The 119865-nt window shown below is 34.4% G+C and overlaps 1 protein-coding gene across 1 annotated transcript; it reads right to left on the reverse strand.

The window, feature by feature from the left end:
* Positions 1-44545: 44545 nt before the first annotated feature.
* On the reverse strand, positions 44546-119169 carry LOC138317562 (fibrocystin-L-like). The gene is made up of 64 exons (XM_069259325.1): positions 119064-119169; positions 112368-112457; positions 111632-111764; positions 110725-110815; positions 109749-109806; positions 109198-109291; positions 108362-108409; positions 107987-108072; positions 107182-107221; positions 106817-106887; positions 105560-105670; positions 104981-105073; positions 104281-104549; positions 103861-103943; positions 102948-103104; positions 102415-102532; positions 101992-102138; positions 101003-101166; positions 100448-100663; positions 99619-99731; positions 98962-99110; positions 97552-97727; positions 97122-97257; positions 96171-96319; positions 95346-95462; positions 95089-95194; positions 94333-94590; positions 93076-93203; positions 92749-92884; positions 91276-91462; positions 90841-91082; positions 89744-89923; positions 89278-89460; positions 88546-88850; positions 86910-88056; positions 86142-86282; positions 84540-84705; positions 83870-84026; positions 82878-83046; positions 82118-82197; positions 80110-80239; positions 79072-79228; positions 77462-77673; positions 75014-75384; positions 70897-71705; positions 69143-69449; positions 66863-67040; positions 65830-66093; positions 63585-63848; positions 62796-63065; positions 61664-61837; positions 59880-60116; positions 58964-59327; positions 57670-58022; positions 56490-56640; positions 54436-54671; positions 52895-53152; positions 51874-52484; positions 51158-51382; positions 50273-50644; positions 49107-49488; positions 48342-48523; positions 46574-46712; positions 44546-46154 (listed from the first exon to the last, which is right to left on the reverse strand). Exons 1-64 carry the CDS (start codon positions 119104-119106, stop codon positions 45985-45987), a joined length of 13353 nt encoding a protein of 4450 aa, XP_069115426.1. The 5' UTR covers positions 119107-119169; the 3' UTR covers positions 44546-45984.
* Between the last annotated feature and the right edge of the window lie 696 nt (positions 119170-119865).

The raw sequence follows: 119865 nt of genomic DNA on the forward strand, positions 1-119865 counted from the left end.
GTACCTGAGAACAAGCTCTTTCATATGCGCCCTTCGAAACATTTCTAAGGTAAAGTTCATATTTGACCTTTGTTTGACCTCATTTGACCCTCTAGCGAACTCATGACCTATATAGCTAGACATAATCTCTGATAACATGTAATGAGAAGAAAACGTTCAATATCGCGATCTACCTGAATAACTAAACATGGACGATGTATAGCGTATAGTTATGAAGTTATGAGCGTTTAAAGTTCGTTCGAAATTAGTAGTTTTTTACGTCTGTGACCTTGACCTTGACCTTTATCGTACAAAATCGAACGTACGTTTCAAGCACTCATGTACCTACATAACGTGTCCAAATTTGAGCGTCGTACCTTGTTCCGTTCGTGAGAAAAAGTGTTTAGAAGGTTTCGTGGAAATAATAAGAATAACTAGATTTGATCGCGATCAAAACACGAGATTTCCACCTATGTAATGATATAAGTAATGCTAGAGTAATTTTACAAAGTCAAATAAGTGTTCAAAATTTATTTTTGCGGTATATTTACTGCCTACAAGTGATGATATTTTCCACCCTAGTGCAAAAGAATAAATACACACGGTCCGAACATGAAGCTAAGTTGTGGTCTGCTATTTTATTTTACATTTTTACAATGGTATCAGTAATTATGAGGTGACCTTTCCACGTATACTCTCATCTAAACATACATAAAGCATAAAGACAAGAACTAATGGTGCATAAATGCTGTGTTGTAACGAGTGCCTATAAAGCTTCATGATTTTCACGGGATCTCAGCGCATTTACAATTTGGTGTATGATGGTCATTTTTTGCACATACATGTAGGTATATAATATGGAACGATGTTTAGAACATTTTTGTTTCAATGTCATATCATACAAATTGGCAGAGATATTGGCTCATGAAATTGGCAATTTGATCATCAAAGTTAAATACGATTGCGACCGTTCGCCAAGATCATCTCGAGTTGCGCCTTTTTGACCATCATTTAACTTATTTACCAGTTACTGAAACCAAAGGTATAGAATTGCTTAAAGTTGTATGGTCTATCACTTTCGCTCTTTTTGTCACAGTGAAAACTGTTTAAGTGTTATACACATTTTCCCCCGTCTGTCCGAGGTTTAAACTTTCTACTTTTACCACTTTTTATAAAGTTGCAGCACTGGAAGTAATTTTAATTATAGAAGTAAAAAATCTTTTTAACGTGTACACGTCAAAAATAAACTCGAAAGATGCCGAATCATTCCGAACTCTTCCGAACATCGTCGCGACAATCTCGAAGTAACACGAGAGTTGTGAAACCAAATGTCAACAATTTTTTTCATAAACAAAACATGCGGTCGACCTCAGCAGACTGGATCTACAAAGAAAATAATGCTTGCACATTACAATATTTGATACACACAATATTGAATTACGGCAATGAGTGAATTAGATGTTTCAAATACTCGCTCTGTGGACATATACCAGCACGATTTGCTCACATTAGCCAGAAGGAAAACGTAAACAAACACATGTGCGCTTACGCTAGTTACCTGGATCACCACGTGCAGGACGTGTAGACATAAGTCACGTGGTACGATTCGGAATGCCGACAAAAGCCGAAGGTACTGAACATGGCGGTGATTGAAGGCGCTGTATTCAAAACCAGGAATATATATATGATCCCTAAATTTCGGCGCTCTTATAGGCTAACATATTCTTTTGGGGAGCTTAATCAATAAGTTACATGTGCATGTTCAAATATCAAATGTTTAAGCAATGTATCGTTACAGTGAAAATTACCAGAAATACAATTATAAGGACAAAATTTTTTCATAATATTAACATATACATGTACATCGTCGTTTGAATGCTGTTAGATCTGGCCGCTACTGAGACGCGCAGTGTTACGTGTTAATAACCACATATAAAACAGAACTTGTTTATACTAATGGGGCGGCTTCATTTCACATAAATCACACAAAATGTTGAGGTTTCATTTAAAGATATAGCATATATTATTACCCCATCTTAGGCAGTGATCCGTTCAATGCACATGTATGATTCACAAAAAGTTATATACATGTACATTGCAATTTGTCCTCTATCTATGCATTTGTTGAATGTTGTAAATATGTTTCTGTACACAGTTTTTTTTTTAAAGTTTACAGTTTGAAAGTCCAGAGACACGACAGGTAGTGATCCATTCAGTTGATTTTATTGCATCAGTTCCATTAAAGTGCAATTTAAAGAATCTTTCAAAACTTAGAAACATTTAACAGACAACATCAACTAAACCACAATTATGGGCACTGTCTAGACCCAGTAAGTAGCTGAATCGACAAGTTTGTCGGTCATTTTACACATTTTTCACAAAAGCTCTCATCTTAACATACATAAAGCGTAAAGACAAGAACAAATATACTACATAAATATGTCTTGTTACGGCTGCATATAAAGCTTCATACATGTACATGTTTGTCCGTGCCTTTGAATGATTTTCACGGGATCTCAGCGAATTTACAATTTGGTGTTTAACGGCCATTTGTCGCACATTCGTGTAGGCATATACTATGGAACGATGTCTATAACAATTTTGAGTTTCAATGTCATATCATACAAAATGGCAGAAATATTGGCTCATGAAATTTGCAATTTGATCATCAAAGTTAAATCGCGACCGGTCGATGAGATCATCTCGAATTGCGTCATTTTGACCATGATTTAAGTTACTTACTAGTTACTGAAACCAAAGGTATAGAATGTATTTACGAGACTGCGTAAGGACAAAAAATTTTGATTAAAGATGTGCTTTCACGTTTTCATAATATTAAACACATATACATTGTTGTTTGAATGCCAGGGGCGTAGGAAGCGGGGGGCTTTCAAAAATTGCCCCCCGTATCCCCGTATTCATTAATTTCCTGTTAGCGACGCCGCTGTCTATAGATGTGTACAAGGAAATTTGCTCCCCACCATTATAGGCCGGGATCTAGGGGGGGTCTACGTGCACCCCCCCCACAACTTAACGAACCAAGGTTTTTCTGAAGCCTTATGACCCACTGATAACGAAATCGAGAGGTAACATTGTATAAACTGGGATGAACTTCCGGTTATGACGTCATCAAGATGGCCGCCATCTCGTATTTCACTAAAGATTGAAAAATAGTCATAACATTGACATTTTTCAACCGAAGAAGACAAATGAGGCATCAAAATGACCACAATAGAACAACAAATACATATCAGGACCATATATTCCAATATATGTAGTTATTTCTACGCAGGAAATGAAAAAATCGGATTTTAAGCTCAAAAATGGTAATTTTTTAGCAAATTTTTCATATTTGGCTTGACGCAGCAAAAATGTTTGTCAACAGCAAACTATTATTTCTAATCAGTTATTTGACCTCTTATCAATCAGTAAAAACAACACCAACAAAAAAACAATGTTAACATTGTATAAGCTCCGGTTATGACGTCATCAAGATGGCCGCCATCTCGAATTTCACTAACAATTGATAAATAGTCATAGCATTAACATTTTTCAACCGAAGTAGACAAATGAGGTATCAAAATGATCATGATAGAACATCAAATTCATATCGGGACCATATAATCCAATATATGTAGTGATTTCTACGCAGGAAATGAAAAAATAGGATTTTAAGCTCAAAAATGATAATTTTTTAGCAAATTTTTCATATTTGGCTTTACGCAGCTATAATTGTTTCCCAACAAGAAACTATTATTCGTAAACAGTTATTTGACCTCTAATCACTCAGTAAAACAATAAAATATATAGAGATACAAAAAAGAATTGTTGTTATACCATCATTAAGTTTACAAAACATCACCGGGTGCGTATACTGGGTATATGCTATTTTTCTAACTCCAAACCGCTGACACTACAGTTTCCTGGTGTATTACAAGTTCCTTAAATAAGTTTGACTATTGACGATTTATAAGTAGGAAACATGAATGTAAAGTTGACAGAATATCTAGCCTCGGGTAGGACAAGTCACAGTTTCGTTTATTTCCTATGCATATTATTAGCAAAATGTCAGATTGTTACCACAATGTCACATAATTCTTTCACTGGTTCTCAATTATAACCATTATCATTGTGCATGCTTTCCCCACCTCACTGCACTATCCTCTGACGTGACTCGGCATGTCTGGTAGCTGGTACATGCAGTCCAAATCAGAGTAATCGAGATATCAGTATCTAATTCGTCGAAAGCCAGAGCGTCGTCTTCGATGTCGATGAGATGATGTGACACTACATTACCAGTGGTGTTCTAGCCTGTCATCTTTCATGGCCCATCCATGGCCAGAGTTTATATCAGGAACAACAGGTTCAGGGATGTGGGATCTCCTTCAGATTCTAACATATCGTATATGCTGTTTCAGACTTCTCAGGAAATTACACCAGATCCAGATTCTTCGAATGGTGGAATGATTCAAGCACCATTCATCAACCTTGTGGACACTCGTGCGACTATAGATGGCACAGTTGATATCCTCGAGGTCTTTAATGAGGTCATTAATGTTAAATGTTTTTCATTGGTCAGACTTCCCCATGTCCCTTGAAGGTATTGGTTGTGTCGCATCTGGTGTATGCGTGGATACACCATTGAAGACTCTGCAGAAAAAGTTTTCTACAGTGCTCTCCAGACTTGGCAAAGAGAGGAACTTCACTGTAGACCTCATTTATGACCTCAAATAATTCACCTGTGTCATCTATGGTCAATAAGGTTTCACAAGAATGTGCTTCATACGAATTAAGGAGATGCAACTCAACCCTTCGCAGAATGTGGCTCTGGTGTCTTTTCCATCCTACCGGAGAGGTCTGGAACATCATATACGATATGTGAATCACTAGGTTGAAAACAGGATGAGCTCCAACATCCGCGAACCCGATGTTCTTGATGTTACCTCTGGCCATGGACGGTTGAGAAGTTAGAACCACGATGGTAAACCGGTAATGTAATGTCACATCAGCTCATCAGCTCATCGACACTCTGGCGAGAAAGCACGCACAAAGATAATGCTTATCATTAAGAACTATTGAAAGAAATATGTGATACTGCAGTAACCATCTGACATTTCCTTACGTTACACACAGACAAATAAAGTTAACAGTGGATGCGCTATTTCTAAAAGAAACAAATTTCGGAAAGTGTCGTGGTATTAACGGAAACAAATGCTTTCTTCAGTTTTAATTTGATACCCTATTAGTTGGCGTTGTGCAGTAAAAATTCATTTTGAGACGCTACTAGTCTACAAACTTTCGAACACGAAAATGGATTTTGTTAGGAAATTGTCAAGTCCCACTTAGATATTAAGCCACCTTAAAATTCAAATGTGTTAAGATATGGATCGTCAATTGCCAATGTTATCTTCAGGAAGTTCTAAGACCATCCGGAAACTGTAGTGTCAGCGGTTTGGAAAAAACAGCAATCATGTACCCTGTATACGCACCCGGTGATGTTTTGTAAACCAAATGATGGTATAACAATCATTCTCTTTTGAATTTCTATATATTTTTGTTGTTGTTGTTTTTACTAATTGATAAGAGGTCAAATAACTGATTACGAATAATAGTTTCTTGTTGGGAAACAATTACAGCTGCGTAAAGCCAAATATGAAAAATTTGCTAAAAAATTATCATTTTTGAGCTTAAAATCCTATTTTTTCATTTCCTGCGTAGAAATCACTACATATATTGGATTATATGGTCCCGATATGAATTTGATGTTCTATTATGATCATTTTGATACCTCATTTGTCTACTTCGGTTGAAAAATGTTAATGCTATGACTATTTTTCAATTGTTAGTGAAATTCGAGATGGCGGCCATCTTGATGACGTCATAACCGGAGCTTATACAATGTTAACATTGTTTTTTTGTTGGTGTTGTTTTTACTGATTGATAAGAGGTCAAATAACTGATTAGAAATAATAGTTTGCTGTTGACAAACATTTTTGCTGCGTCAAGCCAAATATGAAAAATTTGCTAAAAAATTACCATTTTTGAGCTTAAAATCCGATTTTTTCATTTCCTGCGTAGAAATAGCTACATATATTGGAATATATGGTCCTGATATGTATTTGTTGTTCTATTGTGGTCATTTTGATGCCTCATTTGTCTTCTTCGGTTGAAAAATGTCAATGTTATGACTATTTTTCAATCTTTAGTGAAATACGAGATGGCGGCCATCTTGATGACGTCATAACCGGAAGTTCATCCCAGTTTATACAATGTTACCTCTCGATTTCGTTATCAGTGGGTCATAAGGCTTCAGAAAAACCTTGGTTCGTTAAGTTGTGGGGGGGGTGCACGTAGACCCCCCCTAGATCCCGGCCTATTACGTTTCATCTTCATACGCCACTGAATGCTGTTAGATCTGGCCGCCACTGAGACGCGCATTGTTACGTGTTAATAACCACATATAAAACAGAATTTGTTTATACAAAAGTGGCGGCTTCATTTCACATAAATCACACAAAATGTTGAGATTTCATTTATATATATAGTATATTTTAATATCCCATCTTAGGCAGTGATCCGTTCAATGCACATGTATGTTCCACAAAAAAGTTATATAATTTGTCCTTCATCTATCTTGCATTTGTTGAATGTTGTAAATATGTTTCTCTACACAATGTAGTTTGTAAACAGACTAATAATAAAAGTATGAAAGTCAAGAGACACGGCAGGTAGAGATCCATTTAGTTGATTTTATTGCATCAGGTTAATTAAAATGTAATTTGAACAATCTTTTTAAACAAAAATTTTTTTAAGTGACAACATCATCTAAACCACAAGTATGGTCACTGTCTAGACCCAGTAGGTAGCTAAATCGACATAAAGTTTGTCGGTCATTGTCTACAGTTTATGCGTCGAAGTCCAGATGAGTAGAACTTTTTAAGATAGTCCCTCCAACTTCGACTACTTAAGACTTTAATGTACTTTATACAGCAGGCAAAACAAAAAATATGCCATTTTATTTATGTGTTATTTATGTGCATATTGATTTCATCGTTATCCGTTCTTTAACTTCTAACTTTTTTCAGCGCTGTTTGTTCGTCAATGTGTGCAAATTGTGATCATCATATCGTGCGTTTCCACCCACCTGTCCGTCTGTCATTTGTTCGTGTATTTGTTTGTTTGTCTGTCTGTCTGAGTTAATACAATCATATCTGGAAGTAGTGTGTTCTGTCTGTAAGGACGTGTGTATAGACAGTGGAAGGAAGGGCACGTTGAAACCCGTATACAACTAGATACATAGCGGACTACTAGATACATTGCGTATATAATTATTTTTTTCGTTCGTTCTTTTTTTTTATTTTTTGTTCGTTTGCTCTTTCCGTTCGGTATTTATTATTTCTTTTTTTCTTTCGAGCGTCCGTTTGTTCGTTCTTTCGACCGTTCGTTCAGTCTGTGGTGTACATGTACACTTTTTATAATATTTACTGGGATACAGAGTGTATGGTCAAAGGGGAGATAATTTACGTTTACTACTTTCCGCATATTGGTTCTAACTTTAGTTTATACGAGTTTACCGGAGTTCCGGAATTTGAATTTGTTTTTGTATATTATTGGAGTCTTGAATAAAAAAGTTCGAATGGACGCATGTATATATATAGGGATTGGATGTTTTTTTTCTAATTTTCATATCGGCTATGAATAGCAGTTCTAAGCTATCTACAAATCCCGTGGAGCGCGTTAGCCTTCCGGTCGACCTTGGTTTGCAAATGACAAACGATAAACAAGATAAAGATTAAAAAAGTTAAAATAAGATTTGATTGACTTTTTACAGTAAACCTTAGTTCATTCTATATCAAGAAACAACAAATAAGATATTTTGTAATAAAATACTGTAGGGGACTATTTTTTTTATTTATGTAAAACTGGCGCATTGTTTGAAATCAGCTGATCGATGCACGAGAATCGTTGTATTCATAGTGTATTCATAGTGTTTTTCATAGGCAAATGTTTGTTTTCGTCAGTTGGTTGATTCATAAAGAGACGAACCACTCAGAATGTAAATATAGTTTTATGAATGCTCATCTAGGGGATCACAAGTCTGTACAGATTTTTCGAATAGATGCGAACAGAAAACGTATTAAAGTGATTGTCTGATCGATAACATGATAATTTTGCTGCATTGAAATCCCGTGTTTTGATCGCGATTAAATCTAGTTTTGTTGTTTGTTTGTTCAAATGTACGTCCTATTAACAGCTAGGGTCACGTAAGGGCGGCCTCCCATGTATCGGTGTAGCTACACATGTATGTGTATTTACGCAAACATGTGTACATTGTTCATATATACGTGTACATGTAGAACTTAAAACATCCCGAAAAATATTCAAAACTAAATGAAAAAAAAGACCTTCGAAACGGCCCGTGTGTAACTAAGATTGAGCCAAGGATATAATTTTAATCCGGCCGCTGATTGGCTGGCTAATTGAAAATTTCATAATTAAAGATGTTTTCTGTTTTCATTATGAATCACATGACCTTGAAAATAGTCATTTTCTGTGTCTGAGATCATGCTCTTTAACATCCAATTCAAAAACACCTCTCTTTGAAATACATACATGTAAATTACGGTAAAATTTACGTTAAAAAGTGAACGAAATGCCATATTAGGAGGGCTATATTTCCGCCATTTTCAGTGCTTTGTCTTTGAAATCGAAAACCCGATACAGATGATATGTTAAAGTCTACATTTACAAACATTTACAAAAAAACAACACCCTACATTAATTTATGAAGGCGCTACGAGCTCACAAATTACGGTGAAAAATAAGGAAAAGGAACAAATTGCCATATTTGGAAAGCTATATTTCCGCCATATTTCTATATAACCCCTTTAAAATTCATAACTTTTGAAGACAAAAGTTCATACAACATAGGTATGAAAAATCTACATTGTGCATACAGGTTTAAAGGCGCTGAAACGCGTGCCGCAAGGACAAATATAAACAAAAATTTCGATTTTGATGTCCTATATCTCCGCCATTTTTAATCATATGACCTTGAAATTAGTCATTTTATGTGTCTGAGAGCATGCTCTTTCACATCCAATTCAAAACATTTCTCTTTGAAATTTCATAAATTACGGTAAAATTTACGTTAAAAAGTGAACGAAACGCAATATTCGGAGAGCTATTTTTCCACCATTTTCAAATTGATGACTTTGCAATTACAAGCCTGTACAGACAATATGCCAAAGTCTACATTTACGAAAAATCAACACCCTACATTAATTGACAAAGGCCCTACAAGCTCACAAATTACGGAAAAAAATAAGAAAATGAAACAAATCGCCATATTCAGAGTGCTATATTTCCGCCATTTTTCTATATGACCCTTTGAAATTCATAAGTTTTCAAAACAAAAGTTCATACAACACAGGTACGAAAGATTAAGACTGTACATTCAGGTTTAAAGGCGCTGAAACGTCTCGCGCAGGGACAAATATAAACTAAAATTTCGATTTTTGATGTCCTATATCTCCGCCTTTTTTAATCTTATGACCTTGAAATTGGTCATTTTATGTGTCTGAGAGCATGCTCTTTCACATCCAATTCAAAACATTTCTCTTTGAGTTTTCATGAATTACGGTAAAATTTACGTTAAAAAGTGAACGAAATGCCATATTCGGAATGCTATATTTCCGCCATTTTCAAATTGATATCTTCGAAATTAAACACCTGTACAGGTAATAGGCCCAAGTCTACAATTACAAAACAATCAAAATCCTACATGAAATGATAAAGGCCCTACGAGCTCACAAAGTACGGGAAAAAAATAACAAAATGAAACAAATTGCCATATTTGGAGATCAATATTTCCGCCATTTTTCTATAAAACCCCTTGAAACTCATAAGTTTTGAAGACAAAAGTTCATACATCACAGGTACGAAAAAGCAAGACTGTACATACAGGTTTAAAGGCGCTTAAATGTCTCGCGCAGGGACAAATAAAAACTTTCGATTTTTGATGTCCTATATCTCCGCCATTTTGAATCAAATGACCTTGAAATTGGTCATTTTATGTGTCTGAGAGCATGCTCTTTCACAACCTATTCAAAACATTTCTCTTTGAATTTTCATGAATTACGGTAAAATTTACGTTAAAAAAATGAACGAAATGCAATATTCGGAGAGCTATTTTTCCACCATTTTAAATTGATGACTTTGAAATTACAAGCCTGTACAGATAATATGCCAAAGTCTACATTTACGAAAAATCAACACCCCAAATTAAATGACAAAGGCCCTAAAAGCTCACAAATTACGGAAAAAATAAGAAAATGAAACAAATCGCCATATTCAGAGAGCTATATTTCCGCCATTTTTCTATATAACCCCTTGAAATTCATAAGTTTTCAAAACAAAAGTGTATACAACACACGTACGAGAGACCAAGACTGTACATACCGGTTTAAAGGCGCTGAAACGTCTCGCGCAAGGAGAAATATAAACTAAAATTTCTATTTTTGATGCCCTATATCTCCGCCATTTTGAATCACATGACCTTGAAATTGGTCATTTTATGTGCCTGAGAGCATGCTCTTTCATATGCGCTCTTCAAAACATTTCTATGTTAAAGTTCATTTTTGACCTTTGTTTGACCTCATTTGACCCCCTAGCGAACTCGTGACCTTGACATAATTTCTGATAACATGTAATGAGAAAAAAACGTGAATTGTCGTGATCTACCTGGAGAACGAAAAATACATGTTGTGTAGCGTACGGTTATGAAATTAGGAGCGTTTAAAGTTCGTTCGAAATTTTTTTTTTACGTCTGTGACCTTGACCTTGAACGTAGTCGTACAAAATCGAACGTACTTTTCAAGCACTCATGTACGAACATAACGTGTCCAAATTTCAGCGCTCTACGCCTCTTATTTATAAAGAAGAAGTCGTTTAAAGATTTAAAGCTTTTTGACCCCTGTGACCTTGAATGAATGTCAAGGTCAATAAAAAAGCATAAGTTCTGTAGACATTCCTCCGTGCTATGTCTATACAAAAATTCAAGCATGTATGTTAAGTATTAAAGGCGCTGAAACCTTAAACATTTTTGGCGGGAAAACGCCAAAATAGCCTTTTTTTCAAAGGCCTATATCTCCGCCATTTTGGATCACATGACCTTAAAACTTGTCATTATATATTTCTGAGGGCATGCCCTTTCATATCCAACTTTCAAAACTTTTCTGTGACAAATTTCGTTTTTGACCTTTGTTTGACCCCGTAGCGAACTCTTGACCTTGACATAATCTCTGATAACATGGCATCGGAAAAGCACTCGCAATGTCAGGATCTGTCTGAATAACTAAACATGAACGATATACAGCTTACAGTTATGAAGTTATGAGCGTTTAAAGTTCGTTCAAAAAAAAGTTTTTTACGTCTATGACCTTGACCTTGAACCTTATCGTACAAAATCGAACGTACGTTTCAAGCACTCATGTACATACATAACGTGTCCAAATTTGAGCGTCGTATCTTGTTCCGTTAGTGAGAAAAAGTGTTAAGATGGTTTGTGGAAATAATTAACTTACATTATATATAATAATAATAATAAAAATACTGTAAAAGATATCGTCATAATTCCAATTGTTTTGAAATAAGAACGATTTTTTAAGTGTTCCAGCTAAATTAATGTAGTGTAACTTACTTACTTTTGGAGAAAATCGACTTTTTGTGTCCCTATTTCCCTGATGCAAATAGTCACTGTTGCCATACTTGGAAGGTCTTTATCACTACGGTGTTTATTCCCGTTGAAAACAAGCGTTCTGACACCCTTCGCGGGTTAAGTTCATTTTACGAATTTAAAGTCAACAAAAGAAGCGGAAAAATATCAAGAAACAATGCATTTTCAGCGTTAATATCGACATAAGTCGGGCACAAAACTCGATACCGGACAATAAGAATTTCCTGTAATAGTTGCAAGAGGAAAATATTCCGATGTCAGTAAATAAATATTTAATTTCTTTCGTTTGATTAAATTTCTAAATTTGATGACTTGATCCCGAACATTCCAGTGACGTCACTTTTAGTAGGAGTGAATGAAACGGCACAATCGGGAACCTTCGGCACTTTCCATAAACGAGAAAATTCTTTATAGAATGCCCGAAGAGTTCCGATTGTGAAACGGCAGTCAGTCCCGCCAAACAGTGACGTCACAGTCACCGGAATGACGTCGCTTGAATATTTCCCCCGGTAGTAAAAAGGAGTACACACTCATTCTGTTTAGTGAATGCATTCTTTTCTTGATCATCAAAGAAGCGTTTCGCCTTGAGCGAAATTGTGTAAATAACAGGCAATTTGCTTTCGTTTTGAATACCATCTTCTGTATGCATAATGAAAAAAATACAGGATAAACAGAATACACGGTCACTATCTTACAATATACAATTATGGCCCTCAGTGGAGGGATACATCTAGTCTCAAATAAATCCATCAGTATTTCAAATTCAATAAATATTATTGACTCATAGATATTAGACATTGGCCTATGGCTGTCAAGAAAAAGCTTTATCCTCTCCAATTTGTATAATTGTGGTTTTCTTTTTCATTGCTGCTCACAAGAAACATTTGAATGGATCATCAAATAGACAACCAGAAGATTGATTTCACTTCTTAAAAACATTTGAAGTGTCATCATAATTGTCCCAAGTAAACCAAATAAGATTCATGTATATTTACATGTACATACATTCTATATACATGGTACATGTATAAATATTTACCGGTAATGTTTCATAAAATGAAAGGAAGACAAGTAGATTTCTTTAAATATCTGCTTAAGTAATACTCCCTCTCATTCTACAGAGTATTCCCTTAATGTGAAACTCATGTGTAACTCACCAGAGCAAACTTAGTACACTTTACTTATACTGACTAAAGTAGACCTAGTGCATTAGCAATCTGTTTCTATTTGCAAAGAAATGTTCATCATACAATGTATTTAAATTGACTGTGTTGTCAAAACATGTACTTAATGTTTCTGGCGTTAAATAGGTATTAAATATACCGGACATGTATATTATGTATAATTTTAATGTGCATATGTATACATGTACATTGCCTCCCGTAATGTAGGGGGGCCTACAAGTGTACGTGTTGTACATGTACTTTTGATCAATGGATTTATTATTTTTATTTCAATGGCGGTAACTACAGACACAGAGATTGGTCCACAATTATTTCTCAATAATCTTTCATATATAAACTGTCAGTATAATCAGGTTTCATAATTCATATGGAAAATTGAGGATTTTTAACATTTTTCAATCTGCGTTCCATACAAACAGCTGACAAATGGATGATCAGAGTGTGTAAATATAACATTGCATTGAAGCGACGAGTTACCCTTATATTTCATCTGTGACTGTTTCAGAAATAAGAAAATAGTATAAAAATACCTTATTCAAGCACTTATTATCTTATCATGAGTTGTCACGCCGATATTTACACCAAAAACAACGCGTTTCGTCGTGTTCACATCGGTAACAAATGTGTCAGGAAGTGCCGTTTTTGTCAGGTGTTCCTTACGTCATTACAAAATATGCCGCTTACATCACTGAGAAATGCAAATGGTCTATTGTCTCCCTGGAAAGAGTTATTTTCTCGAGGGCGAAGCCCGAGAGAAAATAACTCTTTCCAGGGAGACAATTCTAGATGTATCCCGACACATAGGGACATAATTATTTTATTATACCGAACAAAATCAAAAGAAAAAAAATCTCTGTTAAAAGAATCCATGAAGATATTTCCCAACAACAACGTTGTTAAATTCGTTGGGCTACAAAAAAATAAACAACAGCGTTGCCATTGTTGGTTGACGTTGCAGATGACGTCAACTTCCGGTCACGTGCGGAGCTTCCAAGGGGTTATTTCCCTGGGGTTATTTCCCTCGGGGGTTATTTCCCTGGGGTTATTTCCCTCGGGGGTTATTTCCCTGGGGTTATTTCCCTCGCCTTCCAATTCCGGGGAAACATCTAACTTATTCAATGTCATGTGATCAAGTTTAATCCAATCAGAACATTCTAAATAAAAGTGAGGTATAATAATACATACAAGTTATATTTTAGTGTCGACAGGGAAAACCGAGATGACTCGGCAAAACCTCCTCATCTCATCATACAAACGAAACCAGCATCGATATTAATTATAGCAAAATGAAAATGTCCAACGTTGGAAATATTGCAAGTACATTCATTATTTACATACACCAGTAATTAGAATAATCATTTATTTCATCTAGACTAAATAATTTGCAAATCCCATACATGATCATGGGATATTAAATCTAGATATATCTGTTTTCGACAGTTAAATTTCTATGAACATGTGTAAAACAAGCAGTCTCAACTGCTATTCCGAGACCGTTAATGCAATCTTGGTCACCTCAGCCACAGGGGCACGCAAATTATGACAGAAACGTTTACTAGTAAATTGATACGTATGTCATTTAAAAGTATTGGAGACCTTTTGATATCCACGTGTAGACTATATCATGACGTTTCAAGTGACAGCTCGTATTATTTTTTTGTGAAAAATGAATTATACATATATGTTATAAAATTCGGTTAGTTTTTTTATTGTCATTATTGTTATATACACTGTACGTGATATTTAAACGAAAACACATATTTTACCTAGGAAGCCAATGATATATATAATGTAAGTATCGGTTAGCTTGTAAGAATAATAATAACTAGATTTGATCGCGATCAAAACACGGGATTTCCACCTATGTAATGATATAAGTAATGCTAGCGAACAGACGATTGCTTGAACGAACGAACGATCTGACTCAATATTAATCAGAAAGCGTTTCTTACGAAAGTAGTCTGGTCCAACCGAAAAACAGATTTAGGGGAATCCCCTTTTGGGCACTAGATTTCATGGAGAGGTGAATATATCGGAACCTGCTGATTGGATATATTCAGGGTACGTCAGTTAATGTTTAATGTGTGGGTCGGCAATACATGTAGATGTAAAATTTGTAAAGAATTTTGATGTGAATTTGTTTGGTTCTGTGGTTTCAAAACTACCGGGTATTATCCCCAACATAGCACCGGTTTTGCTTAAACATTCGGTGTCACAGGTGGCAGCTCTGCCACACACATAAAAGGTTTTGAACCTGTCAGTTATTGGGTTTGTGCATTACCTTTCTGTGATCAAATGTACGTCCTATTAATAGCTAGGTTCACGTAAGGACGGTTTCCCATACATGCGGTGTAGCTACACATGTACATTTACGTGTATTAATGCAAACATGGCGATTGTGTGCATTGTTCATGTAGAATTTAAAACATCTCGAAATTAAAGTATTCAAGTTGGGTATAGGTAACAACCAGCCAAATGAAAAAAAAGACCTTCGTGTATAGAAGATTGAGCCCAAGACAGAATTTTAACCCGGCCGCTGATTGGCTGGCTAATTATGAATTTCAAAAGTAAAAAAAATTTCTGACAGGTAATTATTCCTTGATAACCATGATATGAATTTGGAAATTCAGATTGAGATTAAGGTTCAAAATATCAATTTTGACAATGAATAGGTAAACACATTAGAATTTCAGGTTTTTTAAAGTGCAAAAATTCTCCTTTTCTTATGAAGATCTTGGACCAATGCGGAATAACTCGTACCATTAGAGTTTTAGTATTAGAGGATTATCTCCCTTTGGTCACATCATGTAATACACATCACTCAACGCACAAAATAAAATCGCTGAAAGGACAATTGATGTCCTATACCTCCGTCATTTTGAATCATATGACATTGAAATTGGTCAAAATATGTCTGAGAGCGTGCCCTTTCACATTCGATTCAAAACCTTTCTCTTGAAAATTTTACTAGTACCGTAAAATTTACGTTAAAAAAGTGAACGAAACGCATTATTCGGAGGGCTGTATTTCCGACATTTTCTAATTCCTGATTTTGAAATTATAACCCTGTACAGAAAATATATCAATGTCTACATTTACATAAAATCAACACCCTAAATTAAAAGATAAAGGCCCTACGAGTTCACAAATTACGGAAAAAAAATAAGGAAATGGAACAAATTGACATATTTGAAGAGCTATATTTCCGCCATTTTTCTATATAACCCCTTTAAAATCCATAACTTTTGAAGACAAAAGTTTATACAACATAGGTATGAAAAATCAACATTGTACATACAGGTTTAAAGGCGCTGAAACGCGTGCCGCAAGGACAAACATATTTTTTTTTCTCGATTTTTAATGTCCTGTATCTCCGCCATTTTGGATCTTATGACCTTGAAATCAGTCATTTTATGTGTTTGAGAGCATGCTCTTTCACATCTTATTCAAAACATTTCTCTTTGAATTTTCATGAATTACGGTAAAATTTACGTTAAAATATGAACGAAACGCCATATTTGGAGGGCTATATTTCCGCCATTTTCAAATTTATGTCTTTGAAATTTAAAACCTGTACAGAAAACAGACCAAAGTCTACATTTACAAAAAATCAAAATCCTACATTAAATGATAAAGGCCCTACGAGCTCACAAATAACAAAAAAAAAATCAGGAAATGAAACAAATTACCATATTTGGAGAGCTATATTTCCGCCATTTTTCTATATCACCCCTTGAAATTCATAACTTTTGAAAACAATAGTTCTTACAACACAGGTACGAAAAATGAAGACTGTACATACAGGTTTAAAGGCGCTGAAACGTCTCGTGCAGGGACAAATATAAACTAAAATTTCGATTTTTGATGTCCTATATCTCCGCCATTTTGAATCATATGACCTTATAATTGGTCATTTTATGTGTCTTAGATCATGCTGTTTCACATCCAATTCAAAACAATTTTTTTTGAAATTTCATAAATAACGGTAAAATTTACGTTAAAAAATGAACGAAACGCCATATTCGGAGGGCTATATTTCAGCAATTTTCAGTGTTTTGTCTTTGAAATTCAAACCCGATACAGATAATTTGTCAATGTCTACATTTACAAAAAATCAACACCCTACATTAAATGATTAAGGCGCTACGAGCTCACAAATTACGTTGAAAAATAAGGAAATGGAACAAATTGCCATATTTGGAGAGCTATATTTCCGCCATTTTTCTATATAATCCCTTTAAAACCCATAACTTTTGAAGACAAAAGTTCATACAACAGCGGTATGAAAAATCAACACCGTACATACAGGTATTAAGGCGCTGAAACGTCTCGGGCAGGGACAAATATAAACTAAAATTTCGATTTTTGATGTCCTATATCTCCGCCATTTTGGATCATATGACCTTGAAATTGGTCTTTTTATTTGCCTGAGAGCATGCTCTTTCATATGCGCTCTTCAAAACTTTTCTGCGACAAATTTCGTTTTTGACCTTTGCTTGACCCCGTAGCGACTCTTGACCTTGACATACAATGTAATCTCTGATAGCATGGCATGAGAAAAGCACGCGTAATGTCAGGATCTGTCTGCATAACTAAACGTGGATGATGTAAAGCGTACAGTTATGAAGTTATGAGCGTTTAAAGTTCGTTTTAAAAAAACGTTTTTTACGTCTGTGACCTTGACCTTGAACGTTATCGTACAAAATCGAACGTACGTTTCAAGCACTCATGTACGTACATAACGTGTCCAAATTTGAGCGCCGTACCTTGTTCCGTTCGTGAGAAAAAGTGTGAAGATGGTTTCGTGGAAATAATTACTTATTACTTACATAATATATACTAATAATAATAAAAATACTGTTAGAGGTATATTCATGATTCCAACTGTTCCGAAATCAGAATGATTTTTTTAGTGTTCCAGCAAAATTAATGTATTTTATTTTTCTTACTTTTTGAGAAAATCAACTTTTTTATGTCGATGCAAAAATTCACTTGGAAGGTCTTTATCACTACGGTGTTGATTCCGGTTGAAAACAAGCGTTCTGACGCCCTTCGAATTTGCGAATTCAAACTCAACAAAAGTAGCGGAATAATATCAATAAACCAGATATTTTCAGCACTAAATATCGAGATTAATCAGGCATAGAACTCGATACCAGGTAATAAGAATTTCCTGTAACAGTTGCGATAAGAAAATATTGCGATGTGAGTAAATAAATGATTAATTTCTTTATTCTGATTACCATTTTTAAATTTGACGATTTGATCCCGAACATTCCAATGACGTCACTTTTTAGTCCTCTATGAGCCCGGTGATTCGACCTTGCAAGCTGACGTTTTGAAGGATTGAATAAGTACTCATTTGCGGTATTATGGTGGCAATTTGCACTCATATACAGCTTAACATAGTTTAAAATAATAGTGTTACTTTATCTTGGAACATTTCATTATTTAAACGTCACTTTGACAAAAAGAAACAGTAGGCCTACGTACAATGTAGGCTACAATGTAAATCTTACAGCGTTTGTGGATACAAGGCTTCGTTTAGTAGATGAATTTCATGAAATATTGCACAAAAAACATCATTAACATGCTTCTGACACATATAATTAATGAGTTGAATTGAATATGTTTGACATTGTGTGTAAAAAATCTATTTTGGTCTTTCGCCGTCGAAAACCGATGAAACCGCGGTACCACTGGGTTGCGAGCAGCTATTGTGATTTTTTCGTGTTTATTTTTTCTTATTCATTAAAAAAGCGATCTTTGACTATCTCTGAGTCCAAGAGGTTTCGGCTATAGCATTCATTTTTTTTATATTTGAGTTCTGTTCCCGACATCGACTGTGCATTGTATAACATTAGGCCTACCTGTACCTGCAGTTATCGTGATTTTTCATGCAACTTAGTAGAATTTTACGATGTATACGCAGTAGAAAGGTATAATCTAAAAGAGATTGTATGGTACAATTTCTCAATGCATAATTTAACTTTGATATTCCATGGTATAAAATAAAAACTGTCGTTTTCTCCGTATCAACGTAACACGAGCGTGTGCTTCGTCTCGGCGAAATCTATCTCATTCCTCTCAGGGGGTGTCTTCAACGACGTTCGAGCATATCAGAAAAAATCAATAAAATAACAAACAAAGATTATCACGATCGTATACCAGGTATATTAAAGAAAAACAAAAGACTTTGTGATTTGTGATCAATGTGTTATTATCCTTTTTTTCACTTTTCTTCATGCTGAAACAACAGCTACATGCACATTACATTTCCAATTTTTTATTTTTCCTATAAGGAAATTCTCTATCATACAACAATGTTATCTGCTTCTTATAAAAAAATCACTGTATATTAAAAAGCAGAAACTGGTTTAGTGTTAACGTGCAGATCTTCTGATCTTTCGATCCTCACCACCGGCGGCAATTTTTTTTCGTTTTTTTTTTTTTTTTTTTTTAAATATATCATGCAAACATGCCTATTCGAACTATTCACAATATCTGGCGAGGGCTACATGTACATGTAGCTCTATTACTACAGAATAAATAATTATATATCTGAGGATTTACATCGGATATATACATGGTCAGTATCTTACAGCAGCTAGGCCAAGGACGTGTCCTTGAACGGGCCTGTTTGTTTTATTTTGGTGTTGACACGGAAAGACGAGATGACTCCTGTCTCATGGACATTAAAACAAATCATTTATTTCATCTAGGCAAATAATAATTTGAAAATTCCATATACCGCCTGCAAGGAGACGTCCTAGGCCTATCGCTACCCACAATACACTTGATCGTGGTCTTATACATATGTATTATGTAACTTTTCATCGATAATTTGATCCAGATATATCTGTCTTCGACAGTTATATTTAGAATTATGAATATGTGGAAGGAACGTATGAACAAGATAAAAACAACCCATCTCAACTGCTATTCCGGGACCCTTAAATGTAATATTGGTCACCTCAGCCCAAGCACAGGGGCACGCAAATTATTCATTATGTAAAATAATTCCTATGTACGTCATGTCCACATGACTGAAAATTATATATTATGTAAATATCGGTTAGCTTGTAATAATAATAATAATAAGAAAAAACAGAACAATAACAATAGGGATTTCCATCCTTTATGGAAATCCCTAAAAACAGAACAATAACAATAGGGATTTCCATCCTAAATGGAAATGGAAATCCCTAATAATATAAAGAAAAAACAGAACAAAAACAATAGGGATTTCCATCCTGAATGGAAATCCCTAATAAACAAGTACAATATACGTAAAGTATACTACTGTAACGAAGCTGCGGTGCGCTTCGTTGCTATATTTTCCGGAAATTATATTAACCGAGACTTTGGCGGGAATTTGCTGGGCACAAGATCTCGGGACTGCGCCGAGACTTCCGGGCCTTGAGAGATGAGGGTTGTGTTTTTTAATCCTATGTAATTTTTATATATTTGTCGTCCATCCTTTCCCTAATTTGTTGTTATCGTATAGTATGGAAATGCATTAACATTACTGTGTGTGTATTTTTCGCTGTCAGTCGATATTTTTGCTATATTTTTTAGTTTGAAATACTTGTGAAATTGTGCAATGTCGGACTTGGCATGTCTCGCTTTTAGACGGGTTTCGATAGTAATTAAAAGTCTTCACTCTTGTGTTGAGAGCCGTCGGTAGGCTGGAAAAGAGTGAGAGCCTCCTGTGTTGAGTTGCGGGGTTAACCGTTAAGGAGATATTTTGAGAATCTTCGCTAGAGAACGGTGTTTGTGAAATTGGAGGTTAAGCTATCGATAATCGGCCCGGTGTGTAGCACCAAGTGCTCGGTCTTTCATTGATGGGTAGGAGTACTAGCTAATTCTGATAGCGAAAACGTGAGAATATTAGCAGCAAAACTGTCCATTACACAGTACTTCCCACTGAGCAGCGCGGGTATTTTCTTGTTGTCGCCTTTACACATGTTAAATATTAATAAACTGTAAAATGAATTTGATGTTGTCCATTGTCCATACTCACTAGTACCTTTGAATATTGTAGCGAGACATAGGAATCATTCTTACTCTATGCTAATGACTGCGGTCGTAGCAAAACAAGTCGTTACACTACATTGTAGTTATCAATCACAAGACCTTCCAAACATTAATTAGAGTCGTTTCCGTAGTGATTCTTTACGGTGGCTGATTTATGCCATTTCGTCTTTTCGTCTTTTCGCCCCGAAAAGACAAAAATTAAATATCTTAATTCTCGTCTTTTCGTCTTTTCGCCCCGAAAAGACGAAAATTAACAAATTTAAATTTCGTCTTTTCGCGGCGAAAAGACGAAAAGACGAAAAGTCAAACACGAAAAGACGAAAGTGAAGCACGCTAATTAGCGCCTTTAATTTTCGTCTTTTCGCCTTCAAAAATCTCGTCTTTTCGTCTTTTCGCCCCGAAAAGACGAAAATTAACAAACCTTAAATTTCGTCTTTTCGTCTTTTCGCCCCGAAAAGACGAAAATTAACAAACCTTAATTTTCGTCTTTTCGTCTTTTCGCCCCGAAAAGACGAAATTTAACAAACCTTAAATTTCGTCTTTTCGTCTTTTCGTCTTTTCGCCCCGAAAAGACGAAAATTAACAAACCTTAATTTTCGTCTTTTCGTCTTTTCGCCCCGAAAAAATACAAATTACAGATATACTTTGTCATCTATCATATACGACGGAGATTATAATGTAATTTCTAATGTACAATTATGATGAAGACCATGTCATGTATGTAGTCAAAATGTCTTTTCAAATAATACACAGTACATTGTACCTACTGATTGACTGTTATAATTAACTGTATTTGAGCAATTTCTTGGTACAAGTCCTTCCTTTAAACTCAAAGTCTTCACGAGTTGTCTTTCATAAATTATTTTGTTAACAAGTTTATCCGTGGTTCAAACGCTTTCAAATAATACCCGCCGACAACTTTTTTTTTCCAAGTTGTGTAGGGGAGGCAACTCCTGTAAGTGCTATGTTTAGCATCTTAAGTTCATTATGGTCCTTACATATACACGGCAATGTTTTGATAAGCGTAATTGCTAAAGAGGGCGATTAGAACACAAAAAATAAGATATTAATGAATTTTATAAAAATGTATCAAGGCTTTGCGGAATGATGAATCTGTTAGTGGCACGTGGCATATGCCACGTGTGAGAAATCTACGTAACTGCTGTAAACAAACATGTTGACTTCTGTTTTAAAACTTCTATTCTTAGTTATTGATGAAGATACTTGTAATACTATCAATTTAATAAATCGATTGTTATCATAAACTACTTTGATGCTTCTATATTGAACAATTAATTCAATATTAAGATAAAAAGATTTCAAAATGACTTCCACACCAGACCGGAAGGCGAAAAGACGAAAAGACGAAAATTAAGGTTTGTTAATTTTCGTCTTTTCGGGGCGAAAAGACGAAAAGACGAAATTTAAGGTTTGTTAATTTTCGTCTTTTCGGGGCGAAAAGACGAAAAGACGAAAATTAAGGTTTGTTAATTTTCGTCTTTTCGGGGCGAAAAGACGAAAAGACGAAAAGACGAAAATTAAGGTTTGTTAATTTTCGTCTTTTCGGGGCGAAAAGACGAAAAGACGAAATTTAAGGTTTGTTAATTTTCGTCTTTTCGGGCGAAAGACGAAAAGACGAAAATTAAGGTTAGTTAAATTTCGTCTTTTCGGGGCGAAAAGACGAAAAGACGAAAATTAAGGTTTGTTAATTTTCGTCTTTTCGGGGCGAAAAGACGAAAAGACGAAATTAAAATTTTTCTTTTCGGGCGAAAAGACGAAAAGACGAGAATTTTGAAGGCGAAAAGACGAGAATCAAAGTCGCTAATTAGCGTGTATCACTTTCGTCTTTTCGTGTTTGACTTTTCGTCTTTTCGTCTTTTCGCGGCGAAAAGACGAAATTTAAAGTTGTTAAATTTCGTCTTTTCGGGGCGAAAAGACGAAAAGACGAAAATTAAGGTTTCTTAATTCTCGTCTTTTCGGGGCGAAAAGACGAAAAGACGAAAAGACGAAATGGCACAAATCAGCCACCGTAATTCTTTGTATCATATCGTTATATGTTGATATGCTGTATTAAAAGGCCAGATAATATACAAAATTTGTATAATGGTTTTTTTAAAAGAGAATATGGGCTACACCACACACAGTGTATTTCAAATACGCGAAACTTGTAGGGAACGTCTTTATTTGGAACATGGGAACGCTTGTGAGCACCGTGTCTAGTTTTTTTTTTTATTAGATTTACGGTTATCACAAAGGAAACTATCTCGTCATTTTGCATAAAGAAATAAAGATAGTAAATTAAGGAAAGACCCAATGTCATGACTCGTTCCTTCAGAAATAAGACTTAAAAATCTCTCGCTAAAAATTCTGAAGTTATAGTCAAACACATATTTATGTGAAATAACCATAGCGGGCCAACATGAAAATGGATGTGGTCATACATTTTTTTGTATTTGGTGGATGGACTGATGAGTATATATGACAGTCATGTGATTTTTTTCAGAAAATATGAAATTTGAAAAATTATTAAAAAAACGGGATATTTACATTAAAACAGTATAGTAAATATTCCGAAAATATTTTTTTAAAACAGTTTTGGTACTCTAACAATTAATTTATCATAATGGTGTAAAATTTTCTTGGACATGTGTCATACACATAATGTGAAAGAGGCATATATACCTGTTGTAAGTTATCAGGTGAAATTCTATTATGTGAAATAAATAAATCAATAATGCAGAATTGTGTTAGCTATATAGACATGAACTGTACATGTGTAATATAAGAGGAGCAGACAAATACATGACAAGACATGGGTTCCAATCTTGGATCTCAAATTTACAGATAAACTACTGTACCTAATACCGATCCAGAACCATTACACATGTATAGGAATAGTCTAGATTAAATTTCTTATTCCTGCCAATGAAGGCAATTTCTGGTGCAAAATCACTGACATATTGTACCTCTCGCATAAAATGTAAATATATGAATATACGGTAAACCTCCGGTTAATTCGAACCGCCGGATAGTTCGAACACACAATTTTTTCCAGAAAAACGGTAATTTTTTATATAGTTATAGTTCGAACACTGACTTTTTATAATCAATCCTATTTCGGATAGTTCGAACACGTCAAATTATGAACGTAAAAGTAAGATTTTTGTCGGCAAATCGGCGCAATGGAGTCCCTAAATATGGCGATATATTTTGCATATTGCAACAGTTTTGATGTTTGGAATAAAGATTGTATAAATGATCATTATTATAATGAACATATTAAACATGTATACTATATACATATGTATAAGAAAAATAACAACAACAACAGAATTTCTTGATAGCACTTTTGTTTTGTCATGATTGATGGCTCTTTATATATACCTGGCATATAGTTATTAGCTGTAAGGTGAAGTAAAATAAACATGTGTTGATTAATTAATTATGTATACTAGTGAACTGGATACAGAAGTCTGAAGCAGATGTGAAATGGAATTGAAATGATTTATAAATTTCTTACTATTTACATATTTACTATTCACATCAAATTTAAAATTGGATATTTCTTCTCTGACCTTAGTTATGGTATAACACCATTCATTCTTCTTGTGAAAACAATAAGATAGTAAATACATATAGGTAAATTAAAAAAAAACTATTAAAGTGAACAAGTCGGGCAAGGATTGCTAAAGTCGGTAAAAATGGTGTGAATGTATCCAGCATAATTTCTTATGAAATAGTAAAATAAAATCTCTCGCCAAAATCTGTCTGCGTACGAAGAAATTAATTTAAAGTATAGGAATCCTAAAACGTCCTCCCGGCTGACTATGTCCGTGGTTACATTTACACGCAGCCTCGCTTTCAATACTTTCAACTTTCCTTTACTTTAATGGTCAGAACTGGGAAACTAAGCAGAACTTGACCGTCGTATTAATATGTGAGAACTTTTGGAAGGCCAATGAACGCATTTAGACTGGTTTTCTTTGCCCGACTATTCACTTTAAAAGAATTATTTGAGTTAAATTAAAATATTCAACATACTCAAATAATTATAAGTATGTAAAATAAATTTTGATATTATAACTAGGACCTGTACTCTGTGGTTCTGTCAGTTGATAAAAGTGGCAAAATTTATTATTATATATGATTTCTATTTGTAGCTAAAAAACAATATAAATTTTGAAAAAAATATATATATTAACTATATGCTATTACTATATTGGAAAAATAAAAAAATCTTTGTTGCTATGTTTGCATTAATTTGGATGCGCTCCAAATGAATAGCAATATTTGACCCTTGCTTAAAGATAGGTGATCATGACCACTCCGTTGGTTCGGGCCCCGGCCTCAGCACGTTACATTTTGTTTTCCAAGGCAGAGACAGTTGATTGTACATGTTAGGCCCGGTTTTGTAATAAACACATGTCGGGATGGTCAACAATAGCAACTCAATGAAAATCAAAACCTGATAGTAGAACTGTTAACGTAAACATGTTAAGGGGTTATAAAATGTTTATTCTGTGTATTTGTAGTACAAAACTATAGAGGTATTGATAGTAAAGCTATGTCTTGTCTAAAACGAAAACTAGAGGATGTGTCGAGGACAACTGTCACGGATGGTTTGATGGAAATGCTTAAAGCGATTCGTCTGTAAACCTGTCTTTCCATGTGAATTAAGTTGAATGAATACTTAGTTTTATTTATCTATTCCAATCGTTACTGAAATGATTATTTGTTTGATTTTTCAATTCATTTTTACTTGATTAAACAAGGGGCCCAGAGGGCCTGTATCGCTCACCTAGTTTGTTACGCCAATGTTTTGAATACAGGATTATTATTTCCTTTCTGAAGGAATTCACCACCACCAATTTCCCTATTGGTCTCCACTCTTTCTGCTCCAAGGGGTCAGAGCCAAATTTTTATACAAATTCTGTACCCCTTCCCCAGAGGATTTTTCTGGCCAAATTTGGTTACAACCAATGCAGAACTCTATGACTAGTAGCGATTTAAAGAATTTACCACTATTTCACCTATTGGGCCCCGCCCCTCCTGCCCCAAGAGGCCAGAGGCAAAATTTATACAAACACTACGCCCCTTTCCCAAAATATGTTTCTGGCCAAATTTGGCTACAATCCATGTAGAACTCTATGGCTAGTAGCGATTTAAAGAAATGCTGACGGACGGACGCCGCGCCATGACATAAGCTCACCGGTACCTCGGTGATCTAAAATCGTTGGACTTGTAGGTAAGATTGTAAAAGACGACTTAATCATTTTAAGATGTTATCTTTACTCTTCTTCCTTAAGTCTCTTTAACACGTTCTGTTAGTGCTATTTTGGATTGAAGAAGAAAACCCTATAGAGGCTGAATATATATTCCATAGAAAAGATTTTTGATTTTACTTTGAATTTAATTTGGTCTTTTATTTCTGATTATTAATATAGTACCTTCATTCCGTTTTTTTTTCTCATTATAAACTCTATCTCCCTTCCCACAATAATATTTCTGGCCAAATTTGATTACAATCCATGTATAACTCTATGACTAGCAGCGATTTAAAGGAAATATTGACGGCTGGACGAGAGACCCTGCGCCTTGACATAAGCTCATCGGCACTTCGGACCATGTATACGTAGTGTCTGCTCCTGCTTAGCGCTCAGCAAACAGGGAGTGGGACGACTGGTCCGCCCGTTGTCTGTATAGTGTGACCGGATGGGGTGTGTTGCTTGGTGTTTTCGGCGGTATACTTCAGTAATATAGCACTTTAAAAAGGGCAACAGTTCCACTATACAAGAAGACACAACACGAACATACTGCAGTCTTCCAAAACACGCACCTCACACTTCACACACGCTACAAATTGCATACATGGGATGCCGTCTTTACATGACCCTGGCTGTTAATAGGACGTTAAAATAATCAAACAAAATTAAAAACACTTAAATGGTATCATCATTTAAAGTATTATGATCTAAAGTTGATAGATAAGAGTCCATCATAAAATTTTCCATGATGATCTGATAAATCATTCAAAGATAAGGGAAATAATATTGCTGATAATTTTTCTTACTGTGTCGCACCATTTTGACAGCTTAAATTCTCTGACACATTACTGCCAATCCTTGCACATGATTTAGCTTGGTCATATAAACATTTAACAACCTTTAAAATCTTCCCATGCACCTTATTAGCCAGTAACTTCATCCAAAACATCTTTTTGTTCACACTATCAAATGTTTTGCGATAATCCACAAAAACCCATAAACATTTTCTTTTCATTTAAATACAAAATAATCAAGGTTTTTTATATTGAAAATATGGTCATTGGTAGAGCAACCCTGTCTAAATCCTGCTTGCTACAAAGTAGACAAAATACTTGAATAAACCGAGTAAGTCGAATATCAATACATGCTGTAAAGAGTTGCTGTAAAACAACTCAACAAGGTTATAACTCTATAATTATCAGGTCCTGCGAGTTACCTTTCTTGTTGTAAATATGTATAATGAGGTCTTTGCCTCAATCTAATGGAGTAATACCAGTTTGAAGTATTGGATTGAAAATTCATAAATGTTTCGCCCATATCTGGCATCACCGCTTTAAGGAAGTCATTAAGAATTTTATCAACACCGGCTTTTTTAGGTTATTCCCTACCTTAGTTACTTCTGATAAAGTAAAATTGCTGTTAATATACTCATCTTCCTTGATCATTCACAAAATTTGGTACAAGACTGTCTGCTTTGTTCAACATCTCAAAGTGTGCCTTGTATATATCGATACATATATATTATTTACTACACCACTTTCCCTATTAAAGCTTGTTTTAAGCAACCATGCTTAGTCTATCATTTGGATTTTTTGTTCTCCTGAATTTATTTTTAGCTTTGTAGTATTCATACTTTATCAAACCATTCATTAATTTTCTTTGACTTATTATGATTTATTTAACCTCTAAATGAGCCTGCATCCATTCCACTTGTGGTCATAACTTCTGTGATGGCATCACAACATGAGTTTATATCAGAAATGGTAACTGATTTCTTGTTTTCCATCAAACCATTGATCTTATCATAAATTGAGACAACTTCGTGTAAACTGACTTTGAAATTAAGTGCTACATTATTATCCCTAACAGGATTAGGGAATTCTTTGTAATTGACAATATTTATATTATTTTATGCCCCAATTGCATAATCGTGAAAGTCGACTAAATTAAGGATCTTATCTTTTCACTTTTTCCTGGCCAACTTTGTTCTTCCTCACATCTCATTTTTTGGCCTTATGTTGAGCGCTCGTCCCTATGAGGTAGGCTCTGGGTTCTGTCTCCTGGCCGCGACACACCACTGTTTTTCAACTGTAGCACTCAGCATACAGGGAGTAGGACGATTGGTTTTGCACATTGTCAGAATAATGTGACTTGGTGAGATGTTTTGCTTGGTGTCGTCGGTAGCATGCTGCCTTCAGTGATATAGCACTATAAAAATGGCATCAGTCCCATTATACAAGACACAACGCAAATATATACCAGTCTCCCAAAACACACACCCGCACCTCATACACACTACACATGCATACTTTGTTTGATTAAGTTATTAACGTTCTATTAACAGCCAGTGTCATGTAAGGACGTCCTTCTATGTATGTGGTGTGTGTAGTGCGAGGTGCGTGTACGTGCTGTGTCTTCTTTTATAGTGGAATTGTTGCCCTTTTTGTGTCGCCTGCAACGCAAAATCCGTCAATTTGCAATAGTTACGGGACTTTAAAACCGTCAAAACAGACAAATCCATGGTTTCCGCGGGATAACTTTTGTATTTATAGTCCGATATCAGCTACATTTGGTATATTGCTTTATATCAATGAGATCTCGGATGAGTTTGATACTAGTCAAAATTCGTTAATATCTATGAAACTTACGTGACTTTAAAATCGTCAAAACCAGACAATTTCTTGGTTTCCGTGCAATAACTTTTGTATATATAATCAGATGGGTTTGGTACTGGTCAAAATCTGTCGATATTCGCAAGAGTTACGGGACTTGATAACCTCACTTAGTTATTAACTTTTTTTTTTCAACTTCAAATAACTTTTTGTGATGTTTCAAACTGCTGTGCAGGCGACACATCCACTTCCGTGGAATTCTTGTTATAGTGTTATACCACTGAAGCATGCCGCCGCAGACACCAAGCAACACACCCCACTCGGTCACATTATACTGACAACGGGCGAACCAGTCGTTCCACTCCTGGTACATGTATGCTTAACGCTAAGCAGTGGCTGCCCTTATTGCATGATCGTAAAACGCGACTAAATTTGGGATATTATCTTTTCTCTTCTCCCTCCTGTCCCAGAAGATTGAGAGCTATATTTATACAAACTCCCGCCAAGTTTGTTTAGCTAGATTTGGTTGCATTCCATGCAGAATGTTTGAGCAGTATCGCCGCCGAAAATACATGGAAACATACTTTCAGTACATCTTTCGGTTACATTTTACTGACAACGGACGAACCAGTAGTCCCACTCTTTTAAATTAATGCTTGGCGCTAAGGAAGAGCAGAAACTTACACTTTTACAGACTTTGGTGTGTCTCGGTCAAAGGACAGAACCTAATAGCTTACCACACAGTATTTTGCCCTACATGCCCAGTACAGGACACAAACTAATACTTATTATCAATATTTGCATGTTCTAAGGTTCCCATTCCTATTGGTAGGGATATATTTCGCGTTTTTAGGAGTAGGGTAAAGCAAATAAATATCAACATAGGTCCAGAGGGCCTGTATCGCTCACCTGGTATACTAAGCACTGTACAGGTATTTATATCCTCATGGATTTTTTTTCCAAAAAAAAATTATTTTTTCCAAATTTTTTTTTATTCAATATATGCATGTAAAATAACAATGTTTTTCCTTTCACAGAAGGACTTCTATGCCAATTTCCATATTTTAATTAATTATTTTAATTATGCACTTCCACCATTTTCACATTCATTATACAATCATTGTTTACACATCCATTCAAAATTTTTTTTACTTTATCACTAGAAGTCAGGTCCGAACGGTCGATATATTTTTAGAGTTTACATTTTTATAAGGAACTCAGGCTAATGTACTCGATAAGACGAACATTAGCTGTATAATTTTATAACAGTCACCGTACCAATTACACACGTGTCTTCATTCACTCCATTGTATGTGGAATTTAACGATTTACCTTTTATTGCCCTCCTGCCCTAGGAAGTTCGGGTACTAGATTGATACAAACTCCCACCAAGTAGCTAGATTTGATTGCAGAACTTTATGAGCAGTGGTGCCGCCGAAGACACTAAGCAACATACATCACCTGGTTACATTATACAGACAAGAGGCGAACTAGTCGTCCCACCCCATTAGCGTTTAGCAGAAACTACTACTACTAGAACCTGGAGCCTACCACACAGGGGCAAGCGCTCAAGAGAAATTAAGTCCGTAAGGAAGAGAATGGCCATAAACAAATCTCGTTTTCTTCATTTTGCGTGACAAATATTTTTATATATTTTTTTAAATCACGATAAAATAACGCGAACACCTATTTTCGAACGACTTTTTTTATTGTAAAATATAAATTGACTGGTGTGTACTAAAGATGATTTACAACCCTAACATCTAAATTTGAACACATTGTTCAGAAAATAATTCACGATAATATGTCGCCGGCCAGAATAGACTTTTCACTTTTGCGATATATAGTATATGTTGATGGACGGGCGCTGATCCATGACCAGAGCTGGTTTTTTATAATGCAAATTTAAGCGAAAGACATCGGAGTATTCGACCTTTGGTATGTACAAGGTGCGGTAAAACTACATTGCTACCTCCGACATTGTTATTTCGTACACGTATAAACGGATACAGGCTGACCTTTAAACACCATTATAAGTTTATAACCCACAACGGCTTGGAGGACGGGTGTAGTTTGCAAACATACATCCACTATGTTGTTACCACTTAAACGATTAACTAGAGGATTCTTTCAAGCAAAGTAAGTGTTTAATTCAATTGCCTATCATTCTTACTCTAGTAGACGGCATCAAATAACCGAATGTATCTTTCTAATCAGCTATAAAGTAATAGATTCATTGTAAATAAACAAGTAAGAATTTCCGTTGACACTGGCTGTTAATAGAAAATCAATTTGATTAAATAAACAATGAATTTCCATTCAAAAGAATGTTGGAGTGCAGCCTACAGATAATCTCTACAGTGATAAACATGAAGGACCTCTTTCACGAACAATGGAAATTTGCCCACGAACCAATTTTATTAAAACTAAATGTTACATGTAGCAACATTAATGCAAACCCTTGAAATACGTTTAAAAAATTCAAAAGGTCCCAGGGGCCTGTGCTGTGGCCAAATTAATGTTGCCCAGTAGAGGTGTATGACAGGTTTCCCTTTTTGATCCAAAAAGTTATCAAAATAATGTTTTATGTCTTAAAACTGTATTATTTTCTGAAGTGTATAAATAATTACATATTATGATCACAAATATGTAGGCAAAATGTGACAAATAAAATTATGGCTAAATTTTAAAGACAGAAAATATCGAAATTTTGGGTATTACTTTCGGCCATGTCAATTATTAACAATGGTGATTCACCAACTTCCAGTTTGAGTGCACCAAAAATATTTTCTAAAAAGTTGGCTCATTACCTGAAGTAAATATTGTGAAAATTTCAGAAAAATTGTGGACCGGTAAATTTGTCGTTTAAAGGTCTTAATGAGGCAAAGTATTACACACCGTGGTTGCACCACGGCCCTTTTTAATCATAAAATTGAGAAAACAAAGAAACTAATTTCTTAATCTGATTTAACACTCATTAGTTACATTAAATTTAAAGTAATATATGAATTTATAACCTATATATTGTAGAATAATCAAAATATTGAATCACAATAACAAAGTATTTCGGAGTTTTTAGGGCATTATCATTCACTTTTCAAGCTAGATGATGATTGCAACTGCATTCTCAAAAATATTATTTTTATTTACAGATGAAAGGCATATAAAGTAAAATAATAACAAAATCTAGAAAAAAATGGGTGGGAGTAGATTATTATGTAAGAGAATCAAGTTTTTACCAATTTTCACACATCCCGTATATTAGTGCATATATGTATAATGTTGTTGTTTTTCAAAATATTGTATAATATAAGTGTTGGCAATGGCATCAAATCATACCATTACAAGTTTTTGTTTAAAAAAACATAGACAAATTGATATATGATTTTTTTTCGTTCAAAAATGTATTGATTTTACTATGTAAGTATTTCTTAGCAGTTTAATATTTAGATTGTTCAGAACATTTTGTGATCAATCAACTGAAGTTTGATTTCGAGTTTTTTTTAAATTTTCTTTAGAATTTTCATGAATTCCATAAAAGTTAACTAAGATAAAATAACAGCAGCTTTTATGGTTAATGAAACAGTCAAAAGTTTTTGAGGTCCACAGTTTTATTTTTCATAATTAGCTCTGTGTATCGTAAACACATCGTACTATCAATCAAATGGCATAAGGTTTATCATTTCAGGTAAAAAAAAATGATTTTATAAGAAATTTGGTTATCACAACATGAATTATACATGTCAGGGGGATCTAAATAAATAAATTTATACGTGACACAAAGCTAAGTAACATAAAGTATATGCAATACACTGCATTTAAATGATTTCCAGTTTAATCAGACACTCTCATTTCCTGTTTGACTGTTTCTCCATTATCTCTGTACGATTAATACCATATCCGCCAATTAAGATTTTTAGAGATGTTTTTGTCCATACGGATTACTTTACAATTACTTATAAAATAAAACTCATATACATGTAATTCTAAACTCAAAGTCAGTTTATATAGTATTGAATAAAACGGTTTCATCGCCACACACTCTTTACCACGGGGATATACATCATGTTCATGTACTGTGATCGAAGCCTTTCTTTTGTGTCTATTACTCAGTAAAGCTGTTTAATTTTCTAATTATATAATAATACTAACATGGAATTCAAATAGGATTATTGACAATAAAGATAAATCAAGTTTTGATGATCTACTTACAGGTAACGTCTATTTTCATTATTAAAACTGCTACATTCATTTAGTTATTTTGCAAGATTCAAGAAGTTTTTGCCATTAATGTATCTAAATTTGAAATGATACATCAATGAGTTTCCCGAAAAAATAAACTTAAAATCTAAAACGATATAATAAGTTAAAGTGATGAGATTTACATTTTTAGCATGAATCAGCCCTGCAAATAATTGAACTACTGTAGGTTTGTAACATGACCCGTGTAACCTGGTAACTCTTACCTCTCAAACCACACAGTTACAGAATCCCATTTTAATCACTCTCTTCACTGTAAATATGCTCTATAATTACAAAATAAATCATTAGAACTGGACATATTAGTGAAGCTACTTCAAATGCAAAACAGCTTATTGTGGTCATAGAACACCCAAATGTTTTGTAATTTTGATTATGTAAAACTTAATTTTTCTACAAAGTATCACTAAATAAATCAATTTGAAAACATATCAAGCGTTACAGATGAGTATTGGATTATACATTAATGTTGACACCGTTAGATTCGTGATAAATGATCCAAAATAAGCATATTCTTAACATTATGTAACGTTACTAAAAATAGACCATGCTATATTATAACCTTTAAACGACAAATTTACCGGTCCACAATTTTTCTGAAATTTTCATAATATTTACTTCAGGTAATGAGCCAACGTTTTAGAAAATATTTTTGGTGCACTCAAACTGGAAGTTGGTGAATCACCATTGTTAATAATTGACATGGCCGAAAATAACACCCAAAATTTCGATATTTTCTGTCTTTAAAATGTAGCCAAAATTTTATTTGTCACATTTCGCCTACATATTTGTGATCATAATATGTAATTATTTATACTCTTCAGAAAATAATACAAGTTTTATGACTTAAAACATTATTTTTATACCATTTTGGATCAAAAAGGGAACCCTGTCATACACCTCTACTGGGCAACATTAATTTGGCCATAGCACAGGCCCCTGGGACCTTTTGAATTTTTTAAACGTATTTCAAGGGTTTGCATTTATGTTGATACATATAACATTTAATTTCAATAAAATTGGTTCGTGGGCAAATTTCCATTGTTCGTGAAAGAGGTCCTTTCTTCATTTTTCTTAACCGAGTAATTATATAAAGATTCTACAACATGACGACTAAATATGTAAATTAATACGTGGTTCAATGTGCGTTCGATACAATGGACCCAGTCAAAACGATTTCCCTTATATTTATATCAAAACGAAGAGTATTTTTTTTTAAATAATGGAAATTGTGACTTTTAAAATATGGTTTGCAAAGCTTACTACTTATACACAACATCATCCAGGTATTGTTCCCATGAGTTAGTCAAGCGTAGAGACGGGATATTTTATAGTTGAACAGGCTCATTTTATCTACCTAGATATTATCATGCTATACGCCCCATAATTGTTGTCGCTGGGTGAACGTCCAGTAAATAGCTATGTAGTAATAGACCATTTCAGGTTCAACGAGATTGATTGTATTTTAAGCACGCAAAATCTCGACAAAAGGGTAGGGAAACAGACCCCGTGTAAATAAATATTATCTCAGACTGTCAACACTTAACTTTAAGTTATCTTTCAAGAACATTTGTAGTGCGATGCCAGTAACACCCCGAGATATAATGGGCTCGTTATATATGAATAGACAGTGTGTCAAAGAACAGAAAATTGAGGAAAATGTTAAATTAAAAGTTAGGTTGTGTGCTTATATGATATTAAAGTCAATCAGGTTATGTCGTTCCCACATACAGTTTATTATTTGTTTGTTTCATTGAATTTACGTCCTTTTAACAGGGTAATTTAAGAACAGCCTGTCATGATATAGTGTTTTGTGTATTGCTTGTTACTTCTATATATAACTTGGTTACTGTGCACAAATAGCCATAATATAAACTGAAAACCTTCAGAAGGAATTAAGTCCCAAATTATTGTTGACATGATATCACCACAGTAGCTTTATTTGTTCTTTAGGGTTTTTATTTGAGCGCTCGCACTGTGAGACAGGTTCTGGGTTATGTCGTCTGGCCCAGACACGCCAAAATGAATCCAAGTAGTAGTTTCTACTCCGGTAGGGGTTGTCCGTCGTCAGTTAAAAAAAAACCAGAATGGGAATCGTTTGTTCTATGTCTTCAGTAGCATACTTTAGTGAGACTATCAAAAGGACAAGAGTTCCACTATTGAAAGAATACGTTAATTAACGTCCAATTAACAGACAGGGTCATGAGCGACAACATCCCATATATGCACACGTAGTCCCAACATCGCTAGCCAAGGGTATTAGTCCGATTCTCTCTTCTTCTAAGTAGAGAGAATCGGACTAATACCCTTGGCTAGCGAAGTTGACGTAGTCCTTGTCTAATATAAATAAACAACAGAACTACATGTATACTAGTACTTGTAAATCTAACTTACATTTCAGTGGTATAATTCAAATGTAACCTTGGTCAATCATTAGTAATATCAAACTGATATTTCATTTAAAAGATGCATCTTTATATCTTTACGGAAGGTTGAATCAAACTAGAAACATGAAGTTAAATTGAGCTTATTATGTCCACATCTACGTTAATTTTTTATCAATAACGAGTACTAGTGATATCATACAGAGACTTGTAATATATAGTAATCACTGGGTATAGGTCTTTCGTTTATATGTCGGCAGGCATTTGAATTATGAAATGTCCGTTGTTATATTCTAAAGTTTTATGTTCCATTACTAGGCGAAATATTTTGAAATGGTTTTTTTTCGGTAAAGAGATTGAAAACCATATTTTGTGATGAATTAAGCTGTGAAAATCATTCAAATGGACAGATAAACATATGATATCTTATTGACATTAGTTACAACACTCAAAAAACCGTATGGGGTGTGTTGCTTGGTGTCTTCGGCGGTATGCTTCAGTAATATAGCACTATAAAAGGGCAAGTGTCCCACTATACAAGAAGACACAACACGAACATACCACAGTCTCCCAAAACACGCAGCTTGCACCTGAGAGGCCGTACTTACATGACCCTGGCTGTTGATAGGACGTTAATCAATCAAATTAACAAAAAAGAATTAACGTATCATCATTACAAAACCCCCGTTAATTAGAATCTCAAATACAATTAAGAAGGAAGCACCTATGGTTTCAAGTTATTATCACAAACTGTTGTTTGACGAGACCTTGAAGTTAATCAGAATACCACAAACATAAAATCTTTTGCTAAATTAAAACCGTAAATAAGTTTTGTAATACTTGTCGCTTTTTTATACAATTTTATGGTAATGAATATGTCATCCTGCATCCAATCACTTTATAGAACAAACATGTAAACTCAATACTAGTATCCAAAAAGTGTGGTATCCTTTATACTTGGATACCATAACATTCCGAGATTACAGATTCTCTAAATGCGCAGGTGCATGTCGCAACATAGAGACAGGAAAACGACAGAATTACAGCCCCATGTCTATGATAAGTTTTTTTATCATCACAAAACATCAAATGTCTTCATATAAATACGGGAAACAGTCATAGTATTTTTCTTTCGTTTTATTACCTAAAATCGTTTCCTCTGCATACTCTGATAACGCAATTAAAAAACCGTTTATTTATGAATTATTGCCTCGTCCGGGGTGTATAAGGGTTATAGGTGATAGGGATTGGATTGTAGGCATCTTGAATGATTTCAACAAAACTACGTACATTGTTTCGGTTATAAAGATGGTGTTTCTGAATAGATCCAGAGATGAGTTGGTGAATGGGAGGTTCTGCTAGGTAACTCTTCTTCAACTTCGTCTTAGTTAGACAGATAATCAAGGATTAAGCTTCAGTTTAAATCAATCAGTCTTATAGGACATAATATCCTGTTAATGTTTAAGATTACGGGTTAATTTGTAGATATTTGGTTTGGTTTTGTTTCTTACATTTACGTCCCATTAACAACAAATGTCATTCAAGGACGTCCTCCATCGTATGTCGGATACTATAAAAAAACATGTGTTGGCCGATTGTGTTAGCTGTGTAGTAGCTCTGATGTACAGATTTCGTGCGGTAGTTCGTGGGGTAGTGAGTTATTTGTGGACATACGACATTTCTCAACAACTGAAACCTAACACACTGTTACAGCTATACCGCTTATTATTTAGCAAAACTTGTAACGGTAAGTAGTTTGGATCCCTTTGATCTCCCACACAGCTAGGCGACGATCAGTTTGCAAAACGTTTCTGATTGGCCAACCAATCAGTGACTGTATCGGCGTGAGTGTAAACTTTGACTGACTAATAGTTTTGGGAGAAGGCGGGGTCAATGTTTGACCAGAATTGTACCTGTTGCCCCTATTACATGGTCGTAAAAGGCGACTATATTTAGGATATTATCTTTTCTCTTCTCACTAATTTAAACTGACTTTATCTTTCCTAATGCATCCCTTGGCACCGTCTCACTTTTGGCGTTGAGTTGAGCGTTCGACTCTGTGAGGAAGGCTCCGGGTTCTGTCCAATCTTATTTGTACTTGTAACATTAAAGTTTATGCTTTGTAAGTATTGTAATTCTCAAAAGTCTGTTTTGTTCATATTGTTTATAAATCTTTATACGTCTTTGATTTCTTCTTTTCAGGTTTTTGATTTTCATTGGACTGCTGCTGACCATCCCAACATTTGTTTTTTATTATAAAAAAGCCATATCTTATATGGAAGACCAAAAACGATTATCAGAAAATAATTTGGAACAAAATACCGCATTAGACTCAAACAGACAAATACACATACACTTTTACAATCCACCTAGCTATTTAAAAGTAAATAAAATGTTTTCAACCTGTCCTAGCAATTGCTCACTCTCAGCTGGAAACGTTTCGGAGTATTACCATAAGGATGCTGTTGTATTTTGGGGTTCATTACTTCATGATTTTCCTGTAAAGAAGAGACCTGGACAAATCTGGGTATACGATGACAGAGAACCGATGGTCTATTATAAATATGCTGACAACCTCCACGCTTGGAATGGACTATTTAATTGGACTATGACCTACCGCAGGGACTCGGATATACTTAATATATACGGACGCTTTAAAATAAGCCCCAACCGGTCTGTGCGCATGTCAAAAATAGCTTCAATAGTTAGGCCCGTTATCGACTCGAAGCAGGTTTCAAAGTCTACCGAAAAATTTGCATCTACAGCATGGTTTGTGTCTCATTGTTTCTCTCAAAGTGAACGTGACAAATACGTCAAACTACTCAACAAAACACATCCCGTGGATATATACGGTGCCTGTGGTACACACAAATGTACTCCAAAATTTTCATCCAAGTGTCATAATCTATTGAGTGATCATTACAAATTTTATTTATCATTTGAAAGCTCTTTAGGGATAGATTACATAACGGAAAAAAGTTTCAGTTTTTACTACAAGAATATAGACGTTATCCCTGTCACACGCGGTTACCCGGGTATGTATTCTTTATTCTTACCTCCTGGGTCGTACATAGACACCAGCCACTTCAAGGACATCGGAGAGTTGGGACAGTTTCTTAATTTTCTCGGTAAAGACCGAACTAAATATAGACAGTACTTTCAATGGAGGAACTATTATCATGCAGACTTCGATCGATTTTATGGTTGGTGCGAGCTGTGCAAGCGATTACATATGTCAGATGTGAATACAAAGCATCAAAGAGTCTATCGTGATTTCTATAACTGGAAGTTTGGTTCAACGAATCACACAACAATCAAACTCCCTAAGGATATACATTAAGAAAACTATACCAGTGTGTATTGGCCGTAAAGAACTCTTTTTTAAGTCCTTCTAAGCTGTATAAGGCATGCTTCGTACCTTTAAAACTTTTCATTACTGGTATGCGTTCATAGCGCAATTATGAACCATCAAAAGGCTTGTCCAAATCGCAATGGTGTACAGCACATAGCGGAGGAGGTGTACGGCTCATGGTCATTGCAAATGTTTATTTCGGAAGGTGTACGGCACATAGTTCCTTTATATGAAAGGAGTTGTACGGCTTATAGTTACTTTTATATATATTTTCTGTGATGGAATGGTGAAAATTAAAAAGAAAAACTATCTAAGACTTAAGATAACGAATCTTATGCATCATTATTACTTTTTCAACAATCATGCATAAGATTGTGATTTCTTTGTTTCTCATAATCAGTGAATTGCAACATAAAGACACGTACAAAACGCCTTAATTTCACTAATAAAATTATCGTTTGTAGATGTATTTATATTCAATATCAACGAACTTGTCGAGATGATAATGCGTTCTACTAATATATAGATATATTGGTATCTGATCCATTATCAAGTTTAGGATTAGCTCAATGTGAAGCCGCAAGAATTATTACTGGTTTACCTTCGTAAATAACTGTTTCAGCTATATCTTAGGAACGGGCCTTGAGACACTTTGTAAGAGGCGCAAATTTTGAAAACTATTCTAAAAAAAATCGAGATTAATTTTGCACAAAGCTATCTCCATTCACTTCTCTCTCCAAAAGTCGGCGATACTAATAACTATGCTTGAAGAACTAACAGCAAATACAGAATTCCTCTTCACAGACTTTCTCTTACTAAAACTTGTTTATACATTCTTATCTGCATGTATGTGGAATGATTTGAATGAGGCGATTAGATCATCACCTTCATCAGCAACTTTAAAAAAAATGTAAATCATGTAATTCTGATGAAAAAGATCCGTGCATTGTGCATGCAAAGTTGAGACATCGATTTAGCCAGTTACACTTATTTCATGTAAACTTCACCAACAGCCCAAATTGTATCTGTTGTCATAAGTGTGAGAGTACCTATTATTTCTTTCTTCCAATGTGAATGTCAGAATTATTTCATTAGATAACTTAAAGAAACTTGAATGTTGATATTTTGAAAGTATCACTACATGCATCGAGCTATATGATACATTGATATTGTTTATGTCTATTGTCTCTTGTACATGTTTCGTCATTGCATGTAACGAGAAAGCTTTTCAAAGTTGTAATAACTTTTGCCTGATCCCATTGTCTTTTGAATTGACAATAAAATATGTTTAAACACAAAATTTTCAAGTTTTTCTGCATTCCTATTTTTAACTATCCACATGGCGACGTTTCTATATATAAATGTACATATTATAGGGAAAATTGTTCTAGATTCGCTGATTTTATATGTCATCTGACTGATAAATATATGTATATTCATCAAACAAACATTATCTTTACAATTTTACACCTCATTTATTATCTTTATGATAATTCCCGATATCGACGTCACTATAAGCCGTACACCTCGTTTGATAGGAGCCGTACACCCACCTATCAAAATATCAGCTGTGATCCGTACACCACCGAAATTTTTACATTGGTCCTGTAACATACATAAATGGGACTGAGAAGTATTTTCTTGTGAATCTACCGTTATATACCATAATAGAGTATAACAGTACTAAATCATGTATTTATGGGACAAATGAAAATGACAGGCGATTTACGTCGGTACCTCCCATGGTGTGGTGGCATGTTAACTTCTGTCAAGTTTTTTCGTGACACTTCTTGAAAACCATTTATATATCATTGTGTTGCTGATATATAAGAAACCGTTGTACCAAACCTCCAAAAACATCTCCAAATGCAGATAAAAACGATAATTTTACCTCTGTTCAAATCCTGATTTTCTCACTCAGGAAGTACCTTGTTCCGGTGTCATTACCATATGGTGTTTATGCATAGTTCTAGATTGCAGATATATAGTATTCAATTAAATACATATATAAACTTTAGAATATTTTTTTTATTTATATTATGATGATATAGATCTACAAGTGATGAAAATTAAAACGGGCAGTGTCATTATTGATGTTGACATTTTAATTGCAGACCCGTTTAAGTGTTTTACACATGTCTATCACGATATTTCTTGGACGTGCTGTTTTTTTTTAATTTTAACCAGATAATGTATTATTAACTTGTATGCACTTCATTTCACTAGTACAGCTCTAGAAGGATGTATAGATTTGTTGGATATGTATGTTTGTCTGCCACCGGCAAGTATTTACTGATATTCATACATATATCGATAGAGATACAGGTATTCTGGTATATTCGGTTTCAAGTCTAGGCACACGGGTCATAATCTTAGTCTATTTTTAATAGAGATCTGAATTTCACGGTTGATTTTAACCGCAGGGGCATTCTTCCAGCATCATCAATGACATGCAGAAATTCGCCTTTATGATCATACCTTGATACTTTTGATGCAGCTGACATTCTCTTCACAAATTCGTGGTCTTCTACATCTACTTCCCCGGTGGCAATCATTCTCGGCGACTCATAGTATAATATCTACACTTCCGCAAGACTTGTTTGTTGTTTGTCTCTGGAAGGATGTACCCGGCAGTATAAGAAAATTGAACTTATCCAAGATGTCCCGTCGATCAACAGGGTGATGAAGGCTCAGTCGAAGGAGATTTAAATTCCGATACTGCAGGAAGGTGTCTCGGTACTGGACTCAGTGCATGTTGTACCTGCCGAAATATGCCCTTGCAATATGGCGATGGTATAGGCAGGCTCTTGAAAGTAGCATGTTGAGTTCTGCCAGTTGATAGGGATCAGTAACCTCATACCAAGTTGCAGTAGGAAGGATGACATCGGTGTTAAGGCATGCCATCCTAGGGGCGAGGGTCTGCAGTGCCCTGGCCGGGGTCCCTGAGGATGGCCTCCTTCATGTCCACCTTCACCCAGATGCCAACTCGAATAAATGCGGCCTGCATCCCATCACACATGTTAGAGACATGGATTTCAGCGTGATACCTTGCCGTGGATGGTCGGGGTCATACATGTCTCTTCTAAGCTTCTTTGGTGTTGGTTCTTCTGGTGTTTCTTTAAAATCTGGTACAAAAGCAGCCTTAATGGTGGTCTCTTGAGAGTGAGAGGCTATGGCTGGTCCTTGGTCTGGGGTGGCCCTTCTCGCCTCGTGGTGTGCACTGTTTCTGTTTCCACATCCGATTTTCTTCAGTGAACCCGAGTAGAGCAGCCCTCGCGATGACTATCGAAACCCAGCCGCTGGTTCAGAAATTCTTTTTGTCTTAGGGTAAATTTTATAATAAGTAGTTTTATGATAAATAATGATGTTTTATGTTTGTTTTTCTTTTTGTCGAAGTGACTTTTTCATGATATAATGTTTCAAGATAAATCTACACAATTACTTTTAACTATGTTCTGTTATATATTAGTACGAATTGATACCACTCGTGAATGTTTATTATTTGTTTGTGTGATTAATTAACGTCCCGTTAACAGTTATGGTCATGTAAGGACGGCCTTCCATGTATGCGGTGTGTTGCGTGTATGTTGTGCGAGGTGCGTGTTTTGGGAGACTGCGGCATATTCATATTGCGTCTTCTTATATATTGGTAATGTTGCCCTTTTTATAGTGCTATATCACTGAAGCATGAAGCACCAAAGACACCAAGCAACACACCCCACCCGGTCATATTATACTGACAACGGAATAACCAGTCGTCTCACTCCCTGTATGCTGAGCGCTAAGCAGGAGCAGAAACTACCACTTTTATATACTTTGGTGTGTCCCGGCAAGAGGAAAGAACCCATGTATTGATCGTAATGACGTAATGTATTGTAAGATACTAACCGTGTATTCTCTATTTACGCAATCAAAGCACTGTTCAATCTCTATGTATCTATTAGTAACTACAATTATTATGAAATGTACAGATGGTAATTCATGGGGAATAACTCCGACCACCTTGTCAAATATAGTTGTGGATTAAGACGGAAATAAATATACTATATCATTTGAATTGACCGTAAATCAGCAGTAAACTATGCTTATAACATAGTCTTAATCCAAATAGTGGAATAAAACAGCAATTTTTTAGGAAAGTTGTTAATTACACAGGTAGAAATTACATATGTAGATTTTCTTTTTCGTTTCGATTTTTTGAAAAAAAAAACACAAAAACAGCTGTATTGATTTAATTTACATGTAAATCTAAGTCAGATGTAGGTATGGTGAAAGAATGGTACCTGCTGCCCCTATTGCATGATCGTAAAATGCGACTAAATTAAGGATATTTTCTCTTCCTACCATCTCCCTTGACATCGCTTCACTTTCGGCCCTCTGTTATACGTTCGTTCCTGTAAGTAGGCTCTGGGTTCTGTCCCCTTATCGAGATACACCAAAGTCTATAAAAGTGATAGTTTCTGCTCCTGCTTAGCACTCGGCATCAAATTAAGGGAATAGGGCGACTTGTTCGCCCGTTGTCAGTATACATATAATGTTACCGGGTAGGGTTATTGCTCGGTGTCTTCGGCTGCATACTTAAGCGATATAGCTCTATTAAAGGGTAAAAAATTCCACTATACAGATCATACACCAAGTAGAGCACACGCACCACCTACCGGGAAAATGTACAGCCGATGCAGCTTCTAGTTTTGGCTGATTAATTAGGTCACGTTGCATTATAACGTGTGTTGTAACTTGTTTTGACGTCAACACAAATGGTAAATTTCTCTTATTAAAGACAGGAGCAGAAGAATAAGTATTTTTCTTCATTTTTTTACTTTACATAATTACCTCCATTGAAAAATTTAAATTTCTGATTTTATTCAAATTAAAAATATTAAAAAGAATTACTTTCGTCCCGAAAAAAATGCTATGGCACTATGCCCTATATGGAATTAAGTTCGCATTGCTCATGCACTTAAAGCAAATTGAATTATTTCATATGAATTTGGGTGTCAATTAGACACATAATGATGGGTATCGTTTATGCGCTGACATCGTGAAGTGTGCACAAATAGTGTATTTTTTATTCGTCACCGTTGATTCTTGAAGCCCATATGCCGTTCATATGTTTGAACATAATAAAGATGTTTAAATTGTGAAATAATATGAATACCAGAAAGCTGATGTGATCTGAATTGATGCCTTATTATAATATTTAGGTTTTTCATTTATAGTCTTATTTAGTTTGTAATATATTGTTAATCTGCATCAATGCCCTTAAGTAAACAGAATAGCTACAAAAATTGGCCATGTAATTGTTCGATGCGAATTTAAAAGAATCGAGTTATAAAATGAATTACTTTTGTCTGATAAGCAAATGGACTGTATAGTGAAAGAGAGTTTCAACGTGATCTTGTAACCTTGTCAGACAAGATAACCAAATAAGTAGAACAGAATGGTAAAGCTTTTTGTTTTTGTTAAGATTGATTAAACACGCGTGATGGAGTAGACGCAAGTGTAGAAAATACAGGTTTTTGAAGATAGTAGTCACCGACTTATGAAGTCGTTCGATCTTGAAATTAGCCCTCTTTCGATAGATCTGAGTTTTCTGACTTTTTCGCCAAATCAAAAACCTAACTTGCCTTTTGATGACCATTGTTACCAATTGGAACAAAGAGATCATTTTTTCAACTTTGGTAAATGCCTGACAAAAAACAGAAACACCACACACGTACACATAATGAAAAGGCATTTATTACTAGAAAAAACCTTTATTTAACACATCAAAAATAGAGTATAGATTTATCACAGTCTGCGCTTTTGAAAAAAAAATCAAATAAAACCTTTACCAAACAAAAATACTAAATTGATAAAATATATAGAACAGTTCTATCATTGAATAACCGTCATATGTATCCTTAGTATAAGGAACATCCATGTCTAGCTCAAGTTAAATCATTCGATAGAATACTATAACCAGTGTTACAATAAAAAACGTCACATAAGTTATTTGTACAAGGCAACATATTAAAAACTATTTAAAGAAAATTATAACTTAATCATAAAAGTTCCATCTAGTTTTAATTTAAATCAATAGTATGTTTTTTTCCTAAATATCAAACATGTAGTTATTAAAACAAAATACGTGGTTAAGTGTCAATGTCATCTTTTGAATTTATAATTTTGAGTGATTTTTTTAATTTGTTTTTGTTGTTGGAAACCGTATCACATCTATATACAAGTTGTTCTTATTGAAATATTTCTTCAATATATTCATTTTTGGTCAGATATTAGTAAAATGAAATCGACAACTACATAAATATTTAATCTGTATATATTGTTATTTAATTTTCTGTATTCACTTGAGATCTTAAAACAGCTTCTCCTTGACGGAAATTTGTCCTTTCATATAAAGGTATACACAGATTAAGTGTTGAAAATTAAAAAAAAATGGATATATACATTATATTTGTCCAACCGTCATACATCTCTTAAAAGATGTCAGGTTGTCTTTAGAACAAAAGCAATTGGTAATTATATACATTGTTATATCAAACAATAATTAGATATGAAAAAAATATATTGATAATTGAATTTCAAACCTTTCAAAATTAAGATAATATTTGAATAAAATATATTCCAAATATAATTGTTTTCATGTATTTTTCAATATTTGATATAATAATATACTCATCACATCCATATATCGTAAATGTAAATAAATTCAAGTAATTAATTTTAATTGAAACAGAATGATAATATAGAATAACTCCACACAATTTAAAGTAAAGGAAACCAAAAATGTAACAAAATAACCTTTGTTTCACGTTAAATCACCGTTCACATGTGTTCTATCGAACCTCACCTTCATATCATTATTGCGATGCTATGGATTATGCTATTTTTCATAATCCTTTTATTAGATTTTATAACACTGAATCATGTGTCAATTTGTTTGCATATTATTTGTTATATTTATTTTACCTTTTTGATAATAAATTTGTCACCTTACGGTGGCAATTTTCAATTGATTTGATTCTTTGTTTTTTGAGGAGTGGCATAAAAACGATGTTGATTAATCACTTTTTTGTTGGTTTTGCAAAACTTTTTGTTTCTGGTGACAATTTAGTAAAGTTAAGATGTTGTCCAAAACTGTTTATGATGTCAAGTTTCTTTTGGTCGAAGTCAAGTTAATACATTGGTGTCGTGCGGCCTCCAAGGTGTGTACTCATACCAGGCATCGGACGGTCCGGCAGACCCTTTTCACGGATACTCATGAACGACTGTTCACGCCACAAGAAGTCTTCAATTGGAGACCTGGTACCCATATATCTGATCTCGTCTTCTTTCGTGGTGAGTTCTGGCGAGCAAAAAAACGAACCAATAATAAGCGCTTAAAAGAAGATATTGAGTTGTTATTTGTCTTTACCTCGTATTACAGAAGAAACAACTGAAAGTATTTAAAAAACACCAGCCAATTAAAGTCCTCAATTTAAAGAATTCTGAATACCTGAGATATCTTAATATATTTGTGAAAGGGAGAGCACTTTTCAAAACTGTTAAAAATAATTACTTTTATCTGATAACATAGCGTGTAATTAGAGAATGATATCAGCATAGATTTATATCAAATTTTCGTTAAAATAAGTCACTGGATGCTGATTCTTTTCATGAAAAAATAGTCCCCATTAGATATCCAGACCGCATTATTTAAAATGAAATTTGAATTTGTAGTCATGAGAACTAATTTCAGGTAGATAAAATATATATAATACTTACTGTGTGTCTTGGTCTTAGGGATGATTTTGAGTTTCCAAAAGATGACGATGCCGATCATAACCAGGATAGCCAAAATGGCGATAACCAATGCGACGATTAGTGTGACTTTGTTGTCGTCCGAGTCGTCAGTCTCTTTGTCCTATACAGGCAAAACAAACGTTATAATACACAGTATAAAGAAACAATGTTTCCTCTGTTTGAATATTATGTAGGTTGTCATAATTCTATTATGAAAAATTATACAATTTCATTTAATTTGAAGTTATTGTTTAACCAACATTTTGAACATGCGTTAATCATTCTATGAACAATTTAAATAACTATTGTGAAGGGCTATTTTAATTTCTAATTATAAGTTTTGGTATATATTAATGGGAAAAGGCAGTGACCATAGCCGTTATTAATATTTTTTTCAACCCATCAAACCAGATCGGATAAGGGGACTTAATTTTGCATTTTATAGTATAACAGCAACACGGAGCCAAACTTCTTTTAAAGGTAGGTTTCGCCCAACCAAATAAATATTTTTTTTTGTTAAATCCGATAAACGGAAGAAAAGATGAAAAAAAAATATCAAAAATACCTCAATTTAATTTCTTTATACGTTTGAGATTGAACAAATGTGTCTTGAATACAAATTTGAAGGAAATCATTGATTTATTACGGTGTCCGTCAGACTAAATAGTATGCAAATGTAGCTGTGATGGATTGTGAAGTCGAAGTTTCGCGCATGCGCATTGTTACGCACTAAAAGTAAACAGAATGGCTGAACGAAAGTGTGTGATATAAAAAATATATCTGAATCGGCAACAAAGTGGAGGAAATTATAATGGATTCGGTAGCACACTAGGATATTTATAGGGAATTAAATTCAGAGATGGCATGTTGGGACTCGTGTAACGGCGTTGCACGTGGTGAGTTAAATTTCAGCACATATGCCTGCGCACATACAGCCGCAGACTAACTACATGTATGTTTGGTGTACTAAGCTAGCGAGCGTATGTAAGTAATGTGAAGTGTTTAAACATATATGATATGTATAAACAGTCCATCGTACTTCGATTTGTTCTTGGTTTTTTTAACTAAACATGCCGTGGCAAGCTGTCACTGCCATCTGACTTTTTGTTGCACGCTTCCGTATGTTGCTGCGGCCTCGTTTTGGAAAAAATACGTCATGTTCTATGTAAAGCTTGACTTCGCTCTATTTTTAGAGAAGTATTTTCCTGGTCAAGCTAGGCAACTGACCACCCATATTGTTCGCTGTATGCATTGAAAATGATCTGAAGATTATATCTATGTAAGCATAAATTTCAATTTCGTAGTCTTTATATTTCATTTGGCGAAACCTAGCTTTAATTTAGATATTATAAAATATAATGTCAATTAAAAGAAAATATAAATATAGCCAAAACGTGAAAATCAAATTTTCTTAGAATTACGACACTTTTGAAAAATATGCAGCTTTACGATAAGAGGAATGACTATGAGATTTATAGCATAACATCATGCAGAAATCGGTACCGTTTTCGAAAACTATGACAGGTGAAATAAAAGTCATGTAAATAGAAAATATAGTAATTAGGTCAAGTCTAGCATACGGAAAATCGTTCCAAATCAACTTGTTTTTTTTAATTGAGTTAGTTTTGAATTTAGGGTTTACAATTAAGGTTGAAGGTTTTGGTAGAAAAGTTTCTAGAATAGGGGATAAAGAAATAAAAAAAAATCCCTTATGAATTACTTTTCCGTATACTAACGCCCAGAAATATACCTCTGTCTCGCAGTTAACTCCATAGTACTGTTGACCATCGACAGTCATCGTGGAGGACAAGGCGAAGGTGGCACCGTTGTACGTGAAAGTTGCACCGGATGAGATATTGCTGCATACGCCATCAAGAACCGATGTCACTGTGCTTGTGTTACCGGCAACGGTTACACTGATTATTACACTCCCTGAAAGATAGATAGAAATAACGTCAATGAACCGAACAGAAAATGATATTATTTCTTTCTGTTATCCACTTTATTGACGCGCAAATAATATTTCACGTCTTTGTTACTTTCCATTTGCCTTGCCGCAATGTAGTTGTTTGCGGTATATAAAAGGTAAAATATTGTTACAGGAACATAATACCATGAAAAACAGAATGTACCTAACATACTTCAAAAAAATAACGAAATAACATGAACTTTTTAGCCCGTTATTTTCTTACAATATAATGGATAGCTACAGACCCGCAAAAATTAGCCATACTATTAAATACCGTTTCACACCAGCAATTAGTCCCGAAGTAAATGTGTAAGTAGCCAAATGTTTCAATTATCAGCAATGAACTCTCAAATAATTGTCATCCCCCAACACATTGTGGGAGACTAAATAATAATTTTTACAAATAACATATATGTGACCATACATATTGATAATAACTTAATGTTGACAGACATTGTCCGGGGATATCGGTTTGGCATATTTGCTCCCATATGGCTCAATGGGGCTAGATAATGTACGGAAATGTATATTATATAAATCACTTACCTTGTGTAACTGTTAGGCCTGAAAATTGGATGTGAGGGTATCGTGTCATCATCGGATTGAGAAATACTCCAGCCGCAAAATCCAAGTTGCCATACGTATTGAAATCAACATCATATTTGACGGACAGAGATTGAGATACGACCGGAACCATTGACTGCATTTCAGAGGCCATGATGACAACTTCTTTTTGCATGGTTAGACTGTAGCCTGTTGTCGATGTGACTGTGATGATCAGTACCTGGGTTCCAGGAGAGTCGAACACCAAGTCATTAAATGTCACTTCGCTCGTCCCAAGATTGAAGCTTGCAGATGTTGTTCCAGTGAAACTACCGCCGTAACCGCTTGTCGAAGACGCAGACAACACGGCAGACCACACTGCACCCTTGAAATATATTTGAAATCACGAATTACTAGCAAAGCATTTGTTAGCTATATCGATTAGAGTAAGCCTTTGTGGACTTAAAATCCATAACAATTCATTTCGAAGAAAAAAGCGCGTGACCTACATATATGATCATGGTGATCGAGATAACTTCAATGCTTCTGAAAACATGTATGACTAAAGTCTGTCGACACCCTTGCTTTGATAACTTTGGCTGCCAGGTGATGATTGAAAGTTTTTATTTTGATGATTTTAAAATTGTGACAACGCGACAAATGTGACCCACAAACACAACAGTGTGACAAAACCACATTAGAAACAAACATTCGATTTCTTTGGATAAATAGGAAACAGTACTTATTTAAATGTTTAGTTTGCTGATTTACACCGATGAAATTTGGTTACAAATCATACTTTAAATAATGTTAAATCATTCATTTTATGTCCATTTTTACACGGTCGTTTTGCCGCTATGCAGCGTTGTCACGCTATTGCCTTAACGGACCCGCCAACGCGACAAATATAGGGAAAGAATTTGACCATATTGTCTGGGATCAAGACGTAAATAAAAGATAAGTAGATTTTTAACTTATTTGTCTCAAAGACTTAACACAATAATTAAAGACATGAGTGTATTCATGTCTGGAAGACTGAACACTAATTTCAGATGTCAAGACTTATTTAACGCCAACTTATTTTCGAAGCAATTTCGCGTGTAAATTTCTAATGGAATTGCCTTTTTATGGCAATCTAATTGGCATACGTAAGTGTTTTTCATACTTACATTCCAAACCAAGTTATCCACTTTGCTGTTGGTAATGGTATCAACAATCTTGAATCTTAGTTCATGCGCTCTACTTGTGTAGACATTTCCAGCAGAGTATGCCAAATCGACTTTGAAAGATCGTAACGCCACTGCCAAAGGTTCTGATTCCAAAGTATAGTTTGACTCCGGGAATATGATGTTGAAGTCTATGATGAATCCAGTTCCGCTGTGACTCAATGACAGATCTGTGAAATTAGCCCAGCCATTCACGAAATTTACTGTGGTGTTCCCTGCCAGGGTTGCCAAAATGTTTGATCCAGAACCAGCCCTTAACACAGCTTGTACTTGCCATGGTATTGCAGCCACCCCTAAATTTGCAACGTGAGCGCCCTGAAAAGAAAATATATCAAATAGAATTTTGTAGTCTTAAGCCAGCTTCATTATTTTTAATTCAGTATGCCGTAAGTTAACATAATTTGTTGATGATTTAAGTTTTCGTGAACTCAAGTTCCCGCAAATGAAATCAACAATACGCATATTGTTTCTCGTGAATAAGCATCAAAGAGAAGATTTTCTCCCAGGAAAAGTAAACGACTATAAGTATTTTGCAAACTCCACAGCGATACATATTTTCACTTACAACTGCTGAATAATATTTATATCGTGTAATAACACAATTGTCGCTTTACTGTTGTTTTTAAATACAGAATTCGACAGCTTGAGATAAATTCAGGATCACTTTGCTATATACAAATTAAATCATCGCTCAGAGTAAATCTGCCTTTTATACCGTCATTATCGACTATATAATTTACAGTTGGAGATTATTGTTCATGTTATTAAATGATCGCAGATCCTGTAGTATTAGATATATTAACTTAAAATCAATTTTATCTATCTTACATTAATGTCGTTGAAGTGAACTTTAGGTTGTTGTGTGAAAACGTTTCCTTCAGTTCCAGTAACAATAGTGCTGTGAAAGGTGAATGCGTCTATCACTTGGACAGCTCGATTGGTGACAGGGGATTCCACAAATGCTTGCCAATGGGGATCTTCAACCGGCGGTAATGCTTCCGTTATGGTCATTCCATTAATGCTGATATTAAGGCTTGATGACAGGGCGCCCGTCTAAACAATGATATTTTGAGAAGAAATGGAAGACGATTAAATTAGTGGTTCTTTTGAAACAAATACTAGACTGCTAGATTAGAAGAAATACACATTCTATATAATGCGTAAGGAAATGCAGTTGAGTTGATGCCTTAAACGAAAACGTCACAAGTTGTAAGTCATGTGTTCCTTGCAGGGATATACGTTACACAAACATATGTAAGACTATGCAGGAATTCATCAGAGTTACAAACTGGCAAGCTTCAGTATGGTGACATTGCCGTAAGAAAGTCAACCGTGCATGCAGTTACATAACTGTCCATGTAATTACATTACTGTCGATGTAGTTACAACTATTTCAAACACATGAGTCTCTCAACCAAAGTAAACACTAGTGTTTTGAACATAGGGAAGACTCTCTAGGCATCAATTAAGATTTAATATTTGGACATGAATATCAATACCATAATATATATATAGGTTTTCGCCGCTTTTTACATGTATCTCACCTGGAATCCATTGAGAATAGCACTTGTTAAGACTTCAAGGTCAGCGTAAGTCATTCCTGTTGATGTTCCTCCTTCACAGTTCGCATTGGAACAGGATGTATCAGAAATTTCAAGGTAATAGGTAGTTGTGCCGGTCGAACGCTTTTTCCTCGAAGAGGTGTCACTTTCGATATCTACTATACGAATCTGGCTTTGGCTGATGCCAAGGAAAGCAGCTAGGTTAGCTTGTACATTTTTCCCGAAAAAGTCGTCTATTGACATAACTGTTAACCCAACCATGATGCTGGGCTTTGTCACCAGATCAACTATTTGTTTTCCGCACAGTACAATCTCCATGTTTTGTCCATTCAAAAAATTAGTACCACAAGGATCAGCTAAAGAGGGCGTGAAGTCCATATTTTCGTTCTGTGTAGGTGGAAGTATGACGACATTTCCATCTTCTAATTTGCTATTTTTCGGATGAACTAATTTGTCGTTAAGCAAAACTTCCAATTTGTTTGTAGATGAGCAATACAAGGATACCAATACCTTTACTTCTGGGGCCGCCATGGGCAAATGAAACCGGACTGCTTGGGGTGAGACTCCAGTAAAATAAATTAAACTCTTAGTGACTGAAAAATTAAAGGAAAGGCAAACATGTAGAAAATTAATTGAATTAAGATAAAACCTGAACTTCAATCGATTTGAATATAGCGATATTAAGATTACTTCTGAAATGGATATTCACAAATATCGAAACGTGTAATAGTGAAAAAAAGTATCTGCAAATGTATCTGAATTCATGAGATCTAAACAGGTACAAACTTCTCGCTTCAATGATATGGAATTACCATGCATAGGCAAAAATGTCGGCCTGGAAGCTCAATGTCATCAATATATATCTATTCTTCCTTTTTTCCTTCACATCAAGAAACGTATCTTAATGTATGTACAGATGTTTTATACAAACAATCCTGCGGTGGTGTTTTACATATCTTCAATGATAATACACTTGTATATTCAATAGGCTAAGAATACTTACCTTTCGGCACTATTAGCGGGAATAAAGATAGACGTAATTTACAAGTGTAGCCGGAGCACCATCCATGGTCCTGGGGGCCATTCAGCAGGTTAATGAAACAGGTATTGTCGGGACACGCCAATAGGGCTACCGGAGACAACCTCCTAGTCTCGGTATCGGAATCCATACTCTCAAGCATAACAACTTCGTGGTCATTTGTGGTGCAGTTCCAGTACCTCAATTCATTGTTGGCAACACATGATCCAGTACGTGCAATTCCTATGGAACAAAATAATGTATATGCATTACATGAAATTTCCCCTCGCGTTTGTGTTCAGACAAACATAGCATGTTAAAGCCTTTTCGACAAAGTCTTCTTGAAATGACCAAACCTATTGTATAAGTGACTACCGGGTAGATATTTTAAAAGATCGATGGGCTACCTTAAAGGTAACTGGCAGGCTTGACTTGCACTTTTTTGGCATGGCTACCGATTGCCACGGTAGTTAGTTATGTCTTTAAACTTTACATGTGACAGTAAGCTTGACCTTTTTCACTGTTTTATTTGTGTTTTATATATGTGTTATTCAAATGCGTCAAAAAAATTAACTTGTCCTATTGTTCTCGCCATCGGCACGGTGCTTTGTCTGAGAAAGCAAACACGGTTACCTTTTCCTGTGTTTCTATCTTTCACTCTCGTGTTATGTTATTGATGAAGTATTACTTTTAATAAGATATTTCAGTCAGGTTTCATTCTCGTTGAAGTCTTGTATTAAAACTATAATCAGGGAGGTTCCATTATTTTCAAAAAATAATTGTACCATATGGATAATTTGGCAAAAAATAGATTTCTATAATTGTTTTAAAGAATATGATGTACACACATTTTAAGAAATGTCTGAAGTGTACCACAGCCCAGATATGAAGTTAAACTTCAGAGCAACGAGAATTCCAATCTCACAGTTACTTTTAATGTTTAGAATGACCCCCTTCTTACTTAAACATGGTCGATTCAGATATGCCATATAAGCTGGGACGACAGACAATAGTATTCAAGAAAATTTCAGATTTCCAATTTTTGAGAGAAAAAAACCTCTAAAAATAGCATGTTGAAGTATGTTTTAATTGCTTGTATGTTCAGAGGGTAAACTTAAGGCTAATATGTATACATTCATTTTTTATTTACATTTTTCCGGTAGTACACATTACTTTTAACTGCATTTGCAGTGACAATTCTATCTATATCTAGTTTATTATTGTACTCATCTTTTCATTATAATGGGAAATATTAAGCATTTATGTTTAAAATTATAATCTATTGGAGTTATTTTGTTTACATTTTAGTCTTGTTAAAATAATTTGAATTGCTAAAAAAATAGCAAATTTGGTAAAGGGAGCTAAAAGAATGGCTAAAAAGACTCTATGTGGGTTCTTAGCATTGTCATTGCTTTTTCTTTTTATTGTTGTATTTCTTTCATGTGACATTGCACCTTACCTAGTACGCATACATTATTGTACTTTCCCTGTGTCTGTGAGTGTTAAATGTATATGTAGTTCCTTACCTGGATGATTGTAGATGGTGTCAGGCTGAATCTTAGAGCCATTCGGATAGGAAAGAAGAGTGTTTGGAATCCTGTAGTCGCCTTTCCCATATCTTCTATCCCCGTTCCAATGGGTGTCTATGGGAAATATTTCTGACGGTTGATTTCGCCTTGTTAAGGTACCGTCTTTATCGATTATCAATGAATTTTTGTGGGCGTCACATTCCATATCAACACAATCAGAAGGGTTGATTTTTCTGAAAAAAATAAACAAGCAATTTAAAGATGCTTCATCGCCGACAGAGCATAAATGATATTCATCATTTGAACAATTATTAGTGTTTAATCGTGTATACATATGTCTAATTAACACAAAAAAATATTATAAAATAATTTATTTTGCCTTTGGGTCATACGCAATCAGTACTTTATTCCATATAGGATATAGTGCCACAGAATTTTTCGGGATGCAATTTATTATTATTTTTTTATATTTTAAACTTGAAGTTAAGAATGTTAGAATGTCAAACTTTTCAACGGCGGTAATGGTGTAAAGTAAGCAACTTTTGAAACTGAGGAAAAATACTAAATCGTCTGCTGCTGTTTTAAATAGTGAAAAATACCATTTGTCAGCATTGGAGCATCTTTAAAGAAAATACATTATTTTTCTCATATCAACATATTTTGACACTGGATACCCATGAAATGCAAAGCATCTGCATTATTCAGAAGGCGATGACTGTTACATATAATCATAACTTTCTTTTACTGCTTGACGAATTCGAAATTCAATATACCCGAAAAGATCCGAAGGAGAATAAAAAATAAATTTATAGTCGCCAACTTTATCAGTTCGTGTATATGCAACATGTTTACGAAAGCTATTTGTAACATGAAAATTTTTATCATAAATTGGCCTATGTCAAGTGACATAACACCGACCGTACTACATTGATTTTACGGGTAGGGATTCCACTTTTTCCGTTTGAAAACTTCATGGCAAAATGACAGCCACATAGAAAATATTTAATGTTAGAACTCTTCGAAACCATTTTTCCCTATTTGTGCTTACTTAGGTTCATAAAACCTTATAAAAGACTTGTCCATATAATTTTGTTTTAATGAAACATTTACTTGCAAACTTATGTCTGTAAAAATAATAAAGATCATTTATGTGACACTGGTGGATACTTAGTGATTTTTTCTTGTATAATGTCTCATTAATTCGAGCACATGTTGTCTTAATTAAATATATATACAGACACCTCATATCTTTGATAGGTCTACTGGGTCAAATTTTATAAATCTACCTTTTGGGTCAAATTTTATAAATCTACCTTTTAATTTTCGAAGAAATGCGATTATCTATCATCAAACAATATCAGATACGGAGATAAAAACACTATCAATCGACATAATGATCATTTTTTATTTATTTTGTATACGATGCCATGCGTAATTATGTTGGTATTCTTCAGACAGGTTAATATTTACTAATTACATCAGGCAAGATTTTCTAGATAAAATGCTGAGGCTTTAAACGTTATCTGATGACACTGTAGAGCAGCAATCCAGATTTATAATTTTGAGTATATACCGAACTTAATGTTCTGTTAAGATATATTTTCTAGTAAAATGATTTTGCTCATTCAGATGACTAGTTTTAAAAAAATGGCGGCTGAAAATATAAAAAAAAACCCACCAAAGTAAGTTTTGTTAGCTTCCTATAAGAAGCTCAACACAATATTGTTTCACATATATTGAGACATTGAAGTGACAATACAGCTGAACAGAAATAAATACCGTATCAAACTCAATAAGCGCCCACATCCCTATATGCGCCCCTCCCCTTTTCATTTAATTTGAATAAAGGCAGACTAAAAAATGAAAACTTTTGTGGGTTTCTCAGTCATTTTCTTTGAAAATTGATTTATGGCTTACTTTCTAGAATAATTTTATGAAAGGCAAGTCCAAATTTGTTTCTATTAAGCGCCCAATGATTTGCTCCGATTGTTTAAGCGCCCTGGGCGCTTATTGGGTCGAATACGGTAATCAAAAATGAAAATTGCAACTACCCAAGACTAGACGGACGTCTCCAGAAGACATTGTTTGCCCCTACATCTTCCAAATGAATGTTTTTAGTAATCAGAGGAGGAAGGTAGTCATCTGCATTAGGCGGAGAGGTAATTGCAAAAGATTCATCATTCCAATGGGCAAATAGGCAATCTGAAAGATATCAATTATAATCAAACAAACATATAATACATAGTTAAGGATTCGAGAAATACGGGGTATTCGAGTCATAAGAGGTTTATCGGCAGTCCAAATTTATGATATTATAATAAGACACATCATGCTTGCCAAAGACATGCTATTATAATTAAAGTTTCTTTAGATCTTGGTATGATACTAATATTGCTGACAATGCTGACGGTATAACTTTCTAAAGTACCAAACAACTGTTCCGCGAAAATATTATGTCAATATCGATATGCTAGAAAGGCGATATTATTCCGTGCCAAGTATAAACAGTATTCGGCGAATAGTGATTCGAGCTACCCGTAGTTTTGTTACATGTAATATATAGAAACGCTGTTGAAACCATCACGTGATCAGTTCGACATATGTGGTGTATTCGGGCAAATGCGAGTTTTGTGTCGGAGGAATTATACTGTCCTTCAGACAGTAGTATTTATGTCATGTATTCTACTACATTTTGAGAATGCTGATCTACTCTTGACGACATCGCTAAATTTACAGATCCATCCAAAATCGCAATATTTATCAAACTCATGTTTTTACATGTTATAGCCTGTCATAACAATTAAAAGGCTTTAAAAGGCTTGAAAGATGATTCGCGAAAATAAACCTCCGCGAAAAACAGTAAATTACGAAATTTTACATCTGCGAAATTTAACAACTTCACTTGTATACCATAAAACGATCATACCGCCATTCCTACATAAAATTCGAATAGTTAATGAGTAGATGTGAATTGAAATATATACAAATATAACCCTTCTATCAGCAGTGGTATGCAACAACCATCTGTGTTCAGATAGGGTCTGAATTACTTTATATTTTTTAAAATGACTTGAGAGCTGCTCTAAGACACAACTGGTCACAATATCATATTTATTTAAAATCTGTTTGTTTTGTGTCGTCAGTAAAGTAATGTTATTAATATAAAATTGAATATAATTATATTGCTGCACTACTTTGAATTCATTAGATTAAAAAGCAACTTATACTTACTTTCCATATTCTGTTGTAAGCTAATCGTATTATAGGACATCGTGTTGATTATAGGCTTCAATGGAGCGTTGTTGTGACCGCTTGTACAAGCGGCAAAATGATACCCTACCGGTGAAGATGGGATAAATCGTACAGTGCCTCCGGTAGATATTCGATATGAAGGCGCATTAGCGTTAGGGATATCGTTAGCGCTGTCAAAAATAGGCGATTGACCGACGAATATGCAGTTATCTGTTGTTACATATTTGTCATAGTCATATTCGTGCATTAATGGATCGGGCCCAAACAGGAAGGTTGATAAACTAAGTTTGTTGTCCACTAATATCAAATTTGAATACTTTAGACTCATTGGGCTGAAACAGATGAAAAACAAAGTATTATTTATTATTGTATGCAACAGGGTACAAGATTTACAATATATTTTATACCTGAATCTGCCAGGGATCGAACTCGGGACCTCTGAATTAATAGTCTGACGCTCAATCGATCGAGCTTAAGAGAAGTTGAGAGTCCCTACATGGGCGCCAATGTAACAGGGTGCAGGATTTACAATAAATTTCATACCTGCCTCTGCCAGGGATAGAACTCCGGACCTCTGGATTAATAGTCCGACGCTCAACCGATCGAGCTAAAGAGAAGGTATCTTTAGCCGAGTGGTATATTTCGGCTAGTATTGACTTCAAGAGAATTAACAACTTTTTAGTTAATGCTTAACGACCGATCAGCAGTCTTTACTATTAGAATACGCACAAGTCATGAAGGCCATCACTCAATGACTGAAACTCAGACTCTACAGCACGAAAGTCCCGCGCAACATGGATTAATTGGGAAAAAGAAACATCTTTTTTATATCAAAGATGGTTGTTGAGTAGCCATTTTGAACCCAGATTGCCTTATTTCTAGATTGCAGGGGAAGCACCGTACCACATTTAAAAATAAACTATGTGGCGCTTCCTTGTGCGATAATTATACAAATGAAAAACAAAACCGACAGACGAATGGACTGGCGAACTACCTGATAACAATATGGCACTAGCATCTCTCAACAGTGAATAAAAAAGTTTTTGGAGCCGTCTGATAATTAGTTTCTTTATTTTTCCTTTCATGATATTGTCTATTCCTATCTTGTGGGATCAGGTAATATTTTCTAATATTACTTTGGTGTACAGTTTTCTGGCATTAAAACGAATGGATTTCCATCTAGATAATACTGCAAAGTACAGAATATAATAGTTAATATTTAAAAAAAATGGATTATCACTATTGACAATGCCCTGATATAAGATATACTTACATGTTCATATAAACCGCATAAATGGCGATTCTATATACTGCAAAATTTGATATCTGAACAGGCTGAGACGGCCATGATGATATTGAATTTGGAAAAAGCACTACTCCGAACAATGATGAGTAAACCTTATTATTCGTCCAGTTGGGACCATCCTTCTCCTGCATCTCTGGCAGTCCTGTCCAGCAAGCTCTCTCCGAACCGGCAATCGCATTATCATTTAATTCGGCTGAGGAACCGAAAAGTGTGACTGCAGCAGGTACGAGCGTGTTAGCGGCTTCATACCGGCCGTTATAGCTCCCGGGGAATTTAAATCCATTTACCAAATTGTTACGTACTACTGTGTGTGTAGCATCAGAGAAAATACCTTGAATAGAAAAGTGCAAACATCAAGTAACGGCATTTGTAAATAGTTGCCTTGAAATTAACAATTTTCAAGAATTGAGAATGGTAGTTTATATATAATTAAATGTCACATCTCTTTCTTGAAATATTCTAGATAAACAATATTGGAATTTCTGTTTGAATTAGCTACAATTAAATGGACGACACAGACGTAAACCATTTTATCAATGCAATGGTTATGACTCTCAAAAATAAAAATGTTCATGATACCTAGTTCACTTGAGTACATTAATGCAAAAACATTATACCTTTTTCCTATAAGACATTACTATATATACTATATCTCCATAACCACTGTTATCATATAATAAAACGTTATAAATTGCGAATTTCGAGAATAAAATCCATACAGTTGTGCAATTATTCGCAAACAAAACTTTGATTTTGCACTTAGCGATATAAATGTATTTGTTATTTTCAGTAATTTAAATAAATTGACCTTTGGTTATTGACTTTTAGTTTAGGTAAAGAAATAAATAAACATCATAAAAGCATGCTATGGTCTTAAACTTACCAGGCCCAACACTTTCAGTTATAACATTCCATTGGAGATGTAAGTTATCGGCACCTCTCACTGATATAGTAGAGCTGTAGCTATTTCTAAAACTGCATCCACGCACATAGCTGTATCTTCCTTCTATGTTTGCGTCTCCAGTGTCTTTAAAAGCTATAGCATCCCTTGGGTCGTATGGAGAGGTGTAACCAAACTGGCCCATGCGTGTAAATTGTACAAATGAAAACATACCGAATCCTGCAATACAATGATATATACTTAATTGTATTCCTTATTTGCATACAAAAGAGTTACCTCCATTTGAGTAGGTATCCATTGTGCCGTCATTATTTTATGTGCGAAATCCACGTCGTGCTTTTTCTCTCTACAAAGTATGACTTCACGCCCGCAAACACATGACGTCACAATCAATACCTACCCGCAAGGGCAGACAACTCTGTAATATTCAAATACAGAATAAGTATGACAGTGTTATACCTTCTGCTTCGCACTTAACTAACTTAAACTAGAATTTTAAGAACAGATATACCTGTATTATCAGGTATGACTTTAGATTTGTGACTGTTGCCTGCATTGAATTATTGATAAATGCATAGTAATTTGGATCGAACATATTCCAGCTACTACAATAAAAAGATAAGACATTTAGACTTACACATTTGCTATGAGTCCCGTTTGGTGCCGTCCTTTCCAAATAATATGGAAACGGGAATATCAGTCTTTCTACTATAACATGATTTAATATATGATTGTCTCGTGATCATGATGAAATAGTAGTCACCAGTTAAGTTTTTTTATGTATGTTCTGTCGTTGATGATCATGACTACAACTGAAGAAGATGGGAATAGATTGTTATCCTTGTACAATATTGCCTACACGTTATTGCTTAAATATTTAAAATTATAATTGTGAATGATGGTCGATTGTATTAATTTGTACAAACTCGTACGTCGTCCATCCAGGAATATCACAGGAAAATTATCGGTGATCTGAATCTTAAAGGTGTATTTGCTAATATTCGTATGAGTTTTAATTTCGCAAAGTTCGCGGATTAATCTATGCTGAGATATTTAAAACCTCACAAAATTGTTCATAAATCATGGTTTTATATATCATATTATATCATATCAAGAGAATGGCAAATTCACATAGGGATTTGGCGGAAATAAACAACTATACTGTAATACTAGGGATCAACTTAAAGAACTGAACCTGTTGGACCCCTTTGCCCTTGAATGAGAAACAATGTCATTCATTTGAACAAACTGTGTAGCTCTTCACCCTAGCATTCAACCTGTCCAATACAAGGCCTCATTCGTCCTGATTTAGACTTCAAATTTTTCAGACACGCAAAGTTATTTGTTTACTAATAATGATCCACATTCTGTCTTTCACGGGTCGATTTGATAATTACGTAGTGGTTGACTCTCAAAGCTGCGAGTTTGAAAAAAATTAATCTATATTGTTTAGGGGTATACATCGGATATATTGCAGTAGTAGGGTAGCTGTAATTTTCTTATTTGTCAATATAGATCTTCTGAAAATTTAATCAGCACTAAACATTCAGACGACGGAATTGCGATGATTTTTTTTTAATATAAAAGGCTGTTTGTACATATAGGGAAATTTGCCATTGAGTCCTTGAATAAAGTGCTGGCTAACAAACAACGATCACAGTTTATCAAATTCTAGTAAGGGACAAAAATAACTTAGCAGGGTCGCCAAAATTAAAGGTCATAAATATGCCATATTGTCAATTTTTCAATCAATTAATAAAACATACCATTGTAAAGGTCACCATTTGCCGTTTGCCCTCCACCAATTAAAACTCGCCCTCCAAATTCTTCGGACTCCTGTCCTGCATAAGCCTCTCCTTCAACTTTAATGTTCCTAGTCAGGTAACCAACGTCAGCAGCTAATGTATATCCCTTACCATTTGGCAAATCTTCGTGATAGTCTGAAACGTTGATAAGAGTATGATGTAATGTAATAGGATTAGGTAATAATAGTTAAGGATAAACTTGAATATGTTTTTTTTAAAGATTTTTCTTATCACAAAGACTGGGAGAGTTCTCCAAATAACCCGAAAAGCAGTTTATTATCAGAGTACACTCTTATGTTGTTTAAGTGTCTAATATTATAACAAAAAACGTTTTTCATTTGAATCCTGAATCTATTCCAGTGAAATTTGAAATGATGTGCGACGCCAAATAATTAGACTTTTTAACATATCTATAAATCACTGTTACCATTGTTTCCGCACGACTTTAGTTTTCATGTTGAACGAGGCTTCCTCTACACTTAAACGCTATCATTTAATATTGTTTGACTCTATTTATTTCTAAAATATATCTATAACATGTAATCAGCCAATCAAATGCCACATTACAAATGGGGAGTTCATTTATACGTAATGCAATGATAACATTAATTTATAAACCAAACAAATGCGAAGTTACAGATTGAGACGTCATTTATACATTATCCAATGATATCATCAATTTATAAGGAAATTAAATTAAAGTAAGATTGATTTATAATCTAATAATAGTATAACATTATAACACCGCTAAACACCAATAAAACGAAGTCAACTTTGTTTGAAGATTTCGTTTCATGAGGCTTTCGCACGGATCAAATTCCGCTGCACTTAAAAGCTGTAGTAAAATGTGTGTATGGATGTGGTTTTAGTTCCAGGAATTCTGATCCTTTATCTTAAAAGAATCAAATTATCCCGGTTATATTTTTTAATAAAATAGGATAAACGTATAAGTAGAGGTTACAAGATGAAAACTACCCAGTAATAAGATGGGAGTATAATTACTTTATTATAATATTAGTAATTAATTGTTTACGAGTAATTTGTTTTTAGATAACAACTGATATATCTATATATATTATTTACTTATACTTACAGATGTGGCGGTACTGTAACGGCTGCTCTAAAGTTAACTCTGTTCTTTCATTTCCAGACGTGTCAGTGTAACGATTGATAGATTGAATCACTCCGTATTCATATTTTGCAGGGTCGTATCCAGTTGGCGTTATAACAATTTCTCCCCCTACGCCCCACGAAACATGCTCACTCAAAGTCAAAGAAGTTGCACCAGGCTCTGCGGTAGCTGCAAGCGTAGTCCAGGGTTTCGGTATTTCAATACCGTGCATCATCACACCACCTATTCCAGCTGTAATCAAATCGGTAGGGCGATTATTAGTTTTGTAGATTTGTCTTTCAATATTTTGTAATCTCTTGAACAGAAGAGACTTTGGTGAGACAATATTGTAACAGAAGCGAGTCGGTGTGTATCTATTACGCAGACGGTAGAACCTTGGATTTTCATGCTGAAGACCAGGATTCGAAATTGTTTAGTGCACTCGACAGGAATTATGTTTCTTTGTTCTTGTTTTGAGTGTCTAGGAATGGGAATTAGGAAATCTTAAGAAACAAGGGAGGGGTGCACCTGTAAAAAGCGGGTTGGTATAACTTTACATACAGTAATATAAGTTATCCAAAGAAAACTTTATTAAAATGTCAAATTATTTATGCATAATAAAAGCGACCCAAAGCCTTGATACCTTTGTAAAAATCAACAATCTAGCTTTACGAAGGTATTCAATATATCAAAATTCGGGAACCTCATCTGTTTATCACGACAATAGCTATGTTGAATGTAAACAGGCTTTTTATTGGTTTGTATACATACCTAGGGCTTTAGCCCCGATGTTAGGTGTTCTTTGTCCTGCAGGATTTTGAAATTCGGGTGTAGAGTGGTTTCCCCTTAGGGTAAGCGTAAACGTCCCTGTAAATCGACTGTCTTCTCCACAACCTACTATTAACTGTCCCATGAAATTGTAAATATAATTCGCTGCGAGTCTGATGTTTTCGGCATTTTCTTGAACTTCTAGAGTACCATATATGATTACTTGGTCGAGTGGCGGCGGACTTTCATTTAATACTATCCATTTATCTGCAAAACAAATACATGCGTTCCAAACATGTGGCAGTTCATCTCAGCATTGTAATATACAAATACAGACCTGTTTTCAGATTGATAAGGAAGTTTATCAACTCGAAGAAGTGGTATTACCCAAGGACGAAGGTCAAGGGTTATATCACCTTCAAGAGTTGATAAATCACACTATCCACATGAAAACATGTTGGTATCTATTTTATCTATTTTATCATATGATATTTATATAATATAAACCATTCGACTACATGTACATACATGTATCTCCACTTCATGATATTGAATAGTCCCTATCCTTAATATTGAGTAGTCATGTTGAATTATTTTGAAACATGAATGCTGATAATATAAATGAAATCGAAAGAACACCATATAATACACTTTACTTACTAATTTGAAAGTTTTAAAAAAATGTACACAGAAATATTGGCAGAGGCACATTGATTGCAGCAAACCTGCTGCCCTCCTTCACATCTTGCTAAATGATGACGTCACAGTAGCGTAGCTTATCTTGTCGTACTTAAAGTTACATATGTAAAGTAAAATGTTTTCCCAAAAACATTTAGCTTTAACATATTTTATTATTTAGTGCTAATTATCGTATTGTACCTTGTAAATATAACATATTGCTTGATCAAATTTTGCTACAGACATTTATACGACTCTAAAGACATACATGTACATAATTGTATAGTCATTTGACACAATTGAGTTAATAAAAGTTAATTTTACTCTTTGAATCCGACATTTAAACGAAAGCTCTTCCTGAATTTGGCAATATGCATAGTTTAACAGAACTTTACACATTGCAAATCAATCTTGATTCATCCTTGAGGGAGATTTGATAATTCTTAGAAAAGATTTGATAATACAAAGATATGTAAAAAGAATTAGCAATCAGAACACAATAATGTCGCAAAATTATATAATTAACTTGCATAATATATAATAATAATAAAAATAAAAATACTGTTAGAGGTATTTCATAATTCCAACTGTTCTGAAATCAGAATGACTTTTGTGGTGTTCCAGCAAAATTAATGTATTTTAATTTACTTCCTTTACGAGAAAATCAACTTTTTGTGTCACTGTTTCCTAGAGGCAAATATTCACTTGGAAGGTCTTTATCACTACGGTGTTTATTCCCGTTGAAAACAAACGTTCTGACGCCCTTCGAGGGTTAAGCTCATTTTACGAATTTAAAGTCAACAAAAGAAGCAGAACAATATCAAGAAACAATGCATTTTCAGCACTAATATCGACATTAGTCAGGCATACCACTCGATACCAGATAATAAGAATTTTCTGTAACAGTTGTGATAGGAAAATATTACGATGTCAGTAAATAAATGTTTAATTTCTTTCGTTTGACTCAATTTCTAAATTCGATGATTTGATCCCGAACATTCCAGTGACGTCACTTTTAGTAGGAGTGAATGAAACGTCAGCTATTCCCGCCAAACTGTGACGTCACAATCACCGGAATGACGGCGCTTACATAGGCTTTTTCCCACGGTATTAAAAAGGATTACACAATCATTCGGTTTAGTGAATGCATCTTTTCTTGATCATCAAAGAAACGATTTGCTTTGAGCGAAATAATTGCAAATATCGCTTAGCTTGTTATATACATGATAAATATAATTATTTTCATGATATATTATTATTCTTTATCTCATATTAAATATGACTTTCTGATAGACCAATTTCTTTTTAATATCTCTATAAAACTATCAGAGAATGGCGCACAACCCCAACGTTAGAAACGATATACATTTGCTTTGTTTATTGATTTGGAAAACTAATCCCTTGAAAATTCGACAATTTCGTTAATTAAAAAGTATAACAAAGAAGGTTTTACATTAATTACAAGCATATATTAGAACTATTTTTTAATTCGTCGGATTAAGATAACTGAACTTTGCACACCTCTATAACACAAGTGGCAATCCTGACATCAATGCCCAAATGAACATACCTTCCGGTATAATCCAGCTATCGTCTGGCCCTGGTTGTTTACATGTCGATGTATCTGAATCCCAAGTTAAGCAATTCTCTTTGTCTATGCTTCCCCAATCGATATTGGAGTACAGAATAGCGTTTTCTGATGAACACTTGCGAGGAGTCGTATTAGGATCTGTTGGTTTACATCCCACGAGTTCACATTTAAATGCATTGATTTTAGTTTTGACTGTATTTCCTTTCGTCGTAACAGGTCTGCTGTAATTCTTCTTGCCGCTCACTATTACAACAGTAAAATATCTTTGTAAACGTTGAAATCAGCATATATCATAACATGACTGTTACTATACGATACCTTGAAATAAAATACTACATCAAAGCTTGGTATGATTAAGTACCATGCAGCTAAATCACGCGAAACGTGTGATTCACTATTTTAACCCAGAATGCACTGTCTAACTTAATAAGTGTTCATATCGTTTTTAAAAGTTTAGAGACGTCTTACAAATTTAATCAGCCTCTTACAAATTTAATTAGCGTCTTACAAATTTAATTATTACAAGCCAAGCAAAAACACTAATTAAACGTCAAAACACGTTTCACAACAATGAACGTGGTGTTTGACACAATAAAGATAGTATACATTACCATTTAACACATTTAAAACTATTTAACATATAGTTGTCAGTCAGTTTTAAATTATAAAGACAGTTCATTGTGAACATTATGTCATTACATGTTATTAAAAGAATGTATCACTTATAAATACGTTTCATAACATTTGAAAGGAATTATTTTTACGGACTGAAACGATCATCAAAGTGGCGTCATAAATGGCTATAAGAATCACGAGAGGATTACAAATGGGCCCATGTAATTTTAAAGCGGATGGTCCGCAAAACGCAGAATCCAGACGTGGAAATGTCAGGGAATGATTTTGATTATGTAGACGGTTTTCGATACTCAAAAAAATGTATGACTTAAATTGATAGGAAACGTATTTAGCATTCCGTCAATGTTGATAGCTTAAAAATGACTTTAAACCGTACCCAGATAGCAAAATTCATTGCTTGATTCATCAAAATGCCAGTCTCCATCAACGTTGACATTAGGGTTTAGTTCGCCAGTACTCATATTCCAGGCATCATCCATCCCCATGCCATCGTAGTAGTAGAACATGTCGGGCTTGGTTGTAAGGCGGTGGCAAATGATAACCCATGCGTTATTCTGTAATAAATAGAATCAACATATAACGATCAGAAACAAAAACTACCATATCAATTTTCAAAAATTACAAACAACAATACATAAAAATCGTGCGTTTTAAGATACTGCAAACCACACCAACTTTCAATCACGTGCAATTTATTTTTGCAGATATCTTCGCGATCCGAGAAAAATCGCGAAAATTTGTCTCCGCGAACTTCCATCTACGTCATATTTTATTTAGAAGAATTTTCTCTTTTTTCAATTTCTTAATCTGCCAGTTTTAATGTTCGTAAACTTATTTGGAAATAAAAATCGCGAAATTTAATAACAGCGAGAGAAAGGTGGTTTCCAGTAACGCGGTATCAGAAACATTTATTCCTTCATAAAGGCCTGTGTCCATGGTGTAAAATGTGCGACGAAGCATCGGAATCCGAATGAGTGTGAAAAAAACTATGCATGTAAGTGTCCATTGGTCCTAGGCAGTGACAATTACGGAGAGCTTAATAAATACATTTATTGGTAGATCTACATTATCATTGTGATAAACGGTAAGAAAGCAGATATCACGAGCTCAGTATCGTCCTTGTATTGGACAAGTCTCGACAGGACGAAACAGTAATACAACGTTTGCCACCACATTTTCGATAGCATGTCTTTTGCTGTTGCAGTCACGAGGAGCGGCATGATAATGTGTCTTCAGAATAAGAACGTGTGTACTACATTTCATCAACGTACATCAAAGATTCACAGGATAAATTATCATAATCGTTGGGAAACAAGCTTACGGTAAGTGTTGGAAGCAACACACGTCCTCTGCCGTCAATTACATTTTCCAATATATGGCAATTTATTTTTATTGCTTAGTCATGTTACCAGTGTATGCAGTTTGAACAAATTATGTTGATGTGTTCTCATCATCCGGAAACTAGAATTTGTGAAACAATCTATTTTAGTAACAGTGGTCTTTGAAGTTGATTTTTGACCCACATTCAATCCCAATGTGTATTTTCTCATATGCTACCATTGTTTGAAGTTTGATCAAAATCCATCAATTTGCTTATCAGCTGGAAACCAAATCCTAATAGACAGACGTTTATCCCATAACTAAGTATTTTTCATAATGAAAAAAGCATAAATTCCATAGCAGTTGGTTATCATTTATGTTTACACATCCCAGTGTGTAAACACCTACGGCGCCTCTGATTGGTCAACTATACCATATCTTGATTCCGATTGGCTTTCCAATTTGGGCTTCTTTTCATAGTGCATTTCCTTTTAAATATAATTACATTTACTGTATAACAGGTAGCTGCTTATTCATAATATCAAACAATAAAATATTAGCTCTCTATTTAGGCACTATATTTTATGGTGGAAAGATATCATAACACATTGAAATGAGAAAATAGTCTCCATGGTATAAATATGGAGTTACGGTTATGGGATAAATAAGTTCCCAAACCCGTGACTGTTGTTTTTCTTGTTTATCTAAACTCTTGTTAGTTAATTTTCAAAACTCGTAACAACAGTCACTTGTTGGGGAACCTCTATTTCTAGTACCCCTCCTTAACCTTATTAGTTGAAAAAAATCCCTATTTATCTATTATGGCCTGGTTGAGAGGACACTATTGCCTCATAGTATTGTCGAGGGATGGAAAAGTGCCCGAGCCAAAGGCGAGGGCACTATCCCATCATGAGACAATACTATGAGGCATTTGTACATCACGTGACAGAATACTGGTTTCGCAGAAATATGGGATTCTATAAAAACGGGATTCAGCTTCATGAAAATTAAAAGTAGATCAATATAGAATATTAATGAACTGTCTTCTGTAGAAAAGCAACATTTGCTTCCATCCCCGCTCACAACAGCCTGTCCGCCATCTAGACGTCTTGGTCTAAGCGCAACGTTATAATGACGTCATGTAATGGTGACGTCACAATACATTCACGTTCAATTTCGCGCCACTTCAATAGTGCCCGCTTACCCGTGCACTATTGCAAATAGTACCCATGTGTGTAGCCAATCAGAATCCAGTATTCTGTCACGTGATGTCATATATGATATTTCACGAGACATCTTTTCGAAATTTAAATAATTTTCATTCTGGTATTCTTACCGTTATAGAGAAGAAACTGGCATCATAGCTGATATTTGTTAGATGTGCCGCTCCTTCAAATGACAAGGAATATTCCTCATGTAACTTAAGCATACCCACAATGCCTTCTGGCGATATGACCCTTTTGAATGCGTAAGGAGCAATTTCACTTCTTGTGGGTTCATTTCTAATATTAAAAACTGCATTGGTTGCAAAAAGAATGTCAGGCTGTAAGTGGTTGAACGACATGTGACCGAATTCGACGCTTTGTGGACAAATTCTTGATTCAACTAGGCCAGCATTGAACTCAGCAGGTGCAACTGTACAGCTGTAACAGAATATTCATTTTTCATATTAACTGAAATCTGAAATACATTTTTATTCAATACATGTAACATAATAATAAATGAATTGACCGTCTCCAATATATTACTAATTTGTTACTTATTTGTATATATGACGATCTGTATGGGGGAAGCTCTCAACCCGTCGGTAGAAGAAAATAAACTCCAAGTAAGACTGTTCTTCCCTTCTAAGCAGCGCAAATATTTAAAATGATCGATAATGGCGAACATCTCGCCAGTAAAATCTTACGTCGGAATAGGCATGCAATCGTTATATACCATAAGTGGCATTAGGAAATTTGTAACCACTTCTTAAAGTTAGTGTTAGCATTTATATGTTGACCGTATGAGTCTAATAAATGTAAATGCGATAAAGATATATCCTCAACTGTTGTTGTCATGTTCTTAAAGAAGGGCGGCCGTGCCGCGATGATAAACATATGATATATAGAGAATACATGGTTAGTATCTTACAATACAAGGTTTATTTTGGTGCGAGACTTGGGAAAGCCAAGATGACGAGGCTTTGCCGAGTCATCTCGGCTTTCCGTGTCGAGCACCAAAATAAATCTTGTATTGTAAGATACTAACCGTGTATTCTGTTTATCCTGCCACCATTATGACATTCAAAACGAAAGCAAATTGACAGATTTTACTTGGTTTCGCTCGGAACGAGACGCTTCTTTGATGCGGAGGTAAAGATTAGTTCACTTGAGCAAATGAGAGTGTACTCCTTTTTACTGCCGTGGGAAATAAATAAGCAGAATCCATAATTATACTCAGTGTGATATATCACTGAAACAAAATGAAAATACTCAAAAACAATAAAAACCCTTTAAAGAATTACTTTACAATGCATACCTTTGCCATGAGCTAAGAAGACGACACCGCCATACGAGATTTTCGATATCGTAAAAATAACGTCATTCCGCTGAATGTGACGTCATGTTTTAGCAGAACGGAATGACGTTTAATTCACCGGAAGGTTCAAGTTCTTTGTCAAGTTAGAAAAAGTTCCGTCAGATATGGAACAAATTCGCGTGATCGTATTGACGGATACAGCAAGTTTATCCGGCAGTAATTATCGGTCAGTATGTGGTACAGTTGCAGGATAAAGAAGTTTTAATACCTTTAAAGATATAGTAGAATGATTAGATATTCATTGATAGATCATTTATGTCTTATTCGTACATAAAGAAAATAATATTTAACAATTTTGGTGACAAAATAACCTGCATTTAAAACATGCTTGAAACCACGAAAACACTTCAGAAAACCATTATGTCTTGCTAAGATAACCGAACCATTCGGCATGAATATATTTTAGTTTTGAATAAAATGACTTTCCTGATACAAAGCAAAGATATTTCACTAATGACGGATTGATTTACCTAGATGTGTTACTTTGATATACTTAGGTAAAATGCTCACCTGTCAGGAAGAATACCGTTTGTCGTAGTAATAACGTTTCCAGCTGTTCCTGATAGCGAACCATCCAAATCACGGATTGCTCCTTCATGTATCCATCTGAAACTAACCATTCGATTTGAATTGTGTTTGCCTATGCCGGAAAAGTTATAGTTGAATCCCCCGCACTTGTCGATGCATGTTCCTTGAACACTTGTAAAGGATATCGCTGCCTCTTGTTCTTCATCAAAATTATGAAATTCTACGTTTTCAATAACGGTGTTCCCCTTGAAAGGAAGAACAACTCCACTTACTATTCCTTTCCCTGGAATTTGCCTTGGGATCTCGGGAACATTCGCAGCTATTACGGAATTTCGCACACGTTGTAAGTATTTCACATCATTTGTGTCGTCAAGCAATAATTTTGCCTCCCATCCTGCAAGTTCATTGCCAACACTCAAAAGGTCATTGACATCAAATGCACCCGTATTGACAAATTCTATGCCTTTTTCAGCATTAAATACATTAAAACTGTTGAACTGTGCTGGCTGCGGATCACCAGTTCCGTTGCGTGGATCAGATACCTCAAAAATCCAAATTCCAAACCAACCTAAGGAGTGAGCTGTGTTGTTATAGTGTGTTCCATACTGTATTTTTCTTGGGTTGATGTTCGCAGATGCAGATGGGCCTTCAGGATGTTCTAAAAGACGATACCACCAGCCAAAATGTGTTCCCCCAGCAACAGCATTATGTTCATAAGTGTTGTTTGGGTTGGTCGCCCAAAACGCGGCTGGCGTGACATCGTCGTTTAGTAGACTTGAACTGGCTTTGACCTGTAGCAAGTCAATGGAAACATAAAATATGATGGCGGAAAAGTAGGGTAAAATGCAATTTACTAAGTGAGAACTAGTTCAAATATATACAATGCGACGCACAACATGAATTGAACATAAGACTTCTTTCAATAACCGACTGGTTGAGAGTACTCATATTGGACCTGTTACTCGCTGGGATAACGGGCTTCCACCACTTTTGGTTAAATGAATGGTCCTGGCTTTCATTTAAGGCCACAGGGTCACACTAAGAGGCTTAGACATGTAAAATTCCTGAATAAAATACTACCATGTTTGTTCAAATGAATGATCTTGACCTTCATTCAATTCAAGGTTATATCTTTAAACAAAAATGAAAAGTTATTTAAAAGGCTTTTGTCAGCAATATGGAGACCTACAAACCTTGTAATGGGTACGTAGTATGCTGGAATGAAGGCAACTCATATTGTCAGATAAATTACCATGGCCTTCATTTTAAGTCGGTTGGGCCAAATAGGCTTAAATAATTAAATGAGGCCTAGAGGTCTGATTTTGGATCTGTAGTATGCTGGGATGAAAGGCTATCCGGGTTGTTCGAATAAATGACATTGACCTACTTTTATGGTCAGAGCCGACGAGCGTCCCGTCGATGATATTTCCTACTCAAAGTTATGTACCGTACACATACTTGTGGTTTAATTAATGTTGTCTGTTTTCTTTTTGCTTTCTTCATAGTTACTGTTTCTTAAAGTTAGCTTTGCTTGATTATCATTTAATAGTGTATTTATAAATAAATTCTAAATACAGGTAACAAAATCAAATACCAGATAAGATGGTGATTTATTTTCGGAAAGCTTGCAACTTTTGTTGAGGTTACTGTATGCTTTTCTTGGGATTTATGAGAAACGAAAAAGTCATTATAAATTATAATTTAAATACGCCGGCCTCTATGCAATAATAACATATAAATGCGACCCATTTAGTACGAATTATAGACTAAGCCGTAGAGTTGTGTATTCCATATGTTTCATAATGTAGTAATTATACGGAACAATGTCTCACTGGCAACCAGATTTAACGTGCATGGCTGGTCATTGTTGATTTTATTTAACGTGCATAACTGGTCAATGTTTGTTTACACAACTGAACTGTATACCCGATAAACACTTACAGAAAGATATATTGAATCTGTAAAAACACCTTTGGTATTAAAATTAGGGCCACAATGATATATATGTATATATATATAAGACATAGCTTGGCATACAAGCGTGTACATACGTATGTACTGTACACCTTAGTGTCTAAATTTACTTTTTGTATATTTTCATACTTGTCCAATTTACTTTATTTAAATTCCCGTACAGATACATTTTTGGTTCGACTCATCGATGATAATTTCCAATGTAAATTCAATGTAGAGACTGTCCAATTTACTTTTTATAACCATTGATTTTAAAATGGCGATGCAAATTGACAAAATATTTCCCTACGTTGTACGTTATCCTTTTCAAGGTACATCCTGATATGGCCATGAATTAGCAATGACGAGAAAAATCAAAGCGATGAAATTTATATACGTGTATATATCTATGAAATATGATTTGATTTTTAACAAACAAAAAATGATTTTATATGTCTTTATTAGCAGGTACGTGTCAGTATGCATGTAAATATGAATACCTAGTTTTACTGTTTTAAAGATGTTCAAATTAGTATGGGATGCTAACAATTGCGTGATGCTGTGTGATTTTGTACTTGCTGTATGCAATTCTACAAGCATATAAACTGTATATGATAATCAACGAATCTATCAATCTGAACTTTTTAAAGAATTTTGATGATATCATATAATATTACTTTTTGTAATTAAAGACGTTAAACTACAAAACCCATCAGAGAATACAACCTTTTGTGTATGTTAATCCTTAAAACAAGCTTACAGTAAGTGTTACGATTACATTTTCTAAACTTAGCAATTTCTTATTATTTCTTAGTTATGCTATCATTATATGAAGTTTGAACAAATTCCGTTGATGTGTTCTCAAGTTATCGTCCGGAAACTAAAATTTGTGAAGTAACCTATTTTTATTAACATTGATCTTTGCGATTGCCCTTCTGACCCCAAACTCAATCCCCAAGCTGTATTTATTCATATGCTCTCATTGTGTGAAATTTGATCAAAATCCATTGATGTTTTCTCAAGTTATCGTCTGGAAACTAATATTATGTGAAAGAATATATTTTTAGTAGCATCGACCTTTGTAATTGGCCTTCTGAACCCAAATTCAATCCCAACCTATGGTAACTCTTATGTTACTATTGTTTGAAGTTTGAACAAATCCCGTTGATGTGTTCTCGGGTTATCACCCGCAAACTAATATTTTGTGAAACAATCCATTTTTAATAACAGTGACCTTTATAGCTGACCTTTCGACCCCAAAGCCAATCCCAAGCTATCTCACCTCCTATTTATGAAACTTGAACAAATTCTGTTGGCGTGTTCTCAAGTTATTGTCCGAAAACTTAAATTTTGGTAACAATCTAATTTTAGTAACAGCGACTTTGTAGTTGACCCTTTGACCCCAAATTCAATCCTAAGCTGTAATTTTTTTACATCCTACACTTGTGTGAAGTTTGATCAAAAGCCACCAATCCGTTCTCAAGTTCTCGACAGACAGACAGACAGACAGACAGACAGACGGGAACAAACACTATATAGTTCCCTCCGGTTTCACCGGCTGGGGACTAATAATAACCCATTAAAATAAAAAAAAATGTAAGTTAAAGATGTTCCACCGCTGACAAATAGTATTTTTTCTCTATCCAAAACAAGGGTAGACGAATAGGTATTTTTCTTCATTTACAAAAAACTGCTTACTTTAAAATTACCACCATAGAAAAGTATAAGCTTTTAATTCAAGATAAAAATACCAAAAAATAATTAATTGCATCCCGAAAAAAATCTGTGGCGGTAAATTCTATATGAAATGAAGTACTGATTGTGCATGCACTTAAAGCAAAATGAATTACCTTAGTGTATAGTTTGTGTTAATCAGACATTTATATAAACGATTTAATGCCAATTATTGTTCAAATGATGAGTTTCGTTTATGCTCTGTCAGCGGTAGAGGGAGCATCTTTAATATCTTGGACTAAGATTAGTAAACCATGAATAAACAATGAAGCAATGGAGCATACTACCTGGGCAGCAATTAAAACCAAACAACGATATTCTAACGGGCTCCGTGAAAAAAAATCCGTTATAGAAAGCAATTTGTTTTACAACGCTGTCATATATAATGATAATTAATATAACAAATACTTACAAACAGGAGAAGATTATACCGATAAACATTTCCCGTCTCAACGCCATCCTCTAGGAAAAATGCTCCACCCATTATGTTGTACGCTACATTGTTTTCGATAAGTAGATTGTGTGTTCCATGAATGTTTATAGCACGATTAAAGGTATTGTGAATGGAGGCGCCTCGTACATAGCACCCTTTCTTGTCTCCCATTAGGTGAAAATGAATAGGATATCGCCCAAGCTGAAACGCTTGTCCCATAAAATCGAGTTCTACATTTTCGAGTCTCATTGACGCGTCTGATGTGTGTCCTATTACATGGCCGCCATGTTGACTACTGCCCGTCTCCGCTCCGAATCGGCCTTGGAAGCAGGTCTGAGTAGTGAATTCACCTATAAAAGTCAAAGTGATATTTAATATTTGAGTAATAAATATATGAAATATTTAATGATATAAAACCACAAAGGCGACTGAATCTGAAAAAAGAGTCAATAACAAGTCACAAACTTAATGATAATGGGTATTTGATAGTCAATGGTTCGGAATATTTAGAAATATTCCTATTTTTTATCGATGTTTAATTATCTTTGCAATCTAATGTTTAGAAAAATGTAATTTCAGGAGCTAATCAGCTGACTATATTTTTATAAAAGAGAATTATGGAAGTTCATATCAAAGTTGAAAATGGAATACAAATAATATGCTTGATTTTGAGCTATTTTGGATACTATTTTGACACAAATTGTGATTTGATTTGAAGTATTTCGCTGTTTTGATCATACATACGACAAACTAAAGCAATATTTACCAAATTGGTTGTCTGATAAGAATGCATATTCACATAATTCATAATACCATTTTTTTTTCTTTAAGAAAATAATAATATAACACAGTCAATCCATTTTTTTTTGCTCTGAAGAGTAGTACATGTATATGATATCACTATAATTGTTTTTTACATACTCAACGCATCATAGAAAAAATTCTCATGACTACACAGGGTAGTAAATGCTGTACACCAAAAATAAAATTCCAAAAATGTATTCATCTCAATGAATGAGATATTTAATGCAAACAATTTATTTTCCAAATACCCGGAAGGTCTGGAATAGCGTGCCAATGTAAAATGCGGTTATCGCTTCTTTGGGTAGTCACGTGACGTCATATATGTGCTACATTAACACCCTTCGAAAAATTCTCTCGGCGCATCCTTTTCCCGTATACAGTATTGCAAATCAAACATGGTGTATGGTATTGCTCGTTGTGATAAATATTAGGTGTCTGCATGTGGAAGCAGTTTCAATTCGCAGTAGTTTTGTAGTTAATAAAGAAAATGTACAGCAGGTTACTGAACTATGGCTATAACCACAAGATAAAGAAAAAAAAATGTTCAATTTTAAAGACACTTTTACATATATATGTTATTGATTTGATCTCTTATATCTGGGAAAGGGTGCGCCGACCCTCTTTATGGGGAGTGAGTTAATGCTGTCCACAGTTTTAGAACTCTCCTGTGTTGTACAATGCACCATAGCAAAATAAACTATGATGAGAGCGAAAGTAAAACTAGATAAAGTTATATTCTGACATCTAAATCATCGAAAACATGTGTAAAACATCGTGTGAACCGGTGCAAATACAACGCGGGATCTATAAACACTGTGACGTCATTGTGACGTCATCAAAATCCATGGCGGTTTCGAATTGCAACACTTTATAACATCGTACAGCATTGTATCCTTTGCAACATTAGCTCTGAATGATGGGCAGCATTAATCCCATGCGTAACATTTTTTTGAACTTTTACAGTTCAACACTTCACAGACAACTTTTCTATAACCGGTATTAAAATAGTGTGCTTAATCTTTGTCTCATTACAAAATTCTAGCACTTCTCGCTTATAATTCTAATTACTTAGCTACAATAAATATGATAATAAAAAACCAAAACGTTACAACTGCATAGTAGACTGGTTCCCGCCTCAGTTTCCTCCCTTGCATAGTTAAATACTTAATGTTAACATTACAATGAACAATTGTTTTATGAAAAAAATCAATATTAAAGCATATTTTAGCGAAACTGAAACCTCACCAGAGCAGACCCTAGCCATATTTTCATTAAATATCACATAATAAACCCAGCATAGAAATTCTGCTATAATAGTTCCTGTGAAGTTAACAACAAAAGTTATTACATTATAATAATTATTATAATAACATTGGTGAGTTTCAGTCCTTCTGCTATTCAAAGTCTAGTATGTAACTGACACTACATCATACAGTCTCGGAAAAAAATATTTTCTCTAATATTTCTTGCCTCTGAGGCATGCCTTATTCCAAGATTCGAACTTAGAGGAGAAAATGTAGTATAATGATAACAAATCAATTCATTAGGGTCTGGTGCCCAGTTTGTCTTCATTTATCTTATTATGAATATGTTTTACTATGAATTATGACAAATAAATCATACCTGTGTCAAAACCATCAGGACATTCTTCGATTTCTTCTTCCCATGTCACATCTTCATTGCCCCTAATGACAACGTTCCTAGTGAGCAACCCAACTTCTGCTCTAGCCTCTAACTGTTTACTACCCACCGGTATGCTAATACCCAGATGTTTATATTCCAGTGGTTGACTAAAGGTCAGCGTACGTCCGTCAGCTGATACTGCTGTAACGACCCTATGATCAAACAGTAATTACATAACACATTAACAAATGAAATACCTGACCCCAAAGATCATGAAAAACGCTTTGAAAAACGCTGAAGTCTAAATCTTTAAGTCTTAAGTTTAAAATTAACCAATCACAGATGACATTACAAAAAATTATCATTCTTGATTGGCTAAGCAAAAACTTAAGTCTAAGAGTGTGTCATGATCCTCGGGCCTAAAATGATAATTTGTCATTTGAAATTTATTCATTGAAATCTATAATTTTAATTATGAACCTTTAGATTTAGGAATATTTCTATGTTTTACATAGTGAAATTCCGCGAACTTCCAAGAAACATAACTTTATTTATGACGTCACACGAGAGGAATGAGCACTGAAAATGTTCAATTTGTATGTATGCATAAATCTGCTTATGCCAATTTAATGTGTTGTTTACCCTTACCCCTTTGTTTATTTTTAATAGCAATATCAATTTGAAAACCAGGGTTAAAATGAGTGAAATACCCAGTTTTGATTTTCCTATTTCTGACATGTAACCCTTCAATGAAGAATAGGTTGGACTTTGTCTGTCTTCAGCACTAATGTTTGGTAATGTTTATATGAACGTATACGTTTTAACATTCACAATCATATATACTGTATCTTTACATTGCCACTGCACGGTACCTATCTGTTGCTGCCAACCCGAATGTATGTTATTTTCTAATATTAACATTGGCAGTTAGGCTCTTGCGTACGAATACCACAATTAGAGTTCAAGATATCATGAAAACTCTGGGTTTTAGTCAATGTGATAATTCACTGGAAAAAAATATGCTAAAATATCCTTAAATTTGATCAATATGAATTATGTTATAATTAAAAAACTTGAAAAAGATTGAAGTGTTGTAATTTATCTTTATCTTTATCTATATTTGGTCTATTTATAGGACTATTTCATGTACTGCTATTATTCAGTCGGTTGTTCAGGATACCAGACCGGAAGAGTGCCACCTAGTATTTCCCGAAAGATCTAAAGCGGTTCCATCAAATTATATTTCTCTGCACACAGACGAATACGTTTTTATTTTCATGCTTTATTTTATATTTATTTTCTTTTTTAAAATGATAATGACTACTTTAAATGTAGATATAAGCATTGGTTGTCGTAATTTTGACATGCATTGGTGTGTAACACACATCTGGTGTTCTAGCATATCTATCATGGTGCTTGTGGATATGCTAGAACACCAAATGCATGTTACACACCAATGCATGTCAAAAATATGACAACCAATGCTTAAATAACATCGCTTGTCGCAAATCCCTAATGTTTTAAAACGTAACACAGTGTTTATCTGTGCAAAATGTTTACTCTTAGATATATATATATATGTACAGTATATTAATATTGTGGATGACTACCTGACTTCCGTTTCCTTTTGAGAGTGACGATCTCCCGTTGTTGCGATAACAATTTGATCCCCTACTTTCGCATATATGCTTTCTTGCAATATCACTTGTGTATCTCCTATATTGGCAGTGCTGCCAAGGCGAGTCCATGTCCTCGGTATTGGCTTACCTGCAATAATTAGAATGATAATTAATCCGAATATCCAATTATTTGATGACATGCGTTTATCATCATTGAAATTCTTTACCGTTCTATGCATATTCTTCGTGTATTCTCAAGAATAAAACATTCCGGATGGGACTTTCTATTGAATAATCCACTCGTTACTTTTTCAAATGGTTTTATGCAGACTGTACAGTTTTTGTTATTTTATGTTTGGACTAGTTACCTTGAACATATATTCGGATAGCTGGATTTGGTAGAGGAGATTTGATACTAACTAAACGGAATATAGTTTTTTTTAACCCATTCTTAAATTGATACCATTCTAAAATGAAAGGTTTTTGAGTATTTTTATTTGAAATCAATCGATACTTTTGCACTGTAGATTTCATAAAATAAATATTTAATGCTTTTCACCAAAAGTTGGCTAGCCGTTATACTGGAGTCTGTCCATTACATTTATATCAGAAATAATTCATTTATGTAATCAAGATAATATGCTTATCACTGAGAGCAGCATAATCTATACCATATATTAAATTATCACTGATGTTGTTTTTACATGTGCATTCCTCAAAGGGAATACTATCAACGCGGCGATGGAAAAGAGCAAACCAGCAAAGAAACGCGCACACTGTCTTATGAGGAACAGGGATTCCTTTTATACTTTTAAAGTATGGCCATTTCCAATATCAACACTTTAAACATAAAAATACTGGTTCTAAGCGATTGCATGGGCCTTTACACTTCTAATGCCTACTGCTATAGTTTCCATTTTAAGCAATACCATAGCTTGCCTTAGAGCTTTACATTTCAGACATTGCCTTGATAGAAACACAAGGAGTGAATCCCATAAGAAAGGGACCGGAGACGTCAATTCAAATTACCGTGTATTTCCAATGTTCCATTTCGCGTGATAAGGGCTTTAGATCCATAGATTGGTAGCTTAGTGGATAATGTATGGCCATGGAGAATGATTGTCGCTTTGTGCTGGAATGGTTCGTCTTCAGTGCCAACCTATACATATGATTTAATAACGTTATGTATATTAGATATATACAAATAAACAAGTAAACTAAAGACCCAAGATAACAGTACATGAACATTTAAGCATTAAATTGTCTTCCTGTGGCATACATGGTCTATATAGATGCCAGAGCTCTGCAGGCAATCTTCATAATGCGTGCTAGCGCATTATGAGATGATTGTCTGCAAAAGCTTTGGCATTTATATAGACCATATATGCCATAGGACGATATTTTAATACACATATTTACATTATTAACCCATTTTGGTGTCTTTGCATTAACATTGTTTAAGTTAGACCAGGAAAACTGTTTATCACCGACGATTTAATCCACAAGATGCAACAGCCATTTTCACGGTGATCAGTTGACGTAACCATCTCAACATTAGTGACGTCAAAGTGGTCACCTTTTGGGTGTCAGTTAAGCCACCATAGACGTCACTTTGCCTTGGTTAGTTTATATAGTAGAAGTTACAAGTGAGTGTAAATATATGTTCGTAGAATGACACGATCGCCTTATAATATACTTATTGTTGTAGGTGATACTTGCCACTTAGTGGAAATCGATCATATCAAAGAAATTCGGGAAAAAAAGTTATAATCTAAGAATCGTCTATGATGTGAAACACATAATATCCCTATGCCTATATTTCCAATAGACATTTTTGAAAAAAAAGATATAGTTTATACCATTGTTGGAAAGCCGATATGTTAATGTTACTGAATTTGCAACTACTTTTAGGTAATTTTCGACTCACTGCAAAACGTAATATTTTCAAAATAGACACAAAATGGATAAAGTCAGAAACTATTCTTAACAATTATTTTTTTCTACCGACAATTTCAATTTTACACAAGATTGAAAGGACATCTGTATGACAAGAAGGATACCTGAGATAACCTTTATCTGAAACCAGCTTTCATTTTATCATAGCATTCAAAACATCGAAGTTTGATTTTTAGACATGTGTAAATTGATATTAATTGTTAATAAATAAAGTGAAATCTTTTTCAATCCGAGTTACCTAAGACAGTTATCATGTATATCCAATGGTCAAAATATATTTTGTATTATTATTATAAGGACCCATACCAAAAAAACTCAAATTATATCATAACTCAACAATGGGTAGGAAAATATGATTATACAATACAAAATATATACGAGTTTGTTTAAATCTGGTTGACGAGGTTTCACTGCATTTAAACGACATCAACATTTCATCTAAAATTGCACAGACTAATGAAAACATCTACACCATCTCTATCATTACGCTGTTACTTAAATATTTTACCAAATTCATCATATTCCTTGACGTTGCTATTCAGTAAGTTAAGTAAGTTTTGACTTTATTACTTCGTTTTAACATAACAATAACTGAATCTTTAAAGATGATCCAACGCCGACAACGCATAAACGATACTCATCATTTGAACGATAATTGGTGTTTAATCAATATGTCCAATCAACACAAAAAATGATATAAAATAATCTATTTTGCTTTTGGTACATGTGCAATCAGTTCTTCATTCTATATAGAACATACTGCAACGATTTTTTTCGGGATGCATTTAATTGCATCTATAATATTTTATCTTGAAGTAAAGTTAGAAGCTCAAGCTTTTCAATGGTGGTAATGGTGTAAATAAAGTAACTTTTGTAAATGAAGAAAGCACTTAATCAGTTTTTCCTGTTTTCTTTTATTGAGAAAAAATACTATTTGTCAGCGGTGGAGAGTCTTTAACTAATGAATGACTTTGTAATTTTCCTCACAATAATTCTGTAGGCTGAATATAACTCAACTACGGATTGCTTAAAACAAAACACAAGTGTGACAATAAATAAATATGAATTAAAAGATACATACAATCAAGGATCCATTGTTTGTTATCAGAATGTATTCAGCGTTTAAAGTTACGTCCCTTTCATCAAAGATTAATTGTCCTCCTGGAAAAGTATAATTAAGATACAGATTCAGTATAACATCAGTAGGACTATAGATTACAGCATAACATCAGCAGCATGATATATTAACTTATAACATCTATTGCAATGCAACATCAGTAGAACGATAAATTGCAGCATAATACATTTACACAATGGGTTACGGCATACATCAATAGTTCACAATGCACGACAAATTGAAACCAGTATTATTAATTTAAATACCTTTTAAACAATGATTCATATCATATCGCAGGCTTGATAGCACATCTCTTTAACTCAACTCAGTTCAGACATATTCCAAATTGTTTTCAGTCTATATATTTATCTTTATCATCTATGCCTACTGCAGGCCAAACATCAAGTCTCATTTGACACCTATAGGAAAGCAGTATATGTCCTATGTCATAGATTCGTTTCATCATGCACCCATGTATTTTAATTGAACATGAATACAACAATGAAGACATAGCACATTTTGAGAAAGATGTTTTTAATATTTAGTTTAAACGCCCATCATTTAATTTTGATAATTTGTTTATTATACAATTCGCATTAAGAAATAGGTAAATCATAAAATGTTTTATATTTAGAAATCGATTAATTTTATATTCGCATTTACAGGCAACAAGACAAATGTTGAGATCGCAAAACTGGTTAGTTTTACATTATGAAATCATTACCATCGATAAGGAGCATTTTCAGAACAGGTGTATCTTCGTCCAGGAGCAGTGTTTTACCCTCGGGAATAACGACAAAGTCGCTCGCTACAGGTTTACCACCAGTTCCATCACCATTGGACCATGAGTGGTCAGCACTCCACATATCATAGTACTTCCATTGAGCATTTGTCTAAAACAGAATTGATTTGATAATTTTTAAAAATCCCAATCTCCTCAAACATTACCGGGTATTCAGAGTAGAGTATATAATCTAAACCGGTAGTAGTCTGCTGGTTCCGTCTCTCTCTACATGGTGTCATTTTAGTTGTAATATGTATTTATACTGTTTTTACATCTACTATTTATTGAAAGTATATATTGAAAAATAATGTATCAGGTTCAACTTCGAAAGAGACCAGATATGACTATGTGATTTATGTACAAATATGTGCTATTGATATACCTCTTGATGTTTATAGCGATGTCTCTGATTAGTTTATACCAACCCCATAACCCGGATATAAAACAACGTATTTTATATGGGCTCGTAACATTACGGGGACCATTCATATTTCTCATATTATCTTCTCTCAGACTATGCGTATGAATACATGGTTATTTATGTTGAAGCTATTAAAGGGTTTATTAGTTTTAACGTCCTTATAACAGCCAGGGTCAAGAAAGGACGTGCCAGGTTTGTAGGTGGCCTTAAAGCTATCATCGCTAAAACAGAGCTAAGCAGAGATGAAAAGAGACGCAATATTACTGTACTCTTTCGGTTGAAGATAAACCATTAATGTCTTGTCTAGATGATAGGTAGCTAGTTCATATTATGTATAAACCAGCAGTTTACTGTATAATTATCAATTAGAACTTTTTGTTATATGTCTATTGTACTTTTTAGTCTATTTTTTCACGAGGAATTTAGATACACATATTTGTTGCATAACCGTTTAAAACCCAACTAAATTAATTCGCCCCTTTGCTTGAAATGTGAATGTCATTAAACTTACCGAAACTGCACTTCCCCACGTAAATCTTCTCAGTTCAAGATTTGTACTAATCGAACGTTCCCGTTGTCCGGTCATACACGTGACTTCTGTATCAGTTGCTGATTGGACAAGACACTGCACGCCTCCAATAGAAACATCGATATCTGTTTGGACAGTTCTGTTTGAAAATATAAAATATCACATTACATTCGATATATATATAGATATTCTGTTGTTTACAAATAAAAAAGATATAAACACCATTTAATCTTATAGTAAGCCCTGCTTAAGTTATTGAAAAACATTCGTAGCAGGTAGCAGGTAGGCGCCACGTACGGCAATATGCCCCCCCCCCCCCCCCCCCCCCCCGCCAGTGATACAAATCTTTATATGTGCTTTCATAAACATATTTTTTAACAAATATTACTTATTAATAAATTTTTCTTTTCCTTTAATATCACCAAACTTAAATGTCACAATGTTTCAAAATATTTTTTTTACAATTATCAAATAACGTTTGTCGTGCTCAGGTTGTTGATGGACCTATATCCCAGACATATGCACAATAACTTTATATATGCTTATAATGTTTTCTGTCCCCAGAGTTGCATTTAATATCCACACAGCATTCAATATTCGCTATAAGTACGATAGGTATACAAGTAAAATCAATTGATAAAAAAATCTCTACCCGAATCCGCTTCCGGCAATCGTTATCAGAGTTCCGCCGGAAGTTCCACCATACTTCGGGCTGACTGACGTCACCGTCGGTGTTTTAGAAGAATCATATGTGTACGTCAGTGTAACACTTTGTGATCCTGATGCCACGACCACATCATAGTTAGCAGTAGCTGTATCTGCAATAATAATACAAAATAAATGTAATTGTAATACAGAAGTTCAACTCCCTCTCTCATGATCCCTCCCCTCTCTGTCTTTATCTGTCTTTATTACAAATGTGGCAAAACATTATCCATTTTGTCTCCCCATCCATGTCTCAATGTTTATATATGAAGATATTTATGATACTATATTATATTGTATATATTGCATATTTATGTAAATAATTATTTGTGAGGAAAAAGCTGTCTAAGTTGTGAAAACTTGTGCCTAATCCTTGTTGTTAAATTTTGATAACAACAATATTTGTTTAAACTCTACAGAAATTCCACACAATGCCCTACCGCCGCATCACTGCATTCGGCATCTCTCGAAGCCCTTATTTACCAGTTTCAACTAAAAAAGAGCTTATTTCACGACGATTATTGCATGTAGAGCGTAAGAGCTGTACCTACTGCCCCATTACACCATAAAAGGTAATACTTGATCTGAGATGTTTTATATTTTTTCATTAATGACCATCTTATTCTATTGTCTCCCTTGACATCCACTTTGACCTTGAGTTCAGCACTTGCTGACGTGACCATGACTATGATTGCTGTCATTTGACCGAGATACATCATAATGTCAGGAAGTGGAATTTTAAACGGCATGCATCAGTGATATAGTACTATAGAAAGTACAAGATTCTCACATTTACAACGGGACACATCGCAAATATATCGCAGTTATATAGTCAACCAGCTATGTAATAATACATTGCATAAAAGAAAGCCCGTTCATTAATGACTGTATCTGGTAAAATGACTCAGCCTTATCACATACCAACAGATTTTACAACAATCTTTCAATACCTGATAACTTTTCCACGCAGATATATTTTCATGATTTCGCGTCATATGGTAATGTATCACCTTTGCATGATATTACGTGATAAATGTTCTCTATTTCTTATCTTTCGCGAAACACCCTACTTTATCGCTCGCGAATGTAATCGGTTAAGAACGTCTGCATCCATTTGTAAATAAAATCCGCCTTTCTAAGGTAGTGGCGTCATTATTGAACCGGTAAAATACAATCATACTGATTTCACATTCCACTAATAAGGCTTGTTGAAAGAAAGGGCAGAACGACAATACTGTGTCTACATTCACTGCATCATTTTTGACCGATATATTCTTTTTGTTAAGCATATTTTAGGGAAACATTACACATCATCGGTGACCAGGTAGCTCAGTCAGTAAACGTGTAGCTAGTATTCAAATGTCCCGAGTTCGAATCCCGGTCTGGCTGGTATCTCCTCTTCTGTTATGAGTTAAACACTTTTTCTCAAATACTGTTATCAGCGATGTGTGTTTATTATGCATTGTAATCTTGCTCACGATATGTGTTATTTATAATTGAAAGAAACATATTTGCCCATTATATTGTAGATTAAGCTTATAAACTTTACCTGGTTGAGGTGGAGTCTGTAGTATTATACTTTGTTCTGTAGATTCAGCGATAGTGGCTTGTACATCACCAAACTGTACAGTTACCGAGTCATCAAACCCATCACCATTAATAGTTACGGTCTGGCCACCAGCAGAACTACCTGTTCGTACAAGTAATCAGATATTCATATAGCTATCGATATGAAAAATGATTCTACATTTGCACATTGCAGGGTTATCTGCCCTTGCATTACGGGTAGATATTGAATGTGACGTCATGTGTGCGAATATAACGTCATACGTCATATACTTATAACATAAGAATGGTGTTTGAAAATATCAGTAGATTCATAAGATATGTGGTTTTATTCCATGATAGATTTTGAACTCGATATTAACGATTCCAGATAAGCCATTATGAAAATAAAGCATTTTGCATGGGTCCTATATCTTGGTACGTACAAACTATCAAATCATAAGTAAAATAAAAAATGGTTTATCAATAAATCATATTATGTATAAATTTGACTTAATGAGTTATATTTTACTGACGTTAAATTTTGTAAACGGAAGGTTTCTTAAATATCTGCAATAAGGAACGCCAGGGTACATGGAAAAAGAACAACTGCAATCATAATTATGATACCAATCATGATTATGATACAAATGGGGAAAACATGGGAAAAGTTTCTATAAAATACATATGAACGATTTACGTGGAGAACAAATCTGAATAAGAAGGTAGATTACATATTAATTCATTATTATCAAATAGATATTTAGTGTACCTGAATTCGGTGAAATGGAAGACGCCGTGAATGCATATGTGAAACTGAAATCTCCATCGGCTTTGCCTTGACCATTTCTGTATACAGCGACCGGAAATTGTCCAGTCGAACGCTGACCAGTTGTGCACACGATACTAGTTGCAGAATATGATTTGACGGCACAGGGTGTATTACTTATAAATACACTGTTTTCTAAGTTTTCTGTAGAAAAACCAGTTCCAGTTATGGTTATATCCGTACCAAATGGTCCAGAAGACGGACTTACTGCCGTAATTACGGGTGTTGCACTTGTAGCGAACTCAAAGTTCAAAGAGTCACGATATGTTACATCACCAACGGTAACTGCGAGCTGCTGTGTGCCACTTGCTGTCACTGCTCGGGTCCAACATGTAATTGTTGTCAAATCTGTCATTGATACGTCACAGGGATTGCCACCGATAGTAACGCTCGATTGTCCATCAATGAATCCATTTCCGGTAATAGTTACACTGGTGTTTCCTTTAAGGCTACCTTGTGCCGGATTAAGTGTAGTTAGTTTATCGACGCCATCTACAGCATTGCCATTGCTTTTTAAGATCCCATAGTTCGGAGATTTTATTTCCAAAGCATGTTGGCCAATTGGAAGATTCGCAATTTCGCATTGAATTTCTGTATCACTTTCAACCTGCACATTTCCACAAAGTGTTGATCCAAATTTCACTGCAATACCCACAGAATCCAAGGAATTGAAACCTTGTCCTATAATAGTGAATGTCGTACTTTGGGATCCGTCTACACTGGTTGGTTGGATGGTTAGAGCTTGCACGTTTTGGTTGTAAAGAAACTGACAGTTTGTACAATCAACTGAAGTTCCAGCATTTGTATAAACTTCAACTGTCTTTGTGGTGCCAGAAGAGCCACTTTGTGCAGTAAATTGTATATCTGTGTAAGATTGGTGTGTCAGAGATTGTCTGTATCCGTCCACAGTAACATATGTATTTGAAAGCCCAACTCCACTGAGTCTCATAGTGGCTCCACCCTCCGAGGAAACTGTGCTAGGACCAATCGTATCAACAAATGGTTGAGGAACACATCTCGATTCTCTAAGGTTAAGAATGGATTCCCCACGGCCGGCGACAATTACAGATAGATCATGCCACATTGAGACCTACATTGATAGAGTGATCCATGAAAAAATTCAGTTATACTTAATTCTCTAAACTGTAATGCTAATGTTTTCCCAAACGGTTGTTTCCTCTCGGCAAATTTTATATGTATATTTTATTGCGAATTGAATTTAACTTTTTTCGCTTTTTCCTTTATTGCCCTTTAGAATTTTTTTCTCACTTTAATAGTTTATTACCATATAAACTTTTTCCGTATTATTATAAAGCAAGATGCCCAAATATTTGAATACATGTACTGTAACATGCTTTCTTATGCCTTAAAATTACAGAAAAAAAACTTGTTATATTTATATGTATTGTTGTTATATCATGACATTTTAATTTTAGATTTAGAAATATTGACTAAAAAAATCTATAGCGATATACCTTGTCAATATCTCAACGTTTTAATGAAAAGAAACCGATTTATCAAAGAGATAAATTTGTACATAAACATAAATATTAACAAAACAACATCTTCTTTTATATACCTGCATTTCTGTAGGGCTCGATGTTTCAATCTGACATCTGATTTCGTTTGTAGAATATGTTTCGACATTACATCTATGTTCACCAACAAAGATGTAATTCTGACAAAGTTCGCTACTCCATCCGCTTCCCTGTAAGGTAAGAATGTCTCTCTCTAAAGTCATCTCAGTTACCTCCCCTGAATAGCAGTCGGTAAATGTAAAGCTAAATCTATCAGAACTTCCAGTAGGGATCGGATCCATATTACAACCTGACCTTGATGACATCATTTTGCCACAGCCTTGGGCATCATCTTGTATGGCCACACCTATTTCAAATAAATGAAAAAAATTCTCCACATCATTATGAATGATTACATTAATTTTTTTTTCATATTTCTTACTTCACACAAAATGATGATGTTTATGGTACAAATATACGAAGCAATACGTTTTCTATGGTACAAAATCTTTATCTCAATCATGCCCTTCCAAAAAACTTCAAGAACAAAACAACAGTGTATTTAAAATTGAAATGACCACTTGATTGCAAAGAATGTGAATGTATTACTTAATTGTAATTGAATAATATTTCCATGTTCAATTTACCAAATGGAAATCAATGGAATCGTACGTTTATTCGAAACGAAATTGGCTTCACTCCCCGATAAAATTAAACATTTGTGGCCTCAAATATCATTATTTTTTTAACTGTTTTGTTACTGCAATGTTAGTTGGAATGTTATCTAGCATTACCTGATTGTGGGTTGTATGTTGCCTCGAAGTTATTGACTAATACTGTCATAGCTTCCGTTGTTTGTGGTTTTAGTGACGCGGTTATCCTTCCTTCATACACGATCTGTGAATCTGAGGTACTGCTGGTGGCAATGCCCCTGTAGAAATATACTCCAACTGCAGGCACTCTGACACGATACGATCCTGGAAATGTATTTATAGAATTCTTATCCAATATAAATGTCTTTAAAGTACATTATACTATAGTAATACATTCATACATCAAATATTTTTTTCAGAATATCAATTAGCAAACCAAAGTGTGATATCGGTGATGTCAAAATTTAATACAGTTATGCGACGCTTAACTAGCAAAACGATTGTTTTGACCATCCACTGTCATACAATCTATTAAAAACGTGCTTATTTCACAAAATATCGAGAAATATTTCAGAAACTAAGTAAATATAAAATTAAATATATTAACCGGTATTAACGGGAGAGCCACTGTCCCAGCCGCTGTTCTTAATGTTTCCTTGTGGTCCATCTATCTCAACGACTTTAATAAGGGTATCCCTGGTATTTCCTGTCCAGGAAAATGCAATCTTGTCACCAACTTCAACGGTCAAGTCTGGATCATTCCATGCAAAGCCTTGTCCATAAATGCCTGAAGTATATGATTAGGGTTACAATACCATATTATATATTTTATAACATTTTTGTTGAACGATATTCTCTATTTGTAAACTGCGGTGTTTCCGCCCTGACTATACAATAATACATAAATAATAATTTTGTATTGAAATATTTATTTCTAAATATGAATATTATATATAAATATATGTTAAAGATGCTCCACCGTCGACAGAGCATACATGATATTCATCATTTGAACAATAATTGGTGTTTAATCGTGTATATATATATATGTTTAATTAACACCAAAAATATATGAAATAATGTATTTTGCGTTTGGTGCATGCGCAATCAGTACATCATTCCATATAGGCTATAGTGCAATGGAATTTTTTCGGGATGCAATAAAATATTTTTTATATTTTTACTTGAAGTAAAATTAGAAGCTCAAACTTTTTAATGATGGTAATGGTGTTAAGTAAGTAACTTTTGTAACTGTAGAAAAATACTTAATCGTCTGCTGCTGTTTTTGAAATTGAAAAAAACACCTTCAGCCGAGGAGCATCTTTAATATCAAATATTAGTACATGTTAATATCATATATTAGAATAAATAAATTCTTTTGATTAATACGGTCTACATTTCAGAGAAATGAATAATACTGTGATACTATGATACAATATCCAGCACGCCTTACATTTGTATAAATATCTTATGTTATTCAGATATTTGTCTATGGGTAATATTCTGATTAACTCAAACTTTTAACATTCCGACGTCACAATCCCAATCGTTGACTTGACCATGACAAACTATCACCTATTCAAGCCACAATTGCTTCATCATTCAAATGCTCTTCATTTCATTGGTTCCGCCGAGGGTTGAGACAGAAACACGACCGTACGACCTTTGTTCTGAGTGGTAAATAAACTACAGTGATAAACTTACTTGATTCTCCTGTATTGTCAAGATTGAACGTTTGAAATCGTTGTTGCATCCGACATATGAATCGAGAGTCGGTGACCTCCATGACTTCGCAAGAAGTGGAACCGAAATCCACAGCCAGCGCTGATTCTTCTGTACCAAAGCCTTGGCCAACAACCGTGATATTTGTCCCTCCATAAACCGACCCTTTGTCCTGAGAAATGGCGTTTACATTTAGAGTGTAGCTGGCAGTTGGTACATTAGGTCTGAAGTACCACGTGAACACATGAAAAAAAACCAGGAAAATGATTTACTGTAAGGTTCATCAACAACGGAATTATGGTATATGGAATAAGCAATTTCATGAAATGATATTGATAATATATGGCACTATATAATTAGCATGTTTTACAGACGTACAGAGAAGATATCAGATTTGATTTATATCGCAAAACCTACCCAACAGCTGCGTAACCGTTATGTCCGACTTTGACATTGACCTTATAGTTCCCCACTCCTTGAGATGGAAATTCAGCAACAATAGATGTGCTGGTGCTGGATATAATTGTCGCAGACATTTCGCCGACAAGAACGGTTGGCGGGGATGATCCAAAATTGGCACCAGTTAGAGTAAAGCGTCCACCACCTGTTTTTAGGAATTAAAGCAGGTAAACAACAAACGATATATAGGTGTTGGTTATTCTATATGATTGCAGATTGGAATGCTTCACGATTACTGTATACTCTATCCTAACAATCTAGAAGTATCATTTACAAAATTAGATTTACTTGCCTTTGAGTGTTATATCGACTTTTTTACATCTCATTAAAAATAACATTTTATAAAGAGAAGCAATGTATCAAAATACATAATTTTCAATGTTTTCTATGATAAACCTGATTTAAGAAAGCAACATCAATTTTTGCGGAAAAGAGTTTCTGACTTTAACTAATATAGTACGTGTATAAATTAGTTATTCAAATATCCTTAATTGCTACCCTGTGAGACCCTTAGTCTTATGAAATAGTAATTTATTTTCTTCTATTTGAATTTCTGCTACGGTACCAATTATTATTAAATTATTTTACTATACATATTCCAGATAGATTAGCTCCAACTTCAGTTACCACCCTTACGAAGCTACATAGAGTAAATGGAGGGCGGAACACCAATGAAAAGGAACCAGTCAACACGCTAGGGAGGTCTTTTGTTTATCATATCGAAATTTAGTTTTAAAGTAAATTGAGGCATTTGGTCTACTTTTATTTTTTATCAATATTATTTATTCCTTCCACTATTACATACGACGGCAAAATCTAAATTAATCAATAATTACTATATTTCAAATCCTTGCATTGAACTATATGTTTTGAAGCTTAATATAATTTCTTCTAAGTAATAAAGAAAAGATAGACCACATCAAATATTAAGACATGTAGACTTCTAAAAGTACAATTTCCATCTTTTCCATGCATGTACTTCCTCTTCTGACAAATGCATAATCAGTTCTTTTTTTTCTGATTATACCGATAAATACCGTAGAGCTGCTCATATCGCGGGTCAAAAATTTCAGGATCTTAACTAAAAACGAGAGTGTTAAGTATTAGTGATTTTAAAATTAAATGATTCGGCTATAATAATATATATAACTGGTCAATCACTCATTTTTTCGCAGATCACATTGTTGCGGTTATAACAATATAACGCTAAACCGCGAAAAAATAACAGCCTCGCGAAATAACCAGTTATACAGTATATTGTCATTTTTTTCGACAAAATGCCTAACTTCAAAGTACATAGACGTTTGACATTTCAGATAGATGAAAAAGGCTCAATGTATTTCCAGGAAGATTGACAAATTGAATGAAAATTGAATAAACTTTAGGTTGGAAATTTTGTGTAAAATTAATTTGAAATGGAAAATAAAATACCGGAAACGCTACTGCTTGAGGGGGAGAAGGAATCTAGTTGAGCTGTCAGAGACTGCTGGTATGTAAACTGCTGTCCGGATATGATGTTCGCGCCACTGTTTCTAGTGACAACAACATCCACTGACTGGGCTGTACTCTAAAAAGATAGTAAAGATAACCTTTAAAACACTTAAAACCTGTGTTGTGTAAATATGACAAAATTGGGCTTGTTTTTGTTTCATTTTCGGGTTAAGTCTTATTGTGATTCACGTATGCGTACCGAAATGCACAACGATACGTGTTCTGTCTGTTTCGTTTTGTTAGTTACAGAGATTGTTAAATTCTTACCGCAGCAGGCGTGATGCAGGCAATCTGACCAGGCTGTACAGAACCGACGAGTGTACATGGGTTGTTACCGACTGTTACTGCCATAGACGTACTAAAGCCAAACCCGGCAATGGTTAAGTCAGTTCCTCCTGTAAATAAAGTATGTCGTTATTAGTCATTTATCAGATAGTCAGTTCAAAGTATAAAATGTGTATGTAAAATACTATGTAATAACTGTTATTCATCAGACTGGTTACAATGAAAGGTCAAGGTTAATTAGACAGCTTTCCTTAGTGAAAATGTTTACTGTAGTTCATATAAACTTTTTCACATATATTATTAATTTATTATTATCATTAATTGATTTATTTCTTAATGAATTAAGTAATTATATCAAGGGTTGTATGGATGCATTACTGGCAAACCTATCTATACTATGTCAATAACTCTTACCAGACTGACTGAATAGAGGCAAACATAAAACAGCGGATTATTTGTCTATACACCAGCTATGTAATTACTATTACCGGCTACTTTCGGCTTACCCTTAACATTATTTATCATTGTTTTAGACTTAAAAGAAAAACAGTTCCATACATGAACAAAATATTACGCGTGGGGGCAATTTTCGCGATCAAGCAACCTTCGTGTAATTAGAAACAAAATATTACGCATGGGGTCAATTTTCGCGATCAAGCAACCTTCGTGTAATTAGAAACAAAATATTACGCGTGGGGGCAATTTTCACATAAATTCTCCTTCGCGTAAATAACCCCGTTTACAGTATGTAGGTCAGGGGTCACCTGCCCGACCACGTGGGTTTTTCTCCGGGCACTCCGGTTTCCTCCCATTCTAAGACCCCTCGCGCGGTTTCATCCGGGCCATCGGAATATGATTTGTATAAGTTGTATTTGTTTCGCAAACAATGTAAAATAAATAAAGTCTATATCTACAGTATGTTAACGTAGTAAAATATACACGTAGAATTGACGTAGCAAGTGTGTAGGTTAATAATTTTCCGTGTCGTCATTCGGAAGCACATGTCAATACATATACACAAAAGTCGAATATAATGGTTGGACCACAAAAGATATTCGTTAATACCGCAATATTCGGTTCAATCGTATTAGAATCATCGGGACCTACTCATCCAGAGTATTCGATTAGGACCTAACAAAATATTTTACCTATCCAGTGTATTCGATTCAAGCTTGTTCGACCCAAGTAATCTCTAACTGTTACAGTAGTTCAAATTATATTCGCTAATGAAGAACTAACCTCCAAGACTTCCTTCGACTGGAGATATTGATGTTATACTAGCAGTAGAAGTGAACATATCACTCGATTGTTTGGTAGCAAATCCGACGCCATCAACATTCACTGTGACAACAGAAGGTTCTGAAGGCCCAGTCCCTACAGTACATAAGATCTGGGTGGCTGTGAATGAAATCACCGTACAGAGAACTTCTCCTGTCTGGACAATAGGAGTGGAGGTGAAACCGGAGCCAACAACAGTTAACGTAGTACCAGGAGGTCCTGAAACAAACACATACTATTTAGGTTTTTATCATTTTTTTATTATCTCTCTATTATATTACGCTTTAATGCGTCCTCAGTCAATATTTTTTATCATAACAGGATAATATTACACCATATTGACCTCAACAAAGGTCCATAATTGATAAAATATATTTTTCCTTCGTGATATTTAAATTTCGTTTTATCAACAAAATGCAACATTATTTAAATTCATGATTAATTGGTTTAATTCAAGGTGAAAGATAATGCTACGTATACCGTAAATTATCGTAAACTATTCTGTATTTCAAAGTACATAAATTTTATTGATCCATGATTATGAGAACAAATAAATATAAGGTCTCACAATTGAAATTTCATATAAACATATAATATTAATTTAATAAATGAATGAATAATTCGTTGTCTAAGTTGGTGACGTAATGAGTAATAAAAATGCATTCCAACTGATCTTGTCAAAGACTGATTTAATTAATAAAACGATATATCATATACCAGTTAATGGCTGGATGCCAGTCACGACAGGTGTAACAGCGTCAGAGAATGTGTAAGAACAATCTGAAGCACATGCTGTTGGAATATTGTTGATCTTGGCTGTAACCTAAACAAAAATAACAACATTAGTGTTATATTGTAAAAGGATCTTATGTCTACTATGTTATATCAGTGAATGGAAAGAAGGACCAAAGTATGCATCATTACTTATGTCAACCCGATCGAATGAAATGGACAAATGTTCAGTAACAGGATACCTGTGTTATGCTATTGACAGTGCTTGTCAAATCTCCTCCTACTTCTTGATTTGTGGAACCGTTGACTACTGTCTGTACGCTCATTGTGACACCCTGTCCCTGAAGATTGCTTGTAGCCTGGAAATAAATTTTTATCTTTATTTCTTTTCTTTTTCTTTTATTTTCTAATTTTTGATTGACAATACAATAAATATCAAAACAATTATAATATAGATCATAGATGCAATGTATTAGCAATTGGATTGGATAACAGGCAAAGCCTAAACAAATCCGTTCAAAAAACGTTCCCGGAAATACATTAAGATGTTAAGTATTTCGTTTTATGCACATAGCGTGTATGAATGGAAATATTTAATCATCACCTTTACAAAGATTAAAAGGAATCATTCCTATTACTTAGAGAGGAATAATGTACATTTGTGTATTTTCAAGAATAACCCTGTTCCAAGCTTTTGTTTATATATATTCCATTTTACAGTATAGTAGTGTTACCTACCCTTGTGAGTTGGTATTGATAAATGCAAAAGTACGTCGTTTCAACTGACATTGATGAGTCGTTGCTTACAACATAATCACGTCCCACTTCATATATACATTATATACTTATAAGGGCTATATAGTTTTTGTACTCATTAATATATCGACAAGAATTCTCAATCTTTCTGTATGTGTTCTACTTACTGATACCTTGGGCAGATCTCTCAATCTTTCGGTAAATTTTTGTCTCATTGATATCTCGGGCAGATCTCCCAATACCTCAGTAAATTTTATAATTACTGATATCTCGGGCAGATCACCCAATGTCTCGGTAAATGTTGTACTTACTGACATTTCGGGCAGATTTCCCAATCTCTCGGTAAACGTTATGTCCCATCGCACCTGGGAACAGTTACCAGTATGGACAACACTGACATATTCACCGACATCTTGAAAGCTTTGCTGGATTTGCTCTGCAGTTGCATTTGCCTTCACACCTATCAAACAAGAACATATAATACTGTATCTGTAATTACTATTGGTAAGTCAAATTAGGTCAAGGAATTAAAGATGCTCCACCGCCGACAGAGCATGAATGATATTCATTATTTGAACAATAATTGCTGTTCATTCGTGTGTATACATGTTCCATTTTGCCTTTGGTGCATGCGCAATCAGTACTTTATCCATATGGATATAGTGCGTCGGAATTTTTTCGGGATGCAATTAATTATTTTTCATATTTTTAACTTGACGCAGAATTAGAAGCTCAAACTTTTCAAAGGTGGTAATGGTGTAAAGCAAGTAATTTTTGTAACTCAAGAAAAATACTAAATTGTCTGCTCCTGTTTTTGATAGTGAAAAAATACTATCTGTCGGCGGTGGAGCATTTTTAATACTGATATGCTTATTCTAAGATTGACGTATGTTAGCAGTTTTGGTCCATGTTTTCATGCTGAAGATTAAAAGCTGAAAATGGCCCTGTATAGCCTCTTTTATTTTGATAAGTGAATCATGTTGGTTAATGTAAAATTAATTATTCAAAGTTCAAATTATTTTCCCCTAAATATTTCATATTAAGTAATTTTCTTGACTGTTCTGTCTGTCATCTTGTCTTATCTGCAATATGGGGTGTCTAAAATATCTGTTTATACATATATATATATATATATATATAAGAAAGTTAAATAGGTTTCCGCTCCGCAATTTAATATACCAAGAACATTTGCCATATTTTGGTACAATAAAACGCGTTTGGTGCAGTTAACGCGTTCGTCATACATTTGGTTTTGTACTCACTAAATGTCTTCCCCATGAATGTCAGTGTGACAGAACCGGTCACGGGTGGGTTGGCGCTAAGTGTGGTGCTACATTGGACTTGACGATTCGCATTTGTGCCAACTTGAAAAACATCGCTTGTGCCTTGTATTTTTGCCTACAAGCAAAATAGCAATATCAAAAATCTAAATTAAAGACGCATTGTGTAATCAGAAAGCCCGTATTGTTTTAAGACCGTTACAGGAAATACAAAAATGATATTTTTAACAATTAGATTATTAAATGTAAAATCAACTTTATTTAGTGTTTTGAGGTATATTTTCTATTTTTTAATTTATCTAAATAATCTGTAGTCTGGGTTAACCGGCTAGGTGAAAGTTGAGAGGCTTAATTAGCCGCTAAGTCCCCCGTCACCCAACACGACTCAACAAAACGATAAACTTAAACTTACTGAATCATAAGGCTGAATTTGAGGAATATTGAATCCACATTCCTGGGGCCAAATTGTTATCAGGAAAGCTTCACTGCCGTCTGTGTCCGATTCCTGTCGCACTGTCACACTACCGATTAGTTGGGCATTCCCAGCTCCGAGTTTTGGTTGACTGCGTATTTGGCTCATCACGTCATCTGAATCCCGAATAGAGTATGTAAGACCCATATATATATCGATTTAAGCAATAAACATTTACCAAATTGTAATATATAGCCAATATGAGTACAATTTGGGTGACAGATAAATTGAATGTCGCCCGTTAGGGCGACATGGTTATTTATCTATCACCCAAATTGTGACTGTAAATTGCAGATATACTCTCATATACTACAATTTGGTATACTAGTGATATATAGGCGAATGCAACATGGAATGTATATATTGCTATTTAGAGCACATCTTTATAAAACCTTTATATTATTACATCAGAATGTTAAAGGCCGACTACCATTCCGGACAAAATTTTAAAGGTTTCTTAAAAACATTAATAACATAAGAAAATACATATCGCTGGCCTAAGATGAGGTAACAGCACCAAACCTATGCAAGATTTCCTGCGTAAGTGTGGAGATTGATTTAGCTGCTTTGCCGTCTGGCGCAGTAATATTCAACTAACGTGCGACAATTAGGACGACGGCGGGGAGCATAAGACGACCCGCGTTATGAAAATTAACATTTCATTTGTTTTAATTGTTCTTTCAGTAGATGGTTGAACGATAAGGTGATAAATTTTGCGACTCTACAAAATATTATCGATCTCGTGCTACTTTCCCATTTTAAAAAGTAAAATTCGTTAAATATAGGTAGTGGGCCTTTAAGTAGATATATACATAAACCCAGGAAACATGTTTCTATAAAAGTTCAGGGTTTGCCGAGAGTTGACAAGCATTTATTTTCATAAACTATGAGATTTATTTCTATCTGCATATACATCTCTACATAAAAATAATGACATTCATATGATAATGTTAGTGCTGTACAAAATTATTACAGACAAAGTTTCATTTTTCTCGTTGGTTTCAGGATTGACAGATTCAATGCCATTCTGTATTTACCGCTTCCCGATAAACATCCAATCCATGACACACTTCATAATGTTGTGACTCGTATTATTGTTTGTGATGTATAAATCCACAAGACAAATATAACTTAGCATAGTTCTATTCATCTTTAATATAATACTTATGTTTTAGCAATACAAATTATATGCATATATCGTCATTCCAGTTAACACACCACGACAACTTAAACGTCGTTCGACGAAAAATAGCCGACATTTAAGATTGACATTAACACAGAAGATAACAAAGAGCTTTCGTTGTGTGTGACTCACGCCATATTTCTCTTACAATATTAATGATAGCATACCAGGTCCGTTATCATAGAATCCTGTTTCTTGTGTTACCATGACGGCATCTATCCACGTGTCCCCTGAATCACCATCAAACTTCACGCTCATCACCCGTGTTGCGTCCTCAGGTACTAATGTGCTCAATAGTACACAAGTATATCCCCAACTACAAACGCACCAAACGAAAAATGTAAAAAAAAATCTTCTAAAATTTAAATCAAAAGTTATGCAAGAATGCAACTAAGGTACCCGATATATTGTTTTAGCACGTACCCTTATCATTTCTAGTTATCTTGAAGTCATCATCAATATCTAAATACGCATATAGATTACATCACTTTGACTTTTTGTAGAGGAGTTACTTCCCTTTACTTTGTTTGTGAAAAAGTTACATGTATTCAAATTTCATTCTAAAAGCAACGAATAGAACATATTTATGATGAAACAACTTTAGATATTTGGTTTTGTAACTTCTGACATTAATGTTTTGTTTAAAATACGATTCTTTCAAGTAATATGCAGTGACACAGGAACGAATTTCCAACCTAGTTATATATTGAGTATAACAGTTATACATACATATATATCGTTTGTTGGAAATTCGTGCCAAGTCCCTGTACTGAAAGAGCCTTGACTATAGAAAATCCACTAAATCTTAGCATTGAAATCTTTACCTCTCAGTCGTTTCTAGATTAGTTACTGGCCTAACAGTGCCATTGGATCCGTCACTTCTCTTGTACAATATTTCGTAATTGCTGGACATGTTCCCTTTGTATGCAAAGCACAACTTAAAAGAAGAAACACAAAAGTAGAGGACAAACAAATATATTTTTATACATTTAAAAGCCATTCCTGAATAAACAAAGTGCATTTATTAACTTTTTAGATAGATAAAGATTTCTTCCATACATGACAGAGTTATCCCGCGTTGGCTAGGAAACGGATACATGTAACTCTATCATCTTTTACCGAGTAGGGAAAAGACATTTCACACGCGCTAGAAAATGACGTGACGTCATCATCACAAGCGATGACTACTGTCGACGACACATTTCGACGTTCCTGTGATGTTATTGCTTTGGAAATGTTTCTATGTGACTGCATAACGTTTCATTAAAGTATGGGAGAAAAAGAATATTAAATCGGCTTGTCAGGTGGACAGAGGTAGCTGGTTTTGGTTTATTAGTTTAACGTCCAATTAACAGCCAGGGTCATGTGAGGACGTGGTGGAGGAAAGCCGGAGTACCCGGAGAAAAGGGGATATTAATCAAATCGCGGTCATTCAAATGCTTGAAGAGCTTGGGACACTGTCATAACTTAAGCGTCTGCATGAAACAAAAGATGATCTATCTCCCTTATCATGAGACTACATTCTTAAAAACCCAAAACACCATATTAACTCATTCACCCCTGAGGATTCATTTAGACTATTCTATCCCTATTCCTGGAACAATCCATTGTAAATTTTCAGGGTTGAATGGATTAACTAAACATTATCCCTACCTTACGGTCATGTCCATAACCTGCGGTCTGCGTGACGATACAATCAGGATTTTTAAGGGATCTTCGACCACAAAAGGCTTTTACGGTAGCGTCAATACTATCACCACAAGACCGGAGTTTTGCATCTTCAAAATCATCTTGAGTTTCGGCCGCATCTTGATTGTTGATGTCTTTCGGACATATGGCACCAATAGCTGTTGAAAGAGCTGACTCCAACTGAAATGACAAGATTTTGTTAGGATCGATAGCGAAACATAACAAATATAATTCAACAATGGGTATTCATTGTTTTTCTAATTGACAGAACTAGTTAATGACAAAACATCAGTTTGTTTTATATTTCACCAAATCAAACGCACACAATACCCGTTATAAACGATACAAAAAAATAAAATCGAAGCAGGCATAAGAACCCTCCAAAATCGGAAATTGTGCGGGATTTAATAATTTTGTATAATCTTGATCTATCATTCAACAAAAATGCATCTTGATCAACTTAAACAACTAATAAAGGTCCATGAATTAGTCAGATAGGTATTGTTGCAGCGATCTTACCTTTGCTGCTGTGAGCGGGAGGGTAATTGGTGGTACAAGATAGTCATCTTTTAGTTGTAGAGTGAGCACATTACCTCCCGCTTGTCCGGTTGAAACACTCCTGACGGTTACACTCATTTGACTATTTCCAGTATCGGGTACAATATCCTCCACGGGTATGTTTCCTAGTATGGTATAGAATGATAATATACCACCTGTTCATTTGTTGTCGGTTTGACATCAGTATCATTAAAATAGCATGATTTACACATCAATTCATAGTAATGATATTAAAAAAAAAACTTATTGAAATTAACTGATGTTGTAAACCAATTTTTTTACGTACGATTTAATTTTGCGAATTTTCCAATCCATATAAATTCGGGAATGTTGCTCTCTACGAATTAATATCTACCTATTTTAATTGAATTTCCGTTCAAATTCGGCGAATGTTCATCTTCAATTGGTTAAAATGGAAATCGAGAATAAGAAATACGTTAAACTTGGTTTATAGTAAGGCTATTAAACACGCCATTTGCGTTGTACTCGAGTTATCAATCTTTCATGTATAATCAAAGTAATGGTTTTTGATATTTCATATCTGTAACTAATCAAAGTATTTTGCAAAATGCTTTCTTGACCTATTAATTAAGTATTTTAAGTGAAAGATTGAGATAATCTGTCTATGCGTGGCTGTTGCGAAAACAGAGAGTTGGGAGTTCGTTTTCAAACCCTCAAGATTATGGATTTTTCTGTTTCTCTCACATACACAAGAATAGGATAGGATAGTTTTCTCTAAATAAACATTTTCACTGCGAAAAGAACAAGGGTTGGGCAACTGGAAATCAAACATTCGATGATGTCATTGACTTTGAAACCACATAAAGTTGCATTGATCCATGTCGTCAGGTAATTGTGTCCGTGTTTCCTGTTCAAAGATTAGCTCACGCATTCCGTGGAGACATATCACGTTAACTTTCAATGTCATTTTCATTCTTTTGATATCTTACCTATATCATTGTTGAACGAAATGTCAAACACTGGACTGGTTTCAGTATGTGACGCTGCATTCGAAACGGAAATCGTGCCTTCGAACATCGGCATTTTATTCAATATAACCTCTACATCTGAAGCTACCCCAGCTGCGCTAATCCATTCTGAAAATTGATTTTAAAAATTAAGTACATTTCTGTCGTGTTTCTTTTCAATCATTTATACCGATATATACGGACAGTAATTACTTACACAATCCATTCTTATTGTATTTGTTAAAATCAGCAGGTTATTTAAAAAAAAACACATGTCTAGTTATCGCTACCATCGGAAACAGCATGAAAATCTCAAGACTAAAGTGCATAAAGCGCATTGATCAGAATTGCAGGTTCCGTTCGCGATACAGAATCTTGAAGCTTAGAATTTAAAGTATGACTTACGGCTGTAGTATCCGAATATCCTTAGTCGGAATCTATCTCCTGATGCAGCATTCTGGATGCTCAAAGACACTTCCGTGGCTGTTGAGGATGTTTGACCAAACCCACTTAATTTCAGTTTCTAAATAGAAAAAAAATGTTTTCGATATGTAGTTAAATAAGTGCACTCAAAGTGTATATTGTTCCGAGGCGGTATCGCATTACTAGCACAATATTTAATTCACGTTTATCGTTTTTCATAAACTTATAAGTTAACAATAATCTATTGGAACTGATTATAATACATTGCAGTTCTATATTTTCAGAGTGCAATTATTTTTTCCTGGAAAATAAGATGTTAAATAGTCAATAAATCACATTGAAACATATCACAATGGAATATTGGAACCTGTTTATTACGTCAAACTAACATGCTCTCTAAAGTATTTTTTATATACTAAATCACAGTTTGGACAAGTTTTAGCGCTTTACTTGAATTAGTGCGATTAGATAGGCACAGAGTACATATTCGAACAAGTTTTCATGTTTTTTCTTACCTGGATGTTTGCCGTCTCGTTTGAGGTGATAATTACGGCCTGGGTCTCTTGGTCAACATCCCCGGTGGAGTCTCCACGCAGGTTGGCAGTTGAACGCTTAATCATTAAGCCACAATTTGACCCGTTATATACATTGCAAACCATTACCACATAGATTCTAAAATAGAAACAAAAAACTGACTTTCAGTATATTTAGACAATCTACTGGTGTGATGCGATACTTCTACAGCATACAGGAGGGAGGAGCCATGTTTAATTAAAATCTAACTACTGATAAAAAATGTCAACAGTGGCTTGGTTTTGGTAGAATACCAGGCTACTGCTTAAACTGTCAGGGATATATCAATACGAATGAAAGATGTTGTATGGATAGATAACTCACGACATGACGTAGATTAACAGCCAAAATCTTTCACGAGGGAGTATTGCTGTACACCAAACAAATATGCCATGTTTGATTATTCCCATATTTTAACAAAAACATTGTTATGCATCAAAATCTATATAGTCGACAGTGGTCGCCACAGTCATGTATTGATCTTTCAAAAAATCTTTCACTCGGGTTGAGATATATCTGTCCACCTGACAGGCCCATTTAAGATTCAATTAATCTAGCGCCGCGTGTGAGCTGTCTCTTCCATATCCAGTAAAAACAGGTACCGTTTCCCTAACATCCGTTGGGTAATCTTTCCAATTATGACAGGACATACATGCTACCAGGAGAAAATCTTAATTAAGAGAACACTAAGTTATAAATAGAAGGACGCAAGCAGACAGTGATATGTATTTGAAATCTAGACTATGGATATAATGTGCTTGATACGGAAAGTCGGGATGAGTTGTGAAAGCCTTGTTATCTCGACTAACCTAAGTCTGGCACCGAAAGATACTACGTTTTATTCGTGATACTTACATCTGGCCTCTGACGAAGTTGTATGGGTCTGATTGCCTTTGATATCGGTTACATGTTCCATAGCATTTGACCACGGAGGTAGTCTTTGTTAAAAAAAACCAGAAAATAGAATTCATATGAAACGTCAAGAAATCATTTACCTTATGGTCAAATAAGTCAATGCTAAAACTATTAGTACGTGTCAACATGTTTATATAGCTCGAATGTTATTGTAAAACCACGCATATCATCAAGGTTGAATATAGTCTAATTACCACCCATTTTACTTTTCAAACTGAAAGTTTAGTCATAAATTGTTTAACCACGCGTATAATATCGGGATGCCTTTGGGTCGTATTGGTCAATTGATTTCAAAAGCACTATTCTAACTATATAAACGTTTGGCTGAACACCGTCTAACAAATATAACATTATACTTACTGGGTCAATTTCTGTTCCACTTTGGTCTATGTATACCTCGGCTGCGCCAGCCACCGTTATTGCAAAACGGTGAGCACCATCTTGCTGTACATGGTAAAACGTAGACAGCTTCACAACGTGCTCGTTGGTTGTTGCAGTATTGCCTTTGTAAATCATATATTCTTGGGTTGCTCTTTCATAGTCACTGGCGCTGCTATCCAGGCTGTGTACCTCTCCTAAGTCTGATTTCGTAGTCTGGGTCCATTTCTCAGTAGTTACGCCACGCCCACCTAATAATGATGCTATCTACTTAGAAATGTGTTAGATAAGTTGCGGTTAACTGTCGTCTGTTTTCATATTTAAGAGCGTACTAGGTTTCGAAGATGCGTTGAAGCCGGATTACCCGGAATAATGTCAGGGTGTTTTAGAATAAACAAAATCCTAGATCCAGTCCGCATTGCAGGCATTGCAGGTATATTTGATTCAGTGTATTGTTCATGACTAGTATCTAGAAAATTAACCGTATATATTACGGGACATGCGCAGTGGTACCATTGTGTGTAAAAACACAGACGTAAAAACTAGTTTCAGTTTCTCTCAGTGGTTGTCATAATAAGCATGAAAATGAAAATTACCTATTTACACCTTTTGTGTTCAAATTTGCATTCATTCAGAGAAAACAAAACAACTTTCATTTTTCAGAATATTTTCTTATTCTCACCTTGGTATTTGGCCTTTGGTGCCGAAGGTTTCGGTGGAGTTACACATGTAATGTGAGTACTGTTATGGTAGATTGGCGACAGACAACTGGTTTCTGAAAAAAAAAATAAAAAAAAATAAAATAATGATTTAGGAAAGAAACACATCTATCCATAAAATCAAGACGCCAAACAGGGTTGCTTGCATGGTAAAAATCTAGCAGAAACTACTGTAAATGTACTTAAGATTTCTGTGCAATCAGATTTTAACACAAATGTGATATTGAACAGGTTAGCGTACTCATTTTAATTGATTTTACTTATGCGGATAGCGCTATTTGTTCAATGTTTTGAAGCAAAAGACACAATGATATTATTACCTCGGAATAACACCTGCGCGCGCAATTACTGCTGTGCTAACAGCATACTTCAAATTAAAGAATCATATTTCAGCTCAAAATATTTGGCTTTCTAACTTGTGAAAACTTGTGCCTAGTCCTCGTTGTTGAATTTTGACAATAAAAATTCTGGTGCAAATAGTGTTAGAATACGCACGTTTATACTATACAATAAAAATAATTCTAATTTAAAAAGAATCGTACCTCCAACTTCAATGCTGACAGGCGACTTCGTTTGATCGAAGTTCCTCCCTTTGATTGTGATGTTTGCTCCCCCATTGATACTACCGGTAGGTGCTGTGATGCTTTCAATAACTATAACATACATGAATGCATTAAGAAATACACACCGTTATCTTATGCTACAATTTTAATTTATATACACACATTTCATTTCAGACTAAAAGGTAACACTGCAGAAAAAATGTCATAGAAGATGACATATACGAAAATATAACTTCAAGAATTAATAATTGACTATTGTTTAAGATGATGTTTGGTCTGAAAATGTTTGGATAGTTACTTGTGAAAACAGTGTTTCCTTTACAATTACTCGGACAGCAATTAACAATTACTCGGACAGTTATTTTGTTTGAATATTTTGTTACACTTGTTAGGTAACATATTTTTTTTACACTTTTTCCCAGTGAAATATAAGGTTTTACGGTGAAAATAAACGCGATATACTTCTTTCCAGTGAAAATATCAATTTTGATATTTCCACTCGTTTTCGACCAATCGAAATGAAGCATTATCAGTGAAAATATCATGGTGATTGGTACGTCATTATAATGTAATTTGTGCACAAAAATGACGTCATATTTTTGTGTAGAAATATGAAGTTATGCTAACAAATACGACGTAATATATAATCGCAAGGGCAAATAACTCTGTATAATTGAGTGGCGAAATAACCTTTGGCGGAACTAGTAGTGACAGACTTCTGTAAATAAAAGTGAGAAAACAAATATCATTAATACAATGTTCCTTGTTATTTGATGAATACCTGTAATATTTCATCTCGAGAGATGGAAGCTGATATTTGTCACTCTTGCTTCGCACTCGTGAAAAATATCCATCTCACTCGATGAAATGTAATTGTTTTTCACCACGACTACGGAAGTTCGGTGATTTGCATTTGGAAATAATGACGAAAGAATTAATATAACGTTACAGGGTATCTATCACGTACATTGTATTTTGATCCGAGAAGCAGTTCGGTTTTGTCTCCTAGAAGCATTTATGATATTATCCGATTAAACATACGTTAAGGTTCATCAAATAACAAAAAAATGGTATGTCATTTCCCTAGCCTCTAAACTTTTAAATCACCCATAAACATGTCAATGTATACTGAAATCTGGCTAAGTGAAACTACAAACAACTACGGGTTCTCATGGATGTGACAAGACTAACACATGGCAAAAGGTGTAAAGTCATTTAGTGTGAAGGGGGACATACCAGCGTAGGTCTGGATCATATATATGACGTTCCCTGCACTTATGTGTCTGGTGTCCAAGTCGGTAGCAGTCCTGATAATAAAATTGAAAAACACATTTTTCATTAACAAGATGAAAGTCGGTTATACATGTCATTACTCGTTGCAGTTAAATGTCATTTTGAACATGAAAGAAATACATTTAAAATTCAAGCCTTATGTAGTTTGTTGATACATTGTATTCGTATGAAATAAACTTTTAACACTGGCGCGAAAACCTGACATTAATGACAGCCAGATGACATAGAAAACGTCTGACGTATTTTAGCATGTATACATGACACAAGTTGTTACTATTGTGCTGCACAGTGAATTACGTCAATCTTACCTTCCGAATTCGGTTATAAGAAGACTGATGTTCAGGTTGCCTAGAAATATAACATATGTATATGATTTCAATGTGAACAAAAACATTTGCATTGAATATAAAGAAACACGTGGTCAATGTCGTAATATATAAGTTGTATTTTGGGGAGGGTTAAGAGAGAGAGAGCCAGACATTTTTTGCTCTTTTGTTCCCTGGCCACAATTACAGCTGATAAGTATTTTTATGTTATAACATTTATTAAAAACAACATATTAAAGACGCATGTTTTGCCTCAGAAGTAGATAAGTCGATTCGGTGCACGTGCTAAAATTCTAAAATACAGCTGTTTTCCTGTAGTGATAGTGACGAATACAAAATAAAACTATATGTGGTAGGTGTATTCCGACAACACCATTGCAGTATAAATTTTTGATGATGTGATCTAATCAGGTTGCTACATACACGTACATCTCACTGACGCCGCGTCCTTGTCACAGTTGGGTTTTTTTTCTCTGTAGATTTTTAAGAGCCAAACTCTGTATTTACGCGCTCTAATGCATCTTTTCTGTTTGGCCTTAAATAAGATATCTTTAATTTCTGTCTGCCTTTTAGGTCGACAATTCGAAAAAAATCTATGGAACAATTCGCTGGCTACTTATGCCAGGTCGCGTTTTATGCTATCTAGTTGTAACATTTTAGATATGAGGGTGATGTAATGACAACTTTAGATAATCCTAATGTTTTAGCATGCCAAATGGTAAAGTAAGGGAATATGAAGGATTGAATAAAACATCGATACTAGTGTACTACTCGTATTAGTACTTACCCACGGTGGAGCCATCCATCTTGCATCGTATACGGCCATAATCGGTTATGCGTCCATCCGTAGATGGAAATAGTTCCAATCCGTAACTGTATATTCAAAATAAAGGGATTTCAATAACTCAAAGCTGGTGGAGTTTCAGCATCATCGAAAACCAATAATGATATTCCACGTATATTTGAAGTATATTTACCTTTCTTTTCTGTAACGACATGATGGTGTATTTACATTTAATTATTTGTTATTGGATAAAACTTTATATATATACATGCATCAGTCATAACTGTCAAAATTTAAAGTATTGTTATTTGATTTATTTCATTGTCTAAATATGTGAACGGTACATATATTCGACCGAGTGCTTGATACTTAACGTACAATGTATCACCATCCTTGAGTAGACAACTATCTCCACCAACACGTAACCTGATAAAGAAAACCAAAATAATTTAGAATTAACTTTACCAATGTATGTGAAAATCGATTGGTTTAATTCTGAAAAAGAACAAAAACAACGGATGGTAATGGATACTGATATGTATATATGTATGGTATCGTTGCAGCTTGTAAACTAATGATTATAAACTAAAGGGATTTCTCCTTTTATTCCGTATTAGCATATTACAGAGTTATCTGCCCTTGCGGGTAGGTATTGATTTTGACGTCATGTGTTTTCGAGCGTAAAGTCATACTTTTCGGAGAAAATGGCGTGAATTGCGCTCACAAAATAATGACGTAACAATCGATATCTACCCGCAAGGGAGCTAACTCTGTAATATGCAAAGACGGAATTCACGTTATAGTATACAAATGTTCCATATGTTATTAATGGAAGAGTTCTGCATGTAACAGTTCACACCTTACTCTTATGATAACATACGCATAAATATATAATCCCCATTGTTTGTTTGTTTTGTTTTATTCTACATAGACGCTTTGTTATCAGTTTTGTCTTTTTTACATCTTCGTGTTTTTAAGCTTTTTCACAAATTGAAATACTTCAGTTGTGGAGCTTTGATGCCTTAGCCAATAGTTCAGTTTGGCCAATCACTGTGCAACTTTTAAATTTTTCCGCAAAAAAGGTTCTTCTTGTTTGACGTCCTAGTACTCGACGTTCAATTATTTAAGTCTATGCAAGAATAATCTCTAATTTCTAACCAATAAAAATGAGTATAACATATGAAATTGAATTATAGAATTATAGAATACATTACCTGCGGATTTGGGCTGACCTTCCATTAGAAGATTGAGCAATGTTCGCACCAAATTTGTCCGAGAAGAATTTCCCTTCAATTTCCACTATGCCTCCTTCAATTAAAACATAAACATTAAAAGATAAACAGGGGAACATATAAACAAATGAAGTGTTTTTAAATTATATTTTGCTACGCAGGTTTGCATCTTTTTATGCATAAGTGTGCTTTGTGGTAACAGTATAGCATTGACGAGGAATGTGGGGACATTCTCTTAGTAAACATTACAAAAATATATTGTACCAGTTTAATCAAATATTGAGAAAATTTGTCAAATGTTTACAAATTAATTTTCTCTGTCTTAATTGCTTCACATTATTAAACTATCCACCCATGCAAAAGCTCGATGAAATGTCTCAGCCTTTCAGTTAGGAGAGTTCAATTCTGTTTCCAGGGGTGAATGCATTGTCAGTTGCTTTTGTAATGTCCAAATATAAGACTAATATTCCCTTTTTATGCACTGCTAATACTATGGAAATCGTAATGTTTAATCGAATGTTTGATTGTTTCACCTGGCTCCATTGTTCTTTGAAAGACAGATGTTATACTAGGTGTCCGCCAGCTCCATACCTGAAACAATTAAAAAATATTTCTATTAGAGAGCAAAAATTTGGTGATATAATTATCTGGGTTTTATTAACTAATTAAACTCTTGATATCAGACTTAGATATATTTAGGACAAAAGGAGCATAGAATAGGTGTAAAACGTCGTCACATGATATCTGATACCATTTATGTGGGATTATAGTTTCTCACGGTGATGGAATGACATCATAAGATGATATCCCGCGATAGCGTCATTTCAGCGGGAAGATTACAAAGAGTTACGTTCCATCACCACTGGATATAATAGTCCCGCACAAACGTCATTGGGTATCACATGATACATTAATGAGTCCCATTGATAATTTTAATATGCATGGGTACATTGACGTCGTAAGGTGGATTTCCTATATGAACACATCTTGAATAATTTTCACATTGAACATCCATTGAAGATCTCGCGAATTTCAGGCAATTAGGTTCCGTGTTTTAAATAAATCAATTTTGATGCAAGTGAAGGGTATATTTACGCCTCAAAGTTTTCTTACTATAATATACTTTAAGATAATAACTTTTGAGACTCTACAAAATTTTCAATCTTGTTTTACTTTACCGATTTAAAACTCAAAAGCCGTTTCGGAAACGTAATGGGCCTTTTATTTGTTATGCAAACATTAAGATATTTTATCCACCAACAACATACACTAGTTTTCGATATTTAATCAAATCTATATAATTATTACATGTATACTGAAATCGACAATCATAAAGATTTTAAAACTGTCATACTTCACACAAGTTGTCATTTACTGATAAAATTACATCCAAAAGGATATAGATTTTCCTTTTTACGTGAACTACGCCATCACTTCCTGCTGATTGCTACAAGTGTACTTGTAAACGCAGCTTTGTATGTAATATTTCTGCATTGTTAAAGGACTTACCTCCAGAGAGCAAGATATGGTGATAGCAGAAGCGGAAATTGGCACACTATCAACAGTCACCTCCAGATTGTAGACGCCTTCAGGCATAGGGCTGTATACAAACAGATATTCGTTTTTCATATTATATTACATTCATGATACACTATTTGTTTTTTGTTTGTATTCATACTAAATCTGACTTTCTGATTGGCCGATTATTTTGTTCATAGTTCTGTGAAGAAACAATCCTAGAATGGTGCGAAAATGCGACTAAACATGACATTACAATAGAGAAATCGACGTTTCGTATCAAATTGGAAAAATAATTGCTTTGAAAATCAATAAAATTGTACGTTTAAACGTATTTTTGTGTGTGATTTTCTACATATAATAAATCTAATGATAATAAAATTAGATTGTCCCTTATAAACGGAATTAACTATATAACATAATGGAAACTAAAACCCGAGGGCTTATGATCGGATCGGATGGCGATGGTACAGGACTTTTTTGTCAATACGTTCTTGAAAAAGGAGATAAAGGAGTGGCGACGAGCGACATTGGGCGGTTACCTGGTATACGGTACCGTGCATTTGCATATTACAGAGTTATCTTCACATGCGGGTAGGTATTGATTGTGACGTCATGTGAGCGTAACGTCATAATTTTCGGAGAAATCGACGTGAGTTGCGCTCACAACATAATGACGTCACAATGGACACCTTCTCGCAAGGAAATTAACTCTGTAATATGCAAAGACGGAATACCAGGAAGGAATTGATGATGATGATGGTGGTGGTGTTGATGGTGGTAGTGGAGATGGTGTTGGTGGTGGTGGTGGTGAATAGTTGATAAAGATGATGACGATGATTATGATGATTATGTTGATGATGATGATGATGATTGTGATGGTGTAAATGATAATTACGCGGTGTAGCATGTGATTTGGTTAATGGTACTGTCTTCCTTTAGGACGTCACATGGGTAGTTCCTATTGGAGTAAAAAGTCACTTGGTTTCCAAGATTCGGATCATCTAGGGTAAACTGTCTTGCTGCAAATCCTGTAAATAAATAAAGAGATCATTTAAAACACTACTGTCTTCTCTTATCAAGATGAATTTTGAATATGTTACTTGATATGAAATCCCACTATATGATTTATAAAAGTATAACTTTTCATTCATCATCAAATGCAAAAATAAGGACTTCTAAGGTTTTTTGCATTAAAGTCTATATCAAATTAACAATCATTTACAGTAAAACCACTTTCTTTCGTGGCTACAAAATTTCCCGATTTCCGTTTTAATGTATTTTTGCGAAGATTTAAAACTGAATGGAACTACAGTTTAATTTAATCGTGCGATAAAGAAGTGAGTGGAAGATATCTCCAGTGGTGATGGAACGTAACTCATTGAAATCTTCCCGCTAAAAATGACGTTAGTGCGGGATATCATCTTTTGACGTCATTCTATCACCAATAGAAGCAATAGTCCCGCACAAACGTAATCGGGTATCACGTGGTACGTGAATGAATCCCATTCGCGAAGATCATTTTTCATGAATTTACCTTGATCCCGAAATTTGCGAAAATGAATCGCACGCGAAAGAAAATTGGTTTATATTATATGATTTACACATTTTGCAAGTCAAATGCAGAAACTTACCACTACCATATATAGTGATACGCTGCCCACCATTTGTACCGAAGCGGCAATTGCTTATACTTGTTACCTGCTTGGCGGCACCGCTTCCAACTGAAGAATTAAACAAGAACGAAAATCGTTAACATATTTCAAAATTATTTTACAATAAACAAACTTTCTGTAAGGAAAGAGCACAGTTTTCATGCAATGTCATACAAAATATCTACAAATAGTTTCGTTATTAGTTTATTTCGAAATTAGAATGAACCCATACACGATCATATCTAGTGGTTTACGAGGCAATAAGCATTAAACATTGTTGACGCTTGTTTCATTGCAAATACTAAAATAGCTAGTATTCATAAATCTTCTCCACGAAAACAAATAGTGATGACCCGAACGTCTGAAGATGTTTTCCTGTTTGCTGTTTTGTTTTCAGCAAAACATAGAATTTTTTTCTGTTTCTTATATAAGGTTGATGTTAATACCAAAGTAATAAAAACTGATTTATGAAAAATTGAATTGACTATATATTGGGTTGATATTGTTATAAAATAATTCTGAAAACAATACATATTTTTAATAATTTATAACTCAAATTAAATACTTTTTTAATACATGCACTTGACTATTTACGCAAAGCTAGTAGTAATTTGCATAACCCAACAACAATAAAGTGGAAACACGAGTGTAAACAAAATTTATGAAGTTATTAACTTGATAAGAGTTACCTCCCTTTGAATGACAGCTATGACTACATTGTAATCTGAGAATAGATTGTAGATAAAAAAGATAAATTCAACTTACATTATTTTATATGAATTGTATATGTGTACTTATTGGTGACGCGGGTAATTTGAGCTATCTGATACACGTATACCTTATAAAAGCTTATGCTCTGAACAAAGTCTTTACGTATCAAGTATCGTCCTATATAAAATGTAAACAGATTTTTTTTTAATCATGCAACAATTTCGATTTGAGAAATAAAGATACAAATGTAACTTTATTTTTTCTATGTCATTTTCTGTAATATCTGAAATGCAACCAAATTAACAAATATTGATTTAATTGAAGTTAATGGACGTAGGCTAGAAGCCTCTATGTCCAATATTTACAGGAATATCAAATAAAATCGACTTAAATAGGACTTATTTTTTCCATCTTGATTGATGGCTTAGAGAAAATATTTGTGTTTTATATAAACTACGAAATATGCACACCTACAACAACGTCTATGTGCAGTTGCTTGTTTTCGCTTTTTTTTTTATTTCTCTACATCACCTTTTCAATCACAGTTATGTAGCGGAATTCAGACGAATTAGACAAAAATCAACGATCTATGATCAATACAACTGCCCGACGTGTGCTTCGGACTTGGAATCCAGAGTTAGGTTAGTGATAATGTGTTTGAAAATCCGCGTGCCCCTCGTTGAGCCCGTCTAGTCATTATAAATGAGAACGTCCAAAAATTTAAGTAAGTCCCTTTTTATATGACCGAATATTTAAAGTCATTTACTAGTAGCTTTTCAATGTTTGTCTGATGTATATTATTCATAAAAGTAAACATAATAATTCTAAACAAAATTAAAATTATCGAGATGATAATACTTCTTAATGCTAAGAGGTAAAAGGAAAATTACTGAATGGTACATAATTTGGTTAAGATTCTGTTGCTGTTGTTTTTTATTTTTTTATTTTTTATAGTTGTTTATTATTGTTGTTTGTGTTTTGTGATGATACCTGTTACAATTTCATCATAAATCTGTTTCAAATGAACAAATTGCCCTTGCAAACGTTTTAAAGGTATGGTACTGCAATTCGAGTGTCTGGTTTTACACTCTATAAACCATTTGACACTGAGAACCTGGTGTATCGATTGTGGAACGATAATTATTGACAACCTACCTTAGTTTAGGTTATCCAGTAACTGAGGCGGAACAGCCTGATGTCTATGAGATCAATATTACAAACTGAGGCCTATCAAATTACAGCAGCGTCAGAAAATGCTTGACTTAAGACCTATAGTTGTGACTTCAAGAAGATACTCAATATTGACAGGTTTTTAACGTTAATTAAGTGTTACTGTAGAAAAGAATAAGAAATGAAACAAAACATCGCTGTGTATATATATGTGTAATATATATATATATCACGTATTGGAAAAATATACAGCGTTGTGGAATTGCACTTGAGTACTAGCCTTGTGTAGACAATGTTTTATAAATAAATTAAACTATAACTGCCCAGTCAGGCGAATCGCACGTAGTTTTACAGTCGCAAGCCAAAAATATCAGTTAAACCGCTCATCCGATCATTCTATTCCTAATGTGTACTGACGACAAGTGGTCTTTGTTTTAATGTCCCACAGGGACCTTATAGAAATCACTACTTCGTTACTTTGATAATACACTAACTATTTTTTCATTAACGTTATCTGCTAATTATGAAATAGTATAGTTCGAAGTCCTTGTGTTTAACTTGCGTCATTGAATAATGACATTATTCGCTATGATCTGATAATACGTGTTAGCATTTATGTATCATATAGCTAGCCAAAGGTAACCCCAGAACTCAAATGAGTGCCAAGTAGGCTGTTAGCAGCTAAAAGCAGAAAACTAAATAGGTCGATACAGGGATAGAATAAATATATCTAAAACGCATATTGAAATATTAGCATACGTTTTATTGATATTTATCATCAAAGTTGAAATGTTTTGCTATGTTTCGTGTCCTTTCTCGAATTCCGATATATTTCGGTTTAGATACAATGTACATCATCTAGTTTAGGTCATCTACCTCCATTGCATGCAGGATGTCGATATCACCCATTGTTATTAGTTCGTATATGTATGTATGTCCCGATAAAAAATCCATATCAAAACAAATATTCAATTAAATGACCTAAACTTAGTCGGAATAAAGCTGTGTGTTGGTTCTGTTATTATCTTTATAATTGTTGTTGACCATGTTGCTTTTGTTGTTGTTGTTGCAATATTGTGTCATTGTTTCTTATTTTATAACTACCAATCTCGAATACGACAGACAAAGGAAATGTCGAATATTGTTTCCATCTCACTATAGTGACTTCTTTCCTACCCGACCATCCAGATGTCAAATAACGTAACTGTCACAGTTGAAAAACGTTGCCCCAAATTAATGTTTATATACAACCGTCAATTTGACAGATTCAGATTGGTACGGGTTTCATGTGTTGGAGTGCACCTGGACATTTAAACATTCATTGCAGTGCCATATATCTTATACCCCTGTCAGCGTGATATCGTCTCTACGATGTTCTTAATTGTTTTTGATGCGAGTGGATCCAAGGCTCAATAGCCCATCATGATGCCGAAACGTTTCATGTTAATTCAGAGAGGCCTTCCATTTTTATTATCCTACTTAATTCTCTGTTGTTTATCTCACACTTTTGAAGGGCAGTATTCATATCATGGAAATTGTGTTCTAACTTTGACGATATCCCTGTACAATTAAGTTATATGTGCCGTATTTTTCATACTCATGAATCTAGATGAACTTTTGATATGTGATTTACCACCAAACGTTACGAGCATTTTTAGTATTACAATACTTTCAATTCATAGGTTTGAATTTTACGAGTACAAATAAGAGCGCTGAAAATGATTTTTGATGGTACTGCAAAAAATCATTTTAAAAAACATCTGCAGCGTAGTAAAATGAGTACATATGGTAAGACCATGAAGCCATATTGTTGTCTTCAATTTCTTTTCACATTTTTACAGCATTTTTGTAATTGTTAAGTAATATCTGTAGGTATCTTTCCATCTAAACTTACACAAGGCATAAAAAACAATAATTTTACAGTGCATAAAATCTGTGTGTTCTAGCTAACTTTTATAAGATATCATATATGTTTGTCTGACCATTTAAATGATGTTCACAGCTTTATTCATTAAACCTTATGTTTTTAAATAGATTACTAAAGAAAAAATAGCATGTCAACATTTTTGCCAAGTTACGGCACTTATAACTTTAAGGAGAAACAATATAACTGACCAATCTTAGATATCGTTGACACCTGAATTTGACAGTAATGTATATATCATGTTCAGGTTGTATACCAGTAGCAGGCGGTATCATTTCTCATTTATTTTAAAGGTTTGCACACAATAAATGTTGATTACGTTGGTTTTGACTTGCATATATTTTGATATTTGTAGAAAAGGTTTATTTGTGTTTTAAAACAAAATGCCTCCTCTCTATGAACATCTTACTACATATATCTGGATCGAATCTCGTTGGTATTGGATGCGTATGTGTGATAAATGAGTGTGTGTGCTTTAGCCCTATAATAAATGAACCAGAACTCAGATACCATCATATTACAAAACGTTCTCTGATGCATGTTGCTTTCAATACGTTATGTAATCAAAACATATTAGATTCCTTTAGATCCTTAGACTATATATATGGAAAATGTGTATACTACTCCTGTGCATATGCTTTATTTATAATCGTCACAAAATTATCATGTTCACATTTTGTTCTGTGTGCTAAAATCAGCTAGATATAATGTATATCGATATTGGTTTTGTGTAGATGTTATTTTTCTGTTAATCTTCTCAAGATTTAATTTGTTGTACCTTCTGTTTGCAAAATGAAAGACATTGTGGTGTGAATTTGTAAGCGTTTAGCCATTTGCTTTTTTAAAAAATTGTCGACCGAGTTAATTAATTCATTATTTATACTAATTTTAACATATCAGACTTTTTAATGTAAATTACGTGTGTATTGAGTTTAGATATGTGATTCTAATACTTGCTTTTGTAAAAAGAAATGTTACTGTATTTAGGAAAAAGACAAAAATGCAGTGAAAACTCGTATGCATTTTTATTTTAAGTTATATTTGGTTTCGAAAAGTAAAGATTCGTGCTCACTTGACATGTTCGTTTTAAGCATTCATTAGCGCGATGTTGAATGCGCTATTAAATGTGCACATACATGGTTAAAAGTACAACGTTATTAGCATTAGCAAAATAAAGGCTGAACGATCGATAGTAGAAAGGAGTGATACAATACTGGGTAAACGAAAACAACTAGCACATATCATTTAAGAAATGGTTGAATCATTTACCAGGGTAGTCAGATTCGCGAAATATTTAAAACCGCTATAATTTAATTTTCTCGATTAAGTTCAAAACGAGAAAACTTCAACCCTCGACAACAACAAGCTATACCAGGTAACTTAGTGCAGGAAAATAACATAAAAGTTTAAATCACCACAAACCCAATTTTTCAACGCTGCAGCAATATCACTTATCACAAGGCAAGATCGCTACAATAGAATTACACACTTTAAAATCACTTGAATTTAGGATGATGAGATATACATGCTGAAATAAAATAACTTCCAAATAAAGCATCGTTAATATAAGATCCACACTAATATGTCATGTTCTTAACGTGACAAAAATTCCGACTTATATGTTGAAATTAGACTAATGTTGAAATACCATTACGTAAAAGTAAAACATTCTACATACACATCTCTCGGTAACGTTTTAAGTGAAGATTTTTACTAGATGTTTAACATTAACTTATACCAGTATTATCTAAATGCCGTCCTGATCGTAAACCGTTACAGAAGCAGTTAAAATTCTGGACTATGTAAACAGTTAAACCTGCCTTAGTGCCCAACTCAGTATAAAGACAACCTTCTTAATACGATTACTTTCCTATGGTCACAAAACGGCAATTTATGATACAAGGTAACCTGTTTAGCGACCACACGCAGATCACATTGACCGTTGTCTTTGGGCGTTCGGTATAGACAGGTTTTACTGTACATCACCATGGACATCAATTTCAAGTAACTTAAAAGACAGCAAATCATAAAGATTCAATGATATAAACGAGCAAATATTATTATGGCTATTACTTGTCATGTACGCTGAAATGAAAATATTTTTAGTGCCATATAAGCGGTCAAGGACGAGTATCACTACTGCTGAAATCAAAATACAAATAAAATATACTTCTGATAAAAAATAGGGATTCTGTTATTTCAGATTATTGCAAATAGAGATATGTGCATAGTATGTTGCAATTCAACACCAGAGAAAATGTTCCGTGCGTAATTAGCTTAGTCGAGTGCTGCATAGATTATTCACTTTTCATTCGCAGCGAGCAAAATCATTGAGTAAATAGTTGCGCGGTTTTTAAAGGCTTCCTCTTTTCTCGTCTGAAAGATTTGTCAAACAAATGGTCAGAAGCAGAAACCAGCTACACTTCGCTTATATAAAGATAGCATTTATTCCTTAAAGTTTATCATAAAATCTTACAGTAGTTTAATTAGTGCATTTACAGTTTCTTTATTTAGAGATTATTGGGATGACGATGAAAAGGTTTACACACTGTCATCTTTTTGTCATATCAGCTGATTTTACCCTAATCTTCTAATCTAATACTAAAGTTTTAATGATTAGGCATGAACATAAAAACTCCCTTTAAATTATGTCATTACAAAATGAACGACGCGTAAAGAATGGGAGGTTTAACATACCTTTGAATTTCAATCATGTTTCCCTTTTAAATTAAATTAAAAAAAAAATAATATTCACCGGATTTTTACTGTAAATATATCTAGCGTTTTGCGTATTCTTAAACCACTACAGATTTATTTGATATCGATCATTGTCAAAGATATATCGACTTAATAAATAATATTTGTCTTACCTGCGATCGCCAACAGAAGAACGGCACAGGCTACACGACTCATTGTCCCATAAGAGTGTGTATTCCGTACACGTTAATACTCCGAGGTGGGACACCTCGATTTGTATCTATATAACAGAGCGCATCTACTTTTATATGTTAGCGCAACCACGTGTGTCGGGTCGTCAAAATCCGCTATAACGAACGAGTATTGATCATTGGTTCATTTACACTAAGGAGGCAACAATATCAATTATAGTGACCTGACGTCATTTTGAACTAATTTGCAACTATTGGTCGCTTTTTAATCTTGGACAGAAGGTATATTTCAACTTTGCAAGTATGTTCTCTCTGATTAACCAATGCATAGCCATTATTATTATTTTCATTTTTGTTGCTGTTGTTGTTCTTTCTTTCTGATTTCTTTTTTAAATCACAAAAACATCATTCATGCAATACGAATCGGCAATAAAGCAATTGTATTCAGGACTATGTATGATATGTTTTATTTTTGGCACCCTAAGTCGTCAAGACGATTATTCAGTGATAATATTGTTAAATTTAAAATAACAAGTACATTCTCGATCAATAGGTGTATTGGATGTGAATCGTTGCAGCAACAGTTGCTATGTAATTAGCCATTTTTAATATGCAAATGAGAAAATGCCATCAATATTGGTCTTTTTTTTCGTTTAGAAACCATAGAGCGCATATTGAACACAGTTTATGTTTCCCATAAAGATGTATCTAAAGTGCTTACATATTCTCAATAAATATTTAGTTTGTTTAAGATTGCGCTCTATATTGTTTTGTGAACAATGTC

Source organism: Argopecten irradians, chromosome 3 (genome assembly GCF_041381155.1).
Source record: "Argopecten irradians isolate NY chromosome 3, Ai_NY, whole genome shotgun sequence".
NCBI lineage: Eukaryota > Metazoa > Mollusca > Bivalvia > Pectinida > Pectinidae > Argopecten > Argopecten irradians.

Bases quoted from the DNA above. Each gene is read 5' to 3' on its own strand.
- LOC138317562 (XM_069259325.1), bottom strand. From the start codon at position 119,106: ATGAGTCGTGTAGCCTGTGCCGTTCTTCTGTTGGCGATCGCAG. The intron at 112,458-119,063 runs GTAAGACAAATA...TTAATTCTTCAG, and splicing joins TCTTCTGTTGGCGATCGCAG to TTGGAAGCGGTGCCGCCAAG. The intron at 89,461-89,743 runs GTTAATATATTT...ATACATTTCCAG, and splicing joins TGGCTCTCCCGTTAATACCG to GATCGTATCGTGTCAGAGTG.